This window comes from Zootoca vivipara, chromosome 10, assembly GCF_965207765.1.
Source record: "Zootoca vivipara chromosome 10, rZooViv2.hap1.1, whole genome shotgun sequence".
Lineage (NCBI taxonomy): Eukaryota > Metazoa > Chordata > Lepidosauria > Squamata > Lacertidae > Zootoca > Zootoca vivipara.
Window position 1 is genome coordinate 38,593,308 of NC_142593.1, and position 144,179 is coordinate 38,737,486.

At 42.1% G+C, this 144,179-nt stretch overlaps 1 protein-coding gene and 1 long non-coding RNA gene across 2 annotated transcripts; one reads left to right on the plus strand and one right to left on the minus strand.

Moving 5' to 3' along the window:
- Positions 1-7,691: 7,691 nt before the first annotated feature.
- Positions 7,692-105,528, minus strand: ZSWIM6 (zinc finger SWIM-type containing 6). Its single transcript, XM_035100374.3, has 14 exons — positions 103,667-105,528; positions 59,460-59,816; positions 51,485-51,633; positions 48,784-48,934; positions 29,889-30,068; positions 26,557-26,733; positions 26,141-26,287; positions 23,570-23,716; positions 22,640-22,900; positions 20,459-20,594; positions 16,696-16,853; positions 14,219-14,382; positions 11,758-11,839; positions 7,692-9,238 (listed from the first exon to the last, which is right to left on the minus strand). Exons 1-14 carry the CDS (start codon positions 104,586-104,588, stop codon positions 8,376-8,378), a joined length of 3,894 nt encoding a protein of 1,297 aa, XP_034956265.3. The 5' UTR covers positions 104,589-105,528; the 3' UTR covers positions 7,692-8,375.
- LOC148684441 (uncharacterized) lies at positions 105,125-117,691 on the plus strand. Its single transcript, XR_015946078.1, has 2 exons — positions 105,125-105,213; positions 115,179-117,691. It is a non-coding gene; the product is annotated as an uncharacterized LOC148684441 (long non-coding RNA).
- Positions 117,692-144,179: the final 26,488 nt, after the last annotated feature.

A 144,179-nucleotide genomic window follows, 5' to 3' on the forward strand; every position in this document is an offset into this window, starting at 1 on the left:
ACAGTGTTCATTGGGGGGGGCACTATAAGCAGACTAAACAGGATGTGAAAAGGGGTCTCACAACCTACATTCCCATGCTGTACTGCTGCTTAACTTTGTGACTGTTTTAAACTTTGATGGGGGCTCTCTCCTACTGAAAAGATGCAGCCTAGAATAGCATTATCTATTTTTGCTGCTGCATCACACTGTTGACTCATGTTAAGCTTGTGGTCTACTAAGAACCCTTGATCCTTTTTACATGTATTACTGGCAAGCCAGGTGTTCTCCATCCTGTATTTGTGCAGCTGGTTCTTTCTGCCTAAGTGTAGAACCTCACATAACATTTGTCCCTATTCAAATTCATTTTGTTGGTTTGGGCCCAATTCTCTCTTAAGGTCATCTGTCTTCTGCGACATTAGCTACCTCTCCCATTTTGGTGGCTCCTGTGAATCTGGTGAGCATCCCCTCAATTCCTTCGTCCAAGTCATTTATAAAGACATTGAACAGCAACAGGCCCAAGACAGAACCCTGTGGCACCCCACATGTCACTTTTCCCCCAGGGTGATGAGGAATCATTTGTGAGCACTCTTTGGGCTTGGTGAGGCAGCAGTTTTGTTTTTTTAAAAAAATAGATATTTATTGATTTTCACAGTAGAAAAGGGGTTTGCAGAGGTTTAGAAAGGATGGGGGAGATACAAAAAAGCAAAAATACAAAAGTCAAGAAAAACAGAAAAAACCAGAAAATAAAAAAGAAAAAATAGAAAACTGTATAACTTATCTTTATCACAGTGTATATTGGGACCTCCTCGGGTTCCCGTCCCTGTGTTTCTCAAACACACTTCCAATTTAGCAAATTCTACCTCTAAGTATTCACTTTTAATACTAAGTTCTTATTTTCTATTCTAAAATAACCTCTTTTACCTAATCCACAGATTTATTTACCACTTAATTTGGTGAGGCAGCAGTTTTGAGTGGAGAAGTGACATAGGGGAGGTGGGATTTAACATTTTTCCTATTGGTCATTTCACCAGTCAGTATCCCATTCCCAAGTTGCTTTCCCTCTCACCTGTATAGGGGGGAAATGACCTGGGGGACATTTTGAGTGGAGAAATGGTTGGCTTGGGAAGGGTTAAACACTATTATCTTGCGCCATCAGCAGGCCTCCCCCCCCCCGAGGCTCCTTTTTATTAAAAACAAATTAACAATTGGGGATAATGTCTCGTTTGCCCCTTAGAAAGAAAGGCAAGGCTCATTTATGTAGGTAGGCTTTTAGCGTCTGTGCAGTAATTATAAATTGATGCCTGTAATTGTTCTTGCTGCTCAGTGGATTATGCTGCTTATTTGTTTGTTTTAAATAATTCAATATTTTAAATTATGCCTGTAATTTTCCAAGAACCACCGGACAGTGGGATATAAAGGTAACTTTGAGTGGAAACAGAGACATCTCTATCCGAGAATGTCCAAATGTCTGAAATACAGTATTATAAGCTGGGCTGTATGTGAGGGAGGGAGGGAGGAAGAGGAAATTCTTTGCAAAAGCTATCCAAAACCTGCACTCTGTATAAATTCTGCAGATCAAGTGAATTTTAATATTTTTCTTACTTTGCCTACAGTAATATATTCTGATTTTTCAGTCATTAGTGTAACAAAGTGATACAAGCAGCACTGAAGTCCCATTGTCAATTATACTCAGTCGTTCTCAGGTTTATGAGATTTCATCAGGTATTAGCCATACACTTTCCCTGAGAATAAATAGGACTAGAAATGGTTGAGGTTGTTTTTTTTTAAGTACCCCTTCCCCCTTGAGATTCTCAAGGAGATGGCTTCTGTGCCCAATATCACATTCAGTAGATTTCTGCACCCCTGAAGAAATATGCTGATAAGCATAATTGTTGCTTACCAGCAACAAAGTTCCTGTTGATTTCTCTTATTGAGTGCCCTACAGTTACCAAGCATGTGCTGAAAAACCTACCCAAATCTGCAATCCTCGATGACGCAGCCTGATCAGCTCCCCAAACTTCCCTTTTTACGATGGCTGCTTGCAAAGTGTAACGGATGTTGAGCAACTATTGCTGTGCCACTACCAGTAACGAATAAGCGTTCTCACAGGGTGGAGGTAGCTGACAGAAGAGCAAATGTGCTGACAAGTTAAGAAATCCAAATTCTTAGCCGATGGCAACAAAATCAATGTTCCCTGGCTCAGGCAGTAGATGCGCAAACGGTCGCTCTAATGCAGGAGCGTGGTTTAATATAATTCAAATGTGCAATGGGAGAGGGCAGAAGCTGATGGAATTCAGGGATGTCTGACAGCATCTTAACTCTATCAGATCAGCTAACTGTGGTGGGAAGGCATGTGAGTGGACTGTGCAGCTCAGGCGCACATACGCAAAAATCCAACCTTTTGAGTATGCTTGACACAAAACTGCATTATACAAATTGGAGAACATGGTCAACCTGTGGCCAGCCAGATGCATGTGGGAAACTGACAGGGGGGACCCAAGCGTTCTCCCTACTTGTGGTTTCCACAAACATTACTGCCTCCAGCTATGGAAGTCCAGCATAGTCGTAAAGGCTATTGACAGCCTGAGTGAAGATTTATTTTGTTACCCCTGTCTCTCTCGTTCCTCTTCTCTCCCTTCTTCCTTCCCTTCGTCATCACCTTCCTTTTGCCAAAATGTACATTTAAGCTCCCCAGATCAGGAAACTTCTCACTTTTGCAATCTTACAAAGAACTGGTGATGGCACACAAAAAAACAACAACAACCCATAATGCTCAGAATACACAATCCTAACACAGAGAGAAAACAAGCAAGCAGGCAGCGATCGAAGGGAAAGGAACAGAGGAAACCTGATGGAATTATTATATATACTATTTGCAAACATAATTCTGCCTGGGGGAAAAATAATAAATATCAACCTTGTATCTGCACACTTGCAAATATTTCTCATTTCCTATGTAGGAAAATAGAGAATGAGGGGAGGAGGGGAGGAGAGTTCAAAAATAGAATTGGTATTAAAGACCACCTATCACAAAACAACTTTTCAAACTACATCTGGCTGACTCTAGAAAACAGAGGTGCCCCCTCTGAATATAGTCAAGGAAATGCCTGAGGATGCTGTGAGTTGTAGTTCAAAACAGCTTGAGGAAACCCAGCTGGTGAAGGCTGGTTTACATATTGTGGCCTCTCCCCCAAAGACTCATGAGAATTTTGCTTCTACAAAAGGGGTAAGAATCCTTTGTCAGAAAACAGTAGCCCCAAGTAACGATTGTATGAAGGGGATGCCTTTTCTTATAGCTGTATCTCACCTTTTTCTAACATGGAAACCAAGGTGTTGCATAGAGCCTGCATCCAACTAAATTATACTCAGATTGTGCCCACTGAAACTCATGAACCCAAGTCAGTCTTGGGTCTACTATGAGTAGGACTTACATTGCATACATGTTTTCTCCCTGGCTTTACTTCAGCAAGGCAGAAGTCTCATGTGCCTTCAGAGCCAGAATAGCTGGCCTTAGAAGTACAGGAAGGGTTACCGCAGTATCTAATGCTATGAGGAAGTAGTTGGAAGTTTTCAGCAAACTTCAAACTATAGATCAGCCTTCCCCAACTTGGTGCCCTCCAAATGCTATCAAATGGCCCCTGTTACCCCTAACCATGCTGGCTTGGACTGATGGGAATTGTACAAAAGTTTCTAGAAGGTCCAGGTTGGAGAAGGCTGCCATAGATCATAGAATTGTAGAGTTGGAAAGGAACCAGCGTTTATGTAACTAAAGGCTGCACACAAACCACCCATCTATAGCACATTTCAACAGCCTCCTGCCCTGAATCCTGAGACCTGACTTCTGACAGAGCTAAAATTCCCAGCACCTTTAACAAACTACAGTTCCCTGGATTCTATTTTGGAAAAGGAAGAAACGCGCTTTAAATGGATGGTGCATACACAGCCTAAGCCAGACAACAGGATGCTGGCAAGGAGGAAAAGGTGGGACATTATGCTTGACATGAAAATGTTTCGTCAGATGATGAGCAAAGCTGCAAAGTCTCATTTACCAGTTTAATTGGAGCCAGGAGGAAGAGCCTTCCTGGGGCTGGTGACAAAGTGCCAATACTTTGGACCGGGGGCCATGTTATACATTTCTGAACACAAGGCAGCCTGTGGTGGCATTACAGCTGCATGAAGTCAGATATATTTATGGATCACAGTCTCTTTGGTGATGCAGAGTATAAAATGTTGTCGTATCAACAAGGGTGGGGATGACAGAGCATCAGTGTGGAACAGAAGGGCTCTGGCAGCCATTCCACAAAAGCAAGTTCCTGTCTAGCAGAGTTCCTTTTTTCTTGCTGCAGCTGTTGAAATACCAAGCAGAGAAATCTCCTGGGCTATTGAAGCACTCCCCTGTCCCAGCTTCTAAAGACGAGACATGCTTTCCTCCAATCTGCTTTCCTCCAATCAAGACGCTTTGTCATCAGGAGATCAGTGGGAGACGTTTGGCATTGCAACCTGCTCAAAACATTGGCTGGCAAGAAAGAAATCTATGGATTTTTATTACAATGATCCGCTCCTTCCTCGCCATGGACAAAGGTATTCAGATCATAGAATTGGAAGGCAACACGTCATCTAGTCCAACCCCTTGCAATGCAATAAGCTTTTGCCCAACGTGGGGCTTGAACCCACAATCCTGAAATTAAGAGTCTCATGCTCTACCAGCTGAGCTATCCCACATCAATAAACTCTGCTGAATCTTTTGTGTCCTTTGAGCTATGAGAAGATTCCTATTGACAGCTGTGGTAGGCAAGCCCTGGTAGGATTTTGTGCCTGCAAAACCTCGGGAAAATTAAGTTCCACATGATGACTGAGGTTCAGAATGGGCTGAAGTATTCTCTCCTGTTTAAATGAAGCCCATTCCGTCTCATGCATGCAAACAGAAAAGACAGGCAGATGCGCATACATGCACTGTATAGACAGCCTATTGAGGAAAGGCAATTGTTTCACATGTTTCCTTAAGATGTCATCAAAATATGAGTGAGGCTTGTGCATTGTCACACTTTAAGCTTCTAGCGCTTTAAGAGGAGACAGTCCATTGTTCAAAAACCTCTCTGGTTTAGTGCAATCCACAGCACACTTAATAGGAAGAAAGCCCCTTGATGCAGTAGACCTCGCTGCCTAGAATTGCTTCGTTAGCATTCCTCTGCCATGCTTACCTTTATTAATTCTGCAGTTTAGCATGAAAACATATGCATAAAGCAGGGAGTAAAAGCACTTGCATAGCAGGGATGAGGAACCCCTAGCCCTCCAGTTGTTGCAGGACTACAACTGTGGTCTTAGTAGCCCTGCTGGCTGGGACTGGTGGAAGTAGGAATCCCTCATCTGACTTTCTAGAATATGAATCTTGAGCTTGCCGTGTGGTTTTCACAAGGGAAGCAGTAAAACCCCAAACATAAACAACTTGTCACCTGGAACAGTTGTCTGGGCTGGTTTACACTGCAGTCTTCACCTTCAGAAGCACGCAGGGAACGTAACTAGGTTGCATTAATGCAGAGGCCTTATTTGTAAAAATAATCATTTATTTGTTACCCCGCCCATGTGGCTGGGTTTCCCCAGCCACTCTGGGCGGCTCCCAACAGTTTATTATTAATAATAATGCCAAAACATCAAGCATTAAAAACTTCCCTAAACAGGGCTGCCTTTAGATGTCTTCTAAACATCAGATAGTAGTTTAGTTCCTTGAAATCTGATGGGAGGGCGTTCCACAGGGCGGGCGCCACTACCAAGAAGGCCCTCTGCCTGGTTCCCTGTAACCTCACTTCTCGCAATTAAGGGAACTGCCAGAAGGCCCTCAGAGCTGGAGCTCAGTGTCTAGGCTGAACACGCCAAAAGCCAACACCTTGGAAGTAGGGGCTGCTGCTGAGTTAATGGATGAGCAGGTCTCACATGGAGATGACATTTGAGAGAGCTTTTGTCTCCACGCTGGGTTTCTACACATGCCCACCATGAACTGAGCACTTCTAATATTGTTAGCATCTCTCTTGGTCCAGGAGCAGCCATTAGTATTTAAACTCGGTGCAAAATTGAGAGGAACTTGGGTTGTTTCCCAGTAACCAAGGAAGGCTTCATCCCAGTCATAAGCAAGTTTCAGCACCAATGTGTGTTTTTACTTCCCTCTTAAGCAACAGATATCAAAAAGGAGTCCAAAATCAACTTTCAAAAAACTAATTTTAATCAAAACAAAAAAAATTGTTGATCATTAACAAGTTTATAAAACAGTGATTTAGTTACATAAATAAATTGATATCAGTGTATCAAATCTTAATTACTTTCAACTTCATGAGCATGTTTACATGGGGTGATGAAATACAACCTTTCCCCCCTAGTATAATAAATAAAATGAAGAGCATGAAACAAGTCCCCCCCCTCTAAACAAACAAACAAAATCTACAAACATACTTCTAGCATGTTCTCTAACAAAGGGAACAAGAGACACGGGACAACTTTTGCACCAAAACGTTTTTTTAAAAAATGCTTTAAAAAGCACAAGGGTACAGAACCATCAGCTAAAAGTAAAAGACACTATACTGTAACCAAAGTTGGTAATAACAGTAATAATAATATAATGAACAGTTTGGTAGTTAGATCTCCAGTTTGGTTATTTTAAAGCATTAAGACAAGGCAAGATAGAAGGCTGCTTTCTTTTGAAGTAATTCTAGAAGAAATAAAAAATATTTTTTGAAAAAACAAACGAACTGAAAAGTAGAACAGTCATACCTACACAACTTTCTGTCCTGCACAAAGTCAAATACCTATGCAGAATATATTTATATATATATAATATATATGTTATTTGTGCACAAAGGTTAGCTTATTATTAGCTCACTGCAAAGGTGTAATGTATTATGTCAATTGTTTTGGAAAACATTGTAGGAAGCCACAGGCAAACTTCTACCTCACAGTTGCCACTTGTGAACTAACCACAGTGGGTATGAACCACATGGGGAACTGGCCACTTGCAGCGTCCGGCCGCGTGGCAAGGCAATTTTTACGGCACAACTCTTTTTTTCCCTGTTGTGCTTGGATCAAGACCAGCGGTTTTTTTTAAAAATGTCACCTTACCAAATAGCCAGGTGCTACACGTGGCCAGGACATCACATAGGTTTCGTGCACACCTTGATAAGTTTACAAGTAGCGGCAATGTAGGGGCGACGTTATCTGTAGCCATCCTCTGCGTGAAAAAGGGATATTTAAGTTTTCTAGGCTAGGAGGCACAAACCCCAAATCTGGCATACTGTATGTATTCTTAATGCTAAGGCTTGCTGCTCCGGCTGTGTTGTCCCCTCTTGACTAGAGTACCTGTTACAAGCACACAAGTGTGGATACATACATATGTATATATGCATACACTCGCCTGTATAAATATATATATATGTATAAAATTCTCCCCAATTTCCATCCAACAATTCAATCCAAAAAGGTGGCTCTGCATAGATGCCCAGCATATTCAGTTCATCACCTGAGCCAGCCCTGAAGCTGGGCGCACTTTAGTCTTTTCCAATACGTTTCCTTGTTTGTTTAAAAACCACGCTACTGCAGCTTCAAGTATTTTGCATTATAGGTTTTTTTTTCTTTTTTCTTTATAAATTAGTTAATGTTATATTTTATTCTCAATATTCCGACATAGAGTATAATATATATATATATATATACAGTACAATAAATGCTCTCATTCTTTTTAATTTTATTTTCCAGACAAATCCCTGAGAATGTATGTTGACAGTCGCTAAGTTTCCACATGCACAAGCATCGTGTGCCATGCTTCTGGATGAACAAGCACTGCAAAGCCACGTGGGTCAGCCTTTGAAACTATTTAGTTATTTGTGTGTTTGGGTTGGTTGGTTCATTTAAATAAGCTGAAATGTCAGGATGAGTTACAAAGGAGTAAAGCTGGAGCCATTCGAGGTACTTATCACAGGATGGAGGTGTTTGTTTGGTTTTGTATTTTTTTTAAAGCCATTGCAATATATTTCTCTTTTTTTGTTTTGTTTTGAGGCTGTGAACATATACAGAAAGAACAGGAGAGCTCTGTGGGCTTTTGCCACTTGACAACATATACTCAGTGTAAACCAAACTTTTAAATTTTTTTTTTAAGCCTCTCAATCTCTCATACGAAAACAGAAAAGGAAAGGGGAAGAGAGAGAGGGGAAAAAAACGACACACAAACTTTCACAACGTGACAATTTAGTTTTGCAAACTCAGTATATAACTATACACATATAATACCGGTGTGGCTCTGTTTTAAGTTAAAAAGGATACAAAGGCAGGCTCAAGTAAAAACATACCACCCTCCCAATGCTCCCCCCCCCAACCCCATCCCACCCCCCCCCCATTCACACACATTTTTATTGTCAACCAAACCGTTCACGAACCAACATCATCAGTTTCTTTTTGCCTTTGTAAATTTGTTTCAGGTTGTCAATGAACTGTGTAAACTGAATGTGTCCGTCGTGAGCCATTAAGAAGGTCTCTCGGGCCTTGCTCAGGAACTCTATGAACTCACTGTAATGCCGGGGACTGATGTGCGTGAGCCGGGAATGCGTGGTGTTAATGTACGCTCCGATGGTGGCATCCAGGAGTTGCCTTAGCGGGGCTTTGTCCAAGGACATCAGCTTGCCTGAGTTCCTCCTTCCGTGGAGCGCCACCATTCCGGGAGTGGTCAAAGTACAGCGACGCAAGATGTCCGACAGTACCGTTGCACATTTGACACTTTTGACCACCAGAGGTATTATCGCCGCCAGCTCGTTCTTCCCGAGGGAGTGGCTAAGTGCGCAGGCCCACAAAACGTCGTTAATGGCAGGGTGCGTGTCCTGATTGTAACTCAGGTTGAGATGCGTCATGGCCAACGTGGCCAGCTTGTAGGCCCGCATAGGGTAGCCGCGATGCTCCATGTACCGTGCTATAGTGAAGAGCTGTGTGTAGCTCATGCCGGTGGCAGCAGCGTCGAGGACAATTTGGTAAGCCGTCTCAAAAGCTATGTGATCCTTCTCGCACAAGGTCAGTGCAGAGAGGGCGCAGTTCTGAGGATCCTTCATGGCACACTGAAGAGCAAGCGTCCGAGCACTGTTGGCAAGCTTCTCTTGCTGGTGGCAGTCTAGATGCAGGCGGACTATAGTGCTGTTGGACATCACCGTGGTTGCAACAATGCTAGTCGCTTCGGTCGGAGTGAAAAGTGTAAACCAGCTTTGCATGATGCTATCCAGCGCATAAACACCTGTGAGGCACAGAAGAAAACGTTTGTCACCAAATATGGCGGACCCTAATATGTATCTAGAAAGAACGAACCTGTAACCTGGGGGGGGGGGGTCCTTGTCTGTAACACTCTGTAGAAGACCCCACCAATGTCCGTGTGTTGAGATCAGGACTGTGAGCATTCCTAATAGAAAGGCTGTGATAGATTGGGTCTGTTCTTCCAATGAGAAACTTTGGTTATTATTACTGTAGTCCGCACACCTCGTTTGGAAACAAGGGTGCCAACTTGAATAAAAAATGGGGGGGGGGCAGGTATGCCCCACTCTGCATAATTGATCACCTTTGGGGTTCTGAAGACCCCTTGGCCCCTATCTTTGGAAGCGATGAAAACTAGATGGAGCCATATCATTGGGATTCTCAAATAAAGATTAGCATACCAATTCAACAGATTGCTGTGCCGTTTGTGTGAACAAACTGCACCCCCCCCACAAGCTTGAGTGTGTGTGGCCCATTCCCCAAATGTCCCAGCGCTCAGTGTATTTCCCTCCTAAAGAACACCCTCTTCCATGAAAAAAGGAAGAAGTCAAAACTGAACTGGATATAACCCCAGCAGGAAAAAAAGAAGTCTCTGTCCTTAAAGGCAACATCTTCATCTAGAGCCACTACCAGCTTTCCAATCTGAAATGTGCAGGTTTCTTTAGTACCCTTTTGTTGCTCTTGCGAGGGCGAACAATGACTGATGGGCTTCATAAATTGAAGCTTATAGGCAGCTTGAGTGCCTCATTATTACTCAAAGTAATTTGCACACATCTGTGCACTCATTTAACCACACCCAGAGGTCCTTATTTTGCTCAGTTGGGCCCTGTTGTGCTATAATGCATGCATACACATACCCCCTCCTTACCCAATGCTAGGCACAGAGGCCATCCACTCAACGCCTGGTCTTCATTTACATAAACAAACATGTCCCTCATTTACAAACTTCCTAGAGTCTCAGAGGTGATCTTTGCTTGACATTACAGCTTCCTTATGGAAGCTATACATAAATATGCTAATGTACAGCGGGATAAAAATGCAATTTGCTTGCCAATAGTTAACAGAGCAAAACACACTTGCCCTCTAATATCTAGAACTCAATCTAGGTTTCAATTAACTTGGCCAAGACAAACATGCTATTAAAAAAGAGAAAGAGAGGATGCAAATTTGCTGATAGCATCACTTGATAGGAGAGAAAAGAATAATAAACTCAACAAATACAGGGAAAATGCAATCCTGACCACTAAGTGTTGCAGTGATGTAGAAAATCTGCTTAGGGAACAGCACCCATCTTCATAAAACCATAAAATACAGATTGGATTTTCCTTTCCAGTTTCTCAGAAAGTAATGGCACTCTACACTCCTGCACAATTCTGTTGGTGGCCAAATTTGAAAGCTGCAAACTGTAAAGCAGCCGTGAGTAAAAGATAAAACTAGGAATACAGCCAAAGGTTTGGACAAATCAGTTTATGATTTTAGAAGACACACTGAAAGGAGAAAAAGAGAGGCATGCATGATCGATGTGGCATTTAAGAGAACATGCAGCTCTCTAAAAAGTTATTTAATTTGAATAACTTTGTAGAGAAGTTTATTGTTCTTGTGAATGCACAACCATTGGAACACTACTGGCATTTCATAATTTGCTCCAAATTTGGGAGATTGTGAGGGGAGTGCCTTTCTCCTGCCTCCTTGGCGCAATTCATAAAAGGGGACACTTTTCAGCTTCTATCCTTATATAAATTCCTGCAAAGGAGGTTCCCAGTCTTTTATTTGGGGACATAGCAAGTAAGGTTAAGCTACTTCCTTCAGGTGGCTGCATTCCTCTGTCTGTTTGGGATCTTCTGCATAGAGCTCAGGCTCTCTTGCTGAGGACAGTTTGAGTTTTGTACTCTCAGTTCATGTCAGTGTGGCATTACTGCACAGAGACAGGTAAATTTAAAAAAGAAACAAAATACATGCTGGCCACATGACCTGGAAGCTGTATGCCGGCTCCCTCGGCCAATAATGTGAGATGAGCGTCGCAACCCCAGAGTCGGTCACGACTGGACCTAATGGTCAGGGGTCCCTTTACCTTTACCAAGGTTCTTCTTGGAAGAGCAGCATATAGAGACCATCTTGGCTGTGAGTTCTGGAAGACCTGCTCCCTCCCATGCATGCCTTGTGCCATCTGGTCTGGGAGGGCGGGGCCCGGACTGACTCCAGCTACAAAAGGTGAGGCTGCTGAACAGGTTCCTGGGTTGGGGTATCGTCATGGTTGTGGTTGTTGTTATTGATATTTTTTGTATCTTATGATTTCAATTTGGCTGTGCATTTCTTAATGTTTTATATATTGTTTTGTTATGTTTGCAATTATGTGAGTTTGTTTTTTGCATGTTGTAAGCCACTTTTCAGCATGGTTTTAACTTTGGAAAGGCAGCATACAAATAAAATGCTTGATTGACTGATTATACCATTTCACAGTGCTAGTTAAATCAGAATTCATCAGAGACCAATGGCACCACTTACCTACTTCTGTTGCACATGTTACCAACCACCTCACCATCTCCCGCCTCCTCCAATTCAAGGTTGACAAAGTCATGCGCATCACCTGTTCACAAAAAAAGATGAGCATTTTAGGAAGACTCAAGACTAAAACTGTAGCATAGAGTTGTCACAATGCAAGAAAAATGAGAATATGCATTGCTTAGGAATTAGTCAAAAGGGGATTCTCCATCAGCTCCGCCGCAAGAAAGAGAAGCATTTCTTACACATCTTAAGTGTTTGAGAGAGGAAACCGTTACATCCAGAAAGCAGCTTCTCTTGGCTACAGGCTTCCTGACTTCCCCAGGTTACTGCGTGGAAGGCTTCCAAAGAACTGAATACTTTCTGTGTTCCAATGCACCTGAACTACGTACTCTAACAAAATTGTTACCTGGATTGTCAGGTGAGATAGTAGCATCCACACAAACTGAGCAAAACCTACCTACTACCTACCGTAGTACCGTAATATTTCATATACTCCCTCACTCTATGCATTCAGTGCAGCTGCACCATGAGCTGAGCATTAAGTGGTATTTTGCCACCATTTCTTTGGAAGAGTTACAGTGGTACCTTGACATCCGAAGGTTTCGACTGCCGAAGTCAACAAACCCGGAAGTCTTTTTGCCCCGCGCACGTTCTGCACCTGTGCAGAAGCACAAAATCCCGCTTTGCGCATGTGCAAAATGGGCGCTTCGACAACCGAAGGCTTCGACTTACGAAGAGCGCCACGGAACGGATCGCCTTCGTAAGTCGAGGTACCACTGTAGTCAGTATTTTGGTCTATTTTATGTGTGCCACACAGTGTAGACTACAATTCAAGAATCACTGCATTAGAGCACTCTGGCAAGGTGTCCATTAGGCCTGGATGATACATCTCCCAGGACCTGTATGTGGGGGCAGACTGCGATGAAACCGTCACCGCTCAAGTCCCTCTGCCTCCATCGCCCAGCGTGCTGAGGGAGAAATAAACTAGCCGGGAGCTGGAGGCAGTGGAACTCAAGCGGCGGCAGCTTCACCAGCTATATACTACTGGTGAAACCGCCATTGCGCTCTGCCTCAGGAGAGGGAGAATCAAGCTGAATCGGTGAGGTGCCGCTACAGCTTATTCCTTCCTCTGCTTCTTTAAACTGCTTGGCTGGGGAGCACGCAGCTGTCCTTGCCTCAGCCAAGCAGTTTTACAGAGCCAGCGGCGGGATGGGGGCTCTGTTAAAGTGCTCCTCTCCCCATCTGAGAGAGCCCCGCTCCTGCTTGCATGTGAGCAGGAGTGGGATTGGGTCTGCTCAGCTGGGGAGCATGAAGCTTCCACTTCTCACCTGGCTGCCTTCTCTGGGAGGGTATGTGAAGCCCACCCTCCCAGTGGAAGGCAGCCAGGCAGTGTAGGGGCTCTTTGATGCTGCTGGGGGGCCCCTCTCCGCAAAGCGTGGATAGGGTGGGCTTTGCACCCTGCGCCTTTTGGATTTCGTCCGGGACGGTGGGCTGTGTCCTCCTTCCTGGGGTGAACGAGGCCCCACCAGAGGAAAGAGACAGCGCACCTGCACGGGCGAAGGTGAAGGCAGTCAAATTCATGGAGCCTGACAGGTTCTGCGTGCTTGGCTACTGCTGCTTGGTCCATCTTCGGGAAGTGGGGGGCAAGCGGGCAAGGTTGCTCACCCCCCCCCACACCAGCGAAGGTAGTTGGAGCTTCGTCAAGGAGCCCCAAGTCCTTACAGCTCCAGCGCAGGGGAATCAGGGCTGGCTCCACTGGGGGCAGCTTTCCCACCCCCAGCAGAGCCTGGTCAGGGGGCCTCGGGGCTCACTCAACTGGGTGTAGGAGCCTTTTTGCCCCGTCTGAGCAGCAGGCTGGGGCCAGCTGTATTGGCCATAGCCCGTGAAGCGCCGGGGTGGAAGTGCCTCAACTCCCACAATGAGAGCTGCGGCAGCTCCACGTATCATCTCGCCGGCTGGGGCCAATGCAGGTTTTCCCCACATTGTGCTATATTGCTAAACTGCAATGTGTGGCTGGCGACACACCATGATGCTGAAAACCAGCCTTAGTGTCCATACTTCTGAGGGTTGAGGGTTTCAGATTTCCAGTTCTAGGACAGGATCGGAGCACATTTCAAAAGCAGCCACACAATTTATACATGTTGTGTGTGTCAGCCTGTGTGTTTCTTTAATACCAAGAACACAAGGTAAATCTACTGATACGTCATACAACTTGTAACAGCAGGACACTTTTTTTTTTTTTTAGCCAGCTAAGTGAAGAAGTAATAAAGATTTTTCCATTTAATTCCCTTTGCCATGCCATCTGGTATAGCGGTAGAACAAGAAGAGCTTACTGACTATGGATGAGTAGGAAAAGTTCGTTATAAACTGGTTGTGCCAAGAATACATGTTCAAAAGTGATCCAAGGTTTTATAGTATCTTACTAAAGCATTGAAACAGCATTAAGAAGAAGAAAAAATACCTGAAGACCCAGCTCCAGAGAGACTTTCAAAAGAGTGATATCTGGCAGGCTGTCCATAAGCGTTGCTATTTTAAATGCATCCTGGGCAAGCTTGAAGATGTGCGATGAGGAGTGAATGTTTTTCTGGATAGATTCTAACACTGTTTCAAGCCTTCGGACATCACCTGCAAGGTCAGCCAAAAATATATATATATATATGCATGAACACAAGCAGCGACAGGAATATTGCAATGTGCCATCGCAGAGGCCAGACAGTGTCATCAATATGCATCTGATGTGGTTATCTCCATACCATCTGAAGCAGATGCAAGTTGTGATGGTGCTGGAGGTAGGCAATGGACTAGATGAGAGCCTACAAACTGGAGCTAAATCCTTAGGAAATGGAGCTGCGGTTGGTAGACACTACTCATGTCCAAGAAACTTCCATCTGGCCTGCTTTAGGTCAAGCTGCACTCCCCCTGAAGAAGCAGGTGCACAGTTTGGAGCTGCTCTTCGTTTCATCTGTGTCACTGGAGGCCCACATGGTTTCTGTGACAAGGTGTGTCAATTTGCAGCTCCATCGAATTCACCGGCATGGTCTGACCACAGTTTTGCAGTCTCTGGCAACTGCTCATCCACGTGTTCTGTGTAGGGTTATATTTGAAAATGGTCTGGAATTTGCAGCTATGTGCAGAGTGCTGCTACTAGAGCATTGGTTGGTACTTAGATGTGCAGCAATATAACACCGAACTTGCAGGATCGACATTAGCTGCTTACGCGTTATTGGGCTCAGTTTAAAGGTGTGATGTTAATATGCAAAGCCCTGGATGACTTGGGACCTAGGTACGTTGATGCAAAGTTTCTATCCACAGCGGTCTTCCTACATTTTGAGACAGCAGAGGGGGCCCTTTTTAAAATCCCACCAGCAAATGTTGCTCACTGTGTAGGGATGTGGGGCAGTGCCTTCTCAGCAGTTATATCCCTGGTGTGTATCTCTCTTCCCTTAGAAGCACAGACAGCTACATCACAGAACACACTTGTTTACTGAGGCTTAGAGAGGACTTGGTTAAGCCATCTCTGCTTTTTACTGCAGTCCTGTTGCTGTCATTGTTTATTATATTTTATTTGTTTCAAATACTGCATATTTTTACTGATCTATTATCTACAAACAATGGAAATAAATATTTCAAAGACTTCCTTAGAGACGATACTAAACCCAACATTCTAGATCCATGTTTTCCATTTCTATATGAATTCATCTATGTACCAAAATAAATCTGCCACACATGTGAGCTGGACTTGCCACATGGACAGCAAGTGATGTGCTTGTGTACATTTTATTTAGTACTGCTTTGGCTACTTAGCCTGGCTCAATGTGGATATATGTGCTACACTTCCTCTTCCTCACTCTTCTGCTTCACCAGAGCCAAGAGATCAAAAGCTTTTGCTTCCATACACAATTAACTGCTGTTGAGTGTTACATTTGAACCCTAAACTGTCGTTACTTGGTTAGTCTTAACTATATGAAAGGAAACACATCAATTTCATAAATCATGGTTTTGAGACTAGCTTGTTTCTCTAAACCTTGGTTAAGATTAACCACACTTTGTCAGAGTTTGGATACAATGATCCACCGTGGGTTCGTTAAACAGGGAAGTGGACGCTTCCAATCTCCCTGCTTCCAACTCACTGGAGGACGAGAAGGGAAAGGAGAGCTCATTCATGTAATAAGGGGCTGTCCAACTTTTTGGAAAAACCATTGTGGGCACGACAGACACACTGCAATCAAGTACAGTGGTACCTTGGTTTAAGTACACAATTGGTTCCAGAAGTCTGTACTTAACCTGAAGCGAACTTTCCCATTGAAAGTAATGGAAAGTGGATGAATCCGCTCCAGACGGGTCCATGGAGTATTTAAACTGAAAGTACTCAAACTGAAGTGTACTTAAACTGAGGTATGACTGTATATTCTTCCAATCTCCCCGCTTCCAACTCACTGGAGGACGAAAAGGGAAAGGGGAGCTCATTCATGTAATAAGGGGTTGTCCAGCTTTTTGGAAAAACCATGGTGGGCACCACAGACACACTGCAACCAAGTACAGCGATACCTCAGTTTAAGTACCGAGTTCCGGAAGTTAAGTACCTTCCGGAAGTCTGTACTTAACCTGAAGCGTACTTAACCTGAAGCGAACTTTCCCATTGAAAGTAATGGAAAGTGGATTAATCCGTTCCAGACGGGTCCGTGGAGTACTTAAACTGAAAGTACTCAAACCGAAGCGTACTTAAACTGAGGTACAACACAACTTGTTCTATAGTCTGCCACAGAATGCTCCTTTCGAGTCTAATTTGAGCAGAGAGAAGAAACCCTGGGAGCAGCAGGAAAGGCCTATGCAGACATTATATATACCCATTAGCACCACATTGGTGAACAAGACCAATATAAACTCATGTATATAGTCAACTAAAAATAGATATCTGCTTAATTGCCAGCACTGTACCTTTGGCTGCAGTTAGCATAGTTGATGCCAACTCACACTGCTGAGATTCAATGTGACTTAGAGTGAACCAACGGGGGTACCGATTTGGAACGACTGATGCAATGTGATGTGGACGAGACATATCTCCTGATGGAGCTGTGGATTCCAATACTAGTAATCTGTAAACAGGAAACACACATACGTGGATAATTAAATTATAGTCATGAGAAAAGTTGTGCCTTCTACAGAAATGCTGCAATATGTAGACAAAGGTCTGGTTAGTTTCTCATTACAAGATTAAGCCTGCATTGAGCTTCAGGCTCATACGCTGTGCCTCTCCTCCTCCATACACATGCACATACACAGCAGGAGGAGGTTGAAAGCTCCTGTCTTTGAAGGTAGTGCAGTTCCTTGTGGCAACTGTTGTTTGTAAAGTTGAAACAAAACCAGTTCCCTTCAGTTCAGCTATCACACAGATCTGTGGGTAGTTCAAAGGCAAAAGCTTTTGATCCCCTCCTCTTGCGTGCGAAGGAGAACATGTGAGCTCAAAGCTTGTTATCATAAGGACAAACTGTGGTTTGGTGTTATGTCTCAACAAAATGGCCTTGCTTGTCCCACTAAATCAGGCATCACCAAACTTCAGCCCTCCAGATGTTTTGGACTACAATTCCCCTCATCCCTGACCACTGGTCCTATTAGCTAGGGATCATGGGAGTTGTAGGCCAAAACAACTGGAGGGCCGCAGTTTGGGGATGCCTGCACTAACCATAGTTAATGGTTTACTGTGAATGCAGAAATTGTTCCTGCTTTGCTCCTTCCCTAGTGAAAGCAACAAGCCACAATCCCAGGGATCATAGTTTGTTTCACTCAAACAAGAACAAACCCTAGCTATGGATTATGGTGTGATGCAAACTCAGCCTTTGAAGGCAGGGAGGAGCCCGTTTCTCCTAATTAAGAAAACTGGAACTTAAATAAGAAATTCTCCATGGTTTGGATGTTTAGCATCTGTGATTCAAAACTAAGTTTCAAAAATGGTGGGGGGACAGGACATTTTTTTCTCCTGATATGACTTTCCTCGCCTTCCATTTTTTTAGTGGAAAAAATAGGACATTCTGGTCATGGTTTGGTGTCTTCCAATTTAGCAGACAGCCATTTAACTATCTGCAAACTAGTGAACATCATTTTAGAAGCCATTCTGGTGACAACAGTTTCTCTTGCAAAGAAAAACCCCCTGCCTAACATAATGCAAAGAAGTGAATATGAAGCAAACCTACACATAGTGGTTGGGAAAGGTTACAATAATTTTAACAGAAATAGTTGCCCTAAGCTGATAAGTTATTTCTCTTCCTACTACAGACCTATTATTAGAAGGGTCTGCACTGTAATTTACTTGAATGAAAATAGCTGGCTTATTTTTTGTTTTTGTTCTTTGCATGAACTCCCTACCATGATGATTCAGAGCAGAAGTACTGAAGGACAGTGGGAAATGGAATGTCAAAAAGCAGAATTCTGTGTGAGCATGTGTCTGTGGGATCATCAGTGGGAATGGCCCTCTGAAGAATTAGTATCACTACTACTGCTTCACAGTTAAATGGTGCCCTCTGGCTTCTACAGATGCTGGCATCACTCATAGTTTTACGTGGTTCCACGGATTCTACAGCCATTTTCCTGCTTCTACTTGTGCAAGAAGCTCCACCAGATTTTGCACAAGAAGGCGGCTGTCTTCAGATTTCTTCCACCTTTTATTGCATAACTTTATAGCCTGAGGTGCAAAGCAGCCCTCCCTTGAGCAGAGGACGCCGTTATGTGCACAGCTTTGCCTCCACTGCAGCCTAGTTTACAAAGCGTCTAGTGGTATTCCTCTCTCTTGATAACAATCATAAGCAGAAAAATTTATGTGTAATAGTTTTTAAAACTACAAAACATATAATACAAAATGAAAGAGGAATTATGCAAGTCTTGATTTATTTGCACCATGTGTATATGTTTTCATAGTGCTTGCTTCTCTTGGTGCAGAATCCAATTCATATGATATTTAATTTTCAGTTTTTGAAAAAATTAAGATTCTTGAAATGCAGAGTACAGTCGTACCTTGGTTGTCAAACAGAACCCGTTCCAGAAGTCCATTTGACTTCCAAAAACATTTGACAACCAAGGCGCAGCTTCTAATTGGCTGCAGGAGCTTCCTGCACTTAATCGGAAGCCGCAGAAGCCCCACTGGATGTTCAGCTTCCAAAGAACGTTTGCAAACACTCACTTCCGGGTTTGCGGTGTTCGGGAGCCAAAACATTCGAGTCGCAAGGCATTCGGGAACCAAGATACGACTGTACTCTGCCCCAACCATGCAATGGACATATTCCAGAGTTGTAGCATACTTTGTTCATATTACAGACTGTGTTACTGTCTCAAGTTGCCTTAGCTCTAATAGAAAATTTCATGGGTCAAACAGAAGAGTCTCTCTTTGGTAGACCAGATGGGTCCCAATTCTACCCTGCTCTTGGTGTGTGTCACAGTTGTGTTCCCAAAGGGCTTCCTTTGAGATATATAAACTCACAGCCACCCCAAGGAGTAAGTTCAACACTCCCTTGGGGCAGACCTAACGCCCTAGAACTGAAAGCAAAAAGGAGACTGTCGGCTATTTTAATGCTGTGACACACCTCATTTAATTCCAATTTTCTATCCAGGAGTGCCCAAGGACGGCTGGTAATGAAACAGACAAAAGAACTGGACTGACCATGCAGCAGCATAGACCTAACATGAACATTATCCTCTCCTTGCCCCACCCTCACCAGCTCTGAGAGAACAGGAAGGGTTGCCCATTAAGCAGCCCTGAAGGACAGACTAAACAGATTACAGCCCTGGGATTTACTACCAACAATGATAAACGCAACTGAGCACTTCAGAGAGGTTTCCACAGAATGCAGAGAGCTGCAAGGAGGAAACTTTGCCATTGTTTCCCAAGTCAGTCTGTGTTTGCAAGACCGCTGCTCATACTTGAAAAAGTGAAGATCTACCATGGCAATTCGCCCCAGTGCTATTTATTACAACATCAAAAAGCCCAGGACTGAGGATTTTTGGTGTCAAGCACAGTAGATACGGTATCTTTTTTAAGAAAGATGAAAATCAGGGTTCTCTCTTGAATTTTAACTGCTGGGAATTTCATTTTTGGAGCAGCGGATTAAAGCAACTGAACTGCTTGTATCAGAAGGTTAAAAAACTACTAAAACCTGGAATCATAGAAGTTAGAGAACATTTTCAAATTAACTCATGCTATGCAACGTGTGAGTTAATTGGGTGCTAACCTGTGTTCAAACCCACCTGTTCCTAAAATCAGTCTGGCGGTTCTCATTCATTCACTCACTCATTAGATTTCCCATCCTATAGCCAAACAGGTCTCCAGGGTTACTCAAAAACTATATCTAAGACAAGTGCAGAAACACTTGCATTGAAAGTATAGGCTTCAACAACCTACTACAAACACAGAGATAAATCAAACACATTGTGTACATCCTCTATCAGGATCGCTCTCCTTAAAGGAGGAAGTTGTTTGCCAGCCTTCTTAAAAGTCAAAGGAGCTTACCTGGTGAGCCCCTTTAGAGATGGGCGTTCCACAACACAGGGCGCCACTACAGAAAAGGTATTGCTCCTTGTCACCATCCTTTTTACCCCCGAAAAGAACAGGTGTGTGGAGCAAGGCCTTCCCTCATGACTTTATGGATGAAGGGAGCTCATACCGTTGACCGGGTTTTTGCTTCTTTTCTAAATGAGGTTTAAAGACACGTACCGCATTGCTCTCAGTGCAGTTTTGTATGCTAGTTCAGCATCATGAGGTAGGAGAGAGGTGAAAAGATACTTGGCAAATGTGTGCATTGGAACACTCTCTCGATGGATGATTTCACCTAGACCGCTATAGGGTCCAGCTATGAGGGAAGGGATGTGGGAAAGGGAGAAAAAAAACAGAAAGTCTTATAAATAGTGCTGTAGTTTGATTGTACATAAAATCGAAAGTGCTAAAAGTTATCTAGAAATATTGTAATAATCCTTGCCAAAAAAAGCACTCACAGTGAAGAGAAATAAGCTCTCTGGTGAGGGGTCCTCTAAGAAATGTGCAGTACTAAAAGAAAATGGTGGTGATAAATATATCTTATTGAAGCAAATAAGGTGGCCTGGCTATAGCTTTCCTTCTTGGATTCAAAGAGCCCAGAACACTTCATTTGTTTGCTTTTCATTCATTGGTATAGAAGCTATTCCATGTTTTTTTAAAATGTTAAGCTGACTTGTTATGAAAATTGCTCATGCAGTTTAAAGTGGCAAAAATGCAGGGAGTTCACTGACTAAGAAGCATTTCTACCATGCACGTCAAGCCAAGGTATCTGAATCACCACCCTCACTACCCTTGGATGTAGTCAAAGGCGACATAGGTGAGCTTATTGTCTAAGCAGGGAGTGGACAGGAGTGTGCGCATGTGCTCACACACTTGCATGTGGTGGGCAGGTGCGCATAACATCGCAAAAGGTTTCTGACCTTTCCTCAGGCCCTAAGTTATTTGCTACTAAGGTATGGGGGCTGTAGCACTGGGGCAAGTGGCTGCACCTCTTGCTAAAAGGAGGGAGGCAGCCATAGTTCAATGGCAAAGCACAAACTCTGCATGGAAAAGGTCCCAGGTTTAATCTGAGAAACTCTGGGGAACCTTGGAGAGCAGCTGCCAAGTCAGTGTACTTAGCTGGACACTACTGCCTGATTCAGTAGAAGGCAGCTTCCTATACTTAAAAAGGGAAGTGGAGGTTGTCAGCTTAAGAACTACATTCTATGAAAACACTGAAGTGTGGAGAATTGGAAGCACCCGCTCAAATCAAGCTGAAACTAGATGAATCCATCCTTTAAGGAAACTCCCCCAACAAAAACAAAAAAAAACTGACAAAAGGCTCCAAAGTAATGCTGGGGGAAAAATGCTTTTAAAAAGGCACACACTTGTTCTTTAAAGATTCCCTAATGCTAATATATAACATCATTTTGACGCTAACAGAAAACCCATAAGGTTTTCTCTCATTTTTCCAGAAGGGCCAAAACAATTACATCTACAACTTTCACTACTTATCACTACTTTTAAACAGACCCACCCACCCACAAAGTGCCCATAGTGCCAGCTTCTTCTTCTTCTTATATTCTTTAGCTGTTAATTACATTAAGATTGCAACCACCAAATAGGAAGTTTGCTTGTCCCGAGCATGGGCCTTGGGCTGAACTGCACTGCTAAGAAAGATGTTCTGGGCGTCATGATTGGCAGGTAGCCTCTGCCAATCCAGCATAAGACCAGCCCTCTTCTCTTGCTCTATCTAAGCAATGTTTTGGATTATCGTGTGCATGTCTTGTAAGCAATACACTTTCTCTAAAGGACGAAGAAAACACATCACTGTACTGTATTTCTTTCCCTTGTGTTTTAATGATTTACAGTGTGACACTGCAAGAAAACTTCTCTGTTGCAAAGTTTCAGGCACAAGTATCAGAGTGTGGTTTCTGACGTAGGACAAAAACCATACTTTTACATGCAACGCTACTTTCCATCCCCACCAAGCTCACAGTATGAAATTCCTCATAAGCAATCTAAAGTGGGCCAGTGGAATGAGTGTCCAGGGCAAGTGTAATTTCACACATTTACAATGTTTCGCTAGAAAGTGGTAGTGTCATTATGAACTTCAGTTTCCTTACATGCTAGCCTAAACTAACTGGGGGGGGGGGATACTTTTAATTCAGATAATACATAGACAAGACCCTTCCAATTCCACATCAATGCGATGTTTAAGTATAGTATGGGGGTGGCGTTGGGTGTCTGATGGAAGATCTATAAGCAACCATTAGATTCCTAAGAACCTGATAATTACCAGATAAGCCAGCTCCCAGAGGAGTACCTGGTCTTTTTATTAGAAACTGCTGAAAGAAGTGGTTAGCATCAATAGTCAACTACCTTCTAATAGGAAGACTGCTTGCTTTTGGAAAATCTTCACCAGCGTGTCATCCAGTTCGATTTCCTGCAGCTTGGAAATTAACTGTTCCTCATTCCGACAAACTTTCTCTTGTGCATACAAGCCATCAGGCATTATTCGCTGCTGCCCCAGTCCTATCAATGCCACTTCCACAGCCAGCGTCAAATAAGATTCTCCTTCTTCTAAGAATTTGTGGGCAGGCAGGTGATAGTACTCCAAAGATTTGTACTGGCCCATATTCTCTGGAGGAGAAAAAAAACATCAAGTCACTCAATAGTTTACTTGCGGTTACATGCCTTATTTGTGCCTGTCCTCCTGCATCGTTTGCAAGCCTCCCGCAAATTTTCACAAAGACAGCCACCCTCACAAGGTAGCCCTGGGCATGCCACTCTCTTAGCCTGAGTACCCCATATCTACAATATGGCCGACAGCACTGACTACCTCATAGGGTTGTGCACACATGTCTGGTACACTTGAAAGCACTAATCAAAAGTATTGTAAATAATGCCAATGCCAATATTACTAGCAGTAATAAGGCACTTGCTTTGCAAGCAGAATGTCCAAAGTTCAAGCTCTGGCATCTCCTATTTTAAAGGATCAGGATGTAGCTGCTGGAAAAGACCTTTGCCCTTGGAGCTGATGCCAGTCAGGGTAAACAGTAGGCTAGATAGACCAATGGTCTGCCTTGGTAGAAGGCAGCTTCATATATTCCGACAGTAGGGCAAGATTACTATTTTGTCTGCACACCTGCAAACTACATCCCTCCCTCTTAAGCACTGTCAACAACCCTATTCAGCAAATGTTTAAGATAAGGTGTTTTGCAAGCATGGTTGCAAATAATAGGTCTAAAGCAAAGTTAAAACCACAGCATGCTTAAAAATACGTCAAGTTGACCCATGATCAAATTTTACCTGTGAAGTCTGAGAACACATGGAAGCTCTCATCATCAACTCTGCAGGCCTCCATAAGGCTGCTGAAAAGGGTGCCAATTGGGTCCAATGGGTGCCCAACCCAGCCTTCCAGGTTAGTTATAGAGGTAACGCCTTTGTGGAGAAGTTCTACATTAGAAAAATAAATGCATGCAGCCTTAGTGATCATACAGTCCTTTTAGTAGGCAAAAGAGTAAGCACTTCCCCCCTCATCATTCTGATTTTTCAGACATGGAAACTGTAGCTAGCAACAGCATATGCAGCATCAGTGACCACAAATAAACTGGATTTTGAACCCAAATACTGTATCTTATAACAGAGCACATTATACAGAAGGCCCATGGCAGTTTTTCATTCAGGGAGATGCATCAATGCCAACTGCAGAATAATACTGACCGAACACAGCTTTGCTTAACACAGAATACCAGTTCTACTATGCATCAATTAGAACAACGTAATTTCTCACTACCTATCATAGCAAGCCATAGATCACCACTGCCTACCCTACAGTCTATGCAAGACTCCTTGATTATAAGCTATCCAAACTCTCTTTAGAGTCACTGCTGAAGGATTTATAAACAGGAAGCAAATTGTGGTATGCACAGAAGAGATATCTATTTTAGTTTCCTTGCTAAGAAAAACAAGGAGCACTATTTTGACTAAACTAATCCTGTGGAACTGGGAAAAACAACAACCCAGGCATGTGTCGCATGACAACTCTTAAAAGATCTACCTTTCAAGTCAGCTAGATTTGCCTTATTTGCAAAATGTAAAAGGTAACAGATCCCCTGTCGACAGGGTCCAGGGTCCATAGGGGCACCTATGCTGAGGCCCACGGGCTGGTTAGTAGAGGGCTTACTGCCAAGTAGAGATGCTGGGCAAAGAAGAAGCCCAAAACTAGTGTTGGTGTTGACCTCTAAAGCCCTAAACGGCCTTGGTCCAGTATACCTGAAGGAGCATCTCCACCCCCATCGTTCAGCCCGGACACTAAGGTCCAGCGCCGAGGGCCTTCTGGTGGTTCCCTCACTGCGAGAAGCCAAGTTACAGGGAACCAGACAGAGGGCCTTCTCGGTAGTGGCACCCGCCGTGTGGAACGCCCTCCCACCAGATGTCAAAGAGAAAAACAACTACCAGACTTTTAGAAAACATCTGAAGGCAGCCCTATTTAGGGAAGCTTTTCATGTTTAATAGATTATTGTATTTTAATATTCTGTTGGAAGCCGCTCAGAGTGGCTGGGGAAATCCAGCCAGATGGGCGGGGTATAAATAATAATAATAATAATAATAATAATAATAATAATTATTATTGCTGTTCTCTGTAGAGCTGAAAGGCACATGCTTCGTCAGGATGCAGGAGATCCTTCAGGTGCCCTTTCCATCAGAGAGGCTTTCGTACACTCCTTTTGTCCATTCTAACACCATGCAGCTTCTGAAGAACCTGCACCTCCCATTTTCCAATAAGGATGGGTGATCAACTACAGCGCCTGTATTTGGCCTCAGAGAGATGAGTGGAAGCAAGAGTAGGGTGTCTAGAATAAGCTGTCCAGTGCAGGCAGCTCCTGTGTAATCCTTGTGCAAAACCCTATTTGTGTATACAGTACTTTATTATGTTCTCCAACTACTACCAGGTAAACACAATTTACTACAAAGAACAAGTTACTGAACTACAGATGTATAAGCAGTTAAGATACACACCCAAATTCCTTTCCAATGACCTCACTACCCCAAAAGAATAAATTCCGGACTGCAATTGTATGTACACTTTCCCCACCCATGTGCACTTCCTTTGCACTTTGGGGCAAATCAAACACTAACTTTTGTAAGTGAAATTGACTGAAAGGTTACTTGGACACATGCCAAATGCTACTGTCCGTGTCAGGAGTTCAAGGTAATTTCAATGTTTCAGGAAAAAAACAAAAGGCAACTTCAGAGAAACAACCCCCCCCCACTTTTCATTATTTCCTGGGCCTTCATAGTGTTAGGAACTGGGGGGAGGGTGCTGTATGCCTGAACCCCCTTCTAATTCCTGGATCCAGCAACCAAGCAATAGTTTGCTGTTTGACAGCAACCCTTACTTCTATGAATAATGACTAGACCCATCCAACAATGCACTAGTTAAATGAACACATCTTTTTCACACATTTACAAATCAGCCACCCCACATTCATCATCAGAGTCCAAGGTTAGGAGTAGAAAACAGTACGGTCCAAATTATTCTGCCGCTTTAGAGACCATCTTGGTTGCTTGCTTTACAAATATATGTCTACAGCATTCCTTGCTTTGAATTTAGGTATTCAAAAGATGGGGTGTCGGTGGGAGTAGGAAGAACCTAAAAGCTCTAAGCCAGCATTATGGCTCTTTTACAGAGAGGTGCAAACACTGCCATAGCCCTATGGAGCCCTTGGCAATGAACCACCTCCCATCGCCAGCTACAGTCAACCACTGAACAGCCACAGTCTTTTACCTCCAAGCAGCAATTCCTTGCACTTGGCCCCATTCCAGCCTTCCTCTCCCCAGGCTGCAACCTTTTGCCATCGTCTTGCCCACATTTACCTTTCTTCTGGAACCGGAACATTTCCTGCTGTTTCTGCTGCTGCCTCCTTAGTGTATTGACAATAGCTATTGCTAGCCGCAGCGCTTCTCTTGGGTAGCCATGAGATCTTAGTGCATCCACCCTCGCACAGGCTGTAGGCACATGTTCTGAACAGAGAGAAAGGGGGAAAGCATTATTAAAGAGCGCATCCGCGTCTGCAGCAACCCCCACCCTGGGGAAGCATTCAGAAGGGTTTTTGTTGTTGTTGAAGAATCTAAGAAAACTTTAAAAGGGGAAGGGAACAAAAGACTGTTTGGAGGGAAGCTCTGTGGCTATTGCCAGACCTTTCATCCCTCTCCCCGTCCCCAAAAACAGGGCCATGGAAACGGAACAAAGCGTCAACTCATGGAAACGTCTTTCCGGTTGAGCCACTTACCATGCCAGAGGGGCCACCCGTGAGAGTCAAAGAGTGAGTTTTCAGCATCATCATGGTAACAGTAGTTGGTGTACAGGTCACTTCTGATAATGTGCTGCAAGTGGCTGTCCTGCCAATGGAGATCGCACGCCTCAATGGCTCGAGTGAACACCGTCCGGTGAGACCTGTTTGATGAATCTGTCAGGCCCACGAGTTCAAACAGAATCAGTTTCATGCCTCCATATGGGTAACACCCAACTCACACCCCACTCTCTCCTCCTCCAATACAATCCATACATGCTTCCTAACAGGCAGAGTTTCAGGTTTACCCTACCACAATCTATTTCTTTTTCAAAACAAGCACACGGGATTCTATTAAAGTTAATACGCACCGGAGGTGGCCCAAACTCATCCTGTCCTAACACTGTTTTAAGTATATTGAACGTTTGGGCACGTGGCAGAAACAATTACAGAAATGCCTAGGAAATTCCTGGGTGGTTTGTCAATACAGTATGTACACCATGGAAATACAACTCTGAATTGACAGAAATGGGGCTTAGATACACTGCTTTCTATTGTATGTTGCAAAATTAAACAGTGGATTCAACAGAACCACTTTGAGCCATAAAAATGGAGAAAAACCTGCACTATGCTTCGAAGCAGAGACCCAGGTGGCACTGTGGGTTAAACCACTGAGCCTAGGGCTTGCTGATCAGAAGGTCAACGGTTCGAATCCCTGTGACGGGGGTGAGGTCCCGTTGCTCGGTCCCAGCTCCTGCCCACCTAGCAGTTCGAAAGCATGTCAAAATGCAAGTAGATAAATAGGAACCACTACAGCGGGAAGGTAAACGGCGTTTCCATGTGCTGCTCTGGTTTGCCAGAAGCGGCTTTGTCATGCTGGCCACATGACCTGGAAGCTATACACCGGCTCCCTCGGCCAATAATGCGAGATGAGCGCGCAACCCCAGAGTCGGTCACGACTGGACCTAATGGTCAGGGGTACCTTTACCTTTACCTATGCTTCGAAGCAGAAGAGGAGACACTTGAAACCTTGGCTGCATAGTGTGTGTGTGTGTGTGTGTGTGTGTGTGTGTGTGTGTGTGCGCGCGCGCATTGCAACCAATATAATAAAAATTGCTCTCATACTTTTACATATATATGTTCACTTAGAAAAAAATATTACACTGGTTGTGTGTATGGAACATATGCAGGGTTCTACAACAATTCTGATGAGACACAGGCACAGAAAAAAGGGTGTGTGCATGTGTGCCATTTTATTAATGCATTTAATCTCCATACAAACACACACAGAGATTAGCAAAAAGCAAACAATGGTATCAACTGTAATTCCACATGGGATCAGCTGATCAGAAACAGAGTTCCATACAGTTGTGTAACATGCTGCGGCCCCTGCCAATGTTTTAGAAAAGACATCCTTGTGTAATGCCTGCTTGGGGGGGGGGGTTGTCACATGGGAGGTAGAGTCAGCAAGGTAGATGGAACTCTGTATGAAAGACCTGAGAAGAAACATGTTATAGCAAGTTACTTCTTGTTATAGGAAGAGCACTGAATGCTCTCACGTAATGTGGCCCTTGGAGGTATTGGGTTGCCAGGAGACACACACTGCTGTGCTACTACAACCCCACCACAAGTGCATGCAGCTCCTACCCAATGCATCTCCAAGCATTGTGTTCATGCTGAACGGGAAGCTAATTTATTCTAAATAAAAATAAATCATGCCAGCAGCAAAGATTGCGGCAGAGCAAATCTCTCCCAGAAGCACTCACAAAACTAGGAAGATGCTCTCGCATGTGGTAATGGAGAGCAACAGATGCAAGCAGTCAACAAGTTATGTGTCAACACATGGCTCTAGTAGAAGACATTGAAATGAGAACTTGCACTTAAAGAGTATAGGTCCATACAGAAGAAACAAAAGAGATTTGGATTGGAACCTACGACAGGACCCAAGTCCGCTTCCCCTTCCCCGGGGGGTGGTGTTGCGGAAGGGCACCCAGGACCTCCCCGTGACCCTGGGAGGGTGGAGGGATGCTGCTTGTGTCATTGGGACTCCCAGCCATGTCTTAGCACAGCCGGGGGCGTGGCCACTTGCTGTTTAAACTATGGCACGGCCATGGGGCATCCTCCTTTTGCCTCCTCTCCAGATCAGCTATTTCAGCGCTTTTGATGTTTCGGAGACTTCCAGAGCTGGAGTGTTCCAGTTGGTGAGATGGTTGCATTTGGGGAGTTGGACAGTTAAGTTTTGGGGTGGTTTGGAGAGGTGTGTGTGTTTGAGCGCTGCCCTTTCCTGCAACATGTCAGCATTGTGAGTCTACAAATGTAATAATAATAATAATTTATTATTTATACCCCGCCCATCTGGGCGGCTTCCAACAGAAAAATGAAATAAAATAATCTATTAAACATTAAAAGCCTCCCTAAACAGGGCTGCCTTCAGATGTCTTCTAAAAATCTGGTAGCTGTTTCTCTCTTTGACATCTGATGGGAGGGCGTTCCACAGGGCGGGCGCCACCACCGAGAAGGCCCCCTGCCCGGTTCCCTACAACTTGGCTTCTCGCAACGAGGGAACCTCCAGAAGGCCCTTGGTACTGGACCTCAGTGTCTGGGCAGAACGATGGGGGTGGAGTGATGCAAAGGAAATATTCAAATTTAGGATATCTAAGCCCTTCACATTATCTAGGAAAAAGCTGTGCTTTGCTCCTAGATCCCTCTCACCTTCAAGGACCTTTTTGACAGCAGCTACAGCGCAGCTTGAGAAGGCTAGAATATGCCCTCTTTTCTGGGAGGTGAAAGATGCCACAAACCTTTCACTGGGAGATTGGCTGGCTGAATTAATATTCCATTAGGAAGATTTCAATGATTCACCTCTCCCTGGGAGATGTCACCCACCCTAGTGGAGACAAATGAGGGCAGTAGGGTCAGCTACCTGGGAGCTGATCCTCCTGTTACTGGGAGGATATACCCTTTTCTGTATGTGACAAAAAGTTAAAAAATATATCTGTGAGAGAGGATTCTGTTCTTATCTCTTCTGTCTTTTCTCTGTTCTTTTATTCCTTTTCTTTTTATTATTTTTGTGTGATTAGTTTGTCTTTTATTGCAATGTGAAAACTGTTAATAAAACTTTATCAAAATAAAAATAAACATGCAGCCCGTAAGTTGCCCAGCAAGTCTACATGGAGCTTGTAGACTTGTTTTTCCCACCAGCAGTGGCACCACAATCCTCAGCCATGAACGATGGACTAAGGTTGCTGCTAGACAAACAAGCATGATGGTCCAGGCAGAGAGTCTAAATTGCATTTCATGTGTCTCAGAGAGTAAATTAAGTCAGGGCTCACCTTGGATTGCATTTGCACCCTGAGGCAAAGCATTGGTTAGACTGGGCAGGTCATTTCCATGGTTCCCATCTTCCCAGGGACAAACATCAACACTGTTCCATTTCTTCAGCTGTTTCAGCCAACTGGCCTTTTGTTCCACCTTGCAATGAGGATTTAAGACTATGCACATCCAAAGAGCACCTATTAAGTGACACAGAAAATGCAGTGGGGCTAGTTACCTTAAATTTTATGGAAAGCACAGCAAGCTTTATATGGATGCCAAAGTTATGCTGCAAAATCACATTAGCCAATCTGCTGCTTCAATGTCACAAGCACATGCACGGTGCTGTTCCAGTCGCTTAAAGGCAACATGACAGAAATAATTGTAAGAAAACTAACAAACTCACATTGAAACGTAATTTTTTTTGGGGGGGGGACACAAAAAACAGCAATCTCTCTCTAGAGACTTGATGAAAAGCAAGTCAACTTCCCGCATAAAATTTAAAATGTATATATTCGGGAAGCATGACAATACTAAGTTTCCAACCTACACAAATATCAACTTAAACCTGTTCATTTATATTCATTAACAAAAATTAAACACTGCTTACTCAACAGAAGACCTCTAAGTAATTCATCAAGAACAATCTAAAAATTTAATTTACTTACTTACTTACTTACTTACTTACACACACACACACACACACACACACACACACACACACACAGGTTAAAAAATAAATAAAAACAAGTTAACCCAATATTTTAAATGTACAAATAAAATCTGCAATTTTCAAACAATTATTCAAAATAAAAGTACATGCTAAAACTGAGTTCCTGGGTAGACTCGCTGAAACAATTTAATCTATATGCTAATGCAAATCCAAACCCTCTGCTGCCCGCACTTGCATAGCCAAAACTACGCCACCCAGAAAGAAGTTATTAGCAGACATGAGGTAACCCTAAGGGAGATAAACCTTGAAACCAGCCTCATAAATATAATAAATAAATAGATAAATAAACAGATGATGGTGATGGTGATGATGATGATGATGTTATTTCTACCCCACCCATCTGACTGGGTTGCCCCAGACACTCTGGGCAGCTTCCAACAAATATAAAAGCATAATAAAACATCAAACATGAAAGATTTTCCCTATACTGGGCTGCCTTCAGGTGTCTTCTAAAAGTTGCATATTTCTTTATCTCCTTGACATCTGAATGGAGGGCATTCCATGGGGTGGGCACCACTACCGAGAAGGCCCTCTTCTTGGTTCCCTGTAACTTCACTTCTTGAACTGAGGGAACTGCCATAATAACTCAGTGACCCAGGAGGTTGTGAGACAAAGCGTTCAGGTGTTTGCCTGAACATATGAAGCTGAATTTGTTGGGGGGTGGGGGTGGGGAGGGAGTACACCTGCAAGCCTTGCCCCACCTGCTCAATCCCCTTCCTTACGTTCAGCATCGGAACAGGGATTTCTACTTATGTCCCCTTTAATGTGAGTAGAACCCTCCTCAGCATGACTGGAGGTCATGATGAACCAGCATCTCCAATCAGAAAAGGCGTTCTACTCGCATTCAAGCAAAAAATTCCCCCCTGAAATGATGTTCAGCACAGGGATGGCTGGAAACTGAGTGGGCAGGTTGACACCGACAAGGACACTGAAGACCTGCCCTTGGATTCAGCAAATTCCCCAACACATCTTGAGTGGGGAACAGCTTTCAACCACTTGGGAGGGGCAATGGAATCACATGGTTTGAAAGGGAGGAGGGAGGAAACAGGCTCTCTCTCTCTCTCTCTCTATATATATATATACAGTGGTGCCTCGCTTAACGAATGCCCTGCTTAACGAAATTTCCGCTTAACGAAAGGATTTTTTGAGCGGAGCTTGCCTCGCTAGACGAATGCGTTTTACGAAAAATTTGTCTAGCGAATCGCGGTTTCCCATAGGAATGCATTGAAATTCAATTAATGCGTTCCTATGGGCAAAAAAAAATTCAATGCATTCCTATGGGATTCGCTAGACGAATTTTTCGCTATAAGAAAAGACCCATGGAACGAATTAATTTCATCTAGCGAGGCACCACTGTACTGAATAAGTCATCTCATTGTTTGGGTAGGTCATTTGATGGTTCACACTAAGAATTGCCTGTAGACAAGGATGAAATCCCAGACTGCAATGTACCTGGGAAAACACTGAGTAACACGGTTTCTATTTTCCTGTGCCAAAAGTAAAAAAAGGCCCCAAATGAAGGGGGAAACCCATCAGACCTCCAAGAGGACTAAGCATACTAGCAGGGACAGGAGAGCAGAAGGGGAACCGAAGCACTGCACACTAACATTTTGTTGTGGAATCAATCTTTTCCATCCTTATCTTTATTCTGCTTTAGCACCACAAGCTGGGCTACTCTTCTTTATGACATGAGAGGAGGATTCCCAATTCCATTTTTACTTTTAGCAGTCGCGGTTGCCCTTTCTTTCCAAGAATAGAAAAAGGCTTCGTAATTATTCCTGCAATTAAGCACGAGAAACTCTCCTTCGTAAGAATTTACAGATCTAATTTTCTGCTGACATTTAACTCTGAACCAATGAAGAAGCTACGTCCCTCACACTGCATGCCAGGAGAGGCATGAATAAATCACGAACTGCCAGAACATTTTAAAATATAAAGGTACTGCTTTTAAAATCAGCTGTCTTATTGCTGTTGCAGACTCCTGACAAGCAGAGTGAAGACATCTACAAGTACTATTTAGCAACACTTCATTTGTTCATCAAGGAAGAGTTTTTACACACTTCGAAGACCTGCAGAATTTGCTAAAAATGAATGACAGCCTTTCAGAGAGGGAGATGCAGCAGCCAAATGTGACTAACGAAGAATGCAAATGTGTGTCTGCAACAAAGGTTGCTATATTATGCTGATCCTCAAAAGCAATTCAGGTCCAAAGGGAGGTTGTACAGTATATTCTCAACATTGTGAAGGGATGCTAGCAGCTTGTAACATCCTTCTTTATATGCTTTAGGTTACAAAATGTACACCTTGTGCTTCCCACAACATGTGTTAAGCTTAGATCAAGCATAGGCAAATCCTGGCCCTCTAGATGTTTGGGACTACAATTCCCATCATCCCTAGCTAACAGGACCAGTGGTCATGGATGGTGGGAACTGTGGTCCCAAACATCTGGAGGGCCGGAGTTTGTCTGCGCCTGGCTTAGATTTTTACCAAGCAGGGAGATTCCCTGCTTCTTAGTAGACTTGAACCTCTGAGCACCATTTGTCCAAGACATGGTGTATTAAATCATTTTTAAACACCCTCCATGATTCTAAGAGGCCTTGCCAGACTCACTAGGATGCCAAATCAGGAACTACCCAGAAGTAAAGCATGGGATTAACATACAGGTGAAACTCGGAAAATTAGAATATTTGTAAAAAGTGCATTTATTTCAGAAATTCAACTTAAAAGGTGAAACCAATATATGAGATAGATGCATGACATGGAAAGCAAGATATGTCAAGACTTTATTTGTTGTAATTGTAATTATTTGTCGTTAGGCGGGTAAATTATAAATGGAATGTAATTAATGAAATGTAATAGTGATGTTTATTTTTGTATTATTGAAACTATTTGTTTTATTAGTGTGGAATACCCAAAAGAAAGCATCTGTAAAAATAAAAATAAAAAAACATTAAGTTGCATTACTGAAATAAATGCACTTTTCGACGATATTCTAATTTTCCGAGTTTCATCTGTATAAACTACACAGAGGAATTCAGAAACATCGAAACCTACTTTGTTCACAGTAGCCAGTCCAAAGAGACATATTAAGTTTGAAGTAGTTCTTTTGAAATCTGGCTATAATAGTGCATTCTACCAATTTAAAAATCATTCAGTCCTTGGGAGCTGGTGGGCACCTGATAACAGCATTGCAATAGTGGGGAGAAAGCACAAACAGCTCATAGCTTCCATGTACTAATGATAATTGGCACTCAGCCCCAATGCCGCAGTCATTTCCAGTGAGGGTGTCTCTCCCCTTCTCCCCCCCCCCTCCAATTGACTAATTTCTGATTTTGCTGGGAATTTGACAGGATCTTAGTCCAGTCTCCAACTGCTCCTTTGGTTTGTTTTTTTTAAAAAAGTTTATTATTTTCTATATAAACATGAACCACAAAACATGCAACTTGGTGAACAGTTTGTTACACAAAACCTCGCCCTCTCCACTCACATACAACCACAAATTTGAAGGAAAAACATCAACTTTAGGTAACATAAGGTACCAACGTATTAGTTGAGCGTGTTCCTCCAAATTCCCCCCCCCTTTTCAAAGCTGTTCTCAATTTCAAAACTGCCAGACCCGTTACAGTAAAATCAGAAGACCAGAATCTTGTACCAGGTATGAATTTGGAGATACAAGGTCTTTGAAGGTGGATGTCTAGATTTTGCCCCTTACCAGCAATGCAACTCAACCTACTATGAAATTTCCCCAGCAGAGAGGCGAACACACATAAACCAATATGTAAATTTCATATTTCCCTGAAGATAATTGGAAGACGCATCATGCTGCGACTGCAATTTGGTATTAATTTCACACAAGGGAAAGAGTATTAAAACTGTCACATCTTAGTGAGGTATTGTCAGTTCTAGTTCCACAATCACCCTCTTGACCTGAATAAGAGGTGGCTCCGCCGTATCAGACCTCTAGTTCCAACACAGACATTACAAAGACCTTTCAGGCAGTGTTTTATCATCCATCAGGTAAAAAGAAGAACGAGATGAGAGACTGAAGTTTCTTCTTATATCAGTATTTAACCTAATAAATACAAGGTGGCATTATTAAAGTGCTACGTTATACTAACGGTAGGCGCTACTAAATTCTTCTCAGCATGCAGCAGCCTCATAAGGCACTAAGGAAGCACACAGACAATTGCTCATTTGAGATTAATACTTGCTTCCTACAAATCTGGTGAAACTTCAATTGTTAAAAAAGGGGGGAGAGAGTGTGAGAGTGAAATGACATTTTTGTAAATGGATGCCCTGTCTTTCCATCCAAGGGCAGCCAAGGACATCAACTATGTAGAATCAAAATGGCATTCATATCAAGAGTCCAAGACGAAAACACATGCTTAATAACAAACAAACCAATGCCAGACAGCAGATAAAATACCATATAAAATTAAGTAGTTTAAAAAAAACCTCCTGCTATAACAGATGTATTTTGAAAAAGGTAGCAAAGGGGCATTAAGGAGAGCACAGCATGGTTAAATCACTGGGCAGTAATGATATAACCTTGGCACAGCTCAGTGTTTGAAACCTCCATTATTCTATGCACATTTTGCGACAGGGAATTTCATTAGTGTGAGCAGTTTCTGAGCTCTGGGCGCAGTACTACACCTAAGATTTCAGATTAAAACTACAGAGTGGAAGGAAAGGAGGAGTTTTTTCTGCCTCCCTACTTCCAGCTACTCTCTGAAGACTGGAGAAGAGACCCTCTTAAGAATTTTAGGGGGGGGGTGGGCAGGGGAAGGACTAGACCATGTGAAAAATGTACCTAATATTTCAGCTGTAGTTAATTCATTTTCAACTTTGTACTCTTGTTATTAGAAAAGTGTGCCTAGACACACACGTTGTTGCACCCATAACCTAGGTTTAAGGCGCCATTCAGCTTCTAGCTTTCATACCTCAGTTTCTAACACTGGCACAGCTACTCCAATCCGCAAGTACCAAGAAGGTTGGTTTATAAATCGTTGGGCAGGGAGAAGCGTTATTGCTGTGCAGCATGGAACATGAGCTAGTCAACGTGCATCCTGTGATTTCAACACAAAAGTAGAAAAAGCACAGAAAACATTGGGTGGAAAAATCGGCTTGCTGTTTATTTTTAAATGCCTAGCTCTTATGGTTGCAAAAGTATGTCTGACAACCCTAGTGGACAATGGCTGGTGAAATCTCAGAATCCCAACAGGAAGCTAAATAAAGTTTCCAATGGTCTGAGCGGCAGTGCTTAAATTACTCACACATACTCCACAGGAGTTTCTTGATAGTATGATCATTTAGATTGCATAATTCAGTCAAGTCAGACTTTAGTTTTTCTTGAAGCAGAAAAGTTTGTTTTGGGAGGAATACAGGAAGCTGCCTTATACTGAACCAGACCCACAGGAGCACCTGTGAGAGGGAGTGCAAATCTTCTCAAGATTAATAATAATTTTCTTATTTATATCCCGCCCATCAGGCTCAGTTTCCCCAGCCACTCTGGGTGGCTTCCAGCACATATGAAAACATAATAAAAGGTCAAACATTAAAAACTTCCAGATACAGAATGAAAATCTACTAGGCCTGTGCATCTTGTGATCCACCATGCCAAATCCAGCCCATCAGCTGCATGGTGGCTCAACAGAGACTCAATAAGTCCAGGATTTGCTGCCTGCCTGGAACAATGAAAACATAAGGGAGAGTGGCTGTCAAGCACCTTGAAGGTCACTGTAAGTGGCTGTGTTAGGCTTCACATTTGTGGAGGCCTGAAATATACTCTCAGCTATTTGCAACAAGAGTTCAGCCAACCAGATTACCAGACCCATAAACTTAGATCTTGTTTAACTACCGGTTATAAGCATAGCTGCCAAGTACCCCGTTTTCCCCAGGAAACCCCCATTTTTTCGTACCGTTTCCCGGCGGTCCCGTGTATCAGTTCATCTCCCGTTATTCTCCCTTATTCTGCTCCTGCCAGCAGCCTTTTTTTTTCTGCTTTGCCCATCTATGGGCACCGAAAATGGTTGGCGCCGGAAGTCACGTCTATGCATGTTTGGAAGTGCGTAGACGCAACTCCCGGTGTTGACGGCGGCCATTTTCGGTGCCCATAGATGGGCAAAGCGACCCCGGAAGTTGCGTCTACGCACTTCCGGGCATGCGTAGGTGCAACTTCCATTGCCGGTGCGGGGCATTTTTTTGTGCCCATAGATGGGCAAAGCGACACCGGAAGTTGTGTCTACGCACTTCCGGACATGCGTAGATGCGACTTCTGTTGCCTCCGCGGGCCATTTTTTGTGCCCATAGATGGGCAAAGCGACACCGGAAGTTGCGTCTACGTAACTTCCGGTGTCACACGGCTGCCGGTCCCAGATTCTGCAGGCCAGGACTTGGCAGGTATGGTTATAAGCCCTATTCAGACTTTCTTCACACGGAGGCAAGACACTGGAAGGGGCAGCAGGTATAATGCTGGCTCTGCTTCCTCCCATAGGGGAAAAAAATCTGAAAGCAGGAGCAGAAAACCAACCATAAAACTGTAAAAAAAGCATTAACAGCAGGCAAAGAAGTGGAAAAAATACCAGGTGCTTGAAGTGATATTTGTTTCTGGCCCAACATGTTTTGGAACAAATCCTTCATTGGGGACATATTTTCAGCAGCAATTCTCTCCAAACGCACATAGTTCGCTGCTGCTGCTTCTTTGTTGCCTGCCCTCTTTGCATATGTGACTGGCTTACATAAGTGGAGAACCCATGCAGTCTGCGGTCCCAATTGCATGAAATGCCTACATGTGTGGAGTTGTAGGCAAGCATGCACCCCTTTGCAGGTGTCTCTCTGTGCTCAGGATGTCAAATGGCCAATGGTATGGTCTCACTTCACCTTCCCACATGTTCCATCTTTTCCTGGGGAAGCCAACAATAGGGTTAGAGAGGTTATCTTCTCTGAACTAAATAGGGAGGGCCCACACAGAAGCTTCACTTTCTCACATATAACACGGGGCAAAAACAAAGTGTTGAAGCACTTGGAAGATTAACCAATTATTCACTGCTTAAGGATCTGTAGGGTACAGAACATCCCAGATACCAGACTTCCCTTATAAAATAAGTACAGTGGAACCTCGGTTTATGAACACCTCGGTTTACGAATTTTCGGTTTACGAATTTTCAGTTTATGAACGCCGCGGACCCATCTGGAATGGATTAATTCACTTTCCATTACTTTCAATGGGAAAGTTCGCTTCAGTTTATGAATGCTTCAGTTTATGAACAGACTTCCGGAACCAATTACACTCATACTTCGGGTTAAGTACGCTTCAGGTTGAGTACTCTGTGGACCCGTCTGGAACGGATTAATTCACTTTCCATTACTTTCAATGGGAAAGTTCGCTTCAGTTTATGAATGCTTCAGTTTATGAACAGACTTCCGGAACCAATTACACTCATACTTCGGGTTAAGTACGCTTCAGGTTGAGTACTCTGTGGACCCGTCTGGAACGGATTAATCCACTTTCCATTACTTTCAATGGGAAAGTTCGCTTCAGTTTATGAACACTTCAGTTTATGAACAGACTTCCGGAACCAATTGTGTTCATAAACCGAGGTACCACTGTACAAGAATCAAGAGTCCATATATGCAATACTTGTGTTGTGCATTAAACAATACACTGCCACACATCAGAAGCTTTTGATGATAAGTATATCCAATGAAAACACGTGAGCCTACATATTTCTGGGATATGCAAATAGGTTTTATGCTAATATTTCACTATGCAATACTAACTTTCCTCTCTTGACAGTGTTATGTCTTCAATGAAACTCACCAGGATTAACTATAACAAAGGCTTACAAGACAGTGTCAACCCTTGATTTCAAACTGGTTAGGAGAATCATGTCTTCACTGCACCCAAATGGTAATACCACACCATTGCTCTGACAAAGAACTGGGATGGAGTGGGGTGAATGAAGAAGTAAGCAAGTTTGTGACACTGGTTTCTTAATGGCTAGGATACTGGCAGTGTTGCAGTTGAAACGGATCAGATTTATATATTTCAGACTGAGAAAGTATTACCAAACAAACAAGATGCATGCTGTTATCACAGTTATCACAGTTTCACTAGAAGATGAGGAAGGCTTTTGAATCACCATGCAAGTGCCCCCAATTGCTATCAAAATAAGCTCTGTCCATTCAATCCAATGTCTACCAGAAGTTACAGGCCCCACTAGAGAACAATCTAATTAAACCAGTGCCATCATGAACAAAGAATACACAGTCAGCATGTCTCCGCTTCACTTTCCATGGTAAATCTTGTGAATTTGAACATGCGCTATTGAGGTGGTGGCTATTTTTATTCATAAACACGCACCCTCAGTGGAATCTGGTTTTCTGACAGAGAACTCAGTGAAGAACCTGCAATGGTTGCTTTGGTTCTTGGAGTACAGGATACTTCATTTTGCTCTAATTCATTCTATTACTGAATTAAACTTTGATGTATTGGTCTTGACAAGTGCTTCATGCTGATTGTATTGTGCATGATAGTATAATCACTCCCCATGCATTTCACACTAGCTGGCTGATTAATGCAATAGATTACCTGCAGCACTGATGGCAAGGGGGAATTATGGCCCTTCTGCAAGCTACATTCTGTACATGGTGGTGTAGGGTGGGTGTAACAAAGGAACACAGCACAGAGACTTCCTTAAAGCTTTGCTTCTATTCAAAGAAGGATTTACGGTACATCTCAAGGTTGGTTTCGATGTCAACAGAGAAAGGGGGCCAGTTAGAGTATTTTAGGCACAGCTCTGCCAATAACCCCACATCTCTATATAACATGGACTGAATACAAATTCCTGTCTCCATGCTCACATCCACCAAACGCAACATGCCACACTTATATTTCTAGTGCAGGGTATACTTATAGAACTGCTCTGATCACTTGGCAACTGATGTGGCAAACCTAGGGATGTGATGCTCCAGGTGAAGCTGTTTTCCAAATCAAGTCAATATTATTGCCATCTAAGTCCTGCCCAGAAGGTCACACTCCTAAAATTACTAGTGCTAGGTGAAGGCTACAGCAAACTCACGCACAGCAATCCAAATCCCCAGTTTGTGGTGCTAAGGAGACAGAGGTGCATCTCCACCTGGGCCCACTGGCAGGAGAGCTCTCATTTTGTGGAGTACCTGTCCAAACTGAAGGAAGGTGGAAGCTACTGCTGTTGGTATCACCGGTGACAACCAGCGAAACACCCCTCTGAAATGGAAATGTGGAGCAAGGAAGGACTCTGGCTGAGCTAAGGAACTTAAAGGGGTAGAAAAGAATTTCCAGTATGTTTCCACTCTAGGTCCTGACCAGACCTACCTAGCTTCAGCAAGGTTCCTTCGAAGACCTCTACACATTTTTAGGTAGCGTGCGAATTCTAAATGTGGTGCAGCCACATGTATCTAAATCCATGGTGCAGTCACAACACATGTACCCTAAATACTTTAATGAAAAGAGCCAAAATACATATTGCACACACAACCCCCCTGTAACAACTTCCTAAAGCATTTAAATTAGGTGTGGAAAGTCTTCAGGTGTTTATGGTGCAGAGTAAGTAGATGCTATGAAGTTTCAGTTTCTATTGCTTTGCATCAGTATAACCAGAGAAAAGTGCTGTGTGTTTATTTCCAAGCCTTGTACAGTAAACTGGTTAGGTTAAAAAGAGATCGAAAAAGATGGCGACGTGAACGGTAGCCTTGTTCTATGCTTGGTAAAGCTTTTGTTTTTACTTTCTGCTTTGAAGGGTTTTTAAGGGCTTTAAGATGCCTTAGGGCGTTTATTTTAGAAGTTTTATGGTTTTAAGGTTCAGATTATTCCTACTTCTCCCATAAATCTGCAAGAAAACGGTATAGATAAAGATTGTTAAAGGGAGTGGGGCTCATTAACAGCACAACCTGCCCTGCCCTGACCCTGTGGTTTTGGGAAATTTTCTCCTTATTTTCTTGCCAATATGAGAGGGTTAGGTTAAAAAAAGAAAATCATTCTGAATAATTTCTCCCACTTGCCAAGATTAAATGGGGACTATTTTGGAAGAGCAATTAAATGCCATTTAAGTACACAAATATATATGAGAGGTGCTCCGAAAGTTTGATTGTGCGGTACAGTTTGATGCTCTCAGTCCTTTGAACTCTTTTAACCTCATCTTTAAGTTTTCATAATATGCATTTAGTACCGCTAACACCACCACTTACGATGTGCTCTGGTTTGGAATACCAAGCTATACAGCATGCTTAAAATATGAACCTGCATATAACAAAATACCACCTGGTAAGGAATCAGCTTAAGTCTTGCTAGACAAGACACATGTGCTGGAGGCCTATTTCACATGCTATGTGTGCAAGTACGTACAACAATGTTCCCACCACTCATTTAGGTTTAATCAATTGCAACATGTTACCTTCCCAAGGCAGACATGGGTACTGACAAGTTGCTCCAAGGTTTTCAGTAATATTTGTGTCTTCCTCTGAAGCAGGTGTTGGCTTGCTTCAGACTTTACTGGAACACCCCCCCCCCCCCGTTTCCCCTCATGTGAATGTAATGTGGCCAGCCTTAGGCTTGTGCACTCATCCCCTCTCCTGCTCCCTCATGTGTGAGAGGAACAGACTGAAGGCCTTTGCTTTTGAATGGCAGTTCTTCATCAGAACACACCACAGTTTTGAATCTGAGCATAACCATGGGGAGTAAAACCAGGATCACAATATACCATAATTCCAAGTTTGGATGCAAACTGTGGTCACTAGTTTAGAAGTGAAAGCTTTTGGACTGCTTCTGTCAGGGGACCTTCCTACAGGGAACTCCACCCCACCCATCCTGCTGGCCAGCACTTCGCCCAGTGAAAGCAGCAGCAGTGGGTCAGGTGGGAGGAATGAGGAAGTTAGCGGGATGGAGGAGGCAAGGCTCAGTGCTGTGGGAGAGCCCTTGCGCCGCCTTGACCAAGAGGTGGAGGGGAACAGGCAGCCCCTTCCGGCGCCTGAATTAAGGCGCGCCACTAAACGTAAGGTCGGGAGGAGGCGTTTTGGGGTGCCCAAGCTCTTATGCTGGTCATGCAACAGGAAACGTCCACTCCCGGATTCTGCGAGTGACTAGGAGGTCATGTTTTCTGTTATTTATGCACTGTAAATACTTTGCACAATAAACCATTAAAGACAAGCACGGACTTGGGCGTCTGTAGCCGCAACAACACCATTACAGCTCCCATGTGAAATGAGAGGGGTGACTGCACGAGGCTTGACAAAATACATCTAACAATATTAACTTTTACCAATATAATAATAATAAAATAATAATAATAATAATAAACAATAATTTTATTATTTGTACCCCGCCGATCTGACTCGGCTGCCCTAGTCACTCTGGGCAGCTTCCAGCATATACAGAAACATTTTAGGAAAGTGTTTCTTTCTGCAGGAACTCCAAGAGAACTGAAGAACTGAGGCAGCAACTCCCACAGGATATCAGCAATGTCTCCTATATTTAACGGGGGAAATCAATGAGCAATTGCTGCAAGGAGAATGCCAATCTGATGGAACACTGATTTGAGAGCACTGCTGAGCAGTAAAAATAAAATAAACTACTTGTGAAACTTGGGGAAACTGTGGTTATTTTGTAGCGTAAAAGGCCAAAACTCAACCAAGTCGAATATTGGCAAACGAAAGCTAAGAATCTTTCACATACCAGTTTATAATCCATTTCTGCCTCAGATAAGCATAGGCATGCTCTGAACATCTCTCAGTCATTCATTACAACAGCCATTTGATTCTGGATCCATACTTTTATTTTTTTACAGCTTTTCTTGTTGATACACATGTCCAAGAGGAGGGGGAGAATAATAAAATGTTTGTTTTGAAATACAATACTTGTGTGATGTTTCCTCACTCTTAAAATAAGAGGAAGGCTAGGAGAGATAATGAAAATCAGAGATCACACACACACATACCGTAAATATCTGATCCTGTAATCTAAGTGTTGACAAGTTGTCGGGCTCCATCACTCCACCAAGCATAGATATTCCTCTTACAGATTCTTCTGCTTGACTGCTCTCATCAGATAAAGCATCAGAGATTTAATTTAACAGTTTCAGCTTTATTAAGCTGTCACAAGAGCAGCCCCACTTTGATAACAGTAGCTCCGCCAATTATGGCTTGGTTTAGGGTTGACAAGTATAATGATTTATTCGTGGCACATGAGAAGCAATAAAAGATTGTTTTGCGTTACAACATTTTTTAAAAAAAATCTGGACACCTTTTTTCATTTAATTTGTCACTTAGCTTTTGCTAAGAGGACATTTAAATTGCCATTAAATGGCAAATGGGGCTTTTAGTTTAAAAATGTAAAAAAACCAACCCAATATTTAAATGATCGGTAATAGTGCAGCGTTCAAGTGGGGAGCGCTTTTGTCTCTCAGCAGATCTCAATGGCAACTTGTGACATTTGTATTCAGGCCCTGTATTTTCCATGTGGCTAAAGGGCTTCCAATTTCATATCACAGCCAGGAGCCTGCAGAAAACACCAATTAACTTGCAGATCCCATTTGCTGACAAAACTCAGCCTCTTCTCTGTGCCTAGCATCTGACAGTCCTCAGCATTTAATTCCAAAGCACAGCCTTGCAGCAATGTGATCCGTACGCAGGGGTGCAAAGTCAAATCTCTCCCAACCCCCAAGTAAACAAAATGTTTTTCATTTGGTCAGCCCAAAAACTGCTCGGTCCTAATTTTCTGACAAATGACTATTAGAGTTGTTGCAAATTTCAAGCTCCAGAGATGCACTGAAAGAGGATAAGGTCCCATACTCCCCCCACCCTCCCCGGGAAGGGGATAGATTGACCAGCTAACAGTCTGGAACAGGCACTAGAAAATAAGAACCATGCACACCACCCCTAATTCCCCCACTTTTGGGGAAAGAGTGATTCAGAATAGACCAAGTATAAAAAGAGTTATCACTTCTTGATATTTTGGCTTCTTGCCAACTGACAGGTTGGCAAATATGAGCTTCCGTCTGCTTGCTCCAGTATAAGGATAGTTATATAAACTGCTTTCCAAAACCATGTTCAGTCACAGGGTGGTCTTAAAAATATTTAGTTGGCACAGTGACTACATACACCAGGCAAAATCCTGCAAACAGTTAGTAAACCTACTGTTAAAACTCTGAATCAATCCTAGTTGAATCTTAGGTGTGAACTTACTGTATTTGTAATTACAGATGCGGTCAAATGTTTGCTTTGTAAGGGAAAGCTGACCCATAACACAGTCTATTATTGTGTAAATGTGTGGTGTCAATTCTAGAAAATGTGGATTTCAAAATAATCACCACCACTTCCCCTTGGTTAGTTTTCACTTGCTTGATGCATCTTTCAAATGTAAATGAACATCTCTTGCAAAACAAGGAGACTTTCCCTTATCTTAATGGGCCATCCTGTCAGCTAGACCTTTGGGGCCTAAGAAAGGATCCTAACTGGGGAAGTCCTTTGTAGTCACTATTAGCATACTAAGTGAAGTGTAGTATTCAAAGGAAGTACTGTCTGCTTCCCACCTGAATTTGGGATTCTAGCTAGTGTTGGCTGGATCTCAATTAGCATCTTAGGTTAGCTCAGCCTTCCAGAAAAGTTCTAGAAAGGAAACCCCTCTTTCTAAAAAGCATCCTCATTAAAAGGTGGCTTTCTCCGGATTTTTTTTTGGGGGGGGGAATTAGCCGAATCTGTGGGATTGAGAGGAATTTATTTCCATCTGTCAGTTGAAGATGCACTTCTCAAATATGTAGTTAAGACACTAGGTCTGGCCTGTGAAATGAGCCTGGATATAGATGTAAACTTTCCTTTTTGCTGTCTGGAAGACAACAAAGAGCATTGACAGTTTTAGCAATCTGTACTCATCACAACGAAAACCTTTGTTTTAAAAAGCTGGAGGGTGATATATGTAGTGGGTTCAGGGAGAAGGGTGGGAAGGCTTTAGAAGTGCCCAGAGTAATCAGATCTTTTCCAAGGAGAAGCCCTCCTCAGGAACTCTTCTGAGGGCAGCTGTCACTTTGAAGCCAGATAGTCTAACATCTAGGAACTGGTGGCAGCTAAATTGAACTGAGGTACAGCCTGGAAGAGTAACTTTTAATGGAATGCACATGTCCTTGTGCAAGAGCGGATAAGTAAACCTTCTCAGATGAGCCTTTCCATTGCAATGGCTCACAAACAGGATAACTAAAATATAATTGATGCTCTCTCTCTCTCTCTCTCTCTCTCTATCTATCTATCTATCTATCTATCTATCTATCTATATAATCAGCAAAACAAACAAACAAACTTCTGCAAACTTCCCACTGAATTTAAGGAAAGTTTGTGCTTTTGAGGCCAAAAGCTTTTCCAAATCTGATTGTAGCTTAATGGCGAACTTTGGACACAATGGAGATGTAAGAAATTGGGATTATCATAAAAGATGCAAGAGGAAATTATTAACCAGGGGAAGGGGAGAAGTCCAAGAGATTCCTTGGAATCTTGTTTTTTATGTTGTATGTTTGACATATGACTAAATTCTTAATCTGAAAAACCAAATAATAATATTTTTTTTTTAAAAAAAGCTTTTCCAAATCTGACTTGCTTCCAAACTGGGCCAACAAAGAATTAGTTAACATTGGATGGATACTTCATTTGCCACTTGCTCTTCTCCTTATCTCTGGGTTGCTATTAGCAACGTTTAGTGGGATTTCCAGCTGGGGGTTCACTTCAGCCCTTGAGGTATGTGGGATCAGTGCACTCCGCCACCTTAGTAACTGAAACAGGCTTCCCCCTCCTGCATGCACTTACTGCATGGGTTTGAATTGACAGTTTCAAATTCAGGGGTGGCAGGCAATTTTATGGGAGGACTAGCCCTATACTAAATTATTAACACTGTGGTTGCTTAGGCTTTGATTAAGTATGCGTTACTCAGCTGAGTGTCAAGGACTGCTGTGGGAAAACTGGAGCTGGCCAGTGGGCTGGATCCTGACATCCCCCAAGCCCCAGTGGCCACCCTGATAGAAGTCATGGACTGGTTGGATGCAGAGGAATGGTGGGAGGAACCAGCTGGGGAACCCCCAAGGGAAGAAGCTTTGGGAAAAGAAGAAATGCACTGACCACCTGGTCAACCTTTATCACTAGGGCAGACACTTCAACTGACCCTGGCACAACCTTTGTTTTCAGATGAGAATGTAAACCACACAATAATGGAACAACTATATTGAGGGGTGTGTATCTGGACAACTATTTTGAGGATTGCATTTACAGATATGAGAGATGATTTTGGGCATGATTATATTAAATTAATATACAGATTGTCCAACTGAGCTTTGCCGTACTCATATCCAGGCCTTTACCAGCCACAGGCAATTCTCCCACACAGAAGGAAGGAGAAATATAGCTGGCTATCGTCTGCTACTGGACAGAGCTCCACACCCCAAGTGACCTCATGTAGTTATTAACTAACACTAGAGGTAAGATGGAAGTCCACAACACAACTGGAGCAGTGCTCCCAGCACAAACTGAAACAGTCCTACTTGGCAGAAGTGGAGCCACTGCAGAATGGTATACTCTACTCCTAACCTACACAAGCAGTCCAGAAGGGCAGCGTGGTTGACGGCACTGGAAACCACCAAGAGAATCCAACAGGATTCCCTACTATTCTACAAGTGTGGTCTGTTCAGGGCGATCAGAGTCATTTCTATCCGGAAACTAGGTTTGAAATGGATTTAGATTTATCAGTTTCATCCAAATATGCCTGCTTATAGCCATATTCACCAAAAATAAGTTTGCGAGAAGACATTTCTTTGATAGATTGCGCTGCCGCCTCCTTCAAAGCAGTAGTGAAGGGCTCATATTAACCAACACAGAATCCAATACCCTCTTCCTGCCAAACTTACATTAGGCAGGATGGGCATGGGTCAAATGAGCAAGCCGTAATGTCAACAGCTCCAAACACTTGATCCACATCATGAGGCGTCAACAACTGAAATTCATCCAATAAATCTGGACATTTCTGCTCCAACTCCTGCTACTAAAGTGGAATGCAAGAACGAATGATTTGAGTTATTTGATCTACAAAGCACTCTGCAAAACTGTTCCCAGCCCACCACTGAAGGTTCTAAAGCCCCATAAAAACGCACATTATACTGGAGCAATGCCTTCACCACTCTGTATCCGTGCAATCTCCAGCAGACATTTTTGGAACGTGCTCTCAGTGAGGGCAGAGAAATATCACTGTCATAGCCCAAGCCTTCAAACTGGCTCCAATCCATGTTCAGTCGAGACTGGCCATTTATCCAGTACTTACTGATTTTATTTCATAAGATTTACACACTGCTTGATTGTAAAACCAAACAAACAAACCCTCAAAGCAGTTTGCACATTTGTACTCTAAGAGATGACTCTTTGCCCTCATTTCCCTGTACATGTGTGGGCTCCGGAAAGAAGAGCCACTATGTAAACTCCCTGAGTCCACTATTCAAAGAGCTTCAAAAGAACAGTTTGCAGAGTTTGCTGAATTATCTCCTGGGGCTAGCATAAAACCATCCAGATCAATTTGCCTTTGAAAGTCCACTAACACTGAGGAGGTTACAGGGATATATGCTCTAACCTTAGCAAGGTAAGTAATCTGTTCTAAACAAAGGCATTAGAGGCTTCCTCACACATGGATTCTCCTTATCTTGTCTATTACAGAACACAACATCCACACAGGGGACACAGTCATGGTTGGCTATGAAATCCTGGGCAAGGCTTGCAAAGGAGACCCCACAGTGATGCTTGAAGCCCCCAAAGAGTCCCAGTCTGTGAGTCCTCAATACCACATTTTCAGCTTCAAGTGTGAACATGCAAAATGGATTGCAGAAAGGAGATTGGACCCTTACAGACCACAGCAACAGCAACCCTCTCCCTCCACTACCGGTAACTACCCCACAACTGAGAATATCCAGCTGTCAGCTACCAGGTCTAAACAACTCTCCCTTCTCAGGCAGCCAGATCCCTGTAACATGCACAGGGTCATTATTAAATATAGTTCGCCCAGCATTCGTCCAGAAGAATGCTGATGGAATGCGTCGCAAGGATTCCCTTACTGATTGCTTGTCTACGCGGAAGATAAACTGAAATAGCTGCAGCTTGCAATTTGCACCTCTGGACCTTTCAGTGTTATATTTATTTCATACCGAGCAATGTAAAAAATATGGCACCCCTCCTCCAAAATACATGACGCACCAAAATAACACTAGGTGTGAATTACAACCGTGGCAGTTATTTTAGTTCCAGTTTCCATTAAGGTAGATTAAGATACTCACAGCATATTGGCCCTTCTTTTTTTAAATAAATAAATAAATACAGGCAGATTCCCAGCTTTGCATTCTTTTGATTTTCAAGCAGACGATCATACTTGTCCTGGGACAAACTTCAATATGAAGTTCAGCTGCTATTACCAGCTGAAGCCATCAAGTACTACTATACTCTTCATTCCAAAGATCGTTTGTGCAAACTCAGCAGCTCTTAAATACACAAGGCCAGAGAGAGTTTGATTAAGGTGCTGAGCAAGTGGTCTAATTTGGAAAATGAACCACCGCCACCCAGATCACTTAACGGCGTTTTCATCCCCCCTGCCTTCCTACTACCCCTCAAACCTAAGCATGGCACAAAAATGAGCCACATTATATTAAACAGCCCATGTAAACATACCCGCTTGACTAAACTGTGAACTCAGGGACCCGGGTGTAGACTATACCATCTGTCAAGCTTAAACAGAGGGCCACACAATTTCCCGCACCAAACGAAAACTGATCACTGAAGCAGTATGTCCTTTCATAGACATTTCAGAATTGAGAGATAGGCAGACCTAAGCACAAAGGTAAACATTTACTATTAATAGCCCGCCAACCTAGCTTTTGTTAATACAATGGATTACTTATTACCTAGGAAGTGTTTATATTCCAGCTCTTACTATTAAACATGTCATGTAGTAGCTATTTTTGGCTGAATGTCCTTGGGTTTAGCAAAAATGCACCACTTTTGCCCATGAAAACAGTGCCCAGGCTGCCATATTTCCCAAAGGTTGGCAATTATTCCAGGCTCCTTTAACAAGAGCCACCAGCTCTTAACATGCAGTGTTTCCTTCACTTCAAAATCTGCTAGAGAGTTGCTTTTACCTAGTTCATCCCAGAGCTGCCTATACTTGTCTGTCATTGCAGTTCCCTGTTGCCTCCAGAGTGACAGGCGAGGGTCAGCCATGAACTGTTCCGTTATCAGTGTCAACATCCGAGCACCGTTCGAATCTCTCATCTTTAACATCTCTCGAACCTAGGATAGAAAATATCAAAGCGACAGAAACAAAATCATAGGTTAGGTGCCCAAAACAAAACATGCTACCCTCTGAAAATGAAAAAAGGAAGAAAAAAGAAATTGGGAAGCAAATCACAAACAGTAAAATGGAGAACTAATGGTGATAAAGGTCACTGGAAGTATGAGTTTAGTTTTGGAACAGCAGATACTGTTGGTTTGTACTAACTCAGAGGGAAAGTTGTAATCCACCTTAGAATTATGCAATGCACTGGAAAGAAGCCAAATATAAAAGGCAACTTCGAGTGTTGAAAATATCAAGGAGCCACTTTCTTATATCTCACACTGAAATATGGGGAACTGTGTTCTCTTATGGGGTTTTCAATGTGATCATCCTCTAGATCAGGCATCCCCAAACTTTGACCCTCCAGATGTTTTGGACTACAATTCCCATCATCCCTGACCACTGGTCCTCTTAGCTAGGGATCATGGGAGTTGTAGGCCAAAACATCTGGAGGGCCGCAGATTGGGGATGCCTGCTCTAGATTCAAAGTTTTGACTCTCAAATTATACAAAAAGAAGGCCAATGACAGGCAAATGAATTTGTTTTTAACATGATAGCAGCATACCTAACATTACCGGAAATGAACAAAATATGCCAAATGTGGGAGGAATACAATATTATGAGCCGCCACCATCACATCAAATACGGAATTAATTCACATGGGAGTAGATAGATGGTAATAATAAGCTGCACTGATGAATGTGTAGAATACCAAAAAACTCACATTAAAGTATGAACATTAATGCTGATATTCACATACCAATTAATTTTTCTTTGTGCAATTATGCTACCCAGATAGTAATGTATGAGCAAATGTACATAGAATAATAGAATTGCAGAGTTGGAAGGGATCCCAAGAGTCATCTAATCCAACCCGCTACAATGAAGGAATCTCAATTGAAGCATCAATAACAGATGGCCAGCCAACCTCATGTGACAGCCCTTTAGATAGTTGAAGATGACTATCATCTCTCCTCTCAGTCTCCTCTTTTCCAGGCTAAACATATCCAATTCCCTCAACCATTCCTGGTTTGGACCGCAATACATATTTTAATATGAAAAATTACAGGAAATTAATCCTCATAATATTCAAAGGAAATCTGTGCTTTTTCATACCATTTCAAAGGTACCATGCATTGGAAGAATCATTCTTTGAGACACATAATTGGCACATCTTGTCCTCTTACAGCTTAAGTGCATCAGTGTCCCAAATTTCCTTATGACATACTGGGAAAAGAACACACTTGTGTGTTTTGTTTTGTTTTGTTTTGTTTTGTTTTGTTTTTAAAGCCCAAAATTATACTCCCTACCCTCTCCTCCCACATTTGTCCTTTGGGTTCTGTATATTTTAACATCCATTTCAAATACTGTACTGGGTTGAAGGAGAAATAGATGTCTTTGCAAGTTTCTGTCAGTCTGTTCAGTCAGTATGACTGGTGCCGTTTCAGCTGCAAGGCACACACTGATCTGGGACAGGTCTGCTGCCTCCACTCTGCCTTGTCTTGACATTACATTATTCTAACACCAGCAACCTGCAACTTTAACTGCCTCTGCCCCAGTTCCATGCAAAGAATTGACTTTAATTTCAGGTTCCTACTTGGCTCTTGACTCCTGACTTCAACATCCCAGTCTGGACTGAGTCAACTATGCCAGCCTTTCAAGCAGATGACAAGTGTTCCAATTTTCTACCATTAGTTTCTTCTTGTGCCACATTTCTAAACCTTAGTGCAGAAAAAAATATGATGTTCCTGTATAAACCTGTCAATAAAAGCATGGAACAGCATGCAAATGTCTGTTAAGATGGCCACTAAAGACTCATCCCTGCAGCTGTCATACTTAAGCAAGAGAGCTGTTGGCAACACAGTGACCTGGGGGGGGGGGGGGGAACTCCCATCTTACTTAGCCCAGCTCAAAACCTTCCCATTACCTGGAGAGTCAGAGCTAGCATGGGCTGGCCTGGACTATCGTTTTCAACACCAACTACCTCAAACACCCAGAACAAAAAAACAAAACAAAAAACAGTCTCGTAAATTATTCTGCTTTCATACTAAAAGTTCTCACTTGAATGTACTAATTCTTCAGGGCAAGCTCAAAACATGTGGAAAGTCATGAGTCAGGCTTCAAAGTTGCAAGCTTCTAAAAAATATATTTGTGGGGTACACTGCAGGTCTTTCTTTGAGTCCTTAAAAACACATCACAGCCACATTTTCCTAGCAACAAAGAGAGTTGGGTTTATTTTTGAAAGCCCTTGCATTCCCCAATAAGCAGTTGGGGGATTTACATATACTGACACCAAAACCACTGGCAGCCGGAAAAACAACTGATTTTAAGTCACATTGACTTGCACTCCTCCACAGGAGACCACTTAGTAGTAATACCAAACAGTGTTCCAATAAGCAAACAGGGACATCTTTAAGGAAGAAGCAAGCCAATTCAGGGCCTACTTGAAAACAGGCGGTGTGTGGATGGAGCATTCATGACAGCCACAAATATTCCTTCCTACCTACCTTTGCAAAAAGCAAATTGAGCTGCTTCCCTGATCCATGATATCCACCCTGGGAGAGGAAGAGTTTAACCTGTTCCTGGACTTGCTCTTCATCCAGATGCCAGCAGTTTTCATCATCTATGCTAGCACCAGCTGTTGGATCAGGAGCACCTACAACCACAATAGAAAAATTATATAAGATAGATACACACAGAGAGAAGGGGGGGAGTGGTATTATTGGTGCATGGGGATCAAGCTGTTCCCACTCAAAATATGGTGAAGTTATGAATGGTTCCTTATTATAATCTCTGTTGTGGTTGCAGTCATGTGTGCTGAATTCTAGCTACTGGCTCTATACAATCAGGCCACTGTAGGCAGGCATAGTGACTTTTAACACACCAAGTGACTGGGGAGGTGTGTTTAAAAGAAAACGAAAATCAGCCTGCCTGACTGCCTGCAACCTCAGAACACAGAGCCAATGTTTTAAAAAGGTGAACACGTGCAACAGCCTGATATAGAACAACTGCACAGGGTCACTGCTTGAGTACATGCTTTGCAGGTTCAACCTCCAGAATCTCAGCTTAAAAGTCTTTCAAGTCTAAGAAAGATCTATGCTCGAGATCTTAGAGAGCCAGTGGTATGACTCTGTATAAGATCACCACCTTATGTTTAGTTACAGGTAGGTAGCTGTGTTGGTCTGACGTGGTCGAAACAAAATAAAAAAATCCTTCCAGTAGCACCTTAGAGACCAACTAAGTTTGTCGTTGGTGTGAGCTTTCGTGTGCATGCACACTTCTTCAGATACACTGAAACAGAAGTCACCAGACCTTTATATACAGTGAGAGGGTGGAGAGGGGTATTACTCAGAAGGGTGGTGGGAATGGGTGATTGCCTGATAGAAACCAGTAGGAGAACACTTCAATCTCCCAGGACATTAAATACAAGATCTCAAAGTAGCTGTCTTATTACAAAAGAATTTCAGAAATAGACTGGAAAGAGAAGTTGCTGAATTGCAACTTATTACCAAACTTAAAACCATGGAGAGACCTGGTCTGAATAGAGACATTGGATTCTTATCTCATACAGTGGTGCCTCGCTAGATGAAATTAATTCGTTCCACGGGTCAATTTGTGTAACGAATTTTTCGTCTAGCGAGTCCCAGTTTCTCATAGGAATGCATTGAAACTTAATCAATGCATTCCTATAGGCTTTGGGGGACTGGCAGCGGCATGCAAAGGGGCTTCGGAGAAGGTCTCCGAAGCCCTGTCCGATGCGGCTGTGTGCAAGGCGGCGGGGGGAGAAACACTCTTCTCCCAGACACCGCCTTGCCTGCCTCCCCCGACATGGAGCGCAACTTCGGAGGTCTCCGAAGTTGCGCTCCATGCTGGGGGTGCGGGGCCAGAGGCGGGGGCGGGGGAAGACCTTCTCCCACCGCCGCCTCTCGCCCGCCTCCCCCGACACGGAACGCAACTTCAGAGGCCTCCGAAGTTGCGCTCTGTGCTGGGGAAAATAAGGGACAAAATTCGTCTAGCGAGTAGCGGCCAGGGGAAAAACCATTTGTTAAGCGATGCAACCTCCGCTCGAAAAAACCTTTCGTTAAGCGGAAATTTCGTTAAGCAGGGCATTCGTTAAGCGAGGCACCACTGTACATGATAAAGATATTTTTAGCCATCTCTCCCCTTGCTTTTTCATGTATGACCAATTGCAGTCGTTAACAGTCCTCAACAGGTTTACCACACCTATCAGCAAATCACCCATTCCAACCACCCTTCTGAGTAATACCCCTCTCCACCCTCTCACTGTATATAAGGGTCTGGTGACTTCTGTTTCAGTGTATCTGAAGAAGTGTGCATGCACATGAAAGCTCATACCAATGACAAACTTGGTCTCTAAGGTGCTACTGCAAGGATTTTTTTTATTTTGTTTCACCTTATGTTTGTTATGCTTGATGTGGATTAACAGCTGGGATACTGACAAACACTGAAAAAGCCAAAGAAAACATGCATAGTCTCTTTTCTTAGTTAAAATAGATTTGCAAGTTAAAGGGTCTTTTCACAGCCAGTAATCACCCTCATTAAGCACACTTTTGTACAAAGAGCCTTTCATAGTATTGATCTGACATTGGACACACCATTTATATGGATACACCTCTCACCAACATTTTATGTAGCCATATTTATAGTCCCCCTTTCCCTAAGGACCTTCCCCCTTTTCAATCTCAATTTTTTCAACCTTTTGTACTGTTCTTGTTCTTTCCTGGTTTTAAACCTGGATTTATCCCGCTGCTAATTTTATTCTGTTTTTGATTTTACGCTTATGTTTTATTGTCTTTTTTAGTGTAAATCTATAATACTGTAATCAAAACACTATGCGTTGTTCTTCCTCATGTATCCTCACAACCAACCTACAAGAGGCTGAGAATGGCCCAAGGCCACCCAATGAGTGTTATGGCCAAGTGGGGATTTGAACCTGGATCCCTCTGACCTTAGTCCAAACAACACTCTCTACATCGCAGGACAAAAGCCACATTCAAGTGTAAGCTACTAGTACCATCTTTTTAAAAATAAAACAATAACCTGGATATTTTAAGCACAGTGTTCCAACCATTTGCACAACATATTTGTCTTAATTTGGCAGACAACTGTTGCACTCACTTCGAAACTCACTGAAGAGCTTCAAAGGCCAGATGTCACCAGAAACACTATGAGGACCAAACACTTGAGACTTCAAGACAGTTCTTGACCCTCTTCATATATGAAAATGAAACTAGGCTTTCTCCAAACAATGTAGTCAGCACCCATTTCAAACACGGTAACAATTCCTGCTTAAGGCTTTATATAAAGTGTTCCCAATTACAGTGGTACCTCTACTTACGAATTTAATGCGTTCCGAACGCACATTTGTAAGTCGGAAAAAATTGTAAGTCGAATCCCATAGGAATGCATTGGGAGAAAAAATTCGTAAGTCGAAACAACCCTATCTAAAAATTTGTAAGTAGAAAAAATCCTATCTAAACCGCATCCAAGATGGCGGACGGAGCTCCATTTGTAAGTAGAAACATTCGTAAGGAGAGTTATTCGTAAGTAGAGGTACCACTGTAACTGCCTTCAGAATCAAACAAGCACATCTAAAGGCATAAACAAACTTGTTTAAAAATTCTCTCCCCTTGTGTGGCATTTTAAGACATTTTCAATGCATGCCATCAGTATATACTTGATGTAAGTTGTCCAAAAACATTTCTTTAAGGAAAGCCATGGTAACAAGGCACTATAACACCAGAGACTGATACTACTTTGCAAACAGTTGAAAACAAGTAATTGCTCCAGTACAAGCGTGGATAAACAACAGAAAAATATGTACATGACAGCAAGCTGTGCTCTTGCACAGTTGTCATTAAATTCTTAGAACTATAGGACTAGATATGGCAACCATCATGTTGGCACAATACCAAAGATATTAAATTGTTGTGATGGTTTCCTATACCACCTTCCAAGGGGCTCATATTGGCCCATGTGGCTTCCATACATCTCCCATAGAACACACTCACCTGGCCAGGAACCAAGAACCGCTTGGCTTTGGGCAGGGAACCGCATCATGCATCTTCAGAATGTTGTCTGAGATTATGCTGCAGTAACTTGCAAGTGTATGGAACCAGTGTGTGGAAGATAGGCAATATATAAAGATGCCATTGGTTTGTTTAGAAATCTTTGTACTGGAAACTGGTTTTTCTAGAAAAAAACATTGTATGTTCACAAGTATGTTGCAAGATGGCCTCAGAGGTTCCTCCCAAATCTATCACAGTACTCTATCCTGTATTGAAAACACCAGGCTGAAGGCTCATTCACAAAACTTGTTCTAGGTAAACAAACAAACACTAAGTGTTCAGAGAAATAACACATGTGAAGTGATTTGAACCATATTATAGATGGGGGGGGGGGGTTAAGGGGGAAATATGATACAATTTCTACTATTTTACATCAAGGATCCAGCTAAGCTAGCATTCTGAGTCAAACCATGGCCAGCCCAGATGCCTCCAGGAAGCCAGAGATAGTTGAGATGCTGTCAACATCCTTAAAGGTTTCATCTACATACTTCTCTTATTTTCTCAGCTTTGCCATCTTAGCCTCAAAGGAACAAACAAATATTCCCCAAGAGCTAACAGCTCAGTGCACCAAGCACACACCCATGACTTCTGCCCTGGAGACAGTCAGTCATAATATGTGACATATTATGGAAAACACCAATTATTCCTCCACACCCTTGCTGATCTTCTAGCTTCTAGACTCGTGTCTTCAATATGTCCTGTGTATGTTTTTATAAAGCTGAACACTGTGTTGAGGAGTTGGTTTTCAAGCTTACTGGGGTGACTTGCCTAAAGCCAAACTAGTGAGTTAATGAGATTTAACTTCCTAATTCACAATGCATTTCATGTACAGTATTTAATTTGTTTTTATTATTATTTTTAAACCCAACTTTCAATGTACATTGCCTTCACAAGGTAGTGTACAGAAATGATAGCTAATCAAAGTGTAGCAATGAATCAAAACCAGTTTTATAAAATTTAGTCTTGGGTGCTGTAATACACTGGCTCTAAAATGCCTTCCAGTGAAGTTGTGGTGATTCACCTAGTCAAATTAGAATGCCCCATAACATGTATATGAGATTCAGCCATTAAAATAACAACAACAATTTTTTTCTTATTATTTTTGCCTACCTTTTGCTAGCTAGTCATTTTTTTCAAGACCATATTCCACAGTTTCAAAGACTATTTCAACTACTTCAACTTACCTATGAAGTATCTTGAACAACACACATTCTCTCAGGCCAAGGCCATCCGGAATGTCTCATTCTGAACTCAAGTTGGTGCCTGAAACTGTTAACTCCTTAGCACCAGCTCAGACCTCCACAATCTCATGCCCTCCAGATGTTTTGTAGTACAGTTCCATCAGCTCCATTCAAGACAGGTTGGGAAAGGCTGCCCTGCTTACTTTGAGGCTGAGGGATCCAAAACTGTGGTGGTGTGACCCTGTGGACATTTCCAGCACCTAACATTAACATGGTTGATACCGGTATCATGAACATGAGCAGCTGGTGACTGCATAACCGAATGGGCATGGTATCAAAGCAAGCTTATCCCTTATGGAGTTGTACCTTTCTGATAACTACCAGAGTAGGGCAAGGGAGGGAAAGAATTGGGTAATCAGAGCTGCAAATACCACACAACCTTTTCAGCAAGAAAATAAAGATGTGCTGAGTTTGTCTAGTCAGTATTCTATAAATGTCCCAGGACAAAGTTTATGATAGAACAATTAAGACAGTTGAAAGCATCCTGGTGGCATTCTAAAGATAAATTGTAAGAAAAAACCCTAATTAAAAAGAAGTCTTCCCAGGGCTAGTTTGACCAGTGTTGTTTTCATTTTTAAAATGCCACAACCAGAGAATTATTTGCCTGAGCTACCAATTTGAATGTGGCCAAGCTGTGCTGTAAAATCCAGGTTCACAGGTAGGACTGCATTGTTTCAATCCTTTTCTGCAAAGGAGCTAATGCACAGTATCGGAACAGCTCTGGTCAGTGTAGCCATCTTATCAGCTGCATGACTGACATTCATGACTGATGTTCAAATAATTCCAACAGCTGCAACCGAACAAGTTCTGTATACCTTTTGGGGGACAAAGTTCACTAAGAAAATCTACAGCCACAAGTCAACCATTATGTAGCTTTCATAAGAGGGATGGGATCACAATCAAGACAGTACAGCTTACTGTATTAAAGGCTGAAACAGACTTTTCCTCATACTTTTTTACTTCAGTACTGACTAGCTTTTGTCAAGCTTAGTTATAAAAACTAAAAGAATGACACATATGGAGATAGAAGAGGTTCAACATATCTAGACACAGCTCTAGAACACATTCAAAACTTGTTTCTTCCGTAAAATCTTCAGAACCTCTCTGTAAACATTAAGAGACTGAAAGCCATCTCAGGAGCGTATGGCGGTGGGACACCACTTGAAACTGCCTTTCTATGGTAGCAGCTCATTGCTCCATGGGGCAGGCTATTCATGTGTACCATGTAAACAACACCATTTTCTACACACCCTTTATAGGACATATTCATATATACAGAATAATTAAAATGGGAGATGCTTAAATGGGTGGGGGATGGGTTGCTGGGTGAGAGGAGTCAGAACTCAAGATGGTTGAAAAGCCAACTTCCCCACCTCACAGATGCCTGGAGCAACATAAACATTTTAAAAATAAATTCCTTGCCTTGGCAAATAGCATCCAGTTAGCTTCTACGAAATACGCCTCACTTTTCAACCCCAACAGGACTCCTTTCCATATATTGCCACTCCAAATTCCTTTAGCACCACGGCTACTGCGCCCCAAAGGATCCTTCCTTCCCACGGATGACAATTCTCCACCATATAAACCCTACTTTAACATAACCCTTAAAAATATGCCAAAACAGCTGTCTCATCCATCCTGGTACCCTAAACAGGTGTTGTCATTCAAGTACCCATCCATCGCACACCACCAACCACCAACTTTTTGGGTGTAAAAAGCAAGTGATACACAAGGCTCATGTTCAAATCCCTACGCTACCCTATGCATTGCATACTCCTTGACCCATGAGCTGCTAATTTATAGGGAACAATGGGAGATACTGGTGCTGAACAACCCTGTGCTATCCATTGCTGAGCCATATTTTCTTCTAGGTATATTAGCTCTAGCTCCAAGTAAAACAGAGTGAATCAAAAGGTCCTTTTTTTTTTGGACAGTCCTGGTACAAGAAAACTTCTAAGGCTGTGTTTACACAGTCATCACTGTGAACTTATTTCTTTGTTATGTTGCTTATTGATAAGACATTCCTAAGGTGAAGACGCAGATTTAGGCTAAACCCCTGTGTTTTCTCAGCCTCGCGTGTGTGATGTTGTGGACCCTGGTATCCCTGAAAATAGTTCAACGAGTCCAGCAGTCTAACATTTAGCTACTGAACACTCTGTTTCTTTACTCAGGCATTTTAACAGATTTCACCGATTTAATTCTGCAACTTTTCATCTGCTTTAAAGTTTCATTTGCTGTCTTGATTGAGGAGGGTTTTTTTGTGTGTGTATTTGTTCCATGCTATACCATGCCTAAAATCTGGTATAAAGGTAAAGGTAAAGGGACCCCTGACCATTGGGTCCAGTCGTGACCGACTCTGGGGTTGCGCGCTCATCTCGCATTATTGGCAGAGGGAGCCGACGTACAGCTTCCAGGTCATGTGGCCAGCATGACAAAGCCGCTTCTGGCAAACCAGAGCAGCACATGGAAACGCCATTTACCTTCCTGCTGTAGCGGTTCCTATGTATCTACTTGCATTTTGATGTGCTTTCGAACTGCTAGGTTGGCAGGAGCTGGGACGAAGCAACGGGAGCTCACCCCGTCACAGGGATTCGAACCGCCGACCTTCTGATCAGCAAGCCCTAGGCTCAGTGGTTTAACCACAGCGCCACCTGGGTCCCTAAAATCTGGTATACAAATAAAATAAATAAAACCTTCTATCCTTCCTGTGTTATTTATGTGGCTAACTGCCACTGTTAGGTTTTTTTTTTTACACTATAGTTGCTCAAAAACGTATCATAGGATGCCTATAAAACCATATGAAGTCGCAATCATCTGCAACCTTTGGAACATGGTTGGGTCAAGCATTGTTCTCCACCCTTTGTTTTGTCCTGTTCCATATCTGCTTGGACCTCAAGCAATTGAACGTATTATATTCTCTCCCAGTATTAGCTGGGCCTATTATGATCATCCTTCCAAAAAGTATGTGTAACGTTCCTTACTAGCTGTTTTCAGTCAGTCTTTCACTGCATTGCCTAAAGTAGTCCAAGGTGAAATGTGTCCTTTATTGCTGTAACTCTACTCGCAGGTGACTGCATGTAAGAAAGTCCAGTACATCACCACAGACAGAAGAATATCAGTAAGCCTGTACGCTGTACAGGAAGCTAACTCACCATGAACTTGATTGATCTCTGAATTCTGAGAAAGGATTTCATCTGCTAATTTCTGAGCAGTTGGCAAAACTTCTGTATGGTGCACTGTGATCAAATACTGTACAAACTTTTGTAGTTGGTCTCTGTTCATTTGAAAGAGAGTCTCTGAAATGGGAAGATGCAGTTTGACCTGATCTGGCTTGCGAATCCGGTACAAAGAAAGTGCCACGACGTGGGCACAGTAAAATATGTCTTTGTTTCCACAGCTACAGGTCACTGAGGTAATCTTGCAACGATCAAAGCTGATAGCTACATTGCAAACAGTTTCTGGCTCCGATTGCATTGCAGGCTCCGTCACTGTGCCACTCAGGTGGAAACCTGTTCATTGAAGAAGAAAAGAATAAAAAAGGACAATTCAGTCAAGTGTCTATGATTGCCATTTTAAGTGAGAAAAGTAACTGTAGTTCACCAACAAGTAGAATGAAGTTTTAAATAGAGACAGTCTTAGACAGCAACTGTGGTCGTCGGCAGCAGCCACTAAAAGTCACCCAAAGGAACAGTGTGCATATAAATAGCTTTGCACACACAAAGTGGTCATTGTGGTAGAAAATGACTACAGAAAAAAACAGGAAACAGACTGAACAGGCCAGTGCGCTAAGCCTCCATTACTTTAGAACTCTCATGGCAGTACATTTTCCAGCTCCACAGACAGCAAACACTAGTTAGAACCTTCCATCAGTGGAATCTGGCAGAACTCAACCGGTTTAAGAAGAAAGAGTTCACATGAATGTCAAAACAATATTCAGTGGTTCTGTAGGGGTTACTCAGTAGAGTTAATTCTATACTGTTCATCTGTATTTGTTTCACAGCCTGATATTGAGAATACACCTTCACAAGAAGAAACAACCATTTCTAGATCACTGGTGAGTTTACCCATGTGTTCAGACCTAGAAATACCACAAACACTTAATCTTAGTTATGCAGTGCTCTTAAGAATGCATATTATGCATATACATATTTTCCCTCGTGTAAATGTGTATGCAGCCAAAATAGGAGGGTGCAGCTAGCAGAACATCCTTTTGCTATAACATTTACTCCTAATAGGCCTACACGAACTTTAACATAGGCCTTCAAGTACCACATATGCCTACTTCAACTTCAGCACAGACTTTGGAGAAGAGGAGGAGGAGGAGGAGGAGGAGGAAGAAGAAGAAGAAGAAGAAGAAGAAGAAGAAGAAGAAGAAGAAGAAGAAGAAGAAGAAGAAGAAGAAGAAGAAGAAGAAGAAGCAGCAGCAGCCAAGGTATACCATCATAACCATGGCAAAGCACTTTTGTGAGCGTGTACAGTATATGTCACTGAGGAAAGCTGCATCCCCCATGCAGAAGAGGATCCCTTGCACTCAGAAAACTTGCATGCGAGGTAGGAAAGGGTATCCTACCCTTCTGTGCTGTGCTAAATTTATCATATAGACTTAGTTGTGGGGAAAGCATTTAAATATGTGATACCTTGCCTGCAATGCAAAGTAATACAACCCAGGAAACGATCTACAGTGCACTTTTACTGCACATTTAATCCACTTTAGAAATGTCCTCTGTACACAAAGGTCGACTGTAGATTTGTCCTGGCCTGTAGTTATGTATTAAAAGCTATTTCAAATAAAACCAGTCATAGTACCAACACGACTCTTGTACCAATGATTAGATAAGTGGTATCAAAGATTAAATAAAGGGTATCAATTTTGCATGTCCAAAGCACTGTGAAACTAAAGATTGATGTGAGTAACTCCGGGTGTGTCTTGTTAAGCAAATGAATGTTAATGAAGTGAAAGGCAAGACCAAAATGGAAAGGGAAGAGAAATAAAGCACTGAGCTATGATTCATGAATTCCTTTTGGTGTGACACTGGTTCTTCTACCTGCCCATAGGAATCCAATCCATTTCCCACATAATTTTCAACTAGTAATCTCTTCCTGACCATAAAAGACATTCAGTTAATTTTATTTATTCATAAAATGTATATACTGCTTGAAAGTATATAAAAAACCCTCCAATTGATTTACAAATAAGAGAAAACAGTATCACTAAAAAGATGTTATGGAAAAAGTAAAACTGAGTGTCATCAGCATACTGATGGCACATTGCCCCAAAACACCCAGTGGCTTCATAGAGATATTAAATATAGCGCCCCATAATGTAGCCACCAGGGGAGCAAAAACACCCTCCAATGCTACTGGCCTCTGGACTCGGCCCTGAAGGGAGGATCAGAACCACTGTAAGACAGTGCCCCCAATTCTTACTCCTCAGAGTTGGTCCAGGAGGATACCATGGTCAATGGTATGAAAAGTCAGTGAGAGGCTGTCTTCACAGGGGGGGAAACAGAAGCCTTACCCAGCAATGATGTTTAGGGAATCAGGTCCCCCACCCCACCCCATTGGAATGTACTCACTATTTTTTTAAAAAAAGCATATACAGTACAGTAATGCAAAGTTTTGATATCAACTCAGTGGCTTGGTAGAACATGAGACTCTTAATCTCAGGGTTGTGGATTCAAGCCCCAAGTTGGGCAAAAGATTCCTGCATTGCAGGCATTTGGACTAGATGACCCCCGTGGTCCCTTCCAACTCTACAATTCTATGATTCTATGATGCTGAGTTTCCCTCCACAAAAGGAGGGGCTCCTTCTGTTCACAGAAGGGTCTTTGATCCAGCAGAGACTCTTTCAGGTGGAGGTGATTTGTGCAGATTAACCCTTTCCCCTGAAGCATGCACAGCCCTCCCGTCCGGAGATTTTCAGGGAGGGAAGAGGATGGGCAAGGAGAAATCAGTGGTGATAGTGTTTCTTTTCTACCAGTGGAAGCATCCCACAGCTCCTCCTCTCTAACTGTGAGGATATTGCATTGCTCTATACAGTACTGAAACACAGGTACGGTACAGGGTTCATACAAACCCAAAGAACACCTGTGGCCTCTCTTGATTCGAGTATGGCTTGTAGCAACTACGAAGCAGCTCTAGTACTGAAATGATTACGCAAGAGAAAAAGGAACACAAACACATTTAGCCAACTTGAGACTTGCTATACATGCTGTTGGCAATTTTCATATGGTGGTTTTTCTCTCTTCTGGATGTTATCCTTCTTTCTTCGGTATAATTTTACTTTTTACTGTAACTTCGTATAGTTTCCAGTCAAGACAGCAATAAAAGGCCACAGAAAACCGCAGCAGCAAACACTTCGGAGATGAGGTCCTGGGACAGTCACACAACACCAACCTCAAAATTCCAGCTGCCTGGAAATACCAAGGCACCCAGTCAAGTGCCTAACATTGTGGTCAGGCAACCCTAAACTAGGCTCTCTCTGAAGGGGCACAAGGGCCGACAAACTAGGACCAAGCATGGTAACGGCTAGACATCAGTCACAGAGGAAACAAGTGATAAAGTCCGAGGTTAAAGTAAGATTTGTTTGAGACAGAACTTTCTGTTCTCGTTATCACCAGTTGCATCTTTAACCAAGTTCAGGATACAAAACCAAGTGATAATGTTTTTGACAGAACTCCATAACGTTTTGCTAGTACCCTGCACTCATCTGTTATTCTCAACTTCCACCTGATCAATTTTCATGTCAAGTAGCTGCTATATCCCACAAGCTTAGCCATCAGCTAAGCCAGTAGTGGTACCTCTGGTTACAAACTTAATTCGTTCCAGAGGTCCATTCTTAACCTGAAACCATTCTTAACCTGAGGTACCACTTTAGCTAATGGGGCCTCACGCTGCCACTGCGCTGCCAGCACGCGATTTCTGTTCTCATCCTGAGGTAAAGTTCTTAACCCGAGGTACTACTTCCAGGTTAATGGAGTCTGTAACCTGAAGTGTTTGTAACCCGAGGTACCACTGTAGTATGCACAGCAAGAATCTGGCTCATCTCCCTTCAACATTAAACCTGTACTGGATGACTAAACGTTGGTCAGAACATTGGTTGTTCCAGCTCAGTATTGTCTACACTGCCTGATGGGGAAAATACTCAGTCCCACCAGGAGATGCAGAGGATTCAACAAGGGACCTTCTGCATGCAAAGCAGATGCTCTACCACTGAGCTACAGCCCTTCCCCATAAGGATCTGTAGATCTCAAGACACAAATATACACAGCTCAGTGCAATTCCATGATGCTTTAACTGAGATTCCTGCGTTGCAGGGTGTTGGACTAGATGATCCTCAGGGTCCCTTCCACCTCTACAATTCTATGATTCTATAAATGAGGACATCACACTAATTCAAATGTTCTCTGTCTTGCCACAGCACTACACCCACTGAGCTCCTCAGAGGGGTGTGTTGTTTCCAATAGGTAAAACTAAAAACTTTACTGGCAGGAACTTGCCAAACCAAGTCACAGAGTTCTCAGCTCCACACATAAACCACCCATAGTATCAGTTTAGAGGCAAAAAGACAGACAGAGTATGATGTAGAGAGAAATGTTCAGCCACCTCACTACGTCAATCACATGTTAAAACAAACCTAAAATAACCCATTCTTTTAACCCTTCATTTCACTTTTAAAACTTACACCTTTTGTTTCTATTCTCCCAAGAAGAGCCAAATATTACTTCCTGTTCAATACTTTTCAGCTACGGTAAAGCAATTCTAAAGATTTGTCTCCATGCAGAGGAATTAATGTTTGTTCCAAAATAATATCACTCTCCCTACAGCACCTTGAGCTTTACTTTACTCCAATCAAAGCCTACAGACACAAAGTGAAGGCAACACTTGTGACTTCTGAAGAACTATATTCATGTAACGAATTTCATAAGGAGCATTTTGTCATGTGAGCTCCTACCTGCAGCCTTGCATCATATAGCCCAGACATAGGTTTGCCACCTCAGTGAGAATGAGGCCACAGTCCAACAAAGATTTGTAGGTTTAGGTTATTACAATACTTTATCTTGTCTTTCCTGTTTATGTAGTAGAAAGCTGTCTTTTCTGATAAGAAACAAGAGCCTCAAAACACTTCCTCTGTTTTCTTCTTCCAAAATCACCATTTGGTTGCAAAATCACAACAGATGCTGTAAAAACTACTTTACCCTCTAAGAAGGGGAGTGTGTTGAAATGCTTATATTTGAGTCTACAAATTTCATGCTATTATTACATAATTTAGGTTTTAACCATGGTTAGCGGATCAGGTATCTAGTTATTCACAAACTATTTTCACAGAAAGAGGGGAGAGGTTTAATGTATCTCTGCTCATATACTTCTTGGAAATTTGAGGTCTCCTCAACAGATGGGCATTTATGTGATAGTGATTGGACAGCAGCCTGCAGTTGTCACTATATGAGGAGAGAGAAAACTGGTCTATTCTCCAGTGCAAATTCCTCAGCAGATCTCCTCAGCCCCCCTTCCCAATTATTCAGAAACCAATGCCTGCTAGTTCCTCCTATTGCAACATGAACAAATGTCTGCCTGTCCATTTGTAGCAATAAATGGAATTTAACACAAAGTAACAGATGAGCAACCCTCTTTATAAATTAACTCTCCCTTACACACCCACCCAAAAGTATCATTGGATTTGCTTCCATTAAAGCACATCCCAGCACATCCTGCTGACTTTTGTTGCCAGAACACTCACCCAACGGCCTCATCTCCCTCCAGTCTCTTGTGGACTATACAGCATAAATTAGCTATTCATTACATGTGAAGGAGTCACAGATAGAGCTGCACCCTGCTGAGGAAGACTGCTATTTTACATGTCAATTTCACAACGAAAGCATCTGCTTCTTTCCTAATATGTATATTTAAAGCTGCCGCACAACGTGTAGATTATATGCTGTTCATTGCCTGCTTGTTCGGATATCATGAACTCCTAAGTAACATTGCTCAAAATTATTCCCTTTGAGGCCTCCATTTCATAGCATTGTTTGTAACATACCTGTTATGTCCCCAAAGTGAATAACTAGTGTCCTTTAAAGGTTTGGCTCACAATTGCTTATACACTAATACAGTGGTACCTTGGTTTGAGACCATAATTTGTTCCGGAGGTCCGTTCGTAAACCAAAGCAGGTCGTAACCCAAGGCGTGCTTCCGCCAATGGGGCCACAAAAAAAGGGTTGTAATCCAAAAAAAAATTGTTCGTAAACCAAAAAAATTGTTCGTAATAAAAAATAAAAAAACACGGGTCATAATCCAAAAAAAGTTCGCAAACCAGGACACGCACTTCCGGGTTTGAATTGGTCGGAATCCAAAATGGTCGTAAACTAGGCTGTTCGCAAACCAAGGTACCACTGTATTACCCGTAGTATCTTTTGCATTTTTTTTTTTAAAAGCACCTTATAGAGCCAGCCATTGCTCATTTCAAATGCACGACAAACACAGAACTGTTACACAAGGACCATATGAAAAACCCAGTACAAAAGCTTAAGGCGATGTAACAAACCAATTGCCCAACTGCAAGGCAAAAGAACTCTGTAACCACCAAGTGAATGAAAGCACCAATGCTTTTACTGATATATAGAGAGAAAGAGAGAGAGAGAGAGAGAGTCTAAAACCTAGAGAACACATTTTTGTATTATTGGTTTCTTTCCTGCCTGCATCATGTTGGTAGGAAACTGAAGCAGGATTAAACCCCAGAAATGATTGGTAAATCACCCCATGCAAAGCAGCTGATGGAGTGGGGAAAGAGTGATGTGTAGAACTGGCAGGGGAAAATGTGCTCAGTCTATTACAAACACATCTTTACAGCTCGGAAAGCCTGAAGCACAGATACCCGCCCAGTTCTCTACTTCATCAACCTCTCCCAATGCCCCTTTTTCTGGAGATGGGGAGGGCATGTGATGACCAATTCAGCCCTCAGCTATATACCACAACTGTTTTGAGTAGGCAAAGAGCTGGCAAGGAATTTCCAGATAAGGCATGTTCAGGTGTTATTAAACGATAGCTACAATTCCCAGACCACAAACTGGAATAACTAGTTCACCAGTTGTACCAGTGCTTTATGCTGGTGAAACTAGTAAGGCTGCCTGCCTCCTTCAAAAGAGCAACATGCAAGTCTGTTAATTAAGCCAGAATGATTAAAAATACAGCCCTAACAGTTGCTTACTCTATACATGTGCACGCACGCACACACACACACACACACACACACACACAACTACGCCTGGAGTAATTATCTTGATTTTGAACAAAATCACATCTGTTTGTGTGCAAGTAAATACAGCCCGACAGCAATTTGGTTCATCTATCAGAAAGAATCAACTGCAAGCTTAATAAGCATTATTTGCATTCTGTACAATGGTGTATTTGTTCTTTCAAGCTATTACAGTGATAATTTGAACGCATGTACTGTGTACTAAATTTAAGGTGCTCAAAGCCATAAAGCACAATGTATTCCAATTGGATAATTCTAAGCCCAGATCATTTAATGTCAAACATTACTGCATCTAGTTACAGAGCTGTTTACCAAAGCAGCAGCTACACTGACTTTTCTGCAGCAGCTATACCCAACATTTTAAATGGCTAACACTCCTAGTCTGAAGAGTTTTCAGTTTATACTGAATTGGGAGGGGGACCATAAAATGTTACACTTGTGCTCAGCAGAATTACACTTACCGTACATGAGAAAAGGGAAGGCGATTTTCACTGATTTTGCCAGGGGCCCCACACCCCTCAAAAAGTTGCTGCAGAGGACTACAGGGGGTGATGGGGGAGGGAATCGCTAAAAATAAGTCTCTCCTATTCCTCCAACAGAAGCTTCTGGTGGATTACTGTTGTCCGTATACGGAATCCCAACTCCAGATCCAACAAAATACGTTGCAGTTCCTGCACTGCAGGAAGTTAGAGTAGATGACCCTATGAGTCCCTCCCTCCTAGCTCTAAAATTCCATGTTTGTGATTTTGCAAATACTATTGGAGTCTTTGACTATTGTTGTATCAAGGCATACAACATCTACACAGTTTTAATGAAAACTAATTATCAAGGGATAGGTCAAACATAATGTTTAGTGCAAGAAGTAGGAGAGCTGGCGTGCTTGCACAGGTGATTTTCATTGTGCAAGTGAAAGTGCAAGCAGAAGTATACAACAGGTTAACACTGCACACACTTCCACTGGCCCAGTCCATCCACTGGATTTGGGACTCCTGCAAGCAGATTGGCTGTTGTGTCAGTGGGCTGCCACAATTGGACCTCGCTCCTAAATTCTTTTTATTCCCAAGCTTCCTAACATGTTTACCTGGTACTGGATCAAAATAAGATAAAAGGGAATCTATTACCATTCGTAGTGAACCATGTGCCTTAAGAGTAAGCAAAATAAGTATTAAAAATAGCATTGCTAAAGAGCTTTTTCAATTTTGACTGCAATCATAGTCAATCCCCTGTGATATCTTTGACAATTTTAATAAGGTTCAATTTAGTCAACTTGAATATTGGGTTCTTAGAAACTATTAAAATAGTTTTACTCTTTTCCTCTAACTAATGTAGATGATTACTATTTATGCAGATATCTAAAACATATGCAATTGATAGAATTGCTTCAATTCTAGAAAGGTGCACTAGATGCAATAAATAAAATTGTGTGTGCTTGAATTTATAATTGTGGGTAATTGAGTCCTTACAGAAGCTTGTATTTGAACTCCCTGTCAAAGATAAAGCAACTATACCAGTTCTACATGAAATCAGAAAAACAGGTTTGGAGACATACAGCTTTGTCAGATACAGAAGCTGAAGCAATTTCATGGTGAATTCTAGAAAACTGTACATGAAAAAATTAGCTTCATCTTGTGTGATCCTTATTGTTCCTTCATTTTTTTATTTTTCAAAAAAACAACCTTGCAGTTAAAAGAAACCAAGAGGTCATACAGCAGCTGATCTATACATTCTTTGAAATGGCACACTGATCTCCATATGCTAGCTGGCATACAGAGGAAATTACACCAAAGAAATATGCTATTATTTTGAATAACACTTGCTTATATTATCTAAAGCCCATTCTATAGGGTCACATCCAACATCACTTTTTCATCCACACTGCCCGTAAGTGCAAGCCTTTAATGTGGAAGTGCCTTGACGCAAAATGATTCAAACAAGGCTAGAAAGTTGTGTTAAAAATAAAACGTCAGTTTTAAATGCATGGGCAACCAAGCATCCTGGCTTGTTCCAGCCCTCCTTCCAGGAACTAAGAGGCTGGCTACACAGACAGTATGTCAAATGGTAAAACTATTCCTGGACTGTATCAGCTCAGATTGTTGATAGTTATGTGACTGAATGCTCTCCTCCCTCCTCTCCAAACCCCCAAAGATTTATGAACACAGTACACTTGTATTAAGAAAAAGTGTTCTGTTCCAGCCTGCTCTTCAACATTTACCCTCCAAGGAACAGGATTTTATTTTATTTTTATTATTTCTGCGCATAGCATGGGATACCGCCACCATTATCTCCAGGTCAACTTAGTGAAAACATAAATAAATCCTAGCCAGTTTTAACCCTGCGTTCTCCTGTCTGACTGTGAAGCCAAGTGCACATTCTATTTGAGTAATCATTCCATATACAGTACTGAAAAAAGACTAAGCAATATTAGAGAAAGAAGCTACCTTATATCAAATCAGACCATCGGTCCACTTAGCTCAGGACTGTCTGCACTCACCGACAGCAGTTTCCCAGCATTTCAGAAGAAAGTCATTTGAAGCCTACCTGAAGATGCCTAAGATTGAGTCAAAGACCATCTTCAGGCAAAGTAATTGCTCTACTAGTTTGTATGGCCCTCCTACTATTGCGTTGGTATGGTCCTTCCAGCATAGCCCTTTAGGTTCTGTACAATACACCACCACCAGAAATAAAAGATTTTTTAAAAAAAACATTTCTCTTGAGGCACCTAAAATTCATAACTCTATTTTGATGCTTAGCATTAATCAGATGCTCGTGTTAACAAGAACAAACACATTTCCTACCCCATGCAATCCCTTCTTGCTTCCCTATCAATTCTTTGGTCACGTATAAGTATTTTGCTACTGGGCTTTGGTACTTGGCTGTGTTCTTGAAGATGTTGCTATCCTTTAAGTGTTTTACAGGGAAGGGGGGGGAATCAATATTGCCTTGAGGCATCACATCAACACATGCTTTTAAGAGATGCTTCTGCTATGATAAAAGAAAGGAAGTTGTTCAGGTTCTACGTAGACCTCAGACATATACGGTACCTTACTTTACCACCAACCTGGCAAAACGGATCCTGCAAATTCTTTTATCAGGAGAAACTCACTTATCACTTGCCCCTGTGTGTCAGTAACAGCACCCTGAGCGTTCTGTGGCAAAGCTTACTTCTTGGACACAATGGCCATAAACAAAGTGAGTTGTTGGTGTAACTCAAGTCCTGAAAATAAATCATTTTGCCCTGCCTTAAACACAGTTTTGAAAAGGCTTGTTTTGTTATCCATTTAAAAGATAGCTGCACATAAAAACGCCAGCTTGGGTGGACATGGATTGGTGCACTATTCAAGCCTTTAGTACTTCTAAAGTTGGACTCCATGGCTCAATTTGTTCAGTTTGTCCAGATTTCATCACCATCCAACCAATGATGCATATACAGTCAACATTTCTTTTCCCAAACTCCAAGCACTGCACCAGCCAAAGTTTCATTTAATGTTGTTGAGAAGGGGGAGGCAACATTGCCTTGAAATTCTCTCAGAGAAGCAGGCTGTTGTATTAGAACAAACAGCAGCTTGTTTCTATCGCTGCTTTGTTTGACAAGTTTGAGCTGGCTAGAAAGGTCATTTATGCCTCAAAGCATCAAATTAACATTTGGAGGACATGAATTTTAAAAATGGCTATTTGGTTCTGCTTTCTGAATTCCTAATCTTTTTTTTTTTAATCTGACGTAGCCAAGAACCAAAAGGAAAATAGTCTTTCCTCAAGCAAACTAAGCATTGATTTTATGTCCATGTCAGCAGAAGCCAACTATATCTTAATTAAACCTCATTTTTAAACAGGTTTTAAGCCAGTTGGCTGAAGTGATGTCAACATCATGGAACAGTGTAGAAGGAAAATCACTGTTTCATCACCACTGGAGAACTCTTCAATAGTTCATACACAACATTAATAAAGTTTCCTGACCCTTTAAAGTTAGTACCACACCAGATTCTGTGTGGAATCCCTACAAACCCTAAACTTTTAAGCAATTTAGTTGAAGAGCTACTCGATACTGCCCCTACCAACCTTCAGAATTTCTGCAAGTCTTCTAAAGCCAACTATCACAGACTCGGGCTCCACCCAACCCACAACAGAACCCACTCAATTTACACAGCAGATTTCCATTCTCCTATGTCTGCTCTGACTCCCGATCTTTTCTTAAAAACATAAACAAGGATGGCAACCACTGACACAACCAATTTTAGATCAGGATGTGACTTGATTCAGGGTCAAAACTTGCCAGCTGAAGACTAGGGGTTTTAGGTAAAGGGATTCTAATTATACTACCGGTAGTAAAAGGTAAAGGTAAAGGGACCCCTGACTATTAGGTCCAGTCGTGACTGACTCTGGGGGTTGCGGCGCTCATCTCACTTTATTGGCTGAGGGAGCTTCTGGGTCATGTGGCCAGCATGACTAAGATGCTTCTGGCGAACCAGAGCAGCGCACGGAAATGCCGTTTACCTTCCCGCCAAAGCGGTACCTATGTATCTACTTGCACTTTTGGTGTGCTTTCGAACTGCTAGGTGGGCAGGAGCAGGGACCGAGCAATGGGAGCTCACCCCGTCACGGGGATTCGAACTGCTGACCTTCCAATCGGCAAGCCCTAGGCTCTGTGGTCTAACCCACAGCGCCACCTGCGTCCCGGACACTAGTAAGGTAAGGTATCTCAAATTCAGAGCTGGCAAACTTAACATTACCTTTAAAATACCAACTTTTTCTACTACAGGATTTTCCCCATAATCACTTATTTAAACTTTCCATCCAAGTTAAATGTCCCCTCCCCAATTCAAGTACCGTACTTGACACCAAACATACAGCAATCAGCTCCCTAGTGGGATGGGTAATGAACAAAGCTATCTGCTTGATACCTGCCGGACACACATAGCGCCTTTTGCAACAAACTAGTGTGGCAACACCCAAGTTTACAATTCCTCTTAAAAAAAAAAAAAGCTCGAGGATGAGCATTCCACAGCGATATAGACAATGAACATGGACCAATTCTCATTTGCGAAGCTTCTGGCTTAATTCGTAATGTGTACAGAACTCTCTGTGCAGGCAAAGAACACCCTGCACAGGCATTTGCAATTCAGTACATTTCTTTCGATTTCCAAAACCAACAAGTATTTGCATTTGTTAGGAAAGAAAATGGTGCCTTCAGTATACCCATCTCCACTTGCTACCGGGAAAGACACAGCATAAATTAATCTGGTGCATAAATTAATCCAAACGGAACCTGTTACCAAGATTTGTTCTTCTGTGTACTCATCAGAAATAGCTACGTCTCGCTTGCAAAACCACTGGGAAGAAAACGTGGGAGACAGGGTTGTTTTATAGCAAAGGTTGCTCAAATGGGGATCAGGTAACAACTGCAAGCTCCTCCATAAGTCACCTCTAATTTATTGGTGTGGCTCTTTTACATCAAAGGTGCAGTCTATTTCCTGCTGAGATGTATTGTCAGTCAAGGATGTGATATTGTTACCATATTTCCCAGTAACACTAAGGATCATCAATATGGTATTGCCCTATCTGCATGGATTTCCATTTACCCTCAGAGGTATTTCAAAGCAGATTGCTCTTTCACTTCCTGCCACAATACAAGGAGATGAAAGCTGACAAATTCTCCTTGTGGAAAATTTGCTTTTCAACACCATCTACTCAGCTAAGACCCTTGGACAGAAAGCACCATGTGGGTTTCAATGTTTTAAGAATAAAGGTGCTTTAAGGGTCCACCATGGCAATCTGCCAATGTGAAACCACTGGCCTGGCAAGGTGCCGGCTTGTCATTATGCAGAAGCTTGTCTGGCAACATGACTAAGCCAGAGACTAACAGGCAGGGGTGCCAGGCTTTATTTCACCCGGGTCAAAGACCCCGTTTGGCACACCCACCCATGCACATTTGCATACACACAAGCTGGGAGCCTCAATGGTGCCCCTCTGGAGGCTTCATCCAGGAAAAAAATCCTGGCTACCACCACCACCACCGTAGCTATGGCTCTGCTAACAGATTATAAGGTTTCAAACAAAATGAAGATATTATAACCAAACAGTGCTTGGCAGAACACCGATGATCAAGACAGCTCTACCCAAATTGATGTTTTTCTTCCAGATCCTATTACGTTACTCCATATTTCAATAAAGGACATACACTTTATGAAGTTTACTAGGAAGGGCAAATTACAGAAACATAGCAAAACTGTCCTGCATAAACCAGCCAGAGAATGGGAAGGTGGAATTATATTAGGACACCTTTTAGTTTAAACCATTCTTGTCACTTTTTCGAAGCCTGAATGTCCCTGCTCAGAGTCTTCAAGTTATGTGCCCTTTGTGAAAAAGATGCTCAGATGCTCGGATTTCCATCTGCACTCTCTCTTGAAATTTCTTGCTTGTTCAAACCTCACCACAAGCAAGAGAGAACTCCCTCTCCCAAGAGTCCTCTATACTTGCCAAAGGGGGTTCAACTACAATATTTAGCATGAGATTTAGCATGAAAACTGCTACTCTCTTTTCTTAGCCACTTCTTCCCCCACCCACAAGTCCTCTGGCAAGCACAGACTGAGGTTTGGGGAAGGCAAAAATAGCAGGAGCATATTCTAGTGTTCATTGAACCCCTTCATGATCCATTGAACCCCTTCATGGATCAATGCCTTGTCGTGGCGAAGGGGCTTGAATAACTCGGAGAAGCTATGAGCTATGCCATGCAGGGCCACCCAAGTTGGACAGGTCATAGTGGAGAGTTTTGACTAAACGTGATCCACCTGGAGAAGGAACTGGCAAGCCACTCCAGTATCCCTGCCAAGAAAACTCCATGGACAAAGACAACAGGCATATAAAAGTTATGACGCTGGAAGATGAGCCCCTCAGGTCGGAAGGCGTCCAACATGCTACTGAGGAAGAGCGGAGGACAAGTACAAGTAGATTCAGAGCTGATGAAGCGGCTGGGCCAAAGCCGAAAGGATGCTCAGTTGCGGATATGCCTGGAAGCGAAAGGAAAGTCCGATGCTGTAAAGAAAAATATTGCATAGGAACCTGGAATGTAAGAACCATGAGTGGAGGTAAGCTGGATGTGGTCAAAAATGAGATGACAAGAATAAATATCGACATCCTGGGCATCAGTGAACTAAAATGGAAGGGAATGGGCGAATTCAGTTCGGGTGACTATCATATCTACTACTGTGGGCAAGAATCCTGTAGCAGAAATGGAGTGGCCCTCATAGTCAACAAAAGAGTGGCAAAAGCTGTAATGGGATGCAATCTCAAAAATGACAGAATGATCTCGATACGAATCCAAGGCAGACCTTTTAACATCACAGTAATCCAAGTTTATGCACCAACTACCGGTGCTGAAGAAAGTGAAATTGACCAATTCTATGAAGACCTACAACAACTTCTAGAAATGACACCAAAGAAGGATGTTCTTCTCATTACAGGGGATTGGAATGCTAAAGTAGGGAATCAAGAGATAAAAGGAACAACTGGCAAGTTTGGCCTTGGAGTTCAAAATGAAGCAGGGCAAAGGCTAATAGAGTTCTGTCAAGAGAACAAGCTGGTCATCACAAACACTCTCTTCCAACAACACAAGAGACGACTCTACACATGGATATCACCAAATGGGCAGCATCGAAATCAGATTGATTATATTCTCTGCAGCCAAAGATGGAGAAGCTCTATACAGTCAGCAAAAACAAGACCTGGAGCTGACTGTAACTCAGATCATCAGCTTCTTATAGCAAAATTCCAGCTTAAAGTGAAGAAAGTAGGAAAAAGCACTGGGCCAGTAAGATACAATCTGAATCAAATCCCTTATGAATACACAGTGGAAGTGAGGAACAGGTTTAAGGATTTAGATTTGGTGGACAGAGTGCCTGAAGAACTATGGATGGAGGCTCGTAACATTATACAGGAGGCAGCAACGAAAACCATCCCAAGGAAAAGGAAATGCAAGAAAGCAAAATGGCTATCCAACGAGGCCTTACAAATAGCGGAGGAGAGGAGGCAAGCAAAATGCAAGGGAGATAGGGAAAGATACAGGAAACTGAATGCAGATTTCCAAAAAACAGCAAGGAGAGACAAGAGGGTCTTCTTAAATGAGCAATGCAAAGAAATAGAGGAAAACAATAGAATGGGGAAAACCAGAGATCTGTTCAAGAAAATTGGAGATATGAAAGGAACATTTCGTACAAAGATTACCATAATCAAGGACAAAAGTGGTAAGGACCTAACAGAAGCAGAAGACATCAAGAAGAGGTGGCAGGAATACACAGAGGAATTATACCAGAAAGATATGGAGGTCTCGTACACCCCAGGTAGTGTGGTTGCTGACCTTGAGCCAGACATCTTGGAGAGTGAAGTCAAATGGGCCTTAGAAAGCACTGCTAATAACAAGGCCAGTGGAAGTGATGATATTCCAGCTGAACTATTTAAAATTTTAAAAGATGATGCTGTTAAGGTGCTACACCCAATATGCCAGCAAGTTTGGAAAACTCAGCAATGGCCAGAGGATTGGAGAAGATCAGTCTACATCCCAATTCCAAAGAAGGGCAGTGCCAAAGAATGCTCCAACTACCGCACAATTGCGCTCATTTCACACGCTAGCAAGGTTATGCTTAAAATTCTACAAGGCAGGCTTAGGCAGTATGTGGACCGAGAACTCCCAGAAGTGCAAGCTGGATTTCGAAAGGGCAGAGGAACCAGAGACCAAATAGCAAACATGCGCTGGATTATGGAGAAAGCTAGAGAGTTCCAGAAAAACGTCTACTTCTGCTTCATTGACTATGCAAAAGCCTTCGACTGTGTCGACCACAGCAAACTATGGCAAGTTCTTAAAGAAATGGGAGTGCCTGATCACCTCATCTGTCTCCTGAGAAATCTCTATGTGGGACAAGAAGCTACAGTTAGAACTGGATATGGAACAACTGATTGGTTCAAAATTGGGAAAGGAGTACGACAAGGTTGTATATTGTCTCCCTGCTTATTTAACTTATATGCAGAATTCATCATGCGAAAGGCTGGACTAGATGAATCCCAAGCCGGAATTAAGATTGCCGGAAGAAATATCAACAACCTCAGATATGCAGATGACACAACCTTGATGGCAGAAAGCGAGGAGGAATTAAAGAACCTTTTAATGAGGGTGAAAGAGGAGAGCGCAAAATATGGTCTGAAGCTCAACATCAAAAAAACCAAGATCATGGCCACTGGTCCCATCACCTCCTGGCAAATAGAAGGGGAAGAAATGGAGGCAGTGAGAGATTTTACTTTCTTGGGCTCCTTGATCACTGCAGATGGTGACAGCAGTCACGAAATTAAAAGACGCCTGCTTCTTGGGAGAAAAGCAATGACAAACCTAGACAGCATCTTAAAAAGCAGAGACATCACTTTGCCGACAAAGGTCCGTATAGTTAAAGCTATGGTTTTCCCAGTAGTGATGTATGGAAGTGAGAGCTGGACCATAAAGAAGGCTGATCGTCGAAGAATTGATGCTTTTGAATTATGGTGCTGGAGGAGACTCTTGAGAGTCCCATGGACTGCTAGAAGATCAAACCTATCCATTCTTAAGGAAATCAGCCCTGAGTGCTCCCTGGAAGGACAGATCGTGAAGCTGAGGCTCCAATACTTTGGCCACCTCATGAGAAGAGAAGAATCCTTGGAAAAGACCCTGATGTTGGGAAAGATGGAGGGCACTAGGAGAAGGGGACGACAGAGGACGAGATGGTTGGACAGTGTTCTCGAAGCTACGAACATGAGTTTGACCAAACTGCGGGAGGCAGTGCAAGACAGGAGTGCCTGGCGTGCTATGGTCCATGGGGTCACGAAGAGTCGGACACGACTAAACGACTAAACAACAACAACAATTCTAGTGTTCTTTTTTTTTACTGTCCCTGTACCCTAGCACAAACGAGAGAAATATTAGGCGATAGTGTACACAAGTGGCACGAACCCTCACCCGCCCCCTTTGTGTGTGTGTGTGTGTGTGTGTGTGTGTGTGTGTGTGTGTTACATATGAACCCAGAAACTACGGTTTAGGCTTAGAAACCAGGGAAGCCTACAATCTGGAAAAAAGACTTCAAAATATTTGAATTATTAAATAAGAACAAGACAAGATACGAAGCCATGATTTACAGTGAGCTTAATAGCATGGCTTATCTTGAAACCATTAACCACATCTTCTCAGTTCCCATGTAGTGGGGGACTGTGGTGAAGTGCTAAATTCTGGCTTGATTTGCCGCTGCTGCGGCAAAGGGGAAAGTGAAGTGGAAGGAAAGGGGCTGCTCGTGGGGTCACACCGGTTGTGTATATCCCAGCTTAGGCCAGAATGTTTGGCTTCACATTGTGTTTGTGTATGCACAACAATTGTGGAAGGCTTTTGGAGGAAACTCCCACCATTTCCTCTTTTCTTAATCATCCCTTGTTCTGGATTATGAGTGGATTCCCCCCCCCCAAAAAAAATAATCCTGAAATACACGGATGATTTAGAAAACACTATGTCAAAGGCCACCCCATCACTATTACTCCACTGTCAGAACAGCTTCAAAGGACTAGATCTTCCTGGCTTCAGTTACATCAAATTCACTACATTGCAACCAACCCTCATGTCACTCCGCGAGCCACACAAGCTTAGACTAATTTCAAGTGGCTATGTGTTAATGGACACCTGAAACCATAAGGCTAACTTCTTCTATTTATAACATGCTGGTATCTCTGATGACAGGGATGCTTTGCGGTTTGAAAACTTCTTCTGGGGGTCCAAATCTGCCCCTGTTTACCAAGGGTCACTAATTTGAAATAACACCTTCTTCTCAAATCTGTCCTGGCTGCAGTGTGGGGATCGTTCTTGAAATTGGTAAGACAAAAGGTACCTTAGCCACTCTGACTCTACTGCCACATCTGTGCTCTGGTCTCACTTACATGCTGGTGGGGATATAGGGGGGAAACTCTTAACCCTCGTGTGTGGTAGAGATGATGAGATGTGGCCGTCTTTCTCTAAGATGGCTCATTATTCCCCACAACAAGAGCTTAAGAGGATTCTCTAGTCTTAACTTTGTACTGGGAACAGCATGCAGTGGTTGCACAGGAAGATCTCATTACTTTATGAGCTACAGCATACACAGAAATCTAATACTGGGTATCTCTGGATCCTTAATGTCTACAAAACTGGTTCCACGAGGTTTGCCATCTGACCCTCTTAGAGAAATGAAAGCATTACATCAGGCTACCAAGGCGTGTGGTTATATCAAACATTTCAGCGTGTTTCCATCTATTTCCTGTGTTGGCAAGAACCCATCATTCCCATGCCTCTTGGCTCATTTATTGCTTTGGTAATATGGCCTTAAGGTTTAATTGTTTATTTCTGTGTATCGCCTTGACCTTCTCTTTCTTTCTCTCTCTTACAATTTCCACCCAGACACTTTCTCCAGCTCTAGCTCTAATATAGTGGTTCTCAAGGCAAGAGGTGGATCTCCTGAAAAATGCATGGTTTCTCCAGGGAGCAATGAGTGTTAAACTGCTTCTAATAAGCACCTTGATTGAGCCTGAAGGCAGGTTTCCAAGTATCAGCACAACATAGGAAACAGTGTTCCCTCCTCCTTGTACCTATCGTATGAGTTCTACACCTTCATTTCTTTTCCCCACAGGCTAAATAGTGCTGACAGTACAGGGCGAACAATATCATCTTGCCTTACTTTCAGAAGCTTGCCTTGGGCAAATTGACTATGCAAAAGGGTTCGTGCTCCCCTATATTAGCAGAAAGACCTCAATATTACCAAGTCTGGCACAAAATGTTCTGCTAGCTTGAGTTTCTGAAGACAGCTGTGCTCCTCTCCTTTACCAACACATGAACATTTGTTAAGATCAGTATTCTTTTCTTATCCGCACACTTTAATGGGCCTAACAGAGATGTTCTGTTCTTCAGGATTCCTGCACAAGGTTTTTTTTCCCCCTTGGGGCAATGTGTTTTCCCCTGCTTAAAGAAAAAAGAGGCACCTGTTTCCTCAACAGCCTGAAAGATCATTGAGCTTCACTTGCTATGACAAAGAAACTTTGTGTGGTAGGCAAGATACTTGATACCACACGAAGCAACTTCCCTAGACATACAAGGCCCTTTAAAAAACCAGGAAAAGAATTTGAAGTCTGTCATCTTGTTAGCAGCTGGAGCAATATGCATTCCAGAAAGACCCAATACTGCTAGAGAGACACAGGAAATGGGAGAGCAGTCAAGACCACTGCTATAGGCAAAATTAAAATTGTGTTTCATAAAACAAGTCCATTTAGTTAAAGGCCTTAGAAAAGGTGGTCCTATTTTTAAAGCTTTCCAGATTTGTGGACATTACTGTAAGTTGGCTCCTTATTTAATTGAGTAAAGTTATATTCTAAGCTTTAATTCTCGAAGAGGTTTTGGTTGTCCAACTTCTTTTTGTTCTGCTGAGCAGCTTATTGGAATGAACTTCACCAGAGTAGGATAGTTCCTCTTTTATGAAACGTCATTTTTGGAAGAACCACATAATAAAAAGGGAAGTGGATTCCTTGGGACAGTCTCTCTGATGAGGTATAAAGTTGAGAACCAAGTACCTTCAACTTCTTTCCCAACTGCTTTACACATTTATGTATTTAAACATTTACATGGATCAAAAAAAAAAGGACACTGCTTCTCATGAGCAGGAATTTTACTATTAATTAAATTTATATCCCCACTTCCTCCCAAAGAAGCCCAGGGCAGCAAACAAGTGACATATTAAAGACAACTAAAATGGCATCTGAAAAACATCTTGAAGGCAAGTCCAACACAGATGCAGACCGGGAAAGACTTTTAATTTCCAAAATGTACATCTAGAATTTTGACGGCCAGTTGGTATTCCCAGGACAATTTATACAAGAATTCAGGGACTGGAATCTTTCCTCCCTGACTTCCCCTCCTGCCTACAGAATAGATTTCTGTTTCCTGGCAATGTAGTTCCCAGGTACTTTCATATACAAAATATCTACCATATGGGTTTGCCTGCTTCACAGTCCTCACAACGATTTCCAGTTTGCCAACTTCCAGTCTGCTGGTTGCACGTAACTGGGAATACAAAACAACTGGTGGACAACATTTGGCTCGGCAGGTCATGAGTTGTGCTGGCCAGGCACAGGGCTTTTCATTCTAAATGCAGCTGATGTTCCCATTTTTTTAATGCTGCAGTGAAACACGCGGAGCAGCCGGGCTACCTTTTAGACTGCAGAAGCCACTGAAGTCTCACAAAATTCCTCTAAACCTATGAATGCGACTGCTGAATGATTAAACCATACCTTTTATAGCCAACCTCTGCAATTCATGTTACCACCGTATGGACATAGAGTGTACTTGCACATCCTTATTTTCCCATCAGCTGTCCTTTCCTTCTCAAAAGTTGTGCAATGGAGCATGCACACAAATCTGGGTCATGAAGATGAAAGGAGCTTGATTAACTATTCATGTTTGAAAATCGGCAAGCAAAGCAAACTTTGTTTCAGCAGTGAAACGGATTCCGATTTTGAAGTAGCTTCTATATAAACGTCTCATTTGTACCATAGATTTCAGCTACATAACATTCTACTAATCAAATTAGAAGCGACAAAGGAGATTAACTCTCGATAGCAAGGAGGTTTCTGTTTCTATGGCCAAAATACATTTTATAAAGAGACACTTTTGGAAGGCTGCTTTAGCAAAAAGCTCAGCCAAAGCCCTAGCGTAGGCTGCTGTCTGTCTTTAACATTTGCAAGAGCCACGTTGTGGGTGGGAGAGAATACAAAATTGGCATAGTACGTTCCAACGAAAAAGGCGAATACCCCAAAACTCAAGCAGAACAAACAGTTCCTATCTGCCCTGCACACGCACAAACACCTCTGCAATAACCTTCTTGTCACCACAGCGCCTAGTTGTGAAGGAATCTCATCTTCGCCCCCTGCTTTCTCCACCCTCGCCGAGCCCCTGAAGAGCCGCACTTGAAATCAATGCTCTAATGGCCTCATTTTCCAGAGATATGTCAAGAAAAATAAGCCAGCGCGCAGATAGATCAAGGCAAGCAAGCCAATAAACCGTGTTTCGGAGGGAGGAGAAGGCTGGGAGCGCTAGATTAATATGAAGTTTCCATAGAAAAGTCATAAAGAAAGCAAGACGTCAACGTTCCAAGTTCAGCTACAGCAGAGGAAACTGCAGCCTCACTCTTCCTGCCATGCTCTATGTGTGTGTGGAGGGGGGGGGTGCGTGCGCACACACCACACACACACACACATATATTTACACACAGAGAGAGAGCGCCAGCCAGCCAGCCTACACAGGGCCCCTCCCATCCACACTGTCAGTCTGGCCTGGCCCTCAGCTGAACTGCCTGTGCTGACGTCAGCTGGCGGCTGAGGCAGCATTCCTAAACAGTTCAGATAAACCCACTGGTGGGAAGCTTAGAAAGCCCTCAGCTGTAGTGAAGAAAGCAAGGTTTGGCTGGAAGCCAGACTACTGAGCTCAGCATTTTGTAATGCACTTCCTTTTTGCTTAACAGCTTGCATAATGCCTCAGCCATTCCACCTTTAACCCTCTCCTCACCTAACCTAAATAAAATGTCAAGGGCTTTATTCACAGGAGAGAACAATAGAGGGGGTGCTCCCCTGGGGATTTGGAAAAGGGAAGATTAAAGCACATGCTTAACTCTTTGCTCCTTTGAAGAGAGAGTGTGCTATTGAAGGCTCCCAGGGCATAATCCTGCCAAAGTTAAAGCACTTCTGTGTGGTACAACTTAAAACAACAGCAACATTGAATATGTGAGCTTAAATATGAAATCATTTACTGCAAAGCGCCTGCAAAACCAAGGAAATAATTATAAAGCAACACTGTCAAGAAAATAACTTTACATTAAGGCAAGGCTGTTCGGTGAAGAGCTTTCAGACAGTCACATTCAATCGTTCGCACCACATTCCAGAAAACAGTGAAACTAATTTCATACTGCAATGGAGACAACTGGCAAGGGGCGGAGGGGCAGTCTCACAGTCCAAACAAGTACAATCAAGCAGTACATAAATTTTGTTAAATAAACTTAATAAAGGATGTCATCTTTTTATTAAAATTGTTAGTCATCTAAGATGGGGCAGTCCAGGTGACTAACAATCAAGTTTAAATATTAATATGGACAGGAAAACTTCCGTAACTGTCTTTCAAGGAAGTGGAATATCCATTAAATTTCCAGCTCCTCTTCACGTCTCCTTTCCATCCCAAGTGAGATGACGAATGCTCACCTTCCTAGGCAGTTTGCTGGTAAATGTGTGACTCAGCCAATTTAGATTAGAAACTATTCCCTATGGGAAATGGCCTCTTCCTGGACATCATAAAGGGCCAATGGTAGCTGCATGCATGTTGGCCCACTGCTAATGTGGATTATGGGGGCTGATAATGATTTCCCTTGCTCAGTTGTTTGAATGTACTCCAAACTTTAAAAAATGACATTCAAACAGTGCTGTTGTTATTATCACCACCACCAGATTTTATTCTTCCTTTATACTTTTACTCCCTGTTGCTAATGAATTAACCTTCTCGGGGCAGTGACCATGTACTTCTCAACAAGCCCCCAAATGTACATGTTACGTGCTTTCCTGCTACAGTTTTAAAAGTAAGGGAAAGGGAAAGGAAACCAGACTCTGCTGACCTCGCTGTAAGGGGAGAGAGGTAGTGTTTGCCCCTCCCCTGGCTGGAAGCCAGCTCAAGCCTTTTGGGGTATAGGAAATTGAGGCGGCAATATAACTTGTTTGGGGGCTGAGGGAATCCACCACCACCCCATTTCACATCCAGGATTCCTCTTAATCACATACATTCAATGGGCACTGGAGCTGTAGCACCTCATCGCCAGAACTTTCTCCCACTACCCATTCGCATGGTCCCTTCTCAGCATTTAAGTGCCAGTCGACCTTGCTGCTGCTTGCCCGGTTTAATTCAGTTTTCCATCTCAGCGTCATTTTAAACAGAGAAAGAGCTCAATTTAACACCACTAGTTTGTGATTTGTTGTGATTGCGATATTGTTTTTGTTTTTGCCGTGATCCATCTCAGCAGCACAAGTGATGCATAATGGCCAAGAATCGGGGAGGGGGCCTCAATATTTTGTCAACTCATTACATGGACAGTTCTATATGTATGTGGTTGGAAAGGTAACAGTCTTAATTCACACAAGGTTTATCACAAATATTGACCGCAGAAGCAAAGTATAAAAATAGTCCTCTATCCCCTCCTCCTCCACCACCACCACCACCAATAGGTCTAAATATGACACTTGAATTTGCTGTGTTGGAGTAAGCAGATTTGCTGGGAAACTATTCCTATTTCCCACTCCGTCTTAAATGTGAAAGTACTGCCCTAATTCTGTTTAAATCGGAGAACACAAGTCAAGATCTGAAAGTTATGCTTGCTATGGGGACTGTAACTCTGCCTGGTACATATTATATGTTGAATATACTGAATCTTGGGGAATAATAGATGTATGTTATGGTTATGCTATCTGTTGGGAAAACACATTCAGATAAATGGCTCTGAATAGTCTAGCATTAAACAGACCCATTTCCCCGCAAATACTACAAGAATTCAATTCTTCAAGCACTTTCCAGTAAGCAAAATAAACCTTCTACACTACAGGATTATAGATTACTTGACTGACTTTGCTATTTAACTAACCATTTGCATAATTATAGAAAGAATTCAACATCTTGCTCTTCATCAGCAGAAGCATTTCTGCAGGCCAGATGGAATGATCCTGCCTCTCTTCCCTCCTAAGAGTCGTCCTGACCCTGCAGTGTGGATTTTGGGGGAGCACATGGGGAAAGGGTGGAAAGACCCATTGTGCTACTGAGAGCTCTTGCACTGGCTTCCTCCTATCATGCTAGGTTACTTGAATCTGGGCCAGCTACTTGGATGAATGACTTCCAAATATTTAGAGTCCTTGCCATTCTGTTGTACAAAAAAAAAAGTTAGCTAATCAAGTGCATTCTCCCAATGAACATATCTAAATATTTTCAAATCTCAACATCCTTGTCCGAATCCAAGCCATGCAGCACTTTGTGAGCCAATGGCATGTTAGAAATCTGCTATATATTAATCCCCCCCCCCCCCCGCGCCAAAGCTGATTTTTCACTGTGAATTGTTTCTGGATTTGTCAGTTGCCTTGAGCCTTGGAAAGGCAGAATAGAAATATTTTAAAATCAAAAGCTTTCCACAGGTAGTACTTGAAGCAAAAAAAAAAATGCCTTCTGCAGCACAAATGCAAGCAAACGCCCCAAACAACCTTGACCTGCAGACCAATCAACAAATTCCTTGCTGCAAAGTGCATGGGGGGAAGGGCAGAAAGGAGGGAACACAAAGACTCATTCTGAAAACAATGTGGTTTGCCTGAAAGATCCTATTTGATCCTATTTGCATACAGAATAATTCTACTTTGCAATCAAAAACCAACCCGTACTGTCAGGTATACACCTAAAAAAAAAAAATCAATAAGACACCATTAGATTGCTATTTGATATGACTGCCTTCCAGGTGTAGCCTATAAAGGTTATAAGCTATATGACTCCCCAGGTGTAGCCTATAAAGGTTATACAAGGTAAAATATTTTACCTAACCTGATTCCTAGATATATTTGTTTTGGAGTGGGGGGGGGAGAAACATCAAGTCTTCTGGAGATTTTCAAAATAGTTTTAGGATGCGAAGATTTTATATTTTCATATAAAAGCATTTGAAGGCATTTATTCAATTGGACAGGGACCCAGGTGGCGCTGTGGTTAAACCACTGAGCCTAGGGCTTGCTGATCAGAAGGTCGGCGGTTCGAATCCCTGCAACGGGGTGAGCTCCCGTTGCTTGGTCCCAGCTCCTGCCAACCTAGCAGTTCGAAAGCACGTCAAAATGCAAGCAGATAAATAGGAACCGCTACAGCGGGAAGGTAAACGGCGTTTCCATGTGCTGCTCTGGTTTGCCAGGAGCGGCTTTGTCATGCTGGCTACATGACCTGGAAGCTATACGCCGGCTCCCTCGGCCAATAATGCGAGATGAGCGCGCAACCCCAGAGTCGGTCACGACTGGACCTAATGGTCAGGGGTCCCTTTACCTTTATTCAATTGGACAGGCCTCAAGAAAATATTTTACTTATTCACATTTCTATCCAAACTTTCCTGTCCAGACATGAGATTACCCATTTTATTTACAACCATCCGGAGTGTTAGACTGGGACAGAGAAATCTGCCAGATACTGAACGACTTGCCTTTGCTTAATCACTAATACTTAGAACTTAAATGCAGAAATCCACAGTAAGCTTAAGTTAGGTCATATAGGTTTTAAGATTAAGCTGGGATTTATCTCAGCCAGTCAGTTCTATACGACTGTGTATGAGCTGTTTATGTAGCACAGCATAAATATGGAAACAGACTGCTGGTGCATGTATAGGGGGGAGCAGTTTCTCCCAATTCATCATGTCACAAAGATTAATAATATTGTAACTGGGTTGGGGAAAAAAGAATAGAAGAAATTCATCTTTGTAGCTGGTGGCATAATGTCAGAAAATGGGTTGGGGGTTGGGGTTGGAGAATACATACCTGTTTGCCCTATTCTTAGCTGTATAGAACAGCCTCAGTTTGTTCTAAGCACTATACACGTACACAAACTACTGTTTTGTGATGCATTTGGGACAGTGACCGTGATCTTTTGGGGGGGGGGACGGACGGACCGCGACCATGTGCAGATGCAACTCTGCCCTGGCAAATTAGGTTGCTAGTGTTAACCTGAACATTCCTCCATTGCTCCTCCCTTCCCAGTGGGAAAACCAACCTTTGTTGCATCCAAGACAGCATTTGCTTTGCCCAAACAAAGCGCAATCAGGAAGCCAAGAAGAAATTGTGTCTTCCTGATCACAATTTGCTTGGTGAATTTCCCCAGTGGGGGGAAGGAAGAGCAAGGGAGTGGTGCTCAACATGCACAGGCAACCTAGTTTGCCCAACTATAGTTATTGCACAGCTTTACATCCGAATGTAGCCACACACTATATGGGCTATAGACCTGATCCAGGAACTTGAAAACAGCAGCAATTATCATTACTGATAGTATTTATCAGACATGTTTTTGCACTCAAGTGCCTCAAAACAACTTCCTCTGTAAAAGAATAAATCAATCAACAACAATAAAATCAAACAGCAACAGACAAAACCTGAAATACTAATCCAACAATATATTTAAGTGGAACAAATCCTACTCATCCCACTAAATCAGGGATCCCCAAGCTTCGGCCCTCCAGATGTTTTGGACTACAATTCCCATCTTCCCCGACCACTGGTCCTGTTGGCTAGGGATCATGGGAGTTGTAGGCCAAAACATCTGGAGGGCCGCAGTTTGGGGATGCCTGCACTAAATGAATGAGTGCAACACAGACCACTGATAACTCGGCTGGTTAAAGCGTGACATATCTAACTACTTCCCAGTTAAAAACCATTAGCTCAGGTAAATTGAAGGTCTTATGCCCCAATGAGTTGTGCCACTTGCAGTATATACGGTGTGTTCTGTGTCCCAACTTTCCTTCTTTCTGACCTATGTCTGGCCAAGAGATCTGAAAGGCACCAGGTAGGCTAAGTCTGTGAAAGAGCAATACAATACTTTTCATGTGGTGCAATCAGAAACTCCCAGTAAGACTTCATTTGCAACCTTACATAAAAGACAAACACTGCCATTAAATGAACCAAATGCATTAAGGAAATGCAACAGAATTGCTAAAGGGTATGCTTAAGCAATATTAGGGATAGAAAGCTACCTTATTAAGTGCTACGTAGATGCCAAACAGCTTATAGGAAAAATAATAATACCATAACTTATGAAACCAACTTCAAAGTTTCCTGCTTGTCTGCATCCTTCAGTGGCCTCACCACAGCCTTCTAAGCACATTTCTTCATTTACTTTTTAATTTCTAAGGGAACTAAAGTGCTCTACATGTATCTAGACACAAATTTAGTGATGCTTATCAACAAAAATGTGAAGAAATTTAATCAGCACACCTGTTTATTTTGCTTGTGAAATGACTTTCCAGGTCAGAGATCCAATGCAAAGTAATGGCAGCTCCTGATTAGCTACAAATTGTCCCACAGATGATCCAGCAAACCATAGCTTCAACTGATTGTTTTGCTTTCCTAATGCTTTTGTTTCAGATTGGGGTGGTCAAATAAACCACCACTGCAGAAGGGCAGTGGGTTCATATATAACACAAAGTCATAATGAAAACCAAGGTTTGGAAGCCAACAACAAACCATGATTTCAGTAAACAATTCCTGCTGGCAATAAACAAAATAGTTGAGCCACTGGGCAGGCTTCACCCATAATAGTAAGCCATAGTTTAATAAATCAATGTTTAGCATTCTGAGCAAAGCAGTGTGATCGTCTACTCTTCAGGATTGAGTTGATCTTATGACCTTAAAGTTTACTAGTACAACAAAGCTTGGCTCTTAAACTTGCCTGATACAGCAATCTAAACTAGGCTGAATAGTTGCAGTTCATACTTGGTCAGACCTTATCAGCTCAGCTAATGTAACAAGCTCTCTGCGAACAAGATCTCTGGACTCCTGACTATGCCCCGTCCTCTGTAACAGCACCAATGCGAGCCATCATTCCATTCTCCCCAAGTAAAAGTCGCACCAACTAATTTTAGGACTCCCTAAAATTTTAGGCGACACCCATCCTGCAGAACTACAAGTCTAATGAAGAATTGCGTTTTTAAAAAATGTTTAAACAAGCTATCTGGTACAAGATTCCAGAGTTTTATTTCTCACACGTGAAATTAGAAGCTACACCTTTCCGAACGTATCTGCTTACATACATTTAAGCAAGGGTTTAGTTCTAAGCCATGATTAACAGAACTCCTATCCGGGAAATTAAATTGTTGAGCATCAACCTATACTTGTGAAAAGCAGAAGTTCTACTTCCCATAGGAAATATTGCATTTCTTGCTGTTCAAGTTTTCCTATTGTGGAAGCAGGTTTTGGGTGCTATTAAAGGCAGAAGAAGCAGGATAGAGTTTCCCCCATGAAGTACAACCCACCAGGAAAATCTATGCCCAGCCCATTAAAATTAATAGAAGCAGCAACTGTGTTCTTGTTAAGGCATTTGTGGGGAAGCTTCCTGATGGATTATGCTCCAAATGCATAGGGAAGCTAAGTCACTTTGCACAAGATGCTGATCCTAAAGAAGTACTGCTCTTCTTTGGGGCAGTAAGATTCCTTCCTACCCTTGAAAGCTCAAATATTTACCGGCTACTCAGTGTTCACAAAGGAACTTTGCCGATTACCAATATTTATATCCTGTCTTTCCACCATACAGCATCAAAGGCATTCTTTTACACACACACACACTAAGCAGAGTGTACTATCTTGCCTGGTTTTCTAACATTTAAACCTAACACAATAAAATCTTCGCATACTAATCCCATGCCAGCCATCACCTATACACATATTTAAATAGAACGGCAAGCAAATCAGCCGACAACATCAACAAGGACAGGTTTATTAGTCGGCTTACACACAGAAAAATCCCAGCTGCCACCTAGGAATCTGAAACTTTAGTCTTGCCATTTGATTCAATGCAGTTGCTTCAGGTGCATTTTCCCTTCTACAACTGATCTCTGTTCCCGTCCTTGAAAAATTCATGCTTTCCAATTGGCAAGTCTGACTTGGTGCCTGCAGGTCAAACTTTGCTTTGTGAGTTTTAAAAGCCAGCAGCTCCCGTGCACAGACAAACACACTCTGTTTTAAATAAAAATAAAAATTCCCTTGTAATTTCAGAAAGTTTCCCAGCTCCTACACTTTAGAATCTGTACACTGCACAACTGGCTTACGCTATAGAGAGCAATAATATATTTTTTTCTGGAACGGGTACAGTACTAAAGTCAATAAATTTAAACAATTGTCCTTCACTAGGCTGGAGCTTACACATTTAAGGATCATGGAGCATCTTGGGGGATTCTAAATACCTTTTCAGCACATCATATGACAGGGAAGGGGAGACTATCTCCTTTTGGAATGCCTTGAGGCCACAGAGGATAGCAGCTATGGCAATTTGCTGAACAGCTAACTATTCCCTAAAAAGGGATGGCATCTTTTTTTAAAAAACAAAATGCCTGACCAGTTTCAGTGCTTGTTTTCTGGGGGGTGCTGTGGGAGAGAGCCATGGCTGTTTATCTATTACAGGATTTTTCAACAAGGACAGCAATTTAAGTAGGAATCCTCAACCAAGGGCTTTCACGAATCTTTCATATATTCCAGCTCCAACCACACTGGGTCATCATCAGGTCAGCCTGATGACCAACTCTAAACATTAAGCTTAAAGCTAAGCTAGGAAGTTTTGCAGTCATTCTATATGGGAGAAGTAGAACAATTTGAACTTTAACATAAGTATATGCATAACATTTGAAATCATTATTTTGGTTGCCTGGATGGCAGAGCAATGCCAGAGTCAATAATCTTTTTGCCTCATCTATAAGATACAACCTTTGATCAAGTTTTATTGTTGATTCCACACAGTATGTTCTGAGCTGGAATCAGTATTCCATACTTAACTATTTCTATCAGCTCAAAGTGTGCTATAGCCAACATCATTGATGTTCTGCTTGTAAATACCAAACCTTTAAAAAGCGTAACATCCAATATGATTGAAGTCTTGGTTCCTACTCTCAACAACGTAGTGCAAAATATAAATGGTAAGTTGTCTAGAAAGTCTTTTATAACTCCTCCAGAAGAAACTCTGGCTTTGCCAAGCTTGACTAATGTATTCAGTTACAGTAGAGTTTCATCACTGCTATTTGTTATTTCAAACAAAAAAGTTTGTACTTGTTTTGGATGCTTACAATGTTCCCATCATGTTGTTCTGCATTCTTCTGAGCTTTAGCCTTATTCAGAGAATTAAGCTGTCAAGAGTATTGCCTATCTTATTTAAAACAACCTACCTTAAATAGTACATTCCTTTAAAATTTGATATTACTGTTAACAGCATAAGTATTTGACAAGCAGGAACAAATTACAGAGGATTTGAAACTAGACATTTCATTATTATGTTTGGGTTCTCCTTTTCTACAACATAAAGATCATTGCTTCCAATGCCTCATTTCCTACTAAGGAGACCATTTACCAATATTAACTCTCCTAAAGAAAATAGTAACAGAATTTGATAGATGTGATCCAAGAGAAGAAAATAAGGCATTTGTTTGTCAAGTAGGACATCAAAACTCACCACTCATTACTGATGAGCTGGAATCCTGTAAACTGAACTCTGCCACCACTGTGGGTTTTGGAGACATCATTCACAAGATAGAATGGTAGAAAGAAAATATTGCATACCAAGATCACTTACTGAAGGTCGTGGGCCATAAACGAACCACAAAAAATTAGTGGAACAAAAAAAGCTCTTATTGTCTAATGCTGTGGGTATAGAAGAACAGAAATTATATAATCGTATGCAAGAGCAGTGCAAATAACTCAGCTCCAAGATATCCACAAACACCTCTGCTGTGTAATATGCACTAAGAAATGCTAACACTGAAAGGCAGCACATATTGGATTCAAAATGTTAGCAGGCAATATTTGGTATTCTATGGACTTCATGTTCACTTCAAAAGACAAGTGCTCATGCCCCAATTGCAAGGAGACAGTATTCGAGAGTGTGAGAACCAGCTTGAGCAAAGTGCTGAGGTGAACCCACAAGAAATGCTTCGGTGTTTCAGTTCAGCATAGTAAGTGCTGCTTTCTACTTGGTGACATTTCAACACAATCCATCTGCCCACCTTCCTTCTTCTCAGTTCCACCACAAAATATCTAATAGCAAAGGTGGTCTCCCCCCCCCCCACACACACACCCAAGCAGCCACCATGTGTTGTGTGTTGGGGAAGGTAAGGGGTGAACAGCAGGGTTATGAGGAACTGATGGTGTTAAGCAACTGGCCACTATTTAATCTCGGGTGCAAAAGTACCAGAAGGGGAATGAATGAGGCAAGATGGCTTGGCCATTTTGCTGCTGCTGGCAGTGTGAGACCAAAAAAACCCAAAATGTCAGTGTCACAGCCTGCAGAGAATGAGGAAGAGACTGTCACACAGGACCTCAAATGGTTTAGAGGTATATGGAATTTGTACAACGTCTACAAAGAAGTAACAGCACATTGAAGCACCCAACATGGTGCCTTGCAGACATTGCTGGACTACACTCCCCATCACCCTTAACCACTTGCCACGCCAGCTGAGGCAGATGGGAGTTGAAGCCAAACAGTTTCTAGCAGTGTTGAAATTCCCAATGCCAGGTGCATTTTGCTGCTGGTGAGGGTCCAACTGCCACTACATGGAGATTTCTGGATAAAATCAAACAGCAACAGTCAAAACCTGAAATACTAATCCAACAATATATTTAAGTGGAACAAATCCTACTCACTAAATGAATGAGTGCAACACAGACCACTGATAACTCGGCTGGTTAAAGCGTGACATATCTAACTACTTCCCAGTTAAAAACCATTAGTGTCATCTAGTCCAAACCCCTGATAAATAAACATTCCATTGCGGCAACTGTAACCTAGGTTTAAGGTGCCACCTGGCACCTAGTTTATATCTCTGAGTTTCTAACACTGGTTTCCAGAGGGCAATACATTGGTTATCCCATATCTAAGCTGTAAGAGTCCCTTGTTCAGCCAGTCATGAATACATTAATTACCACCGTTGTAACTGAAACGGACCTGCCAGCCTCTTTAGTCAGCCAGCTCTAAGTTAAAGTTCATTTGTGCCGTTCTTAACACTTTAGCATCACTATACTGAAATAGCTATCTATTTCCCAGCATTACTCTGCTATAATTATTCAGCAGACCACCAGTTCTCTTTACAGAACAGACCTTTGGTCTACAGAGAAAGCAAAGGGGGAGAAAAGAAGAGGAAAGAAAAATGTTTCCAGCCCCCAGACACTAGGCTCAAGTTTCTAGAAGCCTGGAATTTATCCAAACCTGCCTAAAGGACCAGCTCATTTTACCCTTTGAGCCTAAAACGAGGAAATTTTGTCAGCTGCTCTCAAGTAAACAGCTGACTGGTTTAATAGAAAATCCTTTCATGCTGACTCAAGTGAGAAACACATTTTGTTCAAGAAACTCCACTGTTATCATGGGGGGGAAGAGCAACAATTTAAAGTGTTCAATAAAATGAGTCAGACCTGAAATTATCCACAGCGCAGCAGCCAGCAAAAATTCCAAACGGGAGTCTGAGACAGATTTGGGAGGTGGGGGGGAGCTTGAGCATTCAGAAAGCAACAAAGTACAGACATCGGGAGTATGCTACTAGCTTTGTGAGAACACTGAGGGCTCTTAAGTCTGTGTTTGTGAACTTGCATTATGAACATTACCTCCTGTCAGCCAGGCCTTGCCATATGAGCAATGTGTGTTAAGTTGCAAAGAGCCTGGCCCAATCCTACAACCCTTTGGGTCTGTGTTAGAAATTCAGATACATATAAATGGCTCCTTAGACCAAAACAGAATGTTGAGTTGCCATTTGGGGGCAAGACAGTCTAAATTCTTATTTTTCAAATGGTGGACTGTGACTGATTCTCAGTTAAACATCTGGCTAGTTCAGAAAAAAAAGCCACTTGATCCAGGGAAAGTCCACATATATATTGGCGTATTCTGGCCTCTTTTTCTTAATGGTGACTGCTCCTCCTCAGGCTACACAGAAAATGCATTTTGCTTCCAGAAATTCATTCTGCTTGTGGAGATAAAATACAACTGATAGAATTCTACAGGACAGGGCATTAACGTGGGAATACAGTCCAGAGCCAATTATCTCTAGGCATGCACTTCCAGAAAGTGATGTCAGGTGCCATCCTGGCGCCCAGGCATCTTCACTAGGTCACAAGTGGCCAAAAGCAAATTAACATGCTCAGTCAGTAGACCTTGAGACTTTTAATCTCAGGGTCGTGGGTTTGGGTCCCATGTTGGGGAAAAGATTCCTGCATTGAAGGGTTGGACCAGATGACCCTGGTGGCACCTTCCAACTCTACAGTTCTAGGATTCTATGAACCTGGGTTTGGATGTAATGCAGCAGGACACAGAGAGGAGGGCAGCAACCATAATCTTTATTCTTGCAACCAATGCATTCTCTCGCTTGCAGATATGGTTTGGCTTAGTGGTACATGCAAACTGGACCAGTGTCTCTTTCAGGATTTACAGCGCATTGCCTAGCTATGCATTAATTAAGGGTAAATCATTTCACAGCATCTTTGGTTTGTTGGCAGAAGGTAACCATTTTTCTTGGTAAAACTGAAGCTTAAAAACAAAAACAACATTTCATAGGCAATAGGTTAGAACAATTTTTCTACAAGAAACTGAATAATGGAGAGTTTTCAGCCTAAGACACAAGAAGAAGCTGTTGTGGGATTGGTAGGTTTGTTTGCTTCCAGATAAACAACACCAGCACAGCAAAGATGTCAATTGCTGAAAGTCTAGTTACTTGCATTTTTTGCACAGCCTTTTCCATCTGCATTCTTCTAGTCACCGTGAACCAGCAGCATAAAACCATTAACAATGTACTGATACCAATTCAGAAAGGTGTTGTTTCATGGTTAAAACCCACCTACTGCAATAGTTAAAAACAAGTGACAGGAACATCCACATGGCAGATCTGAGTACAGTTATACACCCACACACCATATGGACAGTGTTCTCTCTGGGCACCGTCCAGCCAAAGTTAAGTATTTAACTCTTGCTAATAATACATGGGAAGATTTAAGCATGTGCTTGACCCTTACATTGAGAGGAATGGGACTTTAAAGCGCCCAATTTGATTGGATTGTGTCATGTGTAATTTTAAGGGTTAAATTGTTATAATATCCTATTTAGAAATCAATTCCAGAAGAATGAATCATTCAACTTTGGATAGTTTGAGCTTGGACACTTCTTTCAGGCATTTCCAACATCAGAGCATACCAAGATAATTTTGCCACACTCCTCAACCACTCTAACCAAATCAGGGCACTACCTACTGCCAACAGAAGGGGGGAAAGCAATCACATAGTGCTTAACCTCAGTGCAACATCCAAATAGTTAAGAATTCATAGTACAAGCAGAAATTTGCTGGTGTACCCAAATCTCTAACATTTGCAAAAGCATAAACCAAGAAGTCACCAAATACTAAATACGAAAGATCGCAAAACTCCTTCTGCAACACTTTATCAAGTGAATTAACTGAAAATACTGTAAGTTAAATATGAACCCCATGCCACATAGTTTTTATTTCTTTTGATGATAAAAAATAGTGTTTTATTTAGGTTGTGAAAGGGGGGGGGACCTGACCAGTCACAGTCAATGTAGTAAACTATGAGTTTTTATTGTTTGCAATTGAAAGTAAAAACATCTTTTTAAAGTAAAAATGTTTTGAAAATATTATAAACTGTCCCAGAAAAATGTCTTACAACCGAAAACTAATGTTAATGGTATTTGAGGGATTTTTCTAGTCCAGTTATTAAAAAAAAAACCCTGCAAGAAAGCTGTCCTCTGTTAAAGGAATGTCAACAAACAACATTATATGGTTTGTGCCAACATACTGACATTTTCTTGACCTTTCCCTGGCCATCTGCTTATGAAAAAAGTGATGGGGTATTTTACTAGCCCGGTGCACAAAAATTGGCTGGATGGTGTACATGCTGAGCACAACTGCAGAGCCCGTAAGAATTCCCCGCTTCCCATTTTGAGCTCCGAGCTACAGAGAGCAAGTGGGGCCTGCCTTGATCCTGCAAGCATCCAGCAGGGCAAAAGGAGGATGGACATCTGCCCAGGCTCCACTTCTGTTGTTTTCTAAAGCCTGCACTCCAAGCTTAAGAGCTGGAGAGAGGAGCAAGAGGTTTCCCTTTGAACTCCCGCTTCATTCCAGAGACTTGGCCAGGAACAAGACCTTGCCTCTTGGGGGAAGGGCTTCTGCTGACAACAAATGGTGAAACACTTACATGGCTACATTTTATATAAGTAATCATTTACCTAAGCCATACTGCAGCGTCAGTGGCATTTCCGGGCGGCAGGGGTGTTTCCCAGGAAGAAATATTTATAGACAATACAGATATGTTGCCTAGTACGTTTATAATGTAGCACACTGACACCATTGCTGCCTTCCCTAAAGTGCAAGCAGTGGAAAAGCTATGACTGAGCATTTGAAACTCTTGAGTGACATTGGAATAGATACTGTTTGCATCTCCAGCTCCAGCATGGACTTCTTAGATCCCTGCTGAACCTGATATTGTCAGGGCCTTCCGAGAAAGCCACATCAATTTGTAGTCCGTCAGAAAATTGCCCTCAAGGACAGATAACCATCTTTCAAAACAAAGGCTACATTAAAGGGGGGGGGGGGTTTTCAAGCAATTATCTTAGATCAAGGAAAGGGCTACTGCTGTTAACAAGTTCTCTGGCCTAAATAGTAAAGGAAAGGCCCGCAGAGATTGAAGCCAATGCAAGCAACACCCCAAATACAGTATACTTACAGTAAAAAACACTACAGAATAAGAAAAGAGGAACAGTTTAGCTCAGCATGAAGTTGGGTTAAGGGACTAACAGAAGCTGTGTTCTTTTTTTAACTAATTAAAGGTTAGTTAACCTATAAGGACCTATTCTGCCAGAGCCCCTGAGGCCCCAAAGCCACCAATCCATAGGAAAGGGAGTAAATGCCACTGATCAAATCTCCATCCCAGGGGAAGATGCTGTGGTTGGAACATGTTTTAACAAATAGCAAGACAAGCTACATGTTGTACTGTATAACCAGTCCAACGTCTCGTAACCCAGCATCATTTGGGTGGTATAAACTGAACCATGGATTATATGTAGCAGTTAAGTATTTAAGACTCTAATAACCCTACTGGGCATGACACTACAAAAAATGGCAATAATCTACCCTTATGGCACACCAGCAAGCATTGCATTTAAGTGCAAGAAACTAGATAGCGTCTAAAACCCAGCTGTTCTAACATGGATCCAAGCAAACCTGACATTATCCATCTCTAGGATCACTGAAACAAAAGGAGATTGTGGCCAAAGGAAAAGGGAATGTACAACAGGATGTGTGTGGCTCTGCGTCTGTGTGCTATTTCCCCCACCCCCACCATGTCTTCCATAAAATCCGTTATTAATCTGACACCAATTAACAGAAGATGACTTATAAAAACAGACAGGCTGTTAAAGCAAGACAAGAGGTAGATCACCTGGCTCTTCAACACATTAATTCAGTAAATGAACTTCCAATGTATCCAATCATTGCTAACTCCAGTAGCAAGAATTTAAACTTACTGACAGGTTCTACAGCATCTTTCCAATTAATGTCAGACCTTCTCAGCCATTGCCCATACACAACTTCCAGCAATTTCAAAGCTGTCAAATGAGCTTGCTTCCAACAAGAAAGCAATACTCTAAAAAAAAAAAAAAAAAACCACAAAAAGCCTTAAGCCGTCCTTTTCCAGGTGTGGTGATGCGTATCATTCCAAGGTTCTCTAATATACTTTATAGATTTAAATAACTAATGTTCATTCATACTGCACTTGTGGCTTCTTCAAAAGTGAATTCATCTTGCTTTTAGGGGAAAGCATCAGTTTAGCTGGCAGCCCTAACACCAGGAGGCAAGAAGTACAGTCTTAGTAAACAAGCTTTTATAAACCAATTACACACTACAGGGACCCATTTCACAAGAGCAAGGGGAGGTAAGGGAAATTATTTCCATACAAAAGCAAATCCTCACCAAGGGTTAAAGGTCTGATCCTTGATATATTCAAGATTAAGTGCCAAAAAAAGGAGGAGCAATGTGTGATATCAAACTGCCTGCCCACATGCCCATCAAATCAGCTTTGCAGGAATAGTCGACAATAAGTGTGGTTGCAAAACATTAGATTTCACAGAGAGAAGATTGTAGAATGCCAATATCTTTTTTTGAAACTGGTTGGACAGAGAAGGACTCTTGCTTCTGCCACCACCAGCAAAACCTGGGTGAGAAAGCCCTGCCCTGTGAGAGACTAATCATTTGCTCAATTTGGCATTCATTCCCAGGCTGGCCCTATTTTCCTACAAGGCCCAGAGTTTCAGGGTAGCAGCTGTAACATCTGATGCCTGGTGTGGAACTGTAGATACCTTTGCCACTCCCTAGTGTCAAAGGTATCTACAGTTCTTAGAAGTCAACACAGCCTGCTCCATCTGGACTGCCTTTCACCCACAGGACCAACCACCAGCAGCTGTCTTACGGGAAAGATCCCAGGAAAGCAAAGGAGGCAGGCGAAGAAGACATTCAGAGCCACACTGATTCCTCCTGCCACAGGGGCACCTACTACCCAGCTCCACTGTGGGATAGATCCTGAAGACTTGTTGCATATTGAGACTACCAATTGAAAACATTTTTAGTGGGCATTGATCACAATAGATTTCTAACCTGAAAGGCAGGATATAAACAACTGTAGCAGTAACAACAATAAGAGGAGGGAACTTTGATATTTGCATGCTGATTGCATTTAATCAAAAACTATTGTCACGCATGGGCATTCTAAATCAGGTACTATGCTAAAGATGGATTGGGTTAGCATTCCTATCCATTTGATATGCATCTCAAGTTGCCAAGTTTCCCCCTTCCAGATCAGATCCAGAAAATTAGAGGGGTAAGTACACCCACTTCCCTCGGCTATGTGCCAGCACAACACAAGTGTTGCATCGCTCCAACACCCAAGTTGTTCTTGGCATGAAAACTGGATTAACTGGCAGGTGAAATTCTAACCAGCCCACCCCCTAGAAGCATTTTAAGTTGTGCAATGTAAAGTGGGTTACCCATCATCAGCAGTCTGCTGATTTCATCGATGTTCAGGGTGGGGTTTTTATGCAGGTGCTACTTAGTGCCAAAAATATGCACCAGGTACACAGTCACCAGGCAGACAGCTGAAATTGCATGGAACATTGTTATTACCTCACTTTTATGCAAAGTTAATTCGTTCTTGTTTCAACTACCTTTTGACTCCTAGTACCAGCCCACCGGTTAAACCACAGAGTCTAGGGCTGCTGATCAGAAGGTCGGCGGTTCAAATCCCTGCAACGGGGTGAGCTCCCGTTGCTTGGTCCCAGCTCCTGCCAACCTAGCAGTTCGAAAGCACATCAAAGTGCAAGTAGATAAATAGGGACCGCTCCGGTGGGAAGGTAAACGGCGTTTCCGTGCGCTGCTCTGGTTCGCCAGAAGCAGCTTTGTCATGCTGGCCACATGACCCGGAAGCTGTCTGCGGACAAACACTGGCTCCCTCGGCCTATAGAGCGAGATGAGCGCCGCAACCCCAGAGTCGGACACGACTGGACCTGATGGTCAGGACCCCCTTTACTTTTACCTTTACCAGCCCACCATATAGCCATCTTAGTTTCAATAGTTCCTTTATGGACATTCAACAGATAGGAATTATCAGCAGCATCTGCCAATGCCACAACTGGGTCAGAGTTCAGGAACAGTTACATGCTACAAAACTTAATCAGCAACCTGATTAACAAGCCAGTTAAGACTAGGTGTTGGGATTTAAGAAAATTTAGGGCGGGTTCACACAGGAACCTTGAGAACTAGCCCCAGGTGTAAATGAGCCTTCTGTTAGACTGACAGCTGGAAGAGTCAGAGAGCTCTGTTTCAGCCCTCGTAGCACTGCTACAGCACTGCTTGCATCTCCAGGCAACAACAGAGAAGCAATAGACTCACTGCCCCATCACCTCGGTGTGAGAAGGCAAGCAGTGGCACTGCAGAACCCTACCCTCCATATGACTGTAGCAAGCAGAACTGTTAATGCCAACCAGAACATGCAGTTCTCAGTTCATAGGCTTATGTGAAAACTGACCCTCGGTTTCACTGACTCGAACTCAGACTGGTTTAGAAATTATAAGCATAAACTTCAGGAACATGTGCAGAGTGGAAGCGTTTGCTTATAAAACCTAAAGCATGTCAAGTAATTTACTATGATGACAACATAACAAAAAAAATGGGGGGGATTATATAAGGTCTTATTGGAAGTGGAATTATTCCTCACCCCTGAGATCAGAACACAGGCAGAAAGAATAATTATGCCAATCCCTTATAAAAACAAATTGAGTTGTTTTCTCAGCTTTAAAGTAGGGGGACTGGTATTTAGAGCACAGGCAGGAGACACATGGAGAAAGGCAAGGCTCAGGGAGGGAGTGGAAAGGTGCCTGGGAAATGCTCCCGCAGAACCTGCCCTGCTGTAAGCTCTAGCCACACTTCATTCTGACAGTTTCAGAAACATGCAGGTCTCCAGTAAACCATGATGCAATTGTGGCATAGCTCCAATAGCAGAGCTACAGCTGGGGCTGACATGACATAGCCTACAGTCCTGTAGAAGCAAGAAATCCAGCACAGAAATAAATAAATGCTGAGGAGCAAAGGTAAATAGTCATGAACTGAAATAACAAAGATAGAAATGCAAGACACAATGCAATTGTAGTGACAGTCTGAAAAGAATTACTGATAGCAGAGCTTAAACACTGAAAATACAATTTTATTAATTATTGCTATTATTGCTGTTGTTGTTGTTGTTAAAATTCCAAAATACAAATACCAAACATGCATGCATGCATCAGAAATATTAAGACCTGCTATCCCACACATATGTGAAGCTGCTCAAAGGTCCACAAATGCAGATAACTGCTTGGTGTTCTAAATAAATCCTGATGGATGACCCATCCATTAATGCATTTCAAAGTATTCATATTCATGGGAAACAGATCAGAAAGGAAAAACAACCATTTGTTCCGTTTGTAAATTGATGGATGTTCCACATGGACTGGATCTTTACTAGGGAATGGCAAATTCCCTATTATTCGATATGACTAGCAGAAACATCACACCCCTCTCCCCATGAACAATTGTAATTGCTGCAAAGCTGCACAATTCTGCTGATACTAGACCTGCACTTTAATGTATGACCACTAAAAGTCAATATGAATGTTAGGTCACTTAAAATTGCTGCTGTAATTCTTTTACAGAAACTAACCAAATTTTTTCCCGCTGAAGGATGCTTATTTACCAAATCCGTGTTTCTGATAAATGAGTATTTGTTTTTTTCTTCCTGAAAATTAATGCTAAGAGATTAAAAAACAAAAACAATACCCAGTTGCTGCTTTCAGCTAATACAATATGCAACCATGGTTACAAAAGATGTATGTACAGTATGTATTAATAATAGTAAGTAATAGCGTATTCCCATATGGACATGGCTTTCAGTGCCCTATATTCAAGAAGAAGTGAGGCAGAATGTTATAGTATTTGTGTATTTCCTTTATATAGTGGCAAACTGTCTAAAGCACTGGTCTTTATAGCTTTGAGAAATTCTGACGACGTAGGTTTGACAACAATTTATTGTTCGAGAAAGAATTTAGAAGGGATTTATGAGTTCAGAGTGTGAAATCTGATGTAATAATCAACAAATGTAATTGGTTCTCTGTGTTATACCTAATTCTAACCTCTTAAACTGGACCAAGTGGCGAACACATGTAAAACTATTTCACCATGACCAATTGTTTTGGCATGAGGTTTTCCCCAAAAAAGGTTTTGTACAGACATTTAGAATAACATATGCAGGCTTACACAACTACAGTACTTGAAATAGGGCTTACATGTCAGCAATATGAAACATTCAGGTTCAATCCCTAGCATCTGCAGGTACACAGCTGGGTAAAGACATATGTCTGAAACGATGTACATCATCGTATACAGTTAAATGGATCAATGCTCCAAAATGGTATTAAGGTGGTTTCCTATATTCACCGCGGTGCATTCACAGATTTCAGAAGATATAGCATGGAAGAGGTTGAATGGCTTACACAAGCAGAGCCAGCAAATCTAAGTTCTTCATTATCAATAGGATGCAAGTCGGCATTCATAGATAGCTGGCCCAGACCATACCATTTTGCAACATTTCAGAATGCTTTTATTGAATTTGAAATGTGTGGATAAAATGCACACTATAGACACGAAGTCTGGAGATTACAAAAAGATGATTGCTGAAATCCGCAAGGCCACTCATTGCACAGTGATATACTTACCCCACCTTTCAACCAATCAGTCCCCAGAGGAACTTTCAACAAAAGCAAAGGAGGCTACGACATAAAATGCTAACAGTGCATTATGAAGTCAGTTCACAAAGCCAATTATCTCAAATCCATTCATAAAAATCTAGTGCAACATGGGAGGAGGAAACCTCACAATGTCCTACCTATCTCAGAAGCTTATTCACTGGCTGTTTCTGCGCTGTGTAAAAACCTTTTTACACAAATCTTAATGAGCCCAACATTTGCTGTAGGAAAATATTTGAGATTTGGAAAACTTCATCATCTGTTATGCTCATCGCTCACCACACTCCATATAGAGTCACATTTTAACATTGCTGTGAAATGCAATTTTTCCATACTGTACATTAATAGCCTGGATGGCTTCCAAAAGGATCATGTCAGGAAGAAATGCAAGTGTGTGTCCAGTGTGTGAAGCACTTACTAATTTTTACTTAAGTGTTCCACAAGCAGCAGAGGACACAAGTTCTATTTATGCATATTTTCCTCCGTTCACATTGACCTTTGCCAACATCACTCAAAGGCCCTCCCCTTTTTGAAGCAGCACAAGTTATTTCCCCCCTCCCTTCAGGAGTTCTCAAGGAGGCCTCTTCTAAGTGCTGAAAGCAAGCAAAAGCTAAGCCCACGCTGGGTGTCTGTCTCCTGGAGAAGATTGCATCTTTTATTTATCACCCCTTGGCTTTATTTTCACAGTGAATTCCTAGCTTAAATGTAACCAGCCAAAAAAACCCTCCCTTATGTGCACTCCTGTCATTCCTCATCCCTTGCAAGTGGAGTCAAGCAGAGGCAAAAACAAGCTCTTGGCAATGCCAGCCAAACCAGAAGAGACGCAGCTCTGGTGGTGCCACCAGGAAAAAGAGAGACGCCTCAAACCCCTACTAAAAAGACAGAACCAGAAGTCTCGAGGAATGTTAATTAGAACTTAGAGGAGTGCCCAAAGCAAAAGCATTTGCAGGGAAAAAGAGACTGGCACCACACACTCGTCCACAGGCATGACTACATTAAAATTTGAATTGCTAGACATGTCCACATCTTTAAACATCACCAGTAAAAGGTGGTCTTGTGGAGGAGGAACTATGATGTTCAGCTTTGCGGGTTTCAGCACACTTAAAAAAGAAAAAAAGACACTCCATCCATGTTCAAAAGCCAGCAGGCAAAGGGTGAAGAAACACCGCCCCCCCCAAAAAAAACACACACACCACGCAGCTGGAATTTAAATTTCTTGAGAGAGGAAGCTGAGCAAAACTGAGCAGATGAAAAACTGAGCTGTGCAGCTTTAAAATCTCCAGATCTCCTTCCCCTTTGTCAGATCCTTGCTGTTTTGCAGGCAGTGAAAAGCAATGAAAGAGACTCTTTTGTTTGGTTCCCCCTTTTCATTGAGCAACACACCAACATAGAGAGAAAGCTGAAAAGGACACAAACATGAAAATGAGCGAGGTGCCAGGTCCTCCCTCCAAGGGGAATTTCCTGAAGGCATTGGTGATGTGCAGCCAAAACATCACCCTCTTTAAAAACGCAACGAAAAGATTCAGCTCCACTGAGAACCTCACCCTGAGCAGGAAGTTTTAAAAGGGAAATAAACCACACATCTGCCTGTTTCTCCAAGCAGAGACTTTGGAGCCAGAAAGGAGAAACGGGTAAAGCCAGGCATGGAAACCCAGCACCCCCCTTTCATGATGGAAGTAATCCCTTGCCACCCTCCCACTCGAGATGGATGGAATGGTGAAGCAGAACCACCTCCAGTGCCCTTTGATTCAAAGGAGGGAGGAGTTAAATGCAATGAATGGAAACTCTCCACCACGGAGAATCAGGATCAGTATAAACAGGGGGAAAGAGGATTATTTCATAGAAAAATCAGCATTTCCTCCCATCAAGAAAAGGAGACGGAAAAACCCTGCTATATCCTGAAGCTATTTGGCAGCATTTGAAGATGGTTCTGCCTTCCTGCACAGCAGTCCCCCTAGGCAGCCAGCCAGCTCTCTCCCCCCCCCCCTTTCATCACAGACAGACCTCCTTTCAGTCCCAGTTTCATCAGCAATCTGACAGCTTTACGACCCAATGACCTATCCCCAGTGCCACCAATAACAAAATCTAGGAGGACAGGGACATGCAGACTGTCCACATGAGCATCCAAGAAGTCTGTGCAAAGCCAGTGGGAGATTGCATCTCCTCAATTGCCACTGTCCTAGAAATGTCTTTGTTTAGCGATAAGAAGGTATTCCTGTTCCCTTCCCCCCCCCTTTCCCTGGGGGCTCCCTCTGCTGATTCACTTCCATTTCACACTCCCTGATGCTTCGGGGTCGAGGTTGGGGGGGGGGACAAGGGAAAAGAGAAATAAAACGGACAGCAGCATCTCTCTTACAGGGTATTTTGATCACACAGACAGCAGAAGCTGGAAGGAGGGGGCAGCGAGGGAGGGGACGAGTTACTAGTGCAGGATTATAATGTTCTGGGATAATCCTGGGCATGTTTTTTCCTTGTGGGGAGGGGGGGGAGTCCAAGGAAATCCTGCGGGGGTGAGGAGGCTGCCTGGAGGCAAAAGCGGAATAACGATTAAACAGGACAGCTTAACAGTAGACGACTTAAAGGGAGAGAAAGAGAAAAGGCTAGCTAAGGTTAGCGACGTGTGTGCCAGGGAAAGGAAGCTGCGGGGATGGACTTAGACTGTTAGAGTGCTAGGTTAGAGAGGCGAGCAGGAAGGATAAGTTTAAGGTCTAGAAAAAGAAAAATGTGTCTTTAACTAGGGGAGGCAGGTCCGATGGGAGAAAGAGCTTGGGAGTATCAGACGGGGAGGGAGCGAGGATGGCATGACTGCACAGGTGGATGGGGGGGTTCATGTTTGGAGAATGTGGGAGGAGGAGAGACCGTGACCCAAAACCCAGTGACTGGAAAGGAGGGGAGTGGAAAAGAGAGAGGAAACAAGCCCTCGCCCTTCCCGTCGGTCCCACCCCACCCTGCCCCCCAACGACCGAGTGACTCACCGACTTGCAGGACGTTGTCGACGCAGCCGCCGTCGAGCAGAGCAATGCCCCTGCGGAAGGGCAGCCGGTTCTCGTCGCCAGCGGCGTCCGCTGCTCCTCCGCCGCCGGGCGCGGTGCTGCCGCCTCCGCCTCCGCCGCCTCCTCCTGCGCCTCCTCCCCCGCTGTTGTTGGATGCGGCGGTCGCGGCCGAGGCGGTGCCCCCAGCGGTGCCCGTGGACCCGACGGCGTTAGATCCCCCGCCGGGCGCGGCGGCTGCGGCGTTACTGGCGGCGGCGTCCTCGGCAGCGGCGCCGGTGTTGAAGGAGGAGTACATGCAGATCTCTCTCTCGCTGCGGGGGAAGGACCAGTAGACGATGCGGCGCTGCACGGGCTCCGGGATGCGCTCGAAGCGCTCCTCTACCCGCTGGAACGGCCACTTCTCCGCCACCCGCCGCGCCGCGATGTCCAGCAGCGACTCCGGGCTCTGCGTCTTGCCCAACGGCAGCACCCCCAGTGCGGCATAGGCGGCGGCCAGGGCAGGGGGGAAAGCGGCAGCGGCCGACGAGGCGGCAGCTACCGCGGCCGACGAAGGCCCCGCTATGCAGAGCGACCCGACGCCGACGCCGCGCAGGCCGCCTTCGACGCCGACGCCGGCTCGCTGGCCCGGCCTGCACCCGACGCCGTAGCCAGGTCTGCAACAGAGGCGCTTGGCGGGGGGAGGGAGCTGACCGCGCTCCGCCATGATCGCGCCGCTTCTAAACAGACAGCGGAAGTGGCTGTACTCTATAAACGGCACCAGGAGCGCTGCGAGAGGCTGCCGGAGCGCGAGACCCCGCCCCTCAGATCCATATATGGGCAAAGGTGGGCGGCTCCCATCCGCCCGGCCCTCGGAGAAAGGGGCGGGGAGGGGTGGGGTTATGCAAAAGCCAGAGGCCACAAACATAAATAGAACGGGCCCGGCGGCCGTGTGCTCGACGCGTCAGCTGTGACGGGAAGGCGGCGTCGTTCAAACGTGGGAGGGCAGGGCCGGGGAGGGGAGAGCCGAGGGCAGTTCGGGGAAGGGACGGAATCGGGCGCGCGCGCACACAAACTCGGTCTTGTCTCCGCCGCATGGAGGAGGGGGGCCGGCCTTCTGACGCGTCGGCACCCAATGCCAGCCCGCCTTGCGCGCGTTGCTTGCGGTGGGAAAAGGGGGCGGTGCCCGCCGGACCCCTCTGTGGCACCATTTAAGGAAGGGAAGGCGGGTGAGGGGTGTGGCCGCCGCGCGGCTCCTCCACCCGGTCGTCCTTTCTCTGAGCTCAGCAGGAAAAGTCATTGAGATGGAGGCGGGATAAACAAAAGCTAAAGGTGGGAGGAGGAGGGGAGCGAAAGCGGTTAGGCTCGTGCGTCTGGGAAAATACGGTAGCAGCAAGCAAGCGACGGTTGGGTCGCCTCACGCGCCCGGCCGCTTCTTAACGGTCGCGTCGCTGCCCTCGGGCCAGACAGACACTGCGCCCTTGAGGCACCCTCATGCTCTCTTCGCTGCTCGTCCGAGGGGAAGAAGACCAAAAGCAAAGCAGCGGCGATGGGTTAGTCGGACAGCCTCACTCTGGGAAGTGGGAAACACATATTTACGTTGCGCTTTTTAATTTTAAAAAGTGTGTGTTTGGGGGGGGGGGTTGATATGGAAGGAGGGGTTAAACCTATACTGAATAAAATTGTCGGTGCCAGCAAGGCGCTTTGATTTTCACGCTTTTTAGTGCCTCCCTGAGGTAGGTCGACTAATTGGGGGGGGGGGGCGGTCGAATCGATTAAGTTTGCAGGGCCCCTACTTGGGAAAGAAGCTTTACCCCTCACGCTGCGCGGCCTCCCCGTGTTTATTTTGTGAAATAAACTTAAAATTTGTTTTTGAATGTTTTGATTCCTCTTATTTAATAATCCTACAGTATATTCTTTTTGTAAACCGCTCTGAAGTTTTTTTTTCTGCAATCAGGCGGTATATATATATTTTATTAAATAAATAGGTGGGCACGTTTTGTCTGCTTAGATTGAACGGTCTCTGACAACAGGATTGCAGGTATGGCTGAAGCTCCCGGCACTCATACATATTGATAAATTCTGGCGACTTCTCTAATCCTACGTACACCTGTTTTGAGGGCATAAGGATTTCAGAAAGGCTAACACCCCAGGGAACATGAGCAGGAGGAAAGCAATGCTTATTTGTAATTCTGAAATTAGGTTTCCACACACCCCCTTCTTTCTTCTCTCCCTCAATTTACTGGAGCTGAGTTTGTAGGGTCAGGCACAGTGGCACCCTGAACAGTGTAGTCCTGACTCCACCTAACTGGTCATATATATATAACTAGAGCCCCAACTCTTGAATAGGCTTGTAGCTCTTTGATGCTGATCACTGCTTAATAATAATAATAAAGAATAGCCTTTTTATTGTATGTTTTTTTTGTTTATTGTAAGCTGCCTTGGAGACCTGCTGCAACTCAGACAGAAAGGTACTGTGAATAAATGATAGTTTGCATGGGTGTAGGCAGGAGGGGGCAGCTGCCCCCCCTAGAAGCAAAAAAATTAATGTATTTTACAGACCATAACCAGCACTTTTCCCCTCCAAAAACTGAAGTGGAAAGGGCTTTGCTTTAGCAAGAGCTTGGAGGATTCCATCAACCCACTTAATTGTCTGATACAGTTCCTTGCCACTTCTGGCTACCAGGGTATTGCTTAAGATTTAAGCCTTAAATACAAGACTGACTTCCAGAACTCTTCATCAAGCATGTTGGAAAGATGCTTAACTTTCATCTCCATACAGAGTTGAGTTGCTTATAAGTATTTGCATGTGTTATCAAGCTGACCCTGTAAATCAGTGGTGGCCAAACTTGGCCCTCCAGCTGTTTGGGGATTTCAACTCACATCATCCATAGCTAACAGGACCGGTGGTCAGGGATGATGGGAATTGTAGTCCCAAAACAGCTGGAGAGCCAGGTTTGGCCACCACTGCTGTAAATAGATTAGAATTGGCAACTTTTAACACTTGGCCTGGTGGTTATGTGAAAGTGGTATGAGCCACTGAAACACTTTTCACCAGTGGAAGATCAGAGTAGATACAAAACAGACAATGCAGATACAAAATAGTGAGATTTTCTCTATTTGCTGAACAATTAGGTCAGATGCACAGTAGTTTTCTTACAGAAAGCTGCCAAATCTCAGCTATGCTATATGAGCCTGAGACAGTTTTGTCTTCTCCCCCACACCTCAGTAGTGCACAGTTGCTATAAAATTGTCCCATACTTGCTTTCCCAGTCACATCTATAAGGATAAATATGGTAAATGTTGTTTGACATGTCATTTGCACATGCATATCTTCTTGTGGCTTCTCTGCAAAATGTGAAGAGCTCAGCCAACTTTAAGCAGAAAGCCCTGCTTGCATTCCATGAGAAAAATATATTTTACACTATTAGAGTGGGATGCTACACACACTCATACTCCATTCCTACGCCTGGAACAGACAATAACTGGTGATGGGCTCTTCACTGGAGGTATTTAAACAGATGCTGGAGAGTAATGTGTAATGAATGCTGTAGTTGCATGCTGCATTACAGATCCTACACTGAGCAGGAGATTGGACTAGATGACCTCTGAGGTTTCTTCCAGCTATGATCCTATGCCAGTATGAGGGCTGTGATGGTAGGAGGGAAATAGAAAGGAATTTTTAAGGTATGAGTAGTAGTATTAACGTTTATTTGATGTATACTATTAGTCACAGAGTATACTATACCATTACCTTTCTTTGTAAGTCAGCATTTTAAAAAGTATTTATACAAAGTTTGGTTAACTGACTTGGAAATATGAGAATTATGGCTTCAAATGCTGTTAGAGCAGCATAGGTTGCAAATACCAGTATAACTTCTTCTGTTGCTTAGAGGAAAAGTCTGCCATACAGAAGCAGAAGCAAGAATAGCATATATGTTTTTGTTTTGGCAGATAATATTTAAACAGATGTAGTAAGTGGGGCATATGAAGAGAACATTTTGGAGACTATTCACATCTCCTTGAGTTTTTGTATATTATTTTGAAAGAAAACTGAATCTTAATTAGGCTACTCTAAGAATAAAAATGAAAAAAGAATTGTTAGGTTTAGATTTAAGTACTTCTTTCAACTGTTTTAAAAGAAGAGTCTATATTTCAGAAATAACATTTTGTTCTATTATTCTGTTGGGAAACATTAATAATTTAAATATTTCCACTCAAACCTAGCAGTTCAGTATTTCTGATAGAATGAGGAAGAGGTCACTTTAAACGTATTCTCAGAAAAACACATTTTAAGGGAGTAATCTGGCTGAAGTTCATGTACAGCTTAAATCTTATATCTTGCTTTGAACTCAACTGGAATGGAAATTTGTAGATCTTAACACAATAACTTCACCAATATCTGTTTTCTAACAGGCATAGAAATAACTGGTGGTCAGGTAGCAGTATAAATTGTCCCAGGTCGTATTAAAAGTTTGTTCTTTGCAGCTCTTCTTCAGAATGACTTATCTTGGGGCAGGGACTTTCATTGCACCTAGGCTGAGTAAGCTGCCAATTACACATGCTGAAATTACTGTAACTGGTAATTTCACTTTCACCTGAAGCTTCCTGCTTTGTAATACAATCAGCATAGTTTTTTAAAATATTTTGTACCTAATTGTCTGAGCCAACTTGATTATCTGTGCTAGTTTATTTCTGTAGGCTTATTTTCACTTTCTGAATGCCCTGAGGCAAGTCCTTGGAAAGGTTAGTGACTCCTTGTTTGAAGGACCCGTAGCTATTTATCTCTTACAGGAAACAGAGCCTATCAAAATAAATTAATTTATTTTTAAAAAATTCCAGTACTTAGTTGGTCTCTAAGGTGCTACTGGCCATTTAAAAAAAAAATCTTTATTTCAATTGTGTCAGACCAACATGTCTACCTACAGGAACAAAGCCTGCTGTGGTGTTTTTAAGTAGTACATTAGCAAGCTTCCTGTACCTACATATTGGAAGCTGGTTATAGTTACTCAGGCTCAGCCCTAATACTGAAAATAGTTTCTGGGACTGAGGAAAGCAAGCTAGATCACATTAAGTGGTAGAAGGAAACATATAGGTCCACATTCAACTGCAAAACCCTGCTGCCAATATTTATGGGAAATAAAAGATAAATTGAACTCTGATTCCATTCTTATTCCATGGAAGTGTCTTGATGTATTCATGGGGCTTATTTCTAAATAAATGTGTTTAGGATTGCAGTCAATACAGTACCCATTAACCAATGCCTTTTTAAATCCCTCAGTTCTCATTGATGCTTACCCCATTTCAAGACTAATGCTGCAATTGGGGCATGCAGGGTGGAGTTAGGGGCAGGCTAGTAAAAAAAGGAAAGTTGGTCATTTTGGTGGACTGTTGTGAAGCTGTTATGTTTTTCTTAGCAGGCTAAGTGGTTTAGAGATAACAATACATTATGCACAGATGCATGTATTGGAACTTCAGTGCCAATTTAAAATGCCATTTTGGCAAGGGGCAGTTAAAAGCAGGGAAAATGTAGTGGGTGCTTAATACTCTTTCCTCCACTCTAGTCTCATTCAGCTCAATGACTTTTCCCTCCACTGGATATCAAATGCAAGTTTGACCTAACAAGGCAAACATACATTTTCTATGGCAAATATGCATTTGAAACTTTGGGGGGGGGAGCTACTGGGGAGATTTGGAGTGGGAAAATTATGGATGAGAGTTAAGTGCCCCAGTATTGTTTTCTGCATCTCAAATTGTCTTTTTCTGAAATGGTTCTTTAATTATTAAAGAAAAGTACATTGTGCTTTAATGTTCATTTGTGTGTGATTTGTGTGTAACACATTGCTACTTCCCTCTTGGATCTATAGAGCACATACCGTATGTTGTGGACAAGCTTTGCAACATTAACCAGTGAGAGAGGCTCAAGTTTTTAGCTATGAAGTCTCTAGTGTGGCATAGTAGGGGAATGTGATACCCCAGTATAAGAATTATTCCTTCTGGAAAATAAACGGCTCATGATCTTGGTAGCTTTAGAGAGGCAACAAGGCTTTTATGTCATCAGAATGAAAATCTGGCTGCTGTGGCAAAATTTAGGGTGACAGGTGTTACCTATGCAGCAGATTGTTCTTGAGCTGCTGTGAGCTGTCAAAACAACATAGTGTATTTTGCCTACCTTATTCTGCAATTGATAGTACTTATATTACACTGCACCTACATTTAAGTTCACAACATATGGTCCAACCTAAATAAATACAGGCACCCCAAGGTGAAAAGCTTTATGCCACAGTGTATTGTGAGCAAATTGACTGCAATTAAAACTTTTAATGTTTAAAGGGATCTATAAAAATACTGGTATTAACCATCTGCTCTGGTTAATTTTTAGCAAGCAGTTTTAAGTGTAATGTTGCACTTCCCATAGGAAATACTGAGCTGGCTCCACAGATTCCTTTGTGAGGGGAGGGCACTTGTGCTCATGAATGGGAGGGGGTCCTAATGGCTGCTAATTCCTGTTTCAAGCTTTTGCTTCCTTTACTTCATCCCATGCTGCTTTGGCAGATCCATTGAGCCTTAGAAGTGCCTTTTCAGTGGGCACAGAGGACTGCTGTGGAAAGGATGAGGAAAGGTCCTACACAAGTAAAACTTTGCTCATACTTTCCTAGATCCAGTCCATGATAGTAAATTTAAAAGAAAAGAAAAATAAGAAGTATATTCTAGCCATGGGTAAGGGTTTGAATCCAATTCTTCATGTCACTCTTTGCCAAGTAAATAACCCAAATAAATGAATAAGCTTATACATCTGAGAACAGGTCAACCATTTCTAGAAACACTGAAAAGTGGTAGCAGCCTAGTTTCCTCACAAAACAAATAATACTTGGGTTCCACAAGAACTAAAGGAGAAGGAGGAGAAGGATCTGGGTACTGTGAGTCATTCAGTTGAGGCCGTCATCATCCTGCTCAATGTCATGAACTGAATCACAATTTGATGAGCTAAACGCGATATGAGCGCCCCAACCCCAGAGTCGGTCACGACTGGACCTAATGGTTAGGGGTCCCTTTACCTTTACCTAGAAGCCATAAACTATGCTATCTTGTTGCTGTTATCTGCATAATCTGTTCCCCTTCATGAAGGATGAAAAAGTTTGAGCCAGAAAGGTGAAAGAGCAGAGGTGGGGAAAAGGGAGGGAGGGGCTGCAAGACTTCTGGTAGCCTGCTGGTGGAGCTTGTGACCTGCCCCCTGGATATCTACAGATATCCAGCCTAGAGGCAATTAGTTCAAGAACGAAATTGGGAGACATCAACACTGAGTACAACAAAGAAGCATAAGATTCACTCTTAAGGGAATGGTTACAGATAGAGACAGAAGATTGCATTTAACCTTTCTTTGATCGGTTGTTTCATAAAGTAATTTGCTGATTTTCTGTAATTTTTACATATGATATATAATTCTTAAAACTCCATGTTTTTGTCTTAGTAAACTTTAGCTCTTGTTTCCTGTTGTGGTCTCTTCTTGTTTTAGCACCTCCATACCTAGAAGCCAAGGGATGCAGGTGGCGCTGTCGGTTAAACCACAGAGCCTAGAGCTTGCTGATCAGAAGGTTGGCGGTTCGAATCCCCGCGACGGGGTGAGCTCCTGTTGCTCGGTCCCTGCTCCTGCCAACCTAGCAGTTTGAAAGCACGTCAAAGTGCAAGTAGATAAATAGGTACCACTACAGCGGGAAGGTAAACGGCATTTCCGTGTGCTGCTCTGGTTCGCCAGAAGCAGCTTTGTCATGCTGGCCACATGACCTGGAAGCTGTACGCCGGCTCCCTCGGCCAATAACGCGATATGAGCACCCCAACCCCAGAATCGGTCACGACTGGACCTAATGGTCAGGGGTCCCTTTACCTTTACCTAGAAGCCATAAACTATGCTATCTTTAGAGGCTTCAGATGGACACAAGGGTTATGGATTGATTGACAGAGCAGCCTTGTAGAAATAATCTCCCCTTTATCTCATGGAAGCAAGTTATTTAAAAAGAAAAAGGTGGTTAGAGAGAGGAGCACTTTTCCTTGTAACCAGATCTTCCTTCCCCAGGTAGCACAGAACCCAGGGTGGCTGGGAGGCAGTGATCAAAGCTTGAAAACCAGAATTTTAAAGCTGTGATGCTAAGAGGAAGGGATTGGGAAAGAGGCCAAAGAAATATTATCCTAGTTCATTTATCTGCCTACACTGCAAAAAGAAATCAACTACTTACAATTATGCCCAAAGATAATAATAGCTAAGTATGTCTTAGTTTTAATTGTAATCAGCGAAGCAGTTTTTCAATCTGTTTCTGGTGCCTCATGTTACTGAACTTGGGTAAAAATAGTGAAATGTACTTTATACAATTAAATTTTATTCAGAATATTTCTGCCTTTTTCATTCAGTTTACAGAATGGAAAGCTATATGGGAACAGATGTTGAGAATGCTTGGGCAGTCATAAGCATGCCATTTCCTTCAGTTAGATTGTTAGATATGCTTGCATCTGCATTCTTATAATTTATTTAGTGTGTGAAACATCTAGTTCCTTCTGCTCTGTTTATCTCTGGCTCAAACCTCACTGCTATCATTTTTTCACCTGCTATAGTAAACTTCTATATTGAGTGGCAGTTTTGAATGAATCACAATTATAGATGAGGAACCTGTGGACCTTCACATGTTGCTGGTCTACAAGTCCCTTCACCCCTGAGACCATGCTAGTTCATGCTGAAGGGAATTGGGAGTACAACAATATCCGGTAGGTAGATCATAGAATCATCAAATTGTATAGTTGGAAGGGACCCTGAGGATCATCTAGTCCACCCCCTGCAATGCAGGAATATGCATATGGGGATCGAACCTGCAACCTTGGCATCATCACAACCATGGCATTCCCAAACCTTGGATTACAGTGTTAAACTCTCAGAATCAAACCATGAATCTCCAACTCTCTGTCATGGACCCTTTGTATTATCTTGCTGTGTCTCTGCTTCAGGTGTGTCAGTAAAATGTGAGCAGAGGTGCCTGACATCATTTGCAAGCTAGAAATCAAGTCAAAATAGTTTTCTGTAGGCTTATTTCTATGAGACAGTCTGATCCTTATTTTGCTGTAAGTAATTACATTTAGTTGTGCTGTGTAAGTAGCTTGTTCATTGTTCACACACAAAAACGTTGCCTCTAATTGGCCCACAGGCTTCCAGTGGGTAAGATCAACTGCAAAGGTAATTTACCTGTTTGTCATCTGCAATGAAGAAGTATCAAGTAAAATCCCCTGGTATATGTCCTAGTGGATGTTTTTTTTAAAGGAAAAATATTAATTTTGGATGAAATCCCCTTTTCCTCTTCATTATTCAAATGTAATATATTGCTGAGGAAATCCTTGGCCATATCAGAGTTGTGCAAATGGAGGTACTATTCTTGAATTGGAGGCTGCCTTTCTGATTCCCAGGGGAATCTGAAAACCTTGACTAAATTATGTTATTGTTATCCAATGTGTTGATTCTGCAATATTTACTAAACATGGCACATTTGAAATTGCCAGCCAAAACAATGCCTCTCTGTTGAGTTTCTTTTTACAGCTGACTCAAAAATCCAAAGTCTTTGAGAAAAGAAAAGAATTGCTGCAGATAAATATTTGGTATCAGTAAGTAAGGAACACCAGCCTCTTCACAAAATATTTGAGTTATCACTGTGGTGAAAGAGGAGCAATATGTAATCCAGGTTTTCCATGTCCTGAGAGCATTGCTTTCTTTGCTATAAAGTCCTTGGCTGTATGGATCAGTTTTATGTAGCAGGAGTCAAAACATATAATGTAGCAGTAGCAGGCTTCTTTCATCTTGCATGAAGTGGTTACAGTGGTTACAGTGTCAAATAAGGATTTAGGAGACCATGTTGAAATCCCCACTCAGCCATGAAGCTCACTGGGTGACCTTGGGCAAGTCACATCTGTCAGCCTAACCTACCTCATAGGATTATTTTGAGGATAAAATGAAGACATTTATTTTGAGAATAAAATTAGAGCTCCCTGTAGGTAAGGTGGAATATGATCTTAATGATAATGAAACAAATAATAAAGCTATGTTTCGAGTGCTGTGTCTAGATGTATGTTCCACAAATAGTAAAGTAGAACTGTAGAATTATCTGGATTGCTATCCATGATCGTGTTTATTACATGTTGCTGAGCACCTAAGATTGAGAAATTCTGATCTTGTATGCCTGCCTAAAATACGTGGGTTGTACATTCATATTTGCAGACATAAGTGGTAAGAAAAGTAACAATTTTCTGTTCACACGTGGTGATGATGATGTTTTAGGTTGATTTCAGTCAGTCAGAATAGTGTACTGTCAGAATAGTCTACCATGACTTGGAAATAACTTTTCAGTTTCTATGAAACAACACATAAATGTTCCATTAAGGAGACCCCTTAAAAATGCCTGCTGAAGGGCAACAGGAAAATTAACATTCCCATAACAAGACCACCACTGCTGGTGGCTTCTGCCTGTGTGCATTTTAGGTAGGCACTGTTGGAAACTCTACAGTGTCTGAACCCACCCAGACACAGCCTAACATAGCTGGGTAGACAGACTCCTCATCCAATGGAATGGGATGTTTGAAGGCTCTTCAAATAGCCTACTTTACATGTAACACTAAACCCTGGTTTGTTTGATCATGCAAACCCAGCCATCACTTAACCACAAATTCTTTGTTCCCAACAGAGCACAATCAGGATAGTAAGCCATGGTTTGTTGTTGGCTTATTTACCTTGGCTTGTTCTAACTATGGCTTGTTGCTATATAGAAAAATAGGATGATTTATTAATGATTTATTTCTCTGCCATAAATGCTCACCAAACTACAGAGCCACACAAAAGGAAACTACTCCCAAGACTAAATAGCCCACTTGGGCTTTGCTTAAATAAGAACTATGCTTAGTTACTGATTTTCTGTGCCCCTCTCCTCTGCTGCAATCCCTCCCTCACAACAGCTACATTTCACAGCTGTTGCAGAGGAGAAGAAAGTTTAAAATGACTCCCTTCTAATATCTGAAGTGGAATGAATAGAAAAGCAGCACAGTTAAATGAACAGTATGCAGTGATGCTCCAATTTGCCTTATTACATTATAGGAACCATTTATATCTGAATGTAAAAAATAGAGAAGAAACAGCAGTTGTTGAAAATAAATAAATGAAAATGAGCATTCACATAAGTAAAACTGGCAAGCTTAAAAGTTCAAACTCTGTATGATGCAGAAATATAATTCTTGGAGGAAAACACCCTCAATAAGCTTTCACTCAATGAAGAAAAGACTTAGCAACTCATGGATAATTTGATTCCCAAGTTCTCCATTTTCTGGCATGACTAACAACCTGAAGTATGACTCAGCCTCAGAGACCCTTTTTAACACAGAACCTACTTTGTGCGTATTCTGTTAGAATAACTTTGCACATGCTCACAAAAAATAGTTCCAACAGTTCCTTTCTCAGCTTTTTTTTTTTTTTGCTTTTTTTTACACTGTAAAGGCACCATGCATGGACAGCAATCCAAGGAAGGGGAAAACTTGGCTTCACCTAGCACTGGCTGCATGAAGAGACTCCACTACCCAATGCACTTTGGACTGATTGTGTACAGCATACAGAGGACTTGGAAGTCCTTCAGCTGTCCCATTCTCACTGGGCAACTGAACAATCAGGGGACTTGTCAGCAGCAACACCAAAGTGGGAAGCAAATAAGCAAGCAGGATGAACAATAAAGGGTCAGGCAAAAGGCGAAGTCTGAGCAGTCCATGGTCCATTTTGACATAGGCAGGCAATAAAATAACAAGCAAAGCACAGGGATGGTTCATTGTTAAAGTACTGTTTCCTTAAAGATCAGTACTGTGCTCGAAACTGGAGCTCTCTACCTTAACTCTAGCTGGGAACATGGTTATTTTAAGGTAAAAATTTGGAGAAAGGAGACAACATGGAGGAGCAGTTTTATTACTTCTTTAAGGAAAGGTTTAAGGGTTTTTTAATTGAAGGTCAAAAGCATCATAATCCTGAACATGATCAGAAAACTTACTAGCTTCCAGTCCCACCCCATCTTTCCCACCCCCATCACCAATACTCAGGTCCCCATTTCCCATTGCCACTGACTACCTGACTACCAACACCCGATTGACTTAAGTCAAAAACCACCGTCATCTTCACATACCCACATACAAAGTTCCATGTCCACCTTCTTGCACCAAATCACTAAAATGCCATCACATATTTTCCACCTTAGTCATATTTTACTTCCCAATCAGAGCAATGCCAGCAATTCAACAGGTATGAGAACTTTAAGGTGAAGAACTCAGGCTTCAGCTTGTCTTTCCCTCCTACTCGTTTTTCTTCATGTGTTAATATTTTTTTAGATTGTGAGCTTGAGGGCAGGGACTCATTTTTGTAAGCCACTCTGAGAGTCCAGGGTGGGGTGTAAAAGCCAGCCATACATACATACATACATACATACATACATACATACATAGGAAAGAGAATGGTATGCATGAACTCCAAATGTGCCGAAGTGCATCCTTGCTCAAATTCTTCTATGTCTCTTGGCACCACAAACTTCCTACTCCAGGCATTCCCAAACTTCGGCCCTCCGGATGTTTTGGACTACAATTCCCATCTTCCCCAACCACTGGTCCTGTTAGCTAGGGATCATGGGAGTTGTAGGCCAAAACATCTGGAGGGGTGCAGTTTGGGGATGCCTGTCCTACTCCATACAAAAATAGAGCTTCTCACAGTACGTAACTACAGGATTCAGGGATCATTTTGACAATGTGCACAGGTGGAACAGGCACAGTTGGTAGTTATCTGGATCTTCTTTTCCCCCCTTTTTGAAGATGAAGAGAACTGGAATGTCGAGACACTGCCAGTACTAAGGCACTTCCAAGGCCCTCATGATATCAGGGGGTTGTGTATCTCTATTCAAGAAATATTTGCAGATGATGCAGCCTTGACAGCACACTCCAAGGAATCTATACAGAAACTCATCAACCATTTTGTCTAAGCCTGCAGGGAGTTTGGCCTTACCTTCAGCCTGACGAAGACCAACATCTTGCATCGCAGGACATTGCCAGCACTCCATGTCAGCAGCACTGGTGACCACCTGGGTTCCACCATAACCAGTAATCTCTCCATCATTGTTGAGCTGGACAAGGCATCTACAGCAATGACTCATCTCTCCAAAAGGGTATGGAATAATGTGATGCTAATGTCCAATACCAAGATGAAAATCTACCAGACTTGTGTGTTGATCATGGAAGTGAGTTGTGGGCAATTTACCACTGTGAGGAGCGATACCTCAACACCTTCTACATGCGCTGCATCAGAAGGATTTGGGGCATCACATGACAGGACAGAATTCCAAACAAAGATGTGCTCTCCCAAACCCACATTGCCAGCATGTTCACACTCCTGTCTCAGTGACATCGATGCTGGCTTGGTCATGTCTACAGAATGGCAGATGGCAGGAACCCCAAGGATGTGCTTTATGAGGAGCTGGCTTTCGGCACCAGGCCAATTGCATTAGCAGTGACCAGAGGATAAATGTCCACTAGAAGGAGTGCAGAGAGAAGAAATGCTATGGTGCATTTGTAGCAGCACAACCAGACGCCTTCATCTGCCCAAGCTGTAACAAAGCATGTCTCTCCTGCATCAGTCTCTACAGCCAGAGCAGGCACTGCAACCATCCAACAGCTTGACCTCACCCCCAAAGGCACACTGCTCCACTGACTGCCTAAATAGATGAATGCCAACCTAGTAGAAACTGGGCAGCTGCAAAACAAACCAAATTTCTGTGAAACAAGCCATGGTTTGATCATTTGTGATTTATCATGATTTGTTTGTAGTTTGTTAAACAATCTATGGATAACATAAACCATGCCTTTGTGTTATGTGCCAGACTATACCACTGTTATGTACCTGCCATTTTCTAATTCATTGTAACTTTTATTAATGCTCCCTCTCAATATCAGTTCTAAAATTGTTATAAATGCAAGAAATCTGAAGTTTTGACTCTTCTGAGAGCATCACCATTATTTTGAATCCAGTGCATACATATTAAACAGTAGAATATTACAGGAGGCTGAATGACTTAGGTTTTTAGTTCCTCAGGAAATGTTTTGGAAATGTTTGTCTATTTATAGCTTATTCATTCTTAAATGCCACATAAAGTTGAGGGAAGGCCTTCAGAAATTATTCCAGTGAGAAAAGAGTTATTTAATGGTGTAAATGCAGTTTTTGAATAATGGGCTTTAACTTGAAAAGCACTTGGATAAAGGAAGCTATCTTGTTTATGAGTGCATCTTGACAAACAGTTGACTCTATGTGAGGACCTTATGAGTTTCAGTAGTACTTTATTTCTGTTAACTAAAGAGGCAATCTTCCATGGATTGAACACAAGGATTGCTTAGAACTGTATAATAAACAAATGGATCATTTGTTTATACTATTTCATTACAACCCAAGCATGTATTAGGGAATGACTATATTCAGTTTTTTGTCTACTAAGGATGGAGAACCTACAGACTGAACTAAAGACAGGATCTCTGCTTTCATTTAAAATAAGTTATTTGTTTGATTTGTCGCCACAAGGGGTTTTAGTTGTGGAGGTATACAGTAGTTTGTTGGATGTTCGTATTAGCTCGGCGCAGCCATGGTGCTTGCCATCTAGCCTCGCTGGAAGTCTCCAGCAGCAACCTCAATTTGAGGGACTGGGAGGTAGATTAACTTTGGTCAGGATTTTACTTTTCTAACCAGGTATCCTGTCTGACAATCAGCTAGTACCACACACTCACAATCTGAGACAGGATTGGGGTCTGCTGGGCAGCATGGTGGACAATCAACCCAACAGTCTCCCAGCTTGAGCTAGTAGAGGTAGTGTTGTGGACTCCAGTGCTGATTGTATTGGGAAATTGTCTCAAATTACTATTTCTCCACTGTCATTGTGTGTGTTCTGTGTTATTCAGCCGAGCTTTTCTGGGGCCTTCCTTGTAGTCCATTCTGTCTTGAAGGAAGCAGTAGTAAAGCTTTGTTGTTCAAAGTAAACAAATTTAGATTGGTTTGAGACAACTACTGCCCAGTTTCTAATCCATTTCTGATCAAGGTGTTGGTTGCTCCATTCCAAGTAGCACTGGATCCATTCCAACCCAGTTTCAGGTCTGGTTTTGGGATGGAAACAGCCTTGGTTGATGAGTGAGAGGAGTGCAACCTCTTTGTCCTCCTGCACTCATCAGTGGCTTTTTATACCACTGACCACAGTATCCTCATGGGCCATTTGTTTGAGTTGGGCATAGGAGTCATCAACTTGCATATAAGGATCTGCTCTACTCCTCTTTTCCATCTACTTGTCTCAGGCAGGCTATTGAACACAACAACTGATATCTGATGGAGGTTTTTGAGTGGATGAGGTTGACCCAGACAAAAAGAAGGTACTGGGGCGGGAAAACTTGCTGCTCTGAAATCAGGTTTGCAACAAGTCTTAGATAGGGCTGCAGTTCCCCTGAGGACCAAGTTTGTAGTCTGGGAGCTCTGGAGTCTGCATTAACTGAGGAAGTTCAGAAGGTGGTGTGGCCAGGAGTGCTGTTTACCTGCTTAGTTTGTAGCAGCAACTGGTACCCTATCCAGAACAAATGGACCTTGCATCAGTTATTCATGCACTAATTATTAAACACATATAAATTGCCTATTAAAACTGTTATATTATGCTATATTAAAAAGGTAATACACCTCATGCCAATAACTTTGCAATCTAATAGCTGCAATACAAAGGGTAAAAGTAATCAAGAAGGAACAGGGAAACAAGCGTTGGATCAGCTGCTTCCTTTATTGACCACTGGACTTGCCATTATTTGGTGGCAGAGGCCAAAGAGTGCTTCCTTTCAGTTCTGCAGTCTTGGGTAACTAGCAGCTACCTAATCACATCTAGGTTGGACTGCTCAAATGCTTTCTCTGTGGGGATGCCTTTGAAAATAGTTTGGAAACTTCAGCTGGTGCAAACTGAGGCCATTCAGGTATTGGTGAGGGTCAGGCAGCTGGAGCATGTGACATTTCTGCTGCACCAGTTGCCCGTGGTTGCCAGTGTGATAATTGAAAGTAGTGGTTTAAACATTTTATACCCTAAGTGGTTTGGAGCCTTAAAGACCACCTTCACCCATATCATGCTGCCCATATTTTTGAGATCTGCATCTGAGGCCCAGCTTGTGTGCCGTCTGTGAGAGCATTAAGGCTGCTGGGCACATGGGAGAAGGCATGTGCCAGTTATGTGAACATCTGTTCATTGTTCAAATATTTTGCATGTAAACTTTGCAAATATCAAGCATACTGAATATTCAATGTCTCACTTTCTTTTCTTGTGTAGGTTTTTTATATTCGGTATATATAAAAAAGATGCCTTTATCAGTAGTAGCATGTCTTGTATAACTTGCTGTGCTAGTTTGTGTTTAACTTAGCTGCCATATCCTGATGTTTAAATTCAGTTTTTTGTCTACTAAGGGTGGAGAACCTACAGACTGAACTAAAGACAGGATCTCTGCTTTCATTTAAAATAAGTTACTTGTTTTAATTTCTAAAGGAATTAATGTGTGAGACAAATGTGGGTTGGTGATTTAGATGGCAACTAAATTAGAAGCAAAGTAAGACAAACATTACAGTAATTAAGGCTGATACTGTAATATTCTTATTCAATTGGAAGACGGCTATTATTTTAAAGAATTTCATTCAACATCTTATGAAAAAGAAACACCAGCATTTGGCTTGAATCCTACTAGGCTTCTGTGAATGGAAGAGATCTTTCCATTCATGGAAACGACCAACATAGAATGGGCAACATTTATAGAGTACAGACAGTGACCATTTTAGGCGTGTCCGATATGTGCGCAACTGCACACACACACACATCACGCTGAACCTGGAAGTGACCCAAAAACATCACAAAAAGGGGCAGGGGCGGAATGGGGTGTTTTCAGGCTTTTTCAGTGTGTGTTCTGATTACACACAATTTCACAGAAATGCCATGACTCAGAACACAAGCCCAGCACAAACGGAGAGTTGCCTGGTTGGGGGTTAATGCCAAAATGCCAAAAGAGGGCAGGGACACTCTTCCTCTCAATCTTCTTTTGACTTCACCATCTGAATAGCAGCTGCTGGGAACTCATGCCCAACTTGCAGGCTTCCCACAAGTATCTGGTCAGCCATTGTGAGGACAGGATGCTGGACTAGATGAGCCATTGGTCACATCCAACAAGCTTGTATTACAATCTTATTAGTCAAGGACAGTGGAGAGTGGAGGGCACAGAAACTGGGTGACTGCAACAGACTAAGTCTAACATAGATTTGCTTGTTCATAAGATTCCATAGCATACCCCTCAATTGCCCCAGAAAAACCAGGGCATCCCATTTTCCTCCATGAGAGCATGGTAGCTGTTTTGGGCACTGTGTTCTCGCATGATTTCAGGACATGATCTCACCCCTGAAAAAGTGATCTCATGAAAAAAGTGCTTTTTCTGGGGCAGCAGGCTCACGCAGGTCACATGACTCATATGGGAGTGCAGTCCTGGAAGATAGCATCCTGGTTTCCCCCCACATTGTGTTGGAGGGTATGCAATAGGGTGAGGACCCCTGCTCTAGATCGAGGGGGTGGAGAGAGAGAGAGAGAGCAATGAGCAAAAATGCAAAGCACTGATGACAGAGTAAGGAAAAGGCATAACCAGCACACCATTACGCCTCTATTAATACTTTCCTCCATTTGGTTTGAGTCTCATTTTCCCCACCCACCACAGTATGTATCTTAATTAAAAACAAAACAAAACCTGGAGGCCTCAGGATTTCCCCTTCCATTGACTATTGTTTTTAGTGTTGATATTAAGTTTGTATTTTTTTCACTTAGTTTGTGTTTGAGACTTTGTTTTTTGAATGTATTGTCTCTCTGGTTAATTTGTCAATGTTGTTTAATTTACATAAGCTAAAGATAAAACATTTTAAGAGCAGTGCAGTAGCTGAAATAAGGAAACAAATGGATGTCATCCTTATTAAAATTTTACAGTTGACTAAACTGTAGAACAATTCTGAGCTAGTGACTGTAATGAATATCTACGGTAGCACTGATAGTGCTTTTGTTTGCTTCTTTATACAACAGATATGTGTGTACACAGAAATATGTAGGCTTTGCTGTTTTCTCCCAACAAATTTAGAAGGATGTACTTATTTCTAAATCAATATAATAGAACAGGTTTTGTTTGAATTAAATACTTTCTTATGAATAAAGCATTTTGTTAGGGAGCTATACCAGTCACCTTAACAACAAAGGACATGTTGATGAATTATGTATGTAAGCTGAATTTTTGGCTTGCTGATAATTGACAGGTATCATCCCTCTTTCAACAAATTTCTTCTAATTATGGATCACATATCAAACATAATATACAATGTCCTTCCCAAAACACGCACAATTCCCACAATTGATTTCATGTTCTATTTAAAACTTAAGATGTTCCATGCTCTCAATCCTAAATTACTTTACCAGTTCAAATTAGTAAATCTGTTCTAGTAGACATTTAAATCTGTTATTCATTAATGTATTTTGTACTTTTCTGCTCACAGTATAGGAAATGAATGGTGTTTGTATCATCTCAACTGACTTTTAATTATTTAGAAGACCTTTATTGTAAGGCTGTCAACTATCTAGATCAAAGCTTCTAGATTTAAACCAATTAGCTAAATTATTTCAATTTGTATATATTAAGCTATTTTGTTATAGGAAAATGTGTCTATAAGAGTTCTGAACATAAGGCCAATTTATGCAAAATTTAAGGTGATTTACAGTTAAGTAAGTTAAAGCTACCACTTTCATGCTAGAATGGAATGCTATGTTTAATATTTCTTTTCTTTTAAGTCTAAGAATATGGAATATTACCTGTTGTGCAAACACACTAAAATCTATAGATAAAACAGCTAAACTAAAGGTATACCAGTATTGTGAAATATCCAGATATAGCAAGAATTGATTGTAACTGAATTGATTCTTTCTTCTTCAGTTACAAAGAATCTCTGTAATTTTATCTAGATAGGCAGCACACAGACTTTCTCTCTCTAATCAAATTGGAGTGGTGAATCAGTACTGTGAACTGGTAAAGGACTAGATGAGGGTCAGCAAACTGACACTCAAGCCATACACTGCTGATCAGTGGTACATCTGCCATGGTGGTGGTGATCAGCCTGTTACAGATGGGGTTGCATGACTACTATTAATCACGTTTGCAGGATAGAATAACTATTTGCTCTGATATTATCTTTGGAGGCCTAGTTATTTCTGTAGCTTGAATTACCTTTCACCAGCGGAGGCTGGTTCTCCCGTTGACATCTGGACATAGACTTCCATGCAAGTTTTCCATGCTCTGGTAACATCCAGCTCAGACTGTATTATACATGGGACTGCCTCTGAAGATTTTTTTTAAAAAAAATACAGAAAGGACAAACAGCTGAAGGTGGATTACTGATTGGATGAAAGGAACCTATGCGGATCTTAAAATCTGCATTGGTTTGTGGTCTATTTCTGGACACAATTCAGAGTGATGTTAACTTTTAAAACCATAAATAGTTTGGGACTCAGATCAGGTCCTCTCCCGCATGAACTTGCTGGTGTATTAAGATATTCCTCAGAGACTTGCTTCAGTCTTTCTACCTTCAGAAATGAGGCAGGTAATGACTAGAGAAAGAGTCTTCAGGGGGTATACCTGGTGTCAAGTCTGACCTCCATGCTTAAAGTGATCTTAAATAGCACTATGGAAGAAGGCTTTGTCATTGGGAGATATATTCAGTTTGGGTCAGGGTAAAGGACACTTGTCCCAACTGAGTGCAACCTTGCAGAGACCCGTCTTGGTTCCGTAAGAAACTGCCACAGACTGAAATTCAAAGTACCCCTACAACTGCAGGATAGCAACTGAAGAATTGCAGATGTTGAGGGATTGACAGAATACAAGAAAGGCTGCCCTGTTATTTTATTTATTCGTTCATTTATACCTCATCTTTTAATATACAGTATATATTTTTCCAGCTTGCAGAAAGACAAACCAGACAGTAGTAAAAGCAGTTAAAAGGTACTGTATGTTTGACAATACCAGTATATCTGTAAATCTGAGTCAGCCAGTACAGAGATCGTAAAACAATTCTTATAAAAAGGCTTGTGAAACAAAAAGCACTTAACCACATGTCTGAGGACAGTAAGAGAGAAAATTCTACCATTTCTAGTACCCACCAATCAGATCTTATCTAATGACAGTCCAGAGAGCAGCATCTTGAAACCCAGTCTGTGGGCTTGGATAGGTACCGGTACATATTGGCATGTGGGGTCTTCACATAATCCAGTCCTTGGCAATTTGTTGTTGTTGGTGGTGTAAAACAAACTGACTTGCTGTAACCAGCATTGTGGCAACGGCTTTTTGGGTCAATTGTACCTTCCATAATGTTTTTAAAGATAGATCAACACACAGAGCATTGCAGTAGCTCTTTGTTATTGTAGTCTGTTCAGTTCTCTTATGCACTCCCATCAGTTGAGATAATGACTCAGGTGCTATAGGAGATCAAGTGGGACGTGACTCATTGTGCCTTCAGTGATTTCAGATACATAAACAGCCTTCACATCTAAGGCGTAGAGTCCTTGTTCCAGACCTGGTTTGCTATGGAAAGGGGATGGGAATTTATTGTGATGTGCTGTGCCTTCATTTCATAGTGTGGAGGACTCTGCCATATTAAACATTCTAAGAAGGTTTGTAGTAGTGTTCTGCATACTAGATTGGATTGTGCATCCTGATTGTATAATAATAAATGGAGCAGGTTTCAGAGTTAGCCTATGAAAGATTTGGCTTCCCAAACGTTATTTGAGGACTTTGATTATTTTCTTGCTATAAGTAAATCTGTTGGTTCTTTCATTACAAGTTAATTTCATCAGCAAGTACTGCAGCATTTCATGTACCTTTTGAGGGAAGATCTACTATTGGAAACATTCCTTAAGTCTATTTAGTAAGTCCCCGTGAAGTATCTTAAGTTTTGACAAGATAGATGTTCAAAACTTTTGTGCCCATGGCTACATGTCCTCTGGACCTTGTGTTACAATTTTAATTTTGGTTGCTGTTACTTTAGCTCACAGATTGCAAATTTTATGACTTGAGGTACAATCCTCCATTTATAATGATTTTTTTAAAAAAGAAACAAAGAAAAGAAAAAGGTTGTCCTTTGTTTAGAATTTTTGCTTAGAGTTGTTTCATGTTTTCAGGTTACACAGGATGCTGTGTTTATCTGTGTTTTTCTTGCCTTTTCCGCAACGCTCAGGATACGCGAGACCATTCATTACTGGCCCAACAGCTTTATCTTTTTATCTACAAAGGACACAAGACTTCAAGCTGGAGTCTCATATTTTTATTTGTTTTGAAAAAGGGAAAAGGAATATGTTAGGGGCTTGAACACAACCTCAGGGTGGGTTGTGTCACAACTGTTAGAACTTGTTATGGTTGGGCTCAGATGCAGTGTCTGTTAGAAGATAATGTGCCTTCAAAAGGGGCCCAAGCTACATTTGCAGCTGTCTAGAAGATGGTAGCTGTGGAGACCATCCGCAAAGCAGTACTGTATTTTTTTTTCTTCAAATTTTTTTTATTCATTTTATAATAACACAGCATAAACAAATAAAAACATAACACAACACAATAAACACTAACAAATAAACACTACAACAAAAACAATACAAGAAATTCAAATCTCTTTTCATAACATTGTAGGGTGACTTCCTCAGGTCCCCCATTTCTGGGCTACACTGTATATCATCTTTAGCAATTTCTAAATCATAATTAACATATTGTATATTTTATCTATACAACTTTTCTTACATTATCTAATTGAATCATTTCTATATTTTTTTTACTTACTAACCACTACTTCTACACCTACAGCCTATAAGAACTTCCAAACGTAATCCAAAATATCAAACATTGCAATATTTTTTTAAAATATATTTTATATTTCTTCCAATCTTCTTCCACCGACTTTTCTCCCTGGTCACGCAGTCTCCCGGTCAGCTCAGCCATTTCCATAAAGTCCATCATCTTCATTTCCACAGTTGGTAACTCTTGTGTCTTCCATTGCTTGGCTATCAACGTTCTTGCTGCTGTTGTGGCATACAGAAAGAAAGTAACATCCTTTTGGGGAATTTCTTCCCCTACTATATCAAGTAAAAAGGCTTCTGGTTTTTTAATAAATGTGTTTTTCAACACTTTTTTCAATTCATTAGAAATCTTTCCCCAGAATCTTTTACTTTAGGGCACGTCCACCACATATGGTAAAAGGTTCCTCCCACATCTTTACATTTCCAGCATTTATTATCATGCGAATGGTATATTTTTGCGAACTTAACCAGACGCAAAGCAGTAACCTGGCCCTTGCCTTCAACTTTAATCAGTTGACGTTAATGCAAGAAAAGAGGCAAATGCTGAGAGGGTAGTATTTGAGACCTTAAAAAAAAGAAGACCATAGGATGATTAGATAGTGTGGGTGGGTGATGCTTTATCAGACCACTGATTCTGTTAGCTAGGGATGATGGGAATTGTAGTCCCAAACATCTGGAGGGCCAGAGTTTGCCTATGCCTGAGCTAGGATAACATACCCATGTTGTAAAGTCACACCACTGTCATCTCTCTCACCGCCCAATGGTACTTAGTTTCTAATTTTAGAAGCCAATGTGAATTGTGATGGTCAAATGAGCATTTGCTCAGACAGAAACTGAAACACTTGGGTGCTTAGAGATTGTTATGGTTACTCCTGCTGTCTCAATGTTCTTTATACTGTATCCTCATACTAATTTTCAAGCACGAAAATTAAATAGTTTGCTTAGTCCTTAAAACTGATGATAATAACTTTTGGGCTACATGTTCCAAGAGCTTGAAAATGAGGGTTAAAGGGAAACAATTAGGTTTCAGCTTTCCCTTTGTAAAAATCTTGCATTATCTGTAGTAGTGCATCACTTATGACCCTAGTGTGTTTGAACCCACTTATTTTTCCATCTTCTGCCAATCTACCTGTGCCCTGAAGCAGGAGTGATATATCCCAAAAGGCTGTCAGCTTTGGTGGGAGAAGCACTCAGCCCTCTTAAGGTGTACCAAGGCCTCCACATTAAAGTGATAGAAAACAAACAACCTGAGGAGCACTGGAAGCCCAAATAAGATCTGGCAGTAGAGGGTCCCAGGGATTTGGATGTGGAGAGAGCTGGCACTAGAAATGGAAGCTGATTATTACAGTTTCTGTCAAATTTCAATAAACTGTCGGCATCTACATCTAGCAATCCTCTCTTCCTCCAATATAGAAGGAAACAATTTTAAAACAGAAATATTTATATAAAATTATTTACTCTGTTGCTCTGCCTTGAGGATTATAATATCTACAGTTCTAACATTATCCTTCTCAGGCATTAGTAGGATTATTCTTCTTACTTGGGCTTTGCAAACCAACAGATTTGTAAAACAATAAAATAACAAAGCAGGGCAGTTTGATTTGATTTAGAACACTTGTATATTGCTTTATACGAAAAAAAAGGTCTCAAAGGGATTTACAATACCTTCATTGTAAACATTATAAAACATATTAAACAGTGCAAAATATCGGTGCAACAAGAAATATAAAACCACACACTGAAGCATGGATTGTAACAACAATATAAACTGACCACATACTAAGGAGAACAAAGAGGTTTTTACCTGGTACTTAAAGGTAGCACCAAGCATGCCTCCCTGGAGAGAAAGTTCCAAAGGTTGGGGTACTATTTCAGAGAAGGCCCGTTCTCTGGGCCACCCTCTGGGCTTCTTTTGGAGATGCAACAAAGAGAAGGATCTCAGGTGATCAATCAGTGTCCTGGCAGGCTGATGTGGGACAATACTTATTTGAAACTAGCTGACAGTACAGGTGCTCCAGAATCATTATATATTAACTATTTGCTGGTTTCACTGACAGTCTGGCTGTCACATTATGCACTAATTGAAGTTTTTCAACTGTACAGTGGTACCTCGGTTTAAGAACAGCCCTGATTACGAACAATTCAGTTTACGAACTCCGCAAAACCAGATGTAGTGTCCCAGTTTGCGAACTTTACCTCGGTCTAAGAACGCAGTCTGAATGGTGGAAGGGCACCGGTGGCGGGAGGCCTCATTAGGGAAAGCACACTTCGGTTTAAGAACGGACTTCTGGAATGGATTAAGTTCGTAAACCTAAGGTACCACTGTATTCTAAAGCCATGTACAATGCATTGCAATAATCCAGGCATCCCCAAACTTCGGCCCTCCAGATGTTTTGGACTACAATTCCCATCTTCCCTGACCACTGGTCCTGTTAGCTAGGGATCATGGGAGTTGTAGGCCAAAACATCTGGAGGGCCGCAGTTTGGGGATGCCTGCAATAATCCATCTTAGACACTATCTAGAGTTTGAAAGTTATATCCACAAAATTCAATTAGGAACAGAATGTTTGGTGTACTACAGATGATTTCTGTAACATGGGTCAGTCTCTGTAGGTCACTGTAAATCATTTGGAGATCTTTGGGTAACAAGTGACTAAAAAAAAATCTAATAAACAATAATTACGATTATTTCAGGGGCACATCATGCTGGGAATCTAAGGTGAGATATACCCACAAGATGGAAGTTGACCCCCAATTCCATTCACAACATAGAGGCAGCTTAAGGTCCAAATAGTTTACAGTTGCAGAATAGAAAGGCTTCAGTAACACACTTCTGGATGTTGATATATGTACAGCTTGTAGGCTTTTGATTTTGTCAGATATTTACATACAAGTACAAAGTATTTCTGTTGCTTCAGAAGTTCAAAACATAACACAGACTCCAACTGCCTTCTCAAAACTCTACCTGACACTCACTGGCTAACTCCTGAGCTGACATGCCCTATTCATTTATCTCATATATATGGGGTAATATGTGCTCATGAAGGAAATAGATCCCTTCCTTCAACAAGTTAGGGAGATCCTATGTGTGTCCTCTGTGAATGCTGGCCTATTAGAACATTAGGATTGTAGATAAAAATGGGCAGTGCAATACTCTTCAGCTCAATACTCTTCAGCATCAAGTTATTGTGCTCTTCAAGCCAGGCTTTCATAGATGTGTGTGTAAACGTTTCTCTTGCCTTAACTCCCTCAATAAGAGCAATTTGTTCATTTTCTCAACTGGATTTGATTTAAGGGGAGGAGAAGATGAAGATCTGTCCAGCACTGCTGCCTTAGCCTTGAGGCAGAGCAGGTGTACCAGTTTGCCAGGCTTGGCCAAGATGCTGAGATGCCACCCATGCTGCAGGCCTTGTACTAGAGTGATTCATCTGGGTGGGGATGACAAGTGAGAGCTCTTGTATATAGTGGGATGAAAGAATAATCAGTGCATATGCAAGTGTGCTTGAAAGAGAGAAAAGTTATGAACTCTAGAGAAGAGATTTTATGTACCAAAGAGAAGTAGAATTATGGAAGGCTTAGGATATTCTGCTCCCTCAAATGGCTGCACAGCGGAATCTTTTTTAAAATGTCATAAACAGTGTTGGAGTGCAACTCTTGGATTGTCTGCTGCTTTTAGGCCCACAAAATAGTGTTATTATCTGGTGCCAAGGACAAATATTGTAAAGAGAATAAGTGTTAATTAGCATATTGCATATTGAGAAAAGGTAAACAGGGAAAGGAAACCAATGATTGCAATTATTGACAGAGCAATTAGTACTAGTAATCTTTCTTCCCTCTGCCAGAGAAAGCATATTTTATTTTGTGGGTTTTTTGAGGAGGAAATATTCTCAATTTTAAAATAAATCTATTTGAAATTGGCATGCAGCAATAAGAACAAGTCCTTAGTAGTTAACATATTTATGGAAATAAAGCTTTCATTATCTTTTTGTACTTTTTCCAAACCTCATAAACAGAGGTGTTATGAAAAACCAGGAGATTTTCTGTATATAAAGAAGCCCAAGTAGATGTTTTAAAATGGTTTCCTTTAAAGCATGGCTGTATTTTTGGCAAATTCCCAGCATTTTACTTTCAGCCAGGAGAGTCTATGCATAGCTCTTAGCAGTACTTCTACGCACATCATTATATGGATGGGCCTTCAAAGGAGGGTTTGAAAATACCTTGGCCTATAGTTGCCCTTAGAGAATAAGAACATTGTTTCTTTTGTTGATTTTGGCATCTAAGATTATATAAAAGAGGGTTTAATTGTGGCAAACTAGACTGGCTTGAATAATACAGTTGCTAAGTTTGCTTTGTTCTTCATACCAAATTTAGAATTATTTTGGGGTTTAATTTAAAAATCCAAAGAACCACAACATAAATTAATGAGAAATCATGCATGTCTTTAAAAAGTACGAGCAGTGCCGCCTTTTCCCAATTTCTAAAAATTAGATATGAAAACTTCAGCACTTCATACCGTAACCTTGCTTCTCTATGGGGAGAAAATCCTGACAGACTGTGTTATCTCATGGTAATGGGCCCATTCTTCATTTGAGAGCCTCTGAGCTCGAGATGCTCTAGTCAGATCAGTCAAAGCATTGCCAGCTTTTGTCCTTCATTTTAAATGGCAGTTAGGCTTTTGCTTGAAATGATTTACTGTATTCAGTATAAGTTTCTGCTTATACTTAAAATAAAACAAAACATATTGTTAAATGTGGCGAGAGGTTGCTATGAAACATAAACTCTGGACAGACTTGCAATGTCATTTGTATATAATACCCTTAGGTTTTGAGTGCCTTCAGAGAGAGAGAGAGAGAGAGAGAGATTTTATAATGAGGAGGAGGTTGGTTAATGGGCAACAAAACCCAATCATTGTGTTATTCCTTTTTCTTCACATTACCTGCATGAATCCCTGTGCCAATTCTCTGCCTTCACTTAATGTTCAGTTACTGTTGGAAGGAAAGACTGTGCCAAGCTTTGGGGTGGCTGAGCATATACCGTAAGTTCATAGCCTACAACAAACTGGCCTACCGATGACTGGGCCCCAGATAATTTCTGTGCCACCAGGACTGCACCTTTTGCCTAATAAGCAATTATTCTTTTGCCATGGCATGCACCATTTTATGACTACTTAAACTACATTTTATGACTACTTAAACTAAACTTCATTTGACATTTTGTTGCCCATCACCCAGTTTTGTGCGGTCTTTCTGGAGCACTTCACAGTAAGAGATCAATAACCAAGATGTCTTTCACTGAAAGATGTCTTTCAAGATGGTTTCACTGTATCTGAAGAAGTGTGCATGCACACGAAAGCTCATACCAAAATAAAAACTTAGTTGGTCTTTAAGGTGCTACTGAAGGAATTTTTTTATTTTACTTCGACCCAGACCAACACGGCTACCTACCTGTAACAAGATGTCTATCATTAGTTTAACAACAACAAAAATAGAAGCATGTAGGAGATCAGTATGGCTCTGCTGTCCTAGGGGTGGGGTCCAACTCCTTCCTTATGCTTTTCTCCTGATTTAACCCAGTACAGTGTAGGAAACACAGAAAATTCAGCATGGACAAATAAAAAGCTTATTATGTGATTAGAATGATACCTGTAACATTTGACATAGGCAAAAATGAGGAAGTCTGTTTCTTTTAAATGGTATTTATATTCAACAGACACTGATGAAACAAAATGTATGAGGAATTTGGGGAGCCCTCTGTACTCTTTTGCAGTTGCCATTATGAAAATGGAGGGTCAAGTATAGTGGTGTCCTGGAACATGATTTTCATTTCCCCTGCAGATTCCAGGCTTTGAAGGCCACTCCCTCTGGTGGCCTATGTGAATCATCAGTCACCAGAGAACAAAGCAAACTGATTGTCAAGCATTTTCCTGATTCTCAAAGCTTAATCAGTCCAGTGAAAGAAAATATGAGAATATTTAGTCTGAATACTGCAAGAAATTAACTGGTGTTTCCTTTGTTCATTCATCTCTGGATGCGGAAGATCCTTTAAGCTGTAGTCCTAAACGTACCTCCTTGGAGAGGCAGGGGGTGGGGAAGTCACTGATAACCAGCAGAACCTATTCTGGAGTAGGCATGCTTAGAATTAGATTGGGGTGTTTTGCTGGAGTGGGAATGACGGATGCCAATCAGTTGCTTCAAAATAGGGATTTTTGTGTGTTTTTGATTAGCTTCTTAATTCAAACATGCACTCTCTAGTTGCAATCATACCCTGCTGAGTAGACAGATACATTCTTGCTGCTCATCTCTTTCTTCTGTGCCTGGCTATACTATTTCTAAGACTTTCTGTTATTAATGGCATTTTGCCACTATCGGAAGTGAGTGTCAAAATACTTCGATCATCCTTGAAGGCTGCTTCACAGTGATGAGAAAATTGGTCTGATTAATGTAAATGATACACTATTCAATGCACAGTGCATCAGTGATTGCTTTGGTTGCACTTTAATTCACCTGTACTTGTACATTATACTTCTCTGGAAGCAATTGCCTCTCTCTTTGGTAGGAGAGGAATTTTATTATTTGAAAGAATGTGGAACTTTCCAGAAACTTGTTCTGAACCATGTTTTAGTTCTCATTAAGTACAGCTGCCTGTGAAGTGCTTCAATAATCTCTTCTTAAAAGGCACTGATGACAATGACTCTGCCCACATCCAAAAACAAGACTCTGTGATTAATTATTAAACAGTTCAGCTCTTATCCAAACTGTTTCTGTCATTATAACTATTTTAAGAAAAATATTGGATGAATTCTGACAACGCTAGCCACAAACTTTGAAACTTATTCCAGCAGAGGGAGTAATGGGAAGTAGGAAATGGTTTTCTTTCCACGTGGTTATTGTAAGAGGTACTATGTAACTTTAAGAACTGGGGCCTGATTTTCTTTGTGTTCCAATTCCTTTATATTTTCCCTGTTTTTCTTGCATATTTTAAATTGTAAAACTTGTAGGCAGTGGTTGTTTTGATTGTTGCTCTAGGTGTCCTTATATAAGCTGCTCTAGGAGTCCTATTTTGGCTAAAGAGCCAGGTAAAAATGCTTTAAATAAAAATAAAAATGTAAATGAATGCAACCTGCAGGGATTTCTAAGCATTACACATACTGTAATGTATGGCTTCAACACCAGCCATGCATTTAACACCCCCCTTCCAAATCTGTTTACAATGTAGCCTGACAAAGATTTCAGGAGCACACAAATGCTTTTGGTAATATTTTGGCAGTAATAGTATTGATTTTTAGATATTTCTAAAGGAGCCAACATGCTCCTTTTACTTTTTAAACAATTTGATCGACTTTTCATATGTCATCACAAAGTACATTGCAGAATATAGGCATAATATTGGATGTTATTAATAGAGAACATTGGTTGTTTTGCCTGGCCTGGAACATCAAAACAGTTGCAAATAATTTTAGGACTGATAAATAGATACAAATATCAGGGGATTTTTCAGTAGCCAAACGGTGCTGGTTGTACTTTATCAGGGGAAAAGATATAACTTAAGACCAAGCAAAAGTAACTTTGTGTGGCTCGAACAAGCCATTCCTGAAATATAAAATTGTTGAATGATTCATGATTACACATACCTGTATATACGGATGATATACTTAGTAACTAATACAGAGATGGAGAATAAGAGTCAAAGAGTTGACTAATCTGGGGTTATGAAGCAGAGCAATGAAAGAACCAGGAAGATTCTTTGAATGAATGAAGACTGACTGACTGACTGAAGAAATTAATATGCGAAGCAATAGGGAAACCAATTTTATGAGAGTGAGAAATGGTTGAGATTGCAATAATAAGCAAGACAGAAATAGGAGAGGTAACACATAGTCAGCCTGTCAAAATAGGTCACACTGTCTGGGGTTGTCAGTAATCCAGCCCTGTATTTTACCCCCACCCCCACCCTGATCCCATTAATCAATCCTTGGGTTCCTACCGAACCCACCATGTTTAAGAATATAAAAATTTTCCCTGTTGCAATGGACATAGGCTCATGCCTATCAACACAATAATCCTGAACAAGATAATAAATGGTAAAGTATCTCAAGAGGCAAGGAATGGGAGCTTCTTTAAAGTGGGCAAAGCCTTTGTTCAGAGCCTTTGTGTGAGACATGACTGATGCAGTTAAAAAATATGGTTAAATACTGAATTAAAAAACAAGAGAGTCAGATACTAACTTGTGTCTCCATAAACTAAAATTTCACCATGAGCACTCCCAAATGCATAAAAGGAAAACAGCGAACACTTTTTCAGATTAAGGAGAGGCTATAGGGCTATAATACTGAGCAAAGGATATGGGGGAGCAAAGTTACTTCAAACATTTTGGCTAGCCGAACCATATATTGGAAGGCACACCCAGCCTTCTCAGGAAATGCTTAGAAATATAGTCTTTTAAGAAAACCCAACTGGAGTACACCAAAAAAGCAGGCCAGGAAAGTAACAATGAAAGATATAACACCACACGGGTGTATAGGCTAGATAGGAGTAGGGCACTGACCACATGCATGTGTTTACGGTACAGCTGACGATCGTCTTCCAAAGCAACTACTCTATTCCGAACTTTAAAATGGAAAGCGTAATGCTGGTGGTCAACAAAAGAGGTTTAAAGACTGTCTCAAGGCAAATCTTTAAAAATGTAGTATAAACACTGACAACTGGGAAACACTGGCCTGCGACCGCTCCAGTTGAAGAACAGCCTTTACCAAAGGTGTCATGGGCTTTGAAGACACTCGATCTCAGGACGCAAGGGAGAAACGTGCAAGAGGAAGGCATGATTGACAAATCCACACCGTGATCAACTCCCGCATGGAAACCAATGTCCCCACTGTGGAAGGATGTGTGGATCCAGAATTGGCCTCCACAGTCACTTACAGACCCATTGTTAAAACTGTGTTTATGGAAGACAAACTTACTCGGCTACGAGTGATCGCCAAAGAAGAAGAGGAAGAAGAAATAAGTGCAACAATTTACAAGCATCTAGACGAGCAAATATAGATTTGTTTTGTGATTCATAATACCATATAATAGTTCAAGACAAAAATGGTGGATACATTGAAAGGGGAGTGAGTTTGGCCCAGTTAGGATACTAAAACACTGAAAACCAATGGATGGCTGTGAATTTAGCAAAATTGTCTCTTTTCTGGTGTGTCTGGATTGCTTCTTATTGATGCATCATGGTCTTGTGCAGGTCATGAAACTAAACAAATGCTGTGGGAACTTTCTGTGTTGAGTAATTGATTTCTCAATGTTAGGACTCATTCTACATATCCAATTATGTGTAGAAAACTGCAACTTGATTCCTTGACTGGTTACTTAGGGTTATACCTTAAGGCTGTCATTAGTAGAGTTCTGTGCTGCACCTGTCAGACTTGTTTGCAAATGCTATATGAAAACAAGCTGCAGCAGATTTTAGAATGCATTCCCCCAGCAATAGCAAACTGTAATGTCATCAAAACACATTCAAATAAAAAGGGTTTCGAAAGAAAATTACAGTTGCCTTAAATCTGGCTTTCGTAAGACTGTGGCTTCCAGGTCCCACTGAGAACATGCAAGAACCCCGTGAAATCTAGTGAGAGCCCCACAAAGCTTCCGTGAGATTTCATGGGACTCTTGCAAGATTTTGTTGGAGCCTGGAAGCCCCCACAACTGCTTCTCCAGGGGGCATGCATGTGTGCGTGCCCACAAAGGCATCCCTTGAATTCTGCCACCTGAGGTGGTTGACTCAGTCTGCCTCATGGACAGGCCAGCAGTGAGAAGCTAAGTTGTTGAAGGGGTGCATAGGTGTGTATGGCAGTGCCATGATCAACTGTGTTTGGGGCAGAGAAGGTTGGACAGACTAGGAAAGGGGGAAGCATCATAAACAGCTTCAGCATCAGAGCTCCTTGCAGACATGTTGGGAAACTTCCAAGTTTGAGGGTGCTGTTTTTGAACACCCATATCAGTTAATAATACAATTTCAGGGTTTGATCCTGGATGAGAATGAATGTCTGATTTAATGCATGCTCAGCCATGGGTCCATCGTTGCGGATTTAAGCCGAGAGAACAGGACTATCTAACTTGATCTTGGAGCTATGGTGGGAATGCTTCTAAGGGAAGTCAAACTTAGATCTATCAAACCTTCCTTACATGGATGAAGTTCTTGAGCATGTTGTCTCGTCTCAGTTCCAGGGATTTACTACTTCTTATCTGTTATTTAATTCAGCCTTTGCTAAGTTGGTGGCCTTTAGATGGAACTAAAGCTCCCATCAGCCCCAGCTGGTAGGGACAATGGTCAGGGGTGATGGGAGTTGTATCTCAGCAAAACCTGGAGGACCACAGGTTCCCCCACCCTATGATGTACTGAGTCATGTCAGTTTATTGTGTTTTAGCAGACAGCCATTATACACATGAAAATGACGACGACAACAACAAGAACAACAACAGATTTACATTTCTGCTCTTAACTGTTAAAAGATAAATAATTTCCCGTTTAATAGCACTAATTTGTAGAGCCTTAGCAAGAAATTTAGATATTCTGAAAGATATACAGTGGTACCTTGGTTTAGAAACTTAATACGTTCTGGAAGTCTGTTCATAAACCAAAGCCGTTCTTAAACCGAGGCACGCTTTCCCTAATGAGGCCTCCTGCCGCCGGTGCCCTTCTACCATTCGGCTTCCGTTCGTAAACTGAGGTAAAGTTCGCAAACCGGGACACTACTTCTGGTTTTGCGGAGTTCTTATACCAAATAGTTTGTAAAACAGGGCTGTTCTTAAACCGAGGTACCACTGTATACTTCTCTACAATTCTTTACTCAACAAGTCTTTGCTGGGGATGATCTTCCCTTCTGTGATCTTAAGAATGAGTAAATATAGTTCTAAGATCATTATAAAAAGGGCATTCAAGGAGCACATGAGTTGCATCTTCTATTGACACAGAGTTACAACCACAAACACTGTCCTTAAGAATTCCTTTGTGCTGGCCCATCCAATCTGCTAGTGAAAGGACATTTGATTTTGCCTGTGTGAAGACTACCCTCATTTTAACGTTTGGTAGGTCTGAAATCCCAGCATTTGCTTCCAAGATGTTTATTGATTGTGGTAAATAAAGGAATGCAGGTAGGCTACTGGGTAGGTACTTTGCCAGCAGTACAAGGTGAGCTCATTCTGTTGACGAAAAAGAAAATGTGGTTGGGCACTGCTGGGTGCTTTGTTTCCCTCAGCCAGTCTGGCTGCTGAACCTGGGTGCATTTTCTCTTTTGGCTCTTCTCTCTGGTTCCCACCCTGAAAAGCAGCAAGCATTCCAGCTAGGGACAATCCTAGCCACTGTGTTTCTCTGCTGTTGCTTCTGGCTTTCTGCTATGGCTTCTACCTTTCTGCTGTCACACATATAGCAATGGAAAGCATTCAGACTGGGGGCAAACCAAGGCTTGCCTTTCCATAAACAAAGTGTAATAATCAACAGAACTGTTCCGACTGTGGTGTATCCATCACACATGTTTTATCAAGAGTCAAGGGCCTTCTCGGTAGTGGCACCCACCATGTGGAATGCCCTCCCATCAGATGTCAAAGAAATAAATAACTATCTGAATTTTAGAAGACATCTGAAGGCAGCCCTGTTTAGGGAAGCTTTTAATGTTTAATAGATTATTGTATTTTAATATTCTGTTGGGAGCCGCCCAGAGTGGCTGGGGAAACCCAGCCAGATGGGCAGGGTATAAATAATAAATTATTATTAAATTATTATTATTATAGTTTAATAATAATAATAATAATAATAATTATTATACCCTGTCCATCTGGCTGGGCTGCCCCAGCCACTCTGGGCAGCTTCCAACTGAATATTAAAAACAGTACAGCATCAGACATTAAAAACCTCCCTAAACAGGGCTGCCTTCAGTTGTCTTCTAAAAGTAAAATAGTTACTTATTGCCTTGACATCTGCTGGGAGGGCGTTCCACAGGGCAGGTGCCACTACCGAGAAGGCCCTCTGTCTGGTTCCCTGCAACCTCACCTCTCGCAATGAGGGAACCGCCAGAAGGCCCTCGGTACTGGATTTCAGTGTCCGGGCTGAATGATGGGGGTGGAGACGCTCCTTCAGGTATACAGGACCGAGGCCGTTTAGGGGTTTAAAGGTCAGTACCAACACTTTGAACTGTGCTCATACTGGGAGCCAGTGTAGATCTCTCAGGACTGATGTTATGTGGTCCCGGCGACCACTCCCAGTCACTAGTCTAGCTGCCGCATTCTGGATTAATTGCAGTTTCCGGGTCACCTTCAAAGGTAGCTCTACGTAGAGCACATTGCAGTAGTCCAAGCGGGAGATAACCATAATAATCACTCACAGTTGTTTACAAATGATGCAAAACCCCAGGCACACGGTAGCCACGGGCAATTTAAAAGTTGGGGCCTGGTAACTGTGTTACTGAAGAGAGTAGGAAGCAGGTTTCTTCTTCCATGTAAGCTACTGTCTGTAGGAGCTGACCATGCTGCTTCCTTTTAATATACAAACATTTCTCTTGCCATCTATCTTCTCCCCTACCTCCACATTTCTACTACTCATTTTTCCACCATGGTTTTTGTTTTTGTACATATGCTCTTTAGATCCAAAACACTTCTCTCCGTGTTTCTTTTTTCTCTCCTTTCCACAATATTTTATTTCCCATTCCTCTCCCCATCTCCTGCAGTTTTAACATGTATTTGAGATGAGGGACACTTGATTTTGAGTTTGAGGGACACGTGATTATGCTAATCTAGTGTCCCTCAAACTCAAATGTTTTTGTAGGGTTCAAGTAGGTTCCGAGAATTGTTCTGGCACATCATTGCTCCCTTCCCCCACCCACCATTTTTTCTTTTTGCTGGATTGTGCATGCTAGTTAACTTGCATCTGTGTAGTTTACAAGAAACTCCATCTTGACAGGCCAGCTAGTTTGTATGTACACCTTTGCAGGATCTCAGCTGCATCTCTAACTCTGCCACACCTAATTGAGAGTTTTAATTATTCCACAGTCTCCAGTGCAGGGGAGTCAGGCTGGGGTGAGGAAGATAGGATTGGCAGCAAGATAGCTGGAGGGAATTGGAATACATATTACCTAAGGGAGTGGTATCCTCAGTCTTCATCTACTTTAATTCCCTTACTAGACACATCAAACGATAACGCTGTAGGGCTTGAAAAAATTGGGGCAAGGCAGCAGGGGCAGTGGGTGGCAGGCAATGACAGCCTGTCTAAATATCTGAGTGGCAGACAATCGAAAGGAAACAACTTTGCTGCATGGCCAGTGCAGGCGAAACTATGTGTGGCAATTAATTGTTGGGGCTGTTTTTTGTTTTCAAACAAAGAAAAGTTTGATAATTGGACTAAGCTGCTCGGCCATAGGTGAACTCGGAAGGGGAAATTTATTTGGTATGACATTTCCCAAAGTTCAGTGAAATCCTGTAATTACACTGATGAGTTTTTAAAACATGTACCTCACTGCCCGCTTTTTTGCACTGAATATAGGAAGTGGGGGGGGGGAACACTACAAAAGTGGTGGGGCCAACACTAAAGGAGTAATTTGTATTTGTGCTTAAAATCTGACTTGGAATTTGGAAGCGATAAGCTTCTGAATGCCAGTTCCTGGCAACTGCAAGTGGGGAGAGTGCAATTGCACTCAGGTCCTGCTTGCAGCCTTCCAATAGGCATCCTGTGAGAGCAGCATCTTGCACTAGATGGGTCTTGGCTTGATCCACCAGGACTCTTCTTATGTTCATATCCACATAAAGGAAAAATGTCCATTAACATTTTCTGTATGTTCTGGATTTTTTTTTTAAGCCTTTGTGCCCAACAAGCCCTAGCACAGCTGCAAAAAACCAAAACAAAACAAAACAAGAGTCCAATCAAATGATTAGCTTCCAAATATAGAACACTTTATCTCATCAGAATATACCATTGCAAACAGACTTAAATGCTTGTCCCTCAACGTCCTTTTTAAAAGTACAATAGGCTATTCTTATGCTAACCAAAAGGGCAAACATACAACTAATTTTCATAAGAAGCTCTTTCAAGTGATTAGCAATCTGTAAAGAGATCTGTGCTGACTGGAAAAATACTAGATTCAATGATTCGCTGGACTTGCTCATGTAAGAGCTTAGTGGTAGACCATCTGCTTTGCATCCAGAAAGTCCCCAGTTCAATCCCTACCTGACATCCACAGGTAAGGCTGTCTGCAATCTGGACAGTTGCTACCTGTCAATGTGGACAATATTGAACTAGATGGACCAATGGTCTGACTCGCTCCCTGTGTTTCTAAGTGCTTGTCTGCATTGCTTTCCTCACCTATCTAATAATGGTACTATCCATTCTGCTTGATATAAGTTTAGTTCACCAGTAAGCATCTTGGTTTCGCAGAGTAGTTTTACTGACATTTCCTCATAAACATGGAGTCCTGCTTTGTCGATAGGCAGAAAATGAGCTAGGATTTAGCTGTGCCCTTATGTTACAAGAGTAGAATGTTAGTACATAGCAGCCCAGGCCTAGATATCATGCTGTCTTCCATTAAGGACTCAGCTACACAGGTCAATTTACAATGTTAAAATGCATTTATAACATGAAAATGCATTATAAAAATGTGAAACCAGATGGCGCTGTAGAGCAGAATCCAAAGTCAATTGCGAATCGCCTTGGGAACTACCCCCCCCCCCATATCATTTTTTAATAGTGTTTTTAAATATCTGTGTAGATACAGTCAGTGTATGAGCCTGGTGGTGCAACTTAAGTGGTGATATAACAACAGGGCTTGATAGGAGAGCAAAATGATCTTGACGTTTTGAATTTTGCATGCAGTCTAGCAGTCTGAAGACCCAGGAGTCCTGATATACTGACATGTCACCTGGACATATATTTTGCCTCTCTTGAGTTGCTTTTAAAAGGGCCTTAAATACTTTTATATTCCAGACTGCTCCAGATTGCTGATTCTGGTGTGATGTTTTGAAACTGTCATTGTTCTTTGCTTTATCTCTGATGTCCTAGACTAGGCATAGACAACCTTGGCTCTCCAGATGTTTTGGAACTACAACTCCCATGATCCCTAGCTAACAAGGCCAGTGTTCAGGGATCATGGGAGTTGTAGTTCCAAAACATCTGCCTGTCCTATACTAAAATGTCTTCAGCTTAATGTATTTCATACTGTATTTTATATTTTTAAATATATGATGGTCTTTATTATCTTGCTTTTAAAATGTGTTTATACTAGTTTGGGTTATACTGTAAGGCACTTTGTGTTGACCATTTGCAGAATACTTATCATAAATATGTAAACAAACATCTGTGCATATATGAAAAATTCCTTGTGGGGTTAGAGAGATTGTTCAGGTCATGAGCCTTTTGTATACAGTTTCCTCTTTGTTTCAGTGGAGGGTGAAACTCTAAATATCCATTGTCTTGATAGCATTCTAACATTTTGCAAGATTGTATTTGTGATGTTTTAAGATATGAGATAAATTACTTAGGGTTTTTTTTTAATGTAAAGCAGTATAGAAATTTTCTAAACTAGCCTAGTGGATGGGTCTTACAACCCCTACACAGGCAACTGCAAAGGCAAACAAATAGTAATGATGTCATAGCGGCCAACTCCTAGGGGTTTCAAACCCCCCCTCAATAAAATATTCTCAAATTGATGGGCATTGCCATTCAAATGGTGTATGTGCACTGTGTCATGTGATTGATTATGCTGGGCGGGGCTCACCTGGGCCCCTCCAATATTTTATTCAAGTTGGCACTCCTGAATGATGTTATTACCAAATGGTACCTTGGAAGAATTGCACACACACACACCGACCCATTTTCTTTTGTTAAATTCTTCAAGTTGCTTTAGAGTGATATTTTAAAATAATAGAAAAAGAGGGATTTTGTTAAAGATATCTTTCTTATACATCTACAAATAAATAAATAGAAATGATCTAAATAAAATACATAAGCAGAAATCAGTGGAGCACCCCTATGGTTTGAACTTTCTGTGTGCATAACAGTAAATGTAGGCCTCTGACAAGGCAAGTAGATGTGAGGGTTTTATTTTAAATTGCTTGCTGGGTTTGACCCATTGAGACATACTTTGATCACCATTACGAGCAGTCTGGAACTGCGAGGGCTAGAAAGTAATTAAAAAAAACAAAATCTGAACAAGTGCTCAAGTCTTCACAGACCACAAGTGAGGCAAAGTCCCCTCTCCTCAGCAGCCAGTCCATGCAGCCATGAACTTCAAATGGGAGTCACGCCTGCTGCACTGAGATCAGCATTTGGCATTTAATCCGAAAGAAATCCTGAGGCGAGCCTTCCTTGACTCCTCCATTAACTCAGAAATGAGTTTTTGCCCCTTGTCGCTTTTATTTGTTTCCAACACTAACAACATTTTCATGGTTGTTATAAACAGATAAGCAAACCTAAAATCAACTCCAAATGCCCCACCATGTCAGGGTGTTTTTGTTTTGCTAGGTTCTTGTTTCCCAGGCGCCAAGCCTGTAGTGCATTTTTCTTCCTAGTGATTTATGACGCTGCTTTTCCTGTTTAGTTAATGATGATTCTTGACAATTTAACTCAACAGGCAAATTTGAGGTACATCTGAAAAATAAAACAGTCGTTTGAGGGATTCCTACTGAGAGGTGATTTACAAGTGCCAAGACTAGCCTCAGTCACTTGGGATTTTGCCACAGGTGCCATTTAAGGTGATATTTTCTCCACAAGTTGAGTTATGGCGTCATGCTTTTCTAGCACTCTGGGATACATTCTGATGCCAAGGTGAACTCAAGGAGAGACTAGCTTTTCTAGCCCACCACAAATTGTGTGTAGACTGTTGTTCTTTGGGTGTTTCAGGTAGCAAAATGAGCAACCAGGTAATCCCAATCCAGATGTGCACATGTCATATATGTAAAGCACATGACTTGCCACAAATAATCCTGGGAACTATAGTTTGTTGAGGGTGTTTAGGAATTGTAGCTGTGGGAACTACAGTTCCCCAGATTCTACATGGGAAGGCAGCCATGTGCTTTAAAGGTATGGAATATACCTCAGAAATAAATGCCTCTAGTGATTACATCAAACTAATCAATATCAGGGTTAGAACAAAGCTGTCTTAGTTATATAGACAGAGCAGAAAACTATTGACTGCATACATAGCATTCATTTAAATGACATGGCTTCTCCCAAAGAATCATGGGAACTGTAGTTTACCAACAGAGCTACAGTTGCCAGCACCCTCAACAAATTTCTGCTCCCAGGATTCTTTGGGGCGAGTTGTGTTTAAATGTACAATGTGTATATGAAAGCATTCTGAGTGTGTTTTGGGGTGAGGAGCTGGCTGGCAGGAACAGAGGCTGCCAGCATGGCACCTGCAAACCTCCCCTGGCATACATAGGGTTCTCCCTGAAATTAGGCTTGAAAAAGGCATTCTGTTGTAGTCAATATAATAAATTGTGTGGGCTTGGTTGCTGTGTGTGTTGCCCAGGCTGCAAATGTGTCCATGGGCCCAAAAAGGTTGGTGATCTCAGGGCCTAGAAACTTCTGTTGAAGACATATAAACAGTTGAAGCATACGCAGATTACATCTGTTCAGCTCTGACGTGAGTAAGCGTAACATGTCAAAAATGTTACAGCAGAGGAGTCAGTGGATTGAAGTCATCCTTTTCCACAGCACTGGGGTGGGAATCATGCTGTTCGTGTGCCTTGAGACTTAACCGCTCATCTTTTATGCAGGCTATCCTGTCCACTTTGACTCAGCTCCTCACATATGAACCTAGTGAGGTAAGACTGTCCAAAGTGCCTTTATCTATGTCCCACTGCAATTCCTGTGGTGACCCTCTTGGTGTCAGTCTCTTTATGGAAACAGGGAGGACAATGAAGGCCCTGAAAGCCTAGCCAAAAGGAAGGGTGACTATATTTTAGAAAAAGCACCTTTTTATATTCTAGTGTTCAAAAACAGTTGAGTCCAGTATACCTGAAGGAGCGTCTCCACCCCTATTGTTCTGCCCGGACACTGAGGTCCAGTACTGAGGGCCTTCTGATGGTTCCCTCGTTGCTAGAAGCCAAGTTGCAGGGAACCAGGCAGAGGGCCTTCTTGGTAGTGGCGCCTGCCCTGTGGAACATCCTCCCATCAGATGTCAAAGAGAAAAACAGCTACCAGATTTTTAGAAGACATCTGAAGGCAGCCTTGTTTAGGGAGGCTTTTAATGTTCAATTTTATTTCATTTTTCTGTTGTAAGCCGCCCAGAGTAGCTGAGGAAACCCAGCCAGATGGGCGGGGTATAAATAAATTATTATTATTATTATTATTATTATTATTATTATTATTATTATTAAAATCTGGAAATATTTGCATAACTAAAGTAGAATTTTAAAAACTACAGCTGGTTTACAGATTGGCCTTCTCACATGCTCTGCTCTTCCAAATAGGCTGTAGCTTAATAAAACACACACACCAAAATCCACAAGACCAACTACAATGGCAGAAAACTGTGTGCTAAGTTCAGAGTTCTCCAGGACTCTTCATCAGGCTGGATGGTAAACAGAGCA

Excerpts from the sequence above, each read along its gene's own strand:
- ZSWIM6 (XM_035100374.3), bottom strand. The coding sequence starts at position 104,588 with ATGTTTGTGGCCTCTGGCTTTTGCATAACCCCACCCCTCCCCGCCCCT. Across the intron at positions 48,935-51,484 it reads TCAATTTGCTTTTTGCAAAG|GTTCGAGAGATGTTAAAGAT; the intron begins GTAGGTAGGAAG and ends TTTCTATCCTAG. Across the intron at positions 9,239-11,757 it reads AACATGTGCAACAGAAGTAG|GTGTTTATGCGCTGGATAGC; the intron begins GTAAGTGGTGCC and ends TGTGCCTCACAG.